This window comes from Medicago truncatula, chromosome 6, assembly GCF_003473485.1.
Source record: "Medicago truncatula cultivar Jemalong A17 chromosome 6, MtrunA17r5.0-ANR, whole genome shotgun sequence".
Classification (NCBI taxonomy): domain Eukaryota; kingdom Viridiplantae; phylum Streptophyta; class Magnoliopsida; order Fabales; family Fabaceae; genus Medicago; species Medicago truncatula.
Window position 1 is genome coordinate 13,207,704 of NC_053047.1, and position 144,179 is coordinate 13,351,882.

General features: G+C 32.9%; 7 protein-coding genes, 5 long non-coding RNA genes, 3 other non-coding genes and 1 pseudogene across 35 annotated transcripts; 11 read left to right on the forward strand and 5 right to left on the reverse strand.

Annotated features, from left to right (window-relative positions):
- Positions 1–2,304: 2,304 nt before the first annotated feature.
- Positions 2,305–3,694, reverse strand: LOC112422576 (uncharacterized). The gene is made up of 3 exons (XR_003013011.2): positions 3,419–3,694; positions 3,098–3,172; positions 2,305–2,588 (listed from the first exon to the last, which is right to left on the reverse strand). It is a non-coding gene; the product is annotated as an uncharacterized lncRNA (long non-coding RNA).
- Positions 3,695–16,066: 12,372 nt separating this feature from the next.
- Positions 16,067–23,982, reverse strand: LOC11418136 (disease resistance protein RUN1). Its single transcript, XM_039826923.1, has 3 exons — positions 23,654–23,982; positions 22,908–23,438; positions 16,067–16,637 (listed from the first exon to the last, which is right to left on the reverse strand). The coding sequence occupies exons 1-3, from the start codon at positions 23,980–23,982 to the stop codon at positions 16,634–16,636; spliced, it is 864 nt and encodes a 287-aa protein (XP_039682857.1). The 3' UTR covers positions 16,067–16,633.
- LOC11412544 (disease resistance protein RUN1) lies at positions 18,114–20,104 on the reverse strand. Its single transcript, XM_003619017.4, has 2 exons — positions 19,463–20,104; positions 18,114–19,248 (listed from the first exon to the last, which is right to left on the reverse strand). Exons 1-2 carry the CDS (start codon positions 19,930–19,932, stop codon positions 18,789–18,791), a joined length of 930 nt encoding a protein of 309 aa, XP_003619065.1. The 5' UTR covers positions 19,933–20,104; the 3' UTR covers positions 18,114–18,788.
- Positions 23,983–24,423: 441 nt separating the features above from the next.
- On the forward strand, positions 24,424–29,926 carry LOC11417857 (uncharacterized). Of its 18 annotated transcripts, XR_003013197.1 has the most exons (8): positions 24,428–24,816; positions 26,406–26,526; positions 26,797–26,873; positions 26,954–27,010; positions 27,121–27,190; positions 27,396–27,447; positions 27,965–28,334; positions 28,545–28,801. It is a non-coding gene; the product is annotated as an uncharacterized lncRNA (long non-coding RNA). The 18 variants fall into 18 exon arrangements; XR_003013196.1 differs by having other exon boundaries at positions 24,425–24,816; positions 26,406–26,873; positions 26,945–27,010; XR_003013189.1 differs by having other exon boundaries at positions 24,426–24,816; positions 26,406–26,873.
- A 14,489-nt stretch (positions 29,927–44,415) lies between these two features.
- On the reverse strand, positions 44,416–45,145 carry LOC120580818 (uncharacterized). The gene is made up of 3 exons (XR_005646578.1): positions 44,975–45,145; positions 44,783–44,852; positions 44,416–44,539 (listed from the first exon to the last, which is right to left on the reverse strand). It is a non-coding gene; the product is annotated as an uncharacterized lncRNA (long non-coding RNA).
- Positions 45,146–48,721: 3,576 nt separating this feature from the next.
- LOC11416343 (uncharacterized) lies at positions 48,722–53,331 on the forward strand. Of its 3 annotated transcripts, none has more exons than XM_039827203.1 (3): positions 48,722–49,170; positions 49,731–49,734; positions 52,843–53,331. In XM_039827203.1, exon 1 carries the CDS (start codon positions 48,806–48,808, stop codon positions 49,157–49,159), a length of 354 nt encoding a protein of 117 aa, XP_039683137.1. In that variant the 5' UTR covers positions 48,722–48,805; the 3' UTR covers positions 49,160–49,170; positions 49,731–49,734; positions 52,843–53,331. The 3 variants fall into 3 exon arrangements, with proteins under 3 accessions (XP_039683137.1, XP_039683135.1, XP_039683136.1); XM_039827201.1 differs by lacking the exon at positions 49,731–49,734 and adding an exon at positions 51,361–51,363; XM_039827202.1 differs by lacking the exon at positions 49,731–49,734 and having other exon boundaries at positions 48,722–49,169; positions 52,841–53,331.
- LOC112416142 (small nucleolar RNA snoR118) lies at positions 51,292–51,377 on the forward strand. Its single transcript, XR_003006456.1, has one exon. It is a non-coding gene; the product is annotated as a small nucleolar RNA snoR118 (small nucleolar RNA).
- Positions 53,332–54,512: 1,181 nt separating the features above from the next.
- LOC112422883 (uncharacterized) lies at positions 54,513–63,547 on the forward strand. The gene is made up of 2 exons (XR_003013307.2): positions 54,513–54,971; positions 63,040–63,547. It is a non-coding gene; the product is annotated as an uncharacterized lncRNA (long non-coding RNA).
- LOC112416143 (small nucleolar RNA snoR118) lies at positions 57,402–57,488 on the forward strand. Its single transcript, XR_003006457.1, has one exon. It is a non-coding gene; the product is annotated as a small nucleolar RNA snoR118 (small nucleolar RNA).
- Positions 61,153–61,238, forward strand: LOC112416141 (small nucleolar RNA snoR118). The gene has a single exon (XR_003006455.1). It is a non-coding gene; the product is annotated as a small nucleolar RNA snoR118 (small nucleolar RNA).
- Positions 63,548–75,844: 12,297 nt separating the features above from the next.
- Positions 75,845–76,635, reverse strand: LOC11411527 (albumin-1 B). The gene is made up of 2 exons (XM_003619028.3): positions 76,503–76,635; positions 75,845–76,383 (listed from the first exon to the last, which is right to left on the reverse strand). The coding sequence occupies exons 1-2, from the start codon at positions 76,552–76,554 to the stop codon at positions 76,031–76,033; spliced, it is 405 nt and encodes a 134-aa protein (XP_003619076.1). The 5' UTR covers positions 76,555–76,635; the 3' UTR covers positions 75,845–76,030.
- Positions 76,636–84,161: 7,526 nt separating this feature from the next.
- On the forward strand, positions 84,162–85,750 carry LOC11413029 (soyasaponin III rhamnosyltransferase). The gene has a single exon (XM_003619031.4). The coding sequence runs from the start codon at positions 84,202–84,204 to the stop codon at positions 85,630–85,632; it is 1,431 nt and encodes a 476-aa protein (XP_003619079.1). The 5' UTR covers positions 84,162–84,201; the 3' UTR covers positions 85,633–85,750.
- A 736-nt stretch (positions 85,751–86,486) lies between these two features.
- Positions 86,487–88,503, forward strand: LOC11411528 (uncharacterized). Its single transcript, XR_005642151.1, has 3 exons — positions 86,487–86,684; positions 86,845–87,032; positions 87,766–88,503. It is a non-coding gene; the product is annotated as an uncharacterized lncRNA (long non-coding RNA).
- An 821-nt stretch (positions 88,504–89,324) lies between these two features.
- Positions 89,325–91,153, forward strand: LOC11412545 (4,5-DOPA dioxygenase extradiol-like; annotated as a pseudogene).
- Positions 91,154–123,088: 31,935 nt separating this feature from the next.
- On the forward strand, positions 123,089–131,708 carry LOC11428016 (uncharacterized). Its single transcript, XM_003619038.4, has 12 exons — positions 123,089–123,379; positions 125,101–125,166; positions 125,313–125,388; positions 125,524–125,601; positions 126,725–126,822; positions 127,210–127,283; positions 128,139–128,226; positions 128,427–128,584; positions 128,778–128,820; positions 129,827–129,892; positions 130,454–130,531; positions 131,338–131,708. Exons 1-12 carry the CDS (start codon positions 123,215–123,217, stop codon positions 131,404–131,406), a joined length of 1,059 nt encoding a protein of 352 aa, XP_003619086.1. The 5' UTR covers positions 123,089–123,214; the 3' UTR covers positions 131,407–131,708.
- Positions 131,709–135,711: 4,003 nt separating this feature from the next.
- On the forward strand, positions 135,712–139,242 carry LOC11428017 (probable LRR receptor-like serine/threonine-protein kinase At3g47570). 2 transcript variants are annotated; one of them, XM_039834922.1, is made up of 4 exons: positions 135,712–136,787; positions 136,866–138,476; positions 138,570–138,941; positions 139,051–139,242. In XM_039834922.1, the coding sequence occupies exons 1-4, from the start codon at positions 135,776–135,778 to the stop codon at positions 139,068–139,070; spliced, it is 3,015 nt and encodes a 1,004-aa protein (XP_039690856.1). In that variant the 5' UTR covers positions 135,712–135,775; the 3' UTR covers positions 139,071–139,242. The 2 variants fall into 2 exon arrangements, with proteins under 2 accessions (XP_039690856.1, XP_039690855.1); XM_039834921.1 differs by having other exon boundaries at positions 135,712–138,476.
- The last annotated feature ends 4,937 nt before the right edge of the window (positions 139,243–144,179 follow it).

The window sequence follows — 144,179 nt, forward strand, 5'->3', positions numbered from 1 at the left end:
ATGCTCCTAGACTCCTTTTATGCATGTGGTACCAATCGTCATCATAAGTATTAATATACTTTAATCGTGCGGAGGACAAAGCTCCTATAAACGTGCGGAGGACAAAGCTCCTAATTTTCGTGGTGAGGACTAAGCTCAATGATATGCTATGCATGGACACATATGAACAAAACAACGTAATCGACTTATCAACATGCATCCAATAATTTGGAGCTAGACTTCATCATATACTTATGCACTTAGTTAAATAACAGAAGCAGCATAAACAGGTCACATAACAAGATGATATCATTATATCAAAGCACATAATTTGTATCATTATCACATCTCCTTATCTTGCATGAATATACAATACAATAGTTCATATTCAATTAATATTAATATAACTTAAACAACTCTACAGTCTGCATTAAACGACATCACCAGGTCTCATTACCAGCTAGGGGTTCACTCTTAATCAACAAGTGCGACACAGATCGCATAAACACATAAACAAGTTCATCCTGGTTGTACTCGTGAGGCGAGAGTACTTACTCGCCATGGCGAGTACCTCTCAACTCCCAAACTAAGCTTGTTCTGGGTTCCCTCTGATCCTAAATTCATTCCTAATCAATACTAGGTATGTTCAGGCACTCATAGGCATCCAAGGTCCAACTAAAAAGGTCGAAACACAAAATATGACATGCACTCTGCCTAAGCTCGCGAGGCGAGGAGGGGTTGCTCGCCATGGCGAGTTGAACCAAACAACTCGCGAGGCGAAAAGGAAGGGCTCGCGTGGCGAGCGATGAAGATCATCACTCGCGAGGCGAGGATCATCACTCGCCGTGGCGCGCGATGAACAGAAGCACGGGCAGACTAGGGTTTTTCTCAAAAATCCTTCACACAACATGGTTCAAAGCCTAATTTTGATTCAATAATCCATCCTAAACATGTTCTAAGGTTAAAGGACGGTTTCTACATCAATCTAAACAAGTTTTACCGTTTGATCATCAATTTTTAGGGTTTTGACCTAATTCCAAAACTTCTCTAAATCAATCCTAACTTTGTCAACTAATCATCAAAATTACAACAATCAATGCTATTGAATTATTAGTCTCACCCTTACCTTGTATGAAGAAAATCGCAGCACTCTACCTTGGTTCCTCTAGACTTGGCTTTTTCTCCCTTTTCCAAAAGTTTTCACGTACAAAGAGTTTCTAAAATATTAGGTCTTCTCCTATTTATATCTTTTTCTAATTACTTATCTTATCTCACTTCCTCCCCCAAAACTATCTAAAATATCAAAACAACCCTTAACTAAATATTTTATATTATTTTCAAATCTTTATTTTATTTAACAATAAAATAATTCTCATATCCTTATCAAATCTTCCAAAACTCATAACTTAACACGTCATCGATCAAATCATCATAAATCATCAAAACATATCAAAATCATGCATATACTATATAATTATAACATAATGGCCTAAACTCGATTAAATAATGATTAAACGAAAGTGGGCGTTACATACATCATATAAATGTTAATATATATATATAACATAACATTTAGATAAAAATATCTTTCCGCAGTCTTGTTCATGAGATAGATATGGATTTGAAAGTTTATATCAAGTAGGACTTTTGAGGTAAGGCTTCCTTTCCATGACAAGGACAAGTCAAGTAATTCGGTCCACGAGTCCAACGAGTAGCCATTTGTAATACAGAACAACCGTTGGGCTAGTCTTCCGTCCGAGCTTCTTCGCGATGTTTTTAAATGATTAGAAGAAAGTGAGAGTATATAGACTGCTTGAAAAGCATGTTGCTACATGTGCTTCTGTTTGCAAATCTGAGAGAAATGTGCAAAAAAATTGTTAGAATTAGAGTCTAGTGGGAAGATTACTTTCTTGGGTACTACTACAAAAAAGGGCTTAAATAGCGATTTTTTTTTTGCTTTAGCTAGCGCTTTCGAAGCGCTATGTAATCTGGCGCTGGTAAAGGTTATATAGCGCTTTAAAGTAAGCAAAAAGCGCTATCTAAAGATGGCCTTATATTGCGCTTTCACAAATAAACGCTATCTAAGGACGGGATTGACATAGCGCTTATGCCTATAAAAACTATCTAAGGGGGATTATATATAGCGCTTATACCTTTAAACGCTATCTAAGGTTGGGTTAAGATAGCGCTTTCTTCTACTACAATATATGCAGAAAATCTGTGGTATTTTTTTGGATTAAAATCTAAATCAGTTCTACATAATATTTTATACCATAGCAAAGAATTAATTTTTTTTTTTTGCATGTAATAATTGAGACGGGTGTATTTATCCAATAAAACTTTAATATATCATAAAATGTAGGTAATTGTTACAACATAAAAGATACAAATGTATCACTACTATCTTAAATCTCTAAGAAGTTACAAAATAATAGAATATCTCTTGAGTTACAACTAGTCAACAGAAACATCAAAATCTTCTTAGCAAGCAATCTTATCCTCTGTTTCTCTGTTGTCTCAACCTTTCTCCCCATAACAAGCCATAGAAGATGTTATACAAACAAACAGACAGATTATGATGCACTTCCATTTTTGAGATCTTCCTTCACCTAAATATAGGGAAAAAAGAAAGACATTCAATGAAAATAAGTAATTCTTTAGTACGACATTATATTTGGTCCCATATTTAATGTTTGCATAATTCACAACTTAGCGTAACTCACACATTCAAGTGTATTAGAGCAGCCTGAGTATAATTAACAAGGCAAATGTATTTTTAAGGGATTTATCAGGGCAATTTTATATCCTTTTCTTGCTTATAATTTATTAGGACTCTTGTATGATTGTCTATATATATAATATAATTAGAGCCTGTAATTTGTCAAACTCCTTAAAAAATAAACAATCATTAAACATTAATATGAATAAAACTTTCAAGTATATCTATTAAAAAATTTACTAATCTAAACACTACCTACTATATATATTGTCAATAGACACATATCCAACTTATGATACTATTACTAACTAAACAAACAACAAACACCAAAAAAACAATGAGCCAAGTAATGGGCAATTTTCAACACAAATAAATCAAAAAATTGAAGGTAAAACTTACTTTTATTTGCCTACCAAGTCCACTGGCCATGTTAATCATTTTTATGTAAGGTCATTCTTCTACCGTCTCATAAACCTGGTAATATGAAATCAACATTATTTAAAGCAAAAGCTCACCCAGAACAGCCATTAGAAGTATATATATTGAAGACTTGCCTTCTGATCATATAATTCATAACAAAAAAAATTCACAACATCACAAACTAAGTTTTCAACTAAACAAGACATTTATCATGCTGTATTACGATCAATTTGATTTAAACTTACCAATCAAGGGATGAAACATAACATAACAAAATCAATTAGTTTTAGGGTTACCTACATGTTTCATCGCCGGAGATGTGGCCACAAGAAATCGCATCGCTGCCGGAGAAGAGTGGTGAACAACGACGGAATGCACAATAGCCCAAAAGAGTAATGAACGACGAAGTTTGTGAAGGGTTGAGGTCGTGAACGGAGGAGTGGCGAGAAATCGTGAATGGAGGAGATGAATCGATGAAGGTTGTGAAAGGATATCATGTTCGATTGAGGAAGTTTCACAAAGTTTGTGGAGAAATCCTTTTTCACGATGAATGTGATTATTGGTGTGGGTTTGAATAGCTAAAAGGTTCTATAAGAAGTTGACTGAGAATTTAATATAAAAAAATGCCAATTGAAATTTATTGTTTCTTTAAATAAATTACTCACCGTTCATTTTTTTTGTTGTTTGTTCATAAAATAACTTAATAATGTAGTTGACTGGGAATTTAATAAAAAAAAAAAGCAAACTAAGTTGACGTGGCACTCTAAGTGAGGTGCCACGTGTTATTTTTTTTTATCAAAAATTGGCCTTGGGGGCCAAAACTGCTACAGTTGCAAAACTTAAGGGGCGGTTTTGTAGTTTTTTTTTTAGGGGGCCAAAATCGCAACTTCGTGAAAGTTAGGGGGTGAAAACTGCTATTAAGCCTTAAATATATTACTACTAGTGTGTGTATGGTTCTACAACGACATAAGTTGATTTTGATTGAATTGATTTTGTAAAATCACTTTTAGTAAAAGTGAGTTTAAGATAAAGTAATTATGTTTTGATACATTCATGCAAAAGTGAGTTAAACAATAAATTTAAGTAAAAAAACGTTTTAACGAAAAAGCTGTAGATTTTAGCGTTAACCAAAAATGCATTAGAAGAATATGATTCTATCAGAGCCTGGTTTCGATCCAGGGACCTATGGGTTATGGGCCCACCATGCTTCCGCTGCGCCACTCTGATCTTGTTGAAATATATTCTATATGTTATGTAACAATGATACCAAAGCAATAACATCATAATCCACCATTCCTCAGTTAACGGTGAGGTAAGACACGATACAAAAATTGATGAGTAAATTACACTCTCCTCCCCTTAAAGATGCTTGAATTACACTCCCCTCCCCTCCTATGTTAAAATATACACTCTCCTCCCCTCTTAGTTATAAATTTTTGCACCCCCTCCCCTAAGAGAAGCTTGAATTACATTCTCCTCCCCTCTTATGTTAAAATTTACACTTTACTCCTTCGATATTTTTTTTTAATTTCTAATAATGTAGCAAAAAAATAAAAGTCTAACACACTTCGAAAAAAAAATAGTATTGCGGGTCTATTTTAATATAATCTAAATTTGAATACGTATTTTTCGCTATTTTTATTCACAATTTCATTAACATGTATTTTTAAACCCTATAATAAAATATGAAACAACCCAAAATAAAATTAAACATGTGAAAAATTACTAAAAACAAAATATCATAATTATTTAAAAGTTCATTTTATACTCTAAATTATAAAATCAATAGCAAAATAATTAAAGTTAATTATTATTGACATTTAAATTATGAAAAAAATGAATTTATGTTTCTTAAATGGGAGTTCAAAATTAGTATATATCATAAAAATATTAATTTATGTTAAAATAGATTAAAGTGCAGTGCATATTTAATTATTAAGGGAGTGAGTTGTAATTCAAGCATCTTTTAAGGGAGGAGAGTATAAATTTTATTTTTCAAGGGAGGGAAGTGTATATTTTAACATAAGAGGGGAGGGGAGTGTAATTCAAGCTTCTCTTAGGAGAGGGGAGTGTAATTTACTCAAAATTGATTTGGAGAAACACGATGGAATGAGGCCTTTTGTGATTTCTCATAAGAAACGCCATGGAATGAAGTGTTTTGTCATTTTATGCAAATCAAAATTTAAAAAGAAAAATATATGGAATTGAAATATATACTTTTTTTTTAAGGGATGAATTGCAATGTATACTTGTTCGTGTAATTTTGACGATGGATATTATCGTGCTTGTCAGCATTTTCCTTTAAAAAATCTCTAAAAAAAAATTTAAGCAAAATAAATTTTGTTTAAAGTCAAAACAAACGCACCTCATGTTAATGTTGTATTCTTTATAACATCAAATCATGTGAGTAATTGTTACTTAGACTTTATAACGTTGCGTAAAAAAAAATGACTTTGCAATGCTCAAGTCCTCAACTTATCACTATATTCTTATTAGTTGCACCTGCTCAAGTTTCTTCTTTTGGCAAGACGAAGTAGAGGAATGACTTGCATAGAGTACATTCTATCATAAATAGATGCAGATAACATATCAAGGTATGGGAACACTTACATTTTGAATATAAATATAACATGAACATCTATTTTAATGATGGCTCAATTTAGTTGCTATATTTTCCATATATATATGTTAATATTGTGAACGTGCAAAGAAATTGTTTGTACTGTTACCATTGAATCCAGTGTGAATATCACTTTCTTTATTTTCCTAGAGCAGGTTGTTTTTCCATAATCATCTACTTTGTTCAATATACATTTGAAATTCGTGAGTTCGTGTTTGGTTCTACAGTGATGAAAGTTGATTTAGTTAATTTATTTTAAGTAAAAATTGAGTTTAAGGTGAAATAGTTTATGTTCAATAATCTTCTTGGAAGTGAGTTGAACAATAAGTTTAAGTGTTTCTTAATAGTGAATGTGCAATGAAATTGTTAGTACGGTTACAGTTGAATCCAGTGTGAAGAAACATTATCAATATGCTTTTTTTTTTGTAAAAAACAAAACATTTATGAGAGTCTGGTTTTTGATCCAGAGATTGTGTGTTATGAGCCCACCACGCTTACGTTGGGCCACTCTATTTTTGTTGTAAATCTATATTCTATGTAATTTTATTACATTATGAAATGTTTATTACATCTTTCTTTAATAACCTAAACTTCTTCATAAATAAATCGAGTAATTTTACTTTGTGTTGCCTTGATTTGAAATCTTTTGTCGAATTGCATAAGACCTTCGTGTCTTTAATCATGTTCATTTTGTGTGAACTAATCAAATCATGAGTTCAATTCAATGGTGACACATTCTTTAAACTTTGGTGACGTCGTTATATAGTAAAACAATATCTTTTGATTTTTAATGTTGATACCACTACAAACAAGATCAAGTTTCATTATAAAATTTCTATTTGTATTTGTTTTCTATTAGTTATTGCATCAAAACTAAATTTTTGTACTTGATAATAATTGTTGTTGATAATAATAATTGAATTGTATCTAACTCAACCCAACAAAAGCGGTTATAAACATGTGTTCGGGTCATACCTCATTAAATGTGGAACCACGTGTTCGACAATATTTTAAGTTTTAAAAATTTAAATCATTTTTCACCATTTTTCAATATTATATTTCTATTTTTACCTCTTAATCAATGTCCTATGTAAATGAGTAAGTTTTCATGGGAAAAAAATTAACTTAAGACATAGAGCATTGAACCATAAGCATCTAATTAAGGCATATAGTATTGAACCACAAGCATCTAAGATGATATGGTTTAAAATTGATTAAGATCCACTCTATTTAAGATTATCTACATTTCTTCCATTAGAAGAAAGACACAAAGAAGTTTTTAAAATTGATAGAATCTGTTATCTACTTTTTGTAATTTTTTTATGGAATCTACTTTTTGTATTTATACCTCTCTAAATTGACTCTTTCATTACTTTTTAAAAATATCCTTTTAATATATGTCGTTACTTTTTAAGTAAAATTGTGACGCATTCATTATATATGTTCTTTGATTCTTACCATATAAACTTTTGGATTTAATTCTTCCACAGTTCAAAATTCATTTTGATATTACAAGAAAAATCGAAAAATGTTATGCAATGACAATTTATGCGTTTAAAAAAATATGATAAACACGGAGATCGGAGGATATAAATTGTATTAAAATATTGGGAAAAGTGAAAATTACAAAGGAACAAAGAGTGCTTATATAGAGCACAATCAATATTTCTTGGGACAAAACTTATATCCATTTCATATGCGTTTTTTGTATGATTCTTAATTAAAAATATATTTTTTGTGATTAAAACAAACTGAGAAAATTATAAATATAAAGAAATCATGAGTACTTCATTTAAGAAGCATACAAGAAGCACCTTAAAAAATGCATCCCGAGGTTTTTTTCCTTTTCATACAATCACTATTGTGCTTCTACTTTCATCTAAGAAGCATACAAATCATGATTTTTGTTCAATAGGAAAAGCACAGCCTATGTGCACCAACAAGTTCAAGACTCATTTTATGTGGGATTGGTAGTTCATAGCATATATTTTGTGATGGTGGATACCGGATGAGATAACCCCATGTAATTAATCTCTAGTGAGACTAACTATACACAACATTTCTTTTGTACATGATAGAAATCTTTTATAAGTTGCCCACTCGATAATACTCTTCTATGACGTATAGTACTTCAGAAAATACCATCGAACATTTAACAGTAATAATCTTATTACCAACATCATAACAAGTCTCACGTTGAAGGAACAAATACAAACATCAGCATATAAATGAAAAAAAAAAAAAAAATCCTAACCCATGATACTAAATATGTCCAACCCCAGCCTAGTTTAGATGTGAGCTACATTAAGTATGAGATAAAAAAAAATTACTTAACAAACGCACCCCATATTAATGTAGTTTTCTTTTTTCAATTATTTACTTACAAACACACCCCATAGTAGTACATTAAAACTATTTTTTTTAATATGCAATTTAATATGAGAGTATTTTTTTTTTGTTTTTATTTGAGGCAAAACATGAGAGTAAATTGTTACTTAGACTTTACAATGCTGCGTCATAAAAAAAAAATTAGTTAAAAATTGGTGGTTTTATCAGAGCCTGGTTTCAATCCAGGGACCTGTGGGTTATGGGCCCACCACGCTTCCGCTGCGCCACTCTGATCTTGTTGATTAAATTATACAATTTTAACTAATGCTATGTTTTACATCTTTTCTTAATAACCTTACTCATTCATGAATCAATCTGGTAATCTTACTGTGTTTCCTATATTTGAAATCTTTTGCCTAATTGTATAAGACCTTCATGTCTTTAATCTTGTTAATGTTAATTAAACCATGAGTTCAATCCAACGGTGGCGCATTCTTTAAACTTTGGTGATGTCATTATATAGTACAACAATATCTTTGGATTATTAGATTGATCATATTAATGTCGATACTACGGCGAACATGATCAATTTTCATTCTAAAATTTCTATTTGTATTTGTTTTCTATTAATTATAACATCAAAACTAATTTTTTTTACTTGATAATAATAATTGTTGTTTAGAATTGATAATGGTTAGAGTGTTTGCAATGGCCTACCTATATGTTTCGGCCCGTTTGGTGCACATGATATGATAGAGATAGGATATGAAAATGAATTGGATAAGGATAGGATATGATAATAACATGATAGAACTTATCCTATCATGTGTTTGGTGCACTCATAATGTTGACATGATATTATACATATAAACAAAAAACTTCATGTCACGCTTTGCTGTTATAGACTATTTGGCAAACATGCTCCTTAACATGTATGAATTAATGATTCAGGATTCACAATCAAAAAGTTTATGAGTGCTTACTTTATTAATGAGTTTGTTCCCACACATCGATTAGGTAAACAAATGATTTTTGAAGCGGTGGTACAGTGGGAAACAAACAAATAAACAGGAAGATATCGATTGAAAAACAAATAAATCACGATGATTGAAAAAAAAAACATCGATTAACAAATAAAAAATTAGGGAAAATTTGAAATTGGCATTAATCATCGATTAGGGTTGCAAAAAAGTATGAGAGTGGGTGGGAGGAGTCGATAGGGTTGTTTCAGATCATATTGGAGACGGAGTGCAGTTTGCAGATAGAGGGAGTAGAAGGAAGGTCTTTTGAGAAATATTAAAAGCGCATGTTTTTTGGTTTTTAGGTTGCTAACCCAGCCTAAACTAAGGATTAAAAAAACAAAGAGTTTATAGGATAAGATAAATAAAAGGTTTGATTTCTCATATCATATTGCTGCACCAAACAAAGGATTTAAATACGATAAGATAGAGTTATCATATCATGTCTCTCTATCATGCGCACCAAATTGTGTTCAATTGTATAAATTAGTCTTCAAATTTGAATTGTGTCTAACTCAACCTAACAAAACCGGTTCTAAGTACTTGTTTGTGTCATACCTCATTAAATATGGAACTCTTAACGGTTAGCAGTTATAGGACGAACTTCATGCCGCATCTTACTTCATATCATCCTTTCCAACAACATTTGGAGATGGTTTAGTTGTGTTATGCTTGACTCATGAGAAAATAATGTGTGCTCCATTTTTATACCTTTCTTTAAATGGAAAATGAATTAGATGATTCCTAAATTTTGTATAATGATTCAATTTTTGAACTGACAATTTCATTTTATTTCTTATCATTTGCAATTTAATATGAGAGTAATATTATTTTAAGGCAAATCATATGAGTAATTGTTACTTAGACTTTATAACGTTGCGTAAAAAAAAAAAAAAAAAGACTTTGCAATGCTCAATTTCCCAACATATCACTATATGCTTATTAGTTGCACTTGCTCAAGTTTCTTCTTTTTGCAAAACGAAGTAGAGGAAAGACTTGCACATAGTACATTCTATCATAAATAGATGCAGATAACATATCAAGGTATGGAACACTTACATTTTGAATATAAATATAACATGAACATCTATTTTAATGATGGCTCAATTTAGTTGCTATATTTTTCATATATTTATGTTAATATTGTGAATGTGCAAAGAAATTGTTAGTGTTGTTACCATTGATTCCAGTATGAAGATCACTTTCCTTATTTCCCTAAAGCATGTGTCTTTCCCGTAATCATTCACTTTGTTCAGTATATATTTGAAGTCTGTGAGTTCATGTTTAGTTCTATGGTGTGATGAAGGTTGATTTTGTTAATTTATTTTAAGTAAAAAGTGATTTTAAGGTGAAATAGTTATGTTCAATAATCTTCTTGGAAGTGAGTTGAACAATAAGTTTAAGTGTTTCTTTTAGAAAAATTGAAGACAAAATTTTATTTTTATTTGTTAAAAAAAACATAATCAATATGCTATTTTATTTTGTTAAAAAAAAGCTAAATTTCATATTTGGTCATCTAAATAATTTTTTAGTTTCATTTTGGTCCTCTAATTATTAAAAATTTCGTTTTGATCCCTAAACTCTATCTCTGTTTGTCAAAGTGGTCCTTTCCGTCAGTTTTTAACCTTAAATGTCTAAGGTGGATCAACATTGTAGACTGTCCACCATAGACCTTACTTATTTTTTAAATTTGAACCATTAGATCTTTTTGACAAAATAAAGATGATTGGATTCCATTATATCTTAGTGTAAACCACCAAAACTTAATTTATTTTTTTTACTTATCTTCATCTTATTCCCTCCTCTTTTCTCCATCTTCATCATATCTTCATACACCTTCATTTGCCTTCAAACCTAGAAAATAAAAAATAAAAAACTCAAATTCATTTTTTTAAATCGGAATCTTCGTCGCTTCTTCTTCTTCTTCCTTCAAGACTCATAAATCCCCAAATTATTATCATCTCCTCCCACTCATCATCACCCCCAATTTATTACCAGAGCTACAAATTAAATCATGTATCCATCACTAAACAACCCATTGTGATTAAAAGTTATACTACACATACCAAAACCTGCATGTATGATCAATTCTATATATTTCAATCTCCAAGTCAATTTTTAGGAAATGAAACACAGCAACAATCGTTGAAGAAACAAAAAAAACACTGTCTTTTGCAATTGGTTCAAAATCAAACATTTTTTCTTCTTTTTTCAAAAAAATATAAAAAATACCCAGATGAAAAAACTGTGACTTTGAGTGAAGAAAGTGGTAAAGGTTGAAGCTTTAGGGAAATTAAAACTATTGAGTTGTTTATAGGTTGAAGCTTTAAGGTGAGTCTTTGTTTTGATGATGGGTGAGTTTGGTTTCGTTGAAGATGATGAAACAGCAAACCCTGATTTGAAGCAATTGTGATGTGTTGGTTTCAACGTATTAGAAACATGGTGCGGAATAATGCGAAGAATTCGTAAGGGGTTGTGGTGACAGAGGTGGAAGCTTTTGGGGTGGTTTTTGGGATTTATGAAGTTTCGGTGGTGATGGTTTTTATATTTTAGGTTTCTCAGATTTATGTATTGAGGTTTATGGAATTTAAGTTTTTTATTGCACATGTTTTTTTTTTTTTTTTAGTTTTAGAATTTGAAGTTATTTTGGTTCTGAGTAATATGATGAAGATCATGAAGAAGATGAAGATCATGAAGAAGAAGAAGAAGAAGAAGAAGAAGAGGGAAGATGAAGAAAAGTGAAATATTAAACATTAGAAAAATACAATGGACCTACAATCAAATCGTTTAAGTCATATAAAAAATATTAAACATTAGAAAACTAACAGAAGGGACCAATTTGACTAATAAAAATGGTGTTAAGGGATCAAAATGAAACTTTTATTATTTTAAACTAAAAAACACATTAATTTTATTAGAGCGGTTTCAATCTAAGAACATGTGGGTTATTGGTCCACCATGCTACCGTTGCACCACTCTGATTTCCGCTACACCACTTTGATTTTGTTGTAAATCTATATTTGATGTAATTTATTACATTATGCAATGTTGATTACATCTTTCATTAATAAATAAACTCTTCATAAGACTTTCATGTTCATATTGATTAGAAATCTTACTTTCTGTTACCTTGATTTAAAATCTTTTGTCGAATTGCATAAGACCTTCATGTTTTTAATCATGTTCATGTTGTGTGAACTAATCAATGGTGGCACATTCTTTAAACTTTGGTGACTTCATTATATAGTAAAACAATATCTTTAATTTTATTAGATTGATCATATTAATGTTGATACCACTACAAGATCAATTTTCATTCTAAAATTTCTATTTGTATTTGTTTTCTATTAGTTCTTCAAAACTAAATTTTTGTACCTGATAATAATTGTCGTTTAGACTTGATAATGATTAACAATTTTGCAATGGCCTACCTATATGTTTAATTGTATAAATTAGTCTTAAAATTTGAATTGTATCTAACTCAACCTAACAAAACCGATTATAAGCATGTGTTCGGGTCATACCTCATTAAATGTGGAACCATAACACGTGTTCGACAATATTTTAAGTTTTAAAAAGTTAAATTAATCATTTTTCATCAGTTTTTAATACAATATTTATATTTTTATCCTCTTAACCAATGTCTTTAAGTAAATGAGTAAGTTTTCAAGAAGAAGAAAAAAAATAACTTAAGAGATAGAGCATTGAAAGCATCTAAGATGATATGGTTTAATATTGATTAAGATCCACTCTATTTAAGATTATCTACATTTCTTGCATTTGAAGAAAGACACAAAGAAGTTTTTGAAAGTGATATGATCTGTTATCTACTTTTTGTATTTTTTTTATGGAATCTACTTTTTTTATATATACCTCTTTAAATGGACTCCTTCATTACTTTTTAAAAATATCCTTTCAATATATGTCATTACTTTGTAAGTAAAGTTATGACGCATTCATTATATATGTTCTCTGATTCTTACCATATAAATTTTTGGATTTAATTCTTCTACCGTTCAAAATTAGTTTTGATATTACAAGAAAAATGTTATGCAATGACAATTTGTACGTTTAAAAAAACAAGATAAAGTTCATAGAAGAGAGAAAAACACAGAGATTGAAGATATAAATTGTATTAAAATATTGGAAAAGGTGAAAATTACAAGGGAATAAAGAGTGATTATATAGAGCACAATCAATTTTTCTTAGGACAAAACTTATGTCCATTTTATATGTATTTTTTGTATGATTTTTTAATAAAAAAATACATCTTTTGTGACTAAAACAAACTAAAAGAAAATTGTAAATTTATGGAAATCATGAGTACTTCATTTAAAAGCATACAAGAAGCACCTAAAAAAATGCAATCCCAAGGTTCTTTCCTTTTCATAAAATCACCATTGTGCTTCTACTTTGATTTAAAAAGCATACACATCATGATTTTTGTTCAATAAGAAAAGCACAACCTACGTGCACCAACAAGTTTCAAGACTCATTTTATGTGGGACTGAAAGTTCTTAGCATATGTTTTCGTGATGGTGGATGAAATACAAACCATTACCAACATCAGCATATAAATGAAAAAATAAATAGAAAATTGCTTTTCTAACATTAAGAACTTCATATTGACATATGGAAGTTACGAATTACCCCGGAACTTCAGTGCAATTTCAGTTGTGATTTTACACGTTTTGATCGAAAAATCAAAATAAATCGAAATTTATTCAGAATTCTACAAAATTTTACAGACACCTCTATAAAAATACATATAGATGATGTGAAAAGTTTTGTAACATTCCAAATAAGTCTCGAAACTTTACAGACACTTATTCGGAATGTTACGAAACTTTGCACATCATCTATATGTACTTTTATAGAGGTGTCTATAAAGTTTCTTAGCATTTCGACTAAGTCTCGATTTATTTATTTTTTTCGACCGAACCATGCAAAATCACTGTTTTTTTCCAACTGCGAGTCCGAAAAAGTGTCCTAGAGGTTGAACTTTTTCAAAATTTTTTGCAATCATGTTTGGAACAAAAAAAGAACATCTCCCACAAAAAATTTGAATTTTTCGACAAGGGATGGATTAAATATGAATTTTTAACGCGCCTAAAACTTAAGACACGAAAACATCAACGTAAAAATTGAATTTTGAGCTGTTTTTTAGCATACATCTCTATAAAAATACATATATAGGATTTGCAAATTTTCATACTATTTTGACTAATCCTCAATTTATTTTGAATTTTTTACTGAAACGCATAAAATCGCATTATTTTTCAATCAGGCGTCCGAAAAAGTTATATAGATGTTGAATTTTTTTATTATTTTTTGCCCGCATATTAAGAACATAAAAAAACATTTCCCCCAAAAATTAGAATTTTTCGACATCGGATGGATTAAATATAATTTTTTAATGCGCCAATAACTCAAGAAACCAAAACATCAAAACGTCTACTTAGAAATTGAATTTTGATCCAGGGACCTGTGGGTTATGGGCCCACCACGCTTCCGCTGCGCCACTCTGATGTTGTTGATTGAATTATGCAATTTTGACTAATGATATGCTTTACATCTTTCCTTAATAACCTAACTCATTCATGAATCAATCTGGCAATCTTACTGTGTTTCCTGTATTTGAAATCTTTTACAGAACTGTATAAGACCTTCATGGCTTTGATCTTGTTCATGTTAATCAAACCATGAGTTCAATCCAATGGTGACGTCATTCAATAGTACAACAATATCTTTGGATTATTAGATTGATCATATTAATGTCGATATCACGACAAACAAGATCAATTTTCATTCTAAAATTTCTATTTGTATTTGTTTTCGATTAGTTATTACATCAAAACTAAATTTTTGCACTTGATAATGGTTAGCGTTTTTGCAATGGCTTACCTATATGTTTAATTGTGTTCAATTGTATAAATTAGTCTTCAAATTTGAATTGTGTCTAACTCAACCGGTTCTAAGTACTTGTTCGGGTCATACCTCATTAAATATGGAACTCTTAACCGTTAGCAGTTATAGGACGGACTTCATGCCGCATCTTACTTCATATCATCCTCTCCAACAACATTTGGAGATGGTTTTAGTTGTGTTATGCTTGACTCATGAGAAAATAATGTGTTATAGCTTATAATTATAGTTATGAATATGTATGTATTGAACTTGGTTAACACCGTCTCTACTCTCTAGTACCATGCTTGTTGAAAATGGAAAGTTTCTTCTTTCAGCAAAACGGAGTAGAAGAACGTGAAGTGCACCGACTACATTGTATCAATGGATGCAGATAACAACATATCAAGGTCCAGCAACACTTACAGTGGTAAACTAAGGAATTAATTTTTAGTTTTTTTTAGTTTCTATAAGCTTTCATTTTTTGTGATCAATCATGGTTTTGACTACTTTCTGTTTTCTAGGCACCAAATTTATAATTTACGACACACAATCTCCGTATAAAAATGATCACCTGTCTCCTCCAGGCGGAAGCCGTAGGTTTAATTCAACAAAGATTTCTCCCAAAGTCCCTCCTAGTAGCCACTAGCTACAATATTGCTCAGATCACCTACGAGTTGAATGTCCTTGGTACTATGGGTCCGCGTAGGACGAGCTACACGATACTCTCGATCGTGCCATTATCCCTGGGCAGCCAGAGCCCCTTACGGGCAACCTCATCTGAGTTTGGTAGCTCTAGCTAGGTTCTTGAACATAGATGTGACCGGCAATGAAGACAAACGAAAGGATAGACCGATAATTCGAAAGAACTGGCATGTGCTACTTGCATCTCAGGGGCTTTTGTCATTTGCTTGACTAGTTTGACACAAAATGATGTAGTCGGAAGCGTAGGCTAGTAAGCGCTAAATCTAGATTGAAAGTTTGCAAGCGATAATCTTGTGAAAATAAGGTTCTGGAATCTACCAGAAATTGAGAAAAAACTCTATAAAATTTATTGAATGAATAAAAGTTGCCTCGTAGGCTACAACGGTTAAGCTTAAATATGGAAATAACAAAACCTAATGAGCCGAAAATAACAAACTGAAACAAAAACAGAAAATTATTAAAATTGGGCTAAAATAAAAATACTATAGAAATACTATGAAAACCCTCTTACATCAGTCTCCTCCACCTCTGAAGAACTTGACCCCAAATTCTCATTCTGATAGAGTTTCCTTTGCATGTTGACTCCTCCAATGAACAAGAGACAACCCTCTTGGATCCCATTAAGTGAAATGAGAGGACATTGTTTTTTGTTTCTAAGCTCTGTATTCAACCTGGATTAGTTTGTTGAATTATAGATAGTGTTCAATCAATTGTGTTTTGGAGCTGTCTCTATATATCTGATGGAAGCATTGAAGTGACATGTTTTTTTGACTGTTGAGCCCTTTTTTCAACCATTTTTCAGTAGTAGCTATGCGAAACTTGATACCAAGACTTTAAATTGTACTAGTGAAAGTATTATCTGCATTGCTCACTGAAGAACTTACATATTTGCAGTATCTAGTTGTGATGCATCATGACTTTTTTTTCTTTGCATATTGCTTAACTGCGTCAAGGGAAGAGTTGAGTTTACTTAAGCACCACATAAAATCCCAAGCTAAATAACTCACCCATAGAATGCATCAGGTAGAGGAACTTGAAGAGAAAGAAAGAGTGGAAAATAAAATGTAAGCTTGATCATGTTCGATTTAAGTTTAGTTTGATCCCTTCATTGTGAAAGTTTTGTCGACTTTTTTATTTTGTAGAATGTTGGTTTTGTTGTTTAGTTCTATGGTGGTTTTATTGTGTGCACTACCAAAAAAAGCCTTTAAGGCTTTGTTTGCGAGTTGGAGGTGAAGGGAGGGGAAGGTTTGGAAAAAAAGGAATGAGCAAGTAGAATAAATAGAGGAAAATGGGAAGGAGGGCTTTGGGGGTTAACTTTTCTTCGTACTACAAAACCCTTCTTATTTGGGGGAACTAAAAAGTTGTATTGGAGGAGGGTTTTGGAGATTTTGGAGGGTTAATAAGAATTCTTCAAATTTAATCTATGTTGTTATAATATTTTTAAAATTAAAAATAAAATAATCATATGCATTAATTTATCATTCTCTAAAAACCTACTCTTTTAGAAAATTTGAAAAATTTCTCCATTTTTCCTCATATTTTGCACCCCTCAAAGTCTTTCATTTCCTTCCCCTTCAAACTCCCAAACAAAGCCTAAGAGATGTAACACAACATAGTTTTCTTAATTTTGTAGTACGGATGAAATGGACCAATATAAATATATGCAAAATTTTTTATTTTTTTAAAAGTTATGTTACCAAGGGCTTAGCCGTGGGTAAAATTACTCCATAAACACATATAACTTATCCAAGGCTTGGCCGTGCGTAACTTTATTGACGGTTTAGCCATGGATAATATAGGACCAATAATTTATTGTTAAAACAATGATTATCCACAAATTATCCATTGCATAATCGAGGGTAATTACAATGAGCTTTTTTGGCCGTGGGCAACGTTACCGACGAGACTTTTACCCACGGCCTTGAGGCCTTTGGTAAGTCGCGGGTAATTTTGATTACACACAACATTTTGCATTTACAGACGGCTTTCAGCCTTAAGTAATGATATAATTTCTTGTCGTGGTTGTTGGGGCAAACTGGGTAAATACTTATTGTGTTTGTTTCTCTTTATATTTATAATCTCTTCAACGATCTTTTGAATCGCTTCGTATTGTGACATGCAAGTTTAAACTTAGAACAGTTAACCAACAACACCAAATCATCACATACCAAAAGAAAAAGAGAGTTTTCTTTCTTTTGATTAATTAAAATAGTTTGTCAAACATTTTACTAATTAATTAAACTAAAATAACCGCGTTGCGCGGATGAGATTGTTTTATTTTACAAGCTAAATTAATTTTCCTCTTGGTTCCTCTAGGTTTGATTTAAAAAAAATAAAAAATTAAGCATAATAAGTTATTTGATCCCTTAATTAATTTTTAGTTTTTATGTTGATCCCATAATTAATAAAATTCATGTTTTAGTCATTTATGTTTGTCCCCATTATTCAAATAAATCTTTGGCCGTTAACTGGTCCACCATAGATCCTATTAATTATTCAAACATTGTAGATTTATTCATTAAATGATATGTATGTGGTCTATCATAAATGACATTTGTTTCATTAATTGAATGGGGGTAATGCTAGCAATACTCTTTTGAACACCCTCTCTAATATTCATTCCCTTATTGGTTTAAATCATTGTGGATCTACACTTTGAAAATTGAACCAACACAAAGTAGTGAGACATACATTGATTCCACCTAATAAAAAAGTATTGAAAAGTGAGTGTTGTTAGCATTCCTCGTTAAATGAATTTAAAATGCAGATTTTTGTTTATAATAATGATCGAATAATGTATATTATAATAGATTTTTGTAACCGATGAAACCATTATTTATATTGAATGCCATTTTTTCAATGCGCTCAAGGTAATTGGGAATGACGATCAACTCAAAATTTAAGTGAGGTAGCAAAAATAAAATGATGTGGCATGCGAAATGATAATTAGTGATATTTTATGAGTCAAAGTTTTAAAATTTGTACAAGTAAGAGCATCAATATATACAATAAAAAAAATTAGGAAGATTGCTTACTTATAACGCGGATTCGAGCTAGAGATATTCCCCACTTGTGTGAGAGTTTCTCTCCATCTTTAAACCATATTTAAGCCATGTTTGGACAGGGCGTCACCGTAGCCACCACTTTGCTTTTGTACCTCAGAAGGATCAACATCATAGAAAACAGGAAGAACGTGTTTTCCATGTTTTTTACTGCAATGAAGGATGTATTCCAATTCTCGCAAACACCAAGTTGAGGAAGCATAGTTCTTAGAGAATACAACAATGTAAACCTGAGAGGCTTCAATTGCTCTAAAGAGTCCGGGTGCTATGAATTCGCCTTTTTTAAGTTTAGTGTCATCTCTGAATGCATTAATGCCTCGTCTTTGTAGGGCAGCACAAAAATGATCGGTGAAATTGAAGCGTGTGTCTGGGCCTCTAAAGCTCACAAACACGTCATAATTAATCTCAACCAAATCTTTTGTACGACTTGGAAACTTGCAACCCAAAATATTTATATGTTCAATTATGTTTTCAAGCTCCGCATGATGTGGCCTGCATATTTATAACAATTAACCATCAACACGAAATCATCACATACCAAAACCAAAGAAAAAAAATATAACCAAATAACGAAGTTTCTTCCTTTTGATTAATTAAAATAGTTTGTCGAGGGCTTTGTAATTAATTAAATTTATGAGTCAAAGCTTTAAAATTTGCACAAGTAATTGCATCAATAAATACAATAACAATAAGGAAGATTGCTTACTTATCACGTAGATCCCAGCCAGAGATATTACCCACTAGCTGTAGAGTTTCTCTCCTTCTTTGCACCATATTTGAGTGATCTTGGAATCTCTTTCCATGATAGTTAAAGGATTCACCATAACCACCACTTTGCTTTCGCACCTCAGAAAGATCAACATCATAAAAAACAGGCAGAACGCGTTTTCCATACAATACACTGCAGTTAAGGATGTATGCTAATTCTCGCAAACACCAAGTTGAAGAAGCATAGTTTTTAGAGAATACAACAATGAAAACCTGAGAGCCTTCAATTGCTTGAATGAGGTCGGATGCTATGGAATTACCTTTTTGAAGATTAGTGTCATCTCTGAATGTAAAAATTCTTTTTCTTTGAAGGGCACCAAAAAGATGATCAGTGAAATTGAAACGTGTGTCTGTGCCTCTGAAGCTCACAAACACGGTATGATCATTCTTTTTCCTTGGAGATGTCATGATGAACTTTCCTGAAAATATGCAAAATAGAAAAGAAGGAAGAAAGGAAAAGAAAAGGAGTGGAAAGACAAGTTGTAACTAGTACAATATGAAATGTGGAATTAAATAAAGGAAGAAGGACGAGTAATGATGAACTTTCCTGTAACCTACCGCTTCAAATTCAACGGTCCTTCTTCACAATTTCTTAGCAATAGCAACTTTGTTGTTGTTGAATATTAGGGATTTAGTAAAAGCAAATTCTACGGTACATCCAACATATTTGAGTGTATCGGTACATCAATTTTTTAATTTGTTTTAGGTAAATGAGTTGTTTTTTTGAAGAAAAATATTATTTTTTATCATTTATAATTATAATGATTAAATCTTATTCATCAAAAGTGTAAACGAAATTAATTTTTTTAATTTTTATCGCTCATAATAGAGAACTTTGATTATTTTATACGATAATATGTAAAAAAAATTACTATGATTCTTATAAACAATGAATGATGCGTTTTTTTTCAGAATACATCATTCAATGAATGAATCTAAACTATTGATTTTTGCTTATAATAGGGTTTTTTCTACATTACCCTCTCTTATTTAGGGGGGTATTTATCCCTTCAATATATCAATCAACCAAAATGTAATATACAAATGTAACATTAAATGTCAAATAAATGAGTCAATTTTTTCTATAAAAAAAAAATCAATTTTTTTTTTGACACTAAAAACAATAGATTTATTGATGATCAGAAAAACCCATATCTCTTTGTATAGGTAGCTATACAACTTGGGAAAAAACGGGTTCATTCCTTGTTGGGATCTGACTCGGCCCATCTAGCTATATGGTGAGTTTTTCTATTACCAGATCTCCTAATCCAGCAAACACGCACCCTGTTCAGCTTCCCCATTTCTGCATGGCTCTCCTTCAACATTTTTCCCCAATAGCTTCTGTTGAAATTGCCTCCATTTATAGCTGTTACCGCCAATAATAATCTCTTTTATAAAAACATTATAATAATCTCTTTTATAAAAAATTAGAATTTTTTAACATGTAATGAATTAAATATAACTTTTTTAAAACGCCAAAAATTCAAGATAAAACTAACGAAAATTTGGACCTAAAAATAAAATTTTGAGCTAATTTATTGTGGCGGAACCTTTTATAATGTTTTAAATAAGTAGGTAAAAAATTATTAAAAAATTTAAAATTTTAAGCATAATTAAACAAATTTTAATTTAACAGGGACTAAAATCTCTAACGGAGAATTTTGTAGGGACTAAAAAGTGTGATTTATTTTTATAGGGACTAAAAACAAAACTGCAGATATTTATAGGGATCAAAAACTTAATTAACCCGAAAAACATTTATAACAACTAAAATGTAAGTTAATAGCATTATAATTACTTACTTGTGGTTTTGTTGAATACATTTGGTTGGATTTGGTTGGGTTTTTTTAGAGAGATTTGTGAGAGATTTGGAAGAAAAAAAAAATTGGAAGATGAGATGAATAATGGATGAGAGAGCTTTTTCCAGATTTGTAGCAGAAGATCCTCGGCAGTTAACTACTGAGGTTTTCCTCGACAGCTAACTGCAGCCGGTTATTGAATTCATCGGCAGTTAACTGCCGATGGGGCAAAAGCGTATTTTACTTGTGTGCCTCAGCCTTATGTTATGTTACCGAGGGCTTAGCCATGGGTAAAATTACTCCATAAACACATATAACTTACCCAAGGGCTTGGCAGTGCGTAACATTATTGACGGTTTAGCCATGGGTAATATAGGACCAATAATTTATTGTTAAAACAATGATTACCCACAAATTATCCATTGCATAATCGAGGGTAATTACAGTGGCTTTTTTTGGCCGTGGGTAACGTTACCGACGAGACTTTTATTTTCATTACGCGCAACTTTTTGCATTTACAGACGGCTTTCGGCCTTAAGTAATGATAGAATTTCTTGTCGTGGTTGTTGGGGCAAACCGGGTAAATACTTCTTGTGTTTGTTTCTTTTTATATTTATAATTTCTTCAACGATCTTTTGAATCGCTTCGTATTCTGACCTGCAAATTTAAATTTAGAACAGTTAACCAACAACACCAAATCATCACATACCTAAAGAAAAAGAGAGTTTTCTTTCTTTCGATTAATTAAAATAGTTTGTGAAACATTTTAGTAATTAACTAAACTAGAATAACCGCGTTGCGCGGATGAGATTGTTTTATTTTACAAGCTAAATTATATTTCCTCATTGTATTTTTGGTTTCTCTAGGCTTGATTTAAAATAAAATAAAAACTAAGCTTAATAAGTTATTTGATCCCTTAATTAATTTTTAGATTTTATGTTGGTCTCATAATTAATAAAATTCATGTTTTAGTCCTTTATGTTTGTCCCCATTATTCAAATAAATCTTTGGCCGTTAACTGGTCCACCATAGATCCTATTAATTATTCAAATATTATAGATTTATTCATTAAATGATATGTATGTGGTCTATAATAAATAACATTTTTTCATTAATTGAATGGGAGTAATGCTAGCAATATTGTCTTTTGAATACCCTTTCTAATATCCATTCTCTTATTGGTTTAAATCATTATGGATCTACACTTTGAAAATTGAACTAACATAAAGTAGTAAGACATACATTGATTCCACCCAATAAAAAAGTGTTGAAAAGTTACTGTTGTTAGCATTCTTCATTAAATGAATCTAAAATGAAGATTTTTGTTTATAATAATGACTGAATAATGTATATTATAATAGATTTTTGTAACCGATGAAACCATTATTTATATTGAATGCCATTTTTTCAATGCGCTCAAGGCTTAATAGGGAATGACGATCAACTCAAAATTTAAGTGAGGTAGCAAAAATAAAGTGATGTGGCCTGCGAAATGATAATTAGTGATATTTTATGACCCAAAGTTTTAAAATTTGTACAAGTTCATCAATATATACAATAAAAAAAATTAGGAAGATTGCTTACTTATAACGTGGATTCGAGCTAGAGATATTCCCCACTTGTGTGAGAGTTTCTCTCCATCTATGCACCATATTTAAGCCATGTTTGAATCCATGTTTGGACAGGGCTTCACCGTAGCCACCACTTTGCTTTTGTACCTCAGAAGGATCAACATCATAAAAAATAGGAAGAATGTGTTTTCCATATTTTTTACTGCAATGAAGGATGTATTCCAATTCTCGCAAACACCAAGTTGAAGAAGCATAGTTCTTAGAGAATACAACAATGTAAAGCTGAGAGGCTTCAATTGCTCTAAAGAGTCCGGGTGCTATGAATTCACCTTTTTTAAGTTTAGTGTCATCTCTGAATGCATTAATGCCTCGTCTTTGTAGGGCAGCAAAAAGATGATCGGTGAAATTGAAGCGTGTGTCTGGGCCTCTAAAGCTCACAAACACGTCATAATTAATCTCAACCAAATCTTTTGTACGACTTGAAAACTTGCAACCCAGAATATTTATATGTTCAATGATGTTTTCAAGCTCCGCATGTTGTGGCCTGCAAGTTTAAAACAATTAACCAACAACACAAAATCATCACATACCAAAACCAAAGAAAAATAATATAACCAAATAACGAAGTTTCTTCCTTTTGATTAATTAAAATAGTTTGTCGAGGGCTTTGTAATTAATTAATTAAATTTTATGAGTCAAAGCTTTAAAATTTGCACAAGACGATCAATAAATACAATACCAATACGGAAGATTGCTTACTTATGACATAGATCCCAGCCGGAGATATTACCCACTAGCTGTAGAGCTTCTCTCCATCTTTGCACCTGCGGAGCTATCTCTTCAAGTTTGGCAAGGGATTCGCCATAACCACCACTTTGCTTTCGCACCTCAGAAGGATCAACATCATAAAAAATAGGCAGAATGCATTTTCCATACAATACACTGCAGTGAAGGATGTACGCTAATTCTACCAAGCAAAAACATGAATCAGCAAAGTTCTTAGAGAATACAACAATGAAAACCTGAGAGTCTTCAATTGCGTGAAAGGTTTTGCGTATAAGGAGATCACCTGGATGATAATCATCCATGAATGTCAAAATTCCTTTTCTTTGAAGGGCACCATAAAGATGACAAGTGAAAGTGCAGAGTGTGTCTGCGTTTCTGAAGTTCACAAACACGCCATACTTCTTTCTCCTTGGAGATGTCACCAAAGCGGAAGAGCTGCCACTACAACATTTTGACTCTAAGACAACGCCTAATTTTTAAAAAGTAATAAAAGCGTTCTTATAGAGTGTCATATACAACAATTTTCATATTTTGTTGCGGTAGTGTATGAAGTTTTTCCAAATTTTATGCATTGATCCAATACCGTTCTCGTACAAGAAACTAGAACAGTTTTTTGTTAGTTCATTTCGAAAACGACAAAAAGTGTCCTGGTATTATTTTTAATTATTTTAATTAAAAATTATAAAACAAAAATTTAAAGCCCGTAAATTTTTTAGATCACGCTAAATTGGAATTTGACAAAATCAAAGTTCCCCCACACAAATTTTCCAAACAAAAATTCTTAACCTCTCATCTCTCACTCTCAACGACCTAGATATTTTTTTAAACTCTCTCAAACAAAGCTCTCTCTCTCTCTCTCTCTCTCTCTCTCTCTCTCTCAATCGAACCTCTCGCTTTCTCTCACCCAGAAACACGCTGTTTCTCATGCTCTCTCTCAATCGAACTTCTCTCTCAATCGAACCTCTCTCTCTCACCCAAAACCCTCAATTTCAAACCCTCACAATCAACACCAATCGAATCTCAGACAACCTTAACCTCAACGAAATCTCAATCAAACCACAACCCTAATATCGTCTTCTTAAACCCTACCATTGTCCCTCTGAAATCTCTTGGAAATGGCTCTCTGAAAACTTGAGGTATGATGAAACTTTACTAACCCTCTTTTCAATCTATATTTGTTCTTAATTTTTGTCTAATTTTGAATAAAAGAGTGCCCTTTTGTTTAATTTATTAGATTCCATATATGGGTTTGTTTAATATACGTGTTTGGACATTGGTATTTGGATTTTTTTATTTTTGGTTGCCCAGGCTTTTGTGTTCAATATGATATGCCGAGTATCTTTTTTAAGAGGATGATATGATGAGTATCAGTAGCTCACGTATGATGATTATTATATGTGATGAATATTAGTAGCCTCCAATATTGTTTTTTTTTTTTTTTAAAGAAAAGTAGGCTCCAGTATTGTAGTCTCCACTTATGATGCCAAATTAAAAGTGTATAACGAAATCTATAGAAAAATAAATGGACAAACAGTTAAATAAATTAGTACTAGTAGCTTACAAATGACATAGAACCTATGAAGCATGGACACAAACACGGATACCGGACACGACACAAACACTGACGCTCCAACACCGATCATACTTTAAGAAAATGACAATTTAGTGTAATCATATGTGTTAGTGTCATGTCGGTATCGAACACTGACGCGTGTCCGACACCAGAACACATCTAATACGAGAGTGTTAGTGGTTAATAGCATAGACCTTATCCAGGAATTTGTTTTAATCATGATATTTGGATACACCCAGTGCGAACGAAATACATTTTTGGATCTGTTTGTACAAGACAATATCATGATCTCTATAATAAAGTAATGAATAATAATGTTCATTGTTATTTTCAAGATGAAGATCCAAACAAAAATGCAAATATGCTTAGGGTACAAAATGACAGGTTTCCTCTTGCCTAGGTTGCTTAGTCATGGCTAACCAATCAAATTCTGGATTGTTTTAAATCTAGCTATTTAGTTATTTAGCTATATGAGCCAATTTTGCTTGCTGGTCTAGTTTAATGTGTTCTCGTCAATACAATTTCTATGCGTTAGCTATGATTTAATTTCATTTCTAATTGAACTAGGAACAAAAACGGCAAATCTTGCATGTGCTCACTCTTTTTTTCTCTTATAAATAATGTGATATTAAAAATTCAAATAATTCTATATATTATTACGTTTAGTATTACCATCACTTTTTGTATGGATTAGAGTTGTCGTTTGTGAAAAAGCCTATTTCACAAGGGCAACAATCTCTGAAAAAATTGCCAGGAGTAAAATCCTCACAAACCCCTCACAAATGATCTTTTTGAAAAGTTTGCATTTGTCAGGGGCATCCCATGTCGAAATCCCAAGCAAACATACTCCTTATTACGCACGAATTCACCGTATTCTTCTTCTTTGCTGCAACTTTGCTCTATTTCGTGGTTTTTTTTTTCCAACAATACCCATTTCTCAAGTCTTTAATTTTTCTGGTATGTTCAAAGATTCTGTATTTGTTATTCGATTCATGGATTTTTAGGTTGTGGGTGTGTTTTAAATTTAATATTTTGTCCCCAAAATTAGTGGCTTGTGTAGATTAGATTAGATGATGATTTTGGTGTCTATGGAAAGTTTTTTTTTTTTTTTATAATGATATTGCTGTTATTTTTGTGGGAAAAAAATTGTAGGTTGCTCTTTGGCTGGGATAGAATCCATACTTGATTTTACTTGGATTGTTGTTCAAAGAGTTTGGGATGTGGTTGAAGAGAAAAATAGCGAGATCAAGAGTTTAGATGAGACTTTGAATAGGTTAGTTAAGGAAAAGGATCAAATTGGTTATTGGCTTAAGAGTGCTTAGTCAAAGAGGATGGCATCCGATCCGTCTTCTAAGAGAAGTGAGCTGTTTTTAGCTACATAAAATGGGTTGAGGGACATTGGGATAGATTTCAAATTTAGTAAGATTCTTGGAGATGGAAAGCCCATAGCTTCAAACAAATCTGGAAAAAAAAAGAGGATGTAATCTAATCTTTACTAAGCTTTTATTACTCTTATTGAGTTCTTTATGTGTCAATTGTGCAGGCCGGTGCTCGAGAGGATGTTGTTAAAGCATCTCAGTTTGAGATCATTGTGCTGTAGGACACCGTGAATAAATTAAGGTACTGGACATTAGAATAAAATGAAAAATTGTATGTTTTCTTCTCTAACTTTGGTGTTTGATAACTAAAAGTATTCTCAGCATTGCTCATTGAATAACTTACGTATTTGCGGTTGGAGGGTGTAACTGAATGAATTTGTAAGTTGCAGCTGATTGCATTATTCTCTTCTCAATTTTTAAATTTTTTATCTTCCAATTGTTTTCATGTGTTCATAGAGTCCAATTCATTTATATTTAAATGTACACAGTTCTAAGACTTTGGACAATGGCTGGAGGTGTTGCTGATTGCCAATTTTGGCATAGGAATCTTGACTTGAGGTGTTTTGAGTTCATCACATTTTGTGTTTTGAGTTATGAAATACTCCATGTTCATAAGCTCTTTTAATAATGAATAAGTTTGTTTTATGGTTTTTTCAGTGTAAACTCACATAAAAGTAACAACTTTGTTGCCTTTTTGGTTGGGAATCATTTTCATTCAAAATTTGAATTTCATAATGCAGTGACCTTCATGATTTTTGTGCAGACTTTACCCGTCTTTCTTCTGCAACAACTACCAGAGTGAATACATCAACAAGGTAACTAATCTTCAAGTTCACATATCAGTTATTTTTTTATTTTTTTTAGCATCATCTGAATTTCTGCAATTGGGGTTATTATTCTTATAGCAGAGTCTTTAGTGGATTGCCTAAAGTTACCAATTTCAACAATAAAATATGTGTGATCCCATGTTGTTCTGCACTCTTATACATTGCTCACTTATATTGACTTATGTATAAAACTTGAAGAACTCGTAATAGTGAAAGATTGATATTTATGCTCACTTATACATGATTGACAATGATAAGTTCAATTATCACATTCATGAAAGTTAAATTAAAATGGTGTTAAATTGAGTTAAATTGAACACATTATGTCTTATTTCAAAATGGAGCGCAGTGCGCAACCCGTGTGTTCGCGTATGGGTGCCCTACTAGTATACTCTGTTGTTGTGTTTCTTTGTGAGGGAGTGACTTCGAAATTACTTCAATTGGTCCATGAAGACACAATTATTTGCACATGTTATTTATTAAACATATTTCTTTTATTTTGTAGATGAATGAATAATGATGATATGGATGAAGAATTTCAAGATTTGGAAATACAAGAGATGAAAGAGATGTTGATGAGTTTAATTTAGGGGTGTTAAAGTTTTTTTTTTTTTTGCTTATATATGTAATTTGATTTTCATTTTAGATCGTATATAAATAAATTAACATATATGTAGCGGTGTCGGTGTCCTATATATCTCCATTGGTTTCCTATATTGTTGTATTTGTGTCATCTCACCGATATTGCCTTAATTATTTTGTTACATTTGTGTTTTCTCACTGATTTTTTTTATTATTGGCAGGTTAATCATCAATTTTGTAGCCTTCAATGAGGCCCGGCAAGTTGATACAATCTAAAGCAAAAAATAAATAAGGTTTTCATCTCTTTCTCTTTGTTTTGATGATCTGTTTAAGATTCTTATGATATAGAAAAGTAATAATCTTATGTGCTCAAATATATGATTTTACTTTACCTCTGTATGATTTTTTGCCTCTATTTGCTATTACCATGTTTGGAATTTGTATTGTCCAATGGAATTTTTGTACACATTATTTATTGAACATTTTTTTTAATTTTATTCTAGAAGAATATTGACGAAGAATTTCAAGATTTAGAAGAACAAGATGAAGAGATGTAAATTTGGTGCTTGTTTTTTTTTGTTTTCCTGATGGATATTGGTGGTCACTTTGAAGATGTTATATTGAATGTGATCAATGATAATTGTCATTATCTCTAAGCGTATTCATTAGAAATTCAAAAAAAATTATTATGTATGTAATTTTGAAGATGTTACTTTCATTGTGATCAATGATGATTGAGCTATTTCATTTTCTGAAAAAATTTAATTTAGTATCAGATTACAATTTTATATGAATAAAGTTTTTTTTATCTATGTTATTGTTCTTCCTCAAAAAAAAAAAAAATCTAGGTTATTGTTCTTTTCACGCTTTATTATCTTTTATAAATCATTTACAAGATAATTTTTTTTTTGATAAAAAAGTGTTTCGCAACGCTTTTTGACTGTTGGGGTAGTTATAAAGAGGCCATTAGATAAAAGTCTTCCAGAACGGTTCCCCCAATAACAACGGTGAGAGGCGTCGCGACATCCCCAGAAAACCGTTTGCAAATGGTACCTAATTGCTACACTTTTGTTCTTCACAACGCAAAAATACCGTTGCTGTTTTTATCTTTGAAAACCGTTTTCTTTTGAACCCTAAAACTACGGTTATTCTCACATTGTTGCCCTTTGTGAAGAAAACCGTTTTGGAAAGATAAGACAACGCCTCAGTTTGCCACAGACAGAAAAGCGTTCTGGTAGAAAATAGCAACAGTTTTTTCGCCTTTTGCTACGCTTTTATGAGGTTGTCGTAAGATGGAAATGTTGTAGTGTGCTACTCCTGGCCATCTGAATAAGCTAAATTGTTAATTAATGTGTAGAGTTGATTATTGCTACTAGAGTGAAAATATGCAAAATAAGAAACAAGGAAGAAAGGAAAAGAAAAGGAGTGGAAAGAGAAGTTGGAACTAATAGCGTATATGAGTCCGGGTGCTATGAATTCACCTTTTTTAAGTTTTGTATCATCTCTGAATTCATTTATGTCTCTTCTTTGTAGGGCAGCAAAAAGATGATCGGTGAAATTATTGCTGCTAGAGTGAAAATATGCAAAATAGGAAACAAGGAAGAAAGGAAAAGAAAAGGAGTGGAAAGAGAAGTTGTAACTAATAGCATATATGAAATGTGGAATTAAATAAAGGAAGAAGGGCGAGTGATGATGATGAACTTTCCTGTGGTTTACCTCTTCAAATTCAACGGTCCTTCTTCACAACTTCTTAGCAATATCACGTATGTTGTTAGAATAATAGGGATTTAGTAAATAATAGTTAAAAATATATAATGAGGTGGAAATTAAATAAAAATGTGTACAATTTGGTTGACATATCATGATCCATATCAACATTGATTAAATATCGACTAACTTCAAATTAACCGAAGAAGTTATTTCAAATAATATAATACTTTGAGTATTTGATTACAAGTTTTTTAGTTTAAGAGAATCTACCTAAAAAATTCTAAATTATTTATGTATCTTCAGATTAATTAAATAAAAAAATAAACTTTGAATTTTTTGACTGAAAATAATAAATAAAACTTTTTATTATTTGTTTATAAGTCTTATAATTTTTATATGATAGAAAAACCTTATATATATATATATATATATATATATATATATATATATCAACTAAACCAAATTGAAAGAACAAAAAACTTTCTCTCTCTAAAAGTACCCTCCTTAGAACTCTCTCTAACTTTCCTATCTCCACCGTCCATCGAACCCAAATACCTTAGGTACACGATGTAAATGGTGGTGGCTGGTGGTGCGAAGATGGAACAGCCATCCACACCACCTCTGGTTCCGGTTTCTCAGTGGTGATTTCGCCGGAAGGCTAGTTTTATGGCACACTCTGTTCTTTCTGGTGGTTGCGTTGACGGCTTGAGTCTCCTAGAGTGTAGCCTTCGCGACGGGGTTCTTCCTAGATCTGTAATCCCTTTTGCAACTGTGGTGGTTTTCAAGGCGGCTTGTGGTGGTTTTAAAGGCGGTCTTCATCCCTTTGTGCTATTTTATGCGGTCCCTTTTAAGTGGTGTTTCAGATCTGTTCTATATATGGGTGTTTCCGTGTTAAGTTTTGTGGGTTGCATTTTTGCCTCACCTTGCAATCGTGGTTGATTGATATGCTGGCGAGAGGTCGTGGTTCGATGTTTTGGTATGGTTTCCACCATCGTGTCGTCTTTCATCGGGATCTCCAAAGGGCTTGGGGTTGTCTTTGTTAGTTGTCGTCGTTGCTTTTCGAGCGCCTCCATGAAGCTTTGTGGTTGTTGCTTTTGTTGTTGCCGGATTATTGTTTTGGAGAGGTGGTGACTTGGTCACGCTTTTGGTGGTGTTAGGTGGTGTGAGGAGGTAAAGGTTTTGGTGGTAACCGTGGTGGTGTGGTGTGCTACGAGCTTGGTGGGGTGGCGGTTTAGGTTGTGTGGTGGTGGTGATGCGGTGTGACGAGGACGCCTTCTCCTTATCACCGATGATCGCCTTTTTACGATATGGGTTGTGTTTTCGCTTCAAACTGGCGTCGTTGCCCGTGTTTTGGTGATGGATTTCGTCTTCCTCTGGATCTAAATTTGTGTTGCTGTCTGTTTCTTGGTGAGGGTGTTTGGCGGCATAGTGATGTAGTGGTGGTGATGCAGTGATGGTGGTGAGGCATGGTGGTGGTGGTGATGAGTGGTGGTGGTGGGGGTGATGATGTGTGGTGGTGGTGGTTGGTGTTGCTTAGGTGAGGAGAGGGGTGATTGTTGTGGGTGATTTCTATTGGAGGTCGCCTTTGTTATTCGGGTCCATACTCGTTGTCCCTAGCTCTTGTTTAAGTTGTGGGTTGTTAAGGTGTTTTGGGTGTTTTGAGGGTGTGTGTCCTTCGAGTTGAGCTTTTTTTCCTTTTTGATTGATATTTGCTCCACCTCAAATCATGTCATTTGTCTTACTTATTGTGTGCTGGATTCTGATGGGTCGGTCCTTTTGCTTCGAGATCGGGAGTTGGAGTCTAACAACATTATCGTTTGGTTGGCTATGGTGTTTCTCTAGTGAACCAGGGGTAAGGGGTGTCCTTCTGTTTTGGTTCTAAAGTCTAGTGGGCCGATCAACTTTTGATTCGAGATCAGGAGTCAGTTCTTGGGTCCAAGTTTAGTTTTTGGCTTTTTTAGTGGACTGGAGGTTGCGCGGTGGTGGAAGCAGATTGATCTTTAGAAAAGGATTTCTTCAGATGTGACTCGGTGTTGGGGTTGAGGACTGGTTTCTCTTTTATAAGGGTGTTCTTTTGAGGTGAGTAGTGGCAATGAGTGTTATGAATGTCGTTTTTTCAGTGGTCGATAAGTATAGGAGTCAGCGTTTTAAGGTGTGATGTTTATTTTGGTGGATGTTGTCCTTTTGGGTGTTGATCGCAGATGTGTCTTTGTTGGTGTTCGTTTTCGGATGTTCCGTCTATATACGGCGCCTTTAGTTTGTACCTTCTAAAACATCGGTCTCTGTTCATCTTATGCAGAGATCTTATTTTTAATAAAATTTTGCTGAATCAAAAGAAAAACTAAACCAATTTGAAGGGCCCATATACCGCTAACATTATTTTTTATTTTTTTGCAACTAGGTCTTTTTGAATATTTAAACATATTATTGATCGAGTAATGGACAATCTGCAAATGTGTCTGAGTTGGAGAAAAATGTTAGTTTGCTGACAGAGCACGTATGATATTGTTTGGAGGTTACTGAATTTGATTGGTAAGAAACAAATGGAACATCGTGTAACCACCAAAAGAATGTTAGTAACACTCTCTTTTGAATATTTACTCTAATACTCATTCTTTTATTGGATGAAATTAATGTAGGACCTACATTTTGAAAATGAAACTCACATAAAGTGGTGGGATATACATTAATTTCACTAAATAAATAAATAAATGTTAGAGAGAGTGTTCAAAAGAGAGTGTTGCTAACATATTTTTCAGTATTTTTTTTTTTTTTGGTAGATAGACGAAATGGCAAAGCCATTATAAACTCACACACATAAGTGGAGGTACCGCGGTTCGAACCCCGGTCATGACATCCGGCCTAACAATTTCGGCATTTTACTAGTTGAGCTAGGACTTCTGAATTTTTCAGTACTTTAATATAGGAAATTAAATTCACAATATACTCCTTTTGTCTTTTCGGCCGGCTTCTTACACATTTATGCATCTCATCATCATACAAGTTGATAAATTGATAATTCATTTAGTCAAAAGGGTCACAATCTCTAAATTCATCTTTGTATGTTTGTATGTAATTTTAATCAAAGAAGACTGGTCCTGTTAAAGTGTAGGTTCTTATTTTGTAGGGAGTAGTTGTTACACTACTCCTTTTGTCTTTTCGGCCGGCTTCTTACGCATTTTATGTGTCCCACTATTTTACGTAGGTTTCATTTTCAAAATGTAGGTTCTTATTTTGTAGGGAGTAGTTGTTAACATGAGGGTGTGTGGAAGACATTTTTTTCATACGCAACTTTAATATTAAGTATTAATTAAATTTTTAGTCCCTATAAATATTCACAGTTTTGTTTTTAATCCCTATAAATATTCACAGTTTTGGATTACAAATTAAACCAGCAAATACATATAGTTTCTAGAAATATATTCTGTTTTTAATTTAATTGACTTATTAGGAATTTCAAATAAAGAACAAATTTTTATGTAACTGAAGGAAAAAAGGAGAATACCCTTTTGAAGAAGGGGGAAAGGGAAAACGAGAGGGACCTTTTTTTTTCCTTCAAGAGAATGATTTAGAGAGTGTTTTGGGGAACAAAGAGAGAAAATACGACACTATCAGACATGAGAGGGGTGAGTCAAGTTGAATGCAGGCAAAGAGGAAGTTCACCATGAATGCAGGGAGAACATCGAAGAGAGAGGAAGATGTTTGGTCCTTCAACAAAACACAGTCACGTGACTCACTAATGAGTAAATTAAATCATAGTCATCTAACTAATCCAATGGTCACTGTTTCTTCCTCTCATCCTCTCATTTAAAAAGTTCTCCCATTTAAAATGTCATCTATATATATTATCAATGAAAAATCTTGATCTCATGTTGTTTTTATATTTAATAGTAGATTTTATGACCTAAATGCTTAAGTGGTTATAGAATCAAACGATCCCGATTTCAATGTAAATAAATACCCCTTTAAATATAGAATAGTGGGGGCACTAGGAGGCAAAATAGTTTCCCTTTAAAAATTAAAAACTAGTAGGGGCACTTTATCAAATCACATTCGAGTAATCAGAAATAGTTATGAAAGCATCGTAGGAGATGTTATAGAACCTCAAAGAGGTAAGAAAGAAAGAATTGTTAAAGAGTATGAACTTGGTTATATGGTTTATACATTGGAAGAAGATCCATTACATTTTTGAAAAGAAGCAATAAACGATGAAATGAATTATTTATAGTCTAACGAAACATGACACTTAGATGACTTGCCTCCTAATTGCAAACCAGTCGGTTGTATTTAGATTTTGGAAAAGGAACTAAGACTTGATGGTTCAGTTGATGAATACAAGGCACGCCTTATAGTCAAAGGACCTTGTATTCAAAGGTTTTAGACAAAGAAAAATATAGATTTCTTCGACACTCATTCACCAGCATCTAGAATCGTATCCATAAGAGGATTAGTCCTTTTCGCCATTATTCATAACTTGATAGTACTCCAAATGGATGTGAAAATTGCCTCTTTAAATGGTGAACTAGAAGAAGAAAACTATATGGAAGCGACCAATAGCTACACATTGAGCATCACCGGAGGAGTTGTTTGTTGAAACAAATGATATTGACTGAGTCCACTATGGAATGAATATGAGATGAGAACACTAGAAAAAACTAGTGAAGAAGCAAGTTAAGAAAATGCTTGCTATTTGAGAACCCCTAGTGGGTGAAACCATTGCAAGTAGTGTTAATTCATTGTGATAGTAGCGCGATTATTGAAAAATTGAGAATCATTACCACAGTGAAAAGAGATGATAATTAAGGCATGAACACACTGAATAATTAGAGAGCTCTAAAGGAACGGTTAAAGTAAATCGTACATGTACTCATAAAGACTTAGTTGATCCTTTGATGAAAGGAATAACTAGTAAGAAAGTCCTAAACACATCCAACGGGATGAGACTAATGTCTAAAGATCGTGAGTGATGGTAACCCGACCTACATGACTGGAGATCCCAAAAAGTATATTCAATGGGTAATAACAAGTCACGAGTGATAGAACATGCTATGATAAAATTAAGAAAGCTTGATTCTTGCAGTGTTAGGAGGATGAGATAATAGAAATTCTTAATCAGATGTATACTCTATGTGGAATGGAGTACATGTACATAACTATAGGAGTACACTTGTTAGACTCACCTATACGAATGTGGAACTGAGGCCGATTCCTATGGGATTTGAGCTAGAATTCCTAGAGCGTTCGTTAAAAATGGGATAGACGTACATGGCCATTAACGCATGGGCTTTTAGAATACACCTTAGTAAAAGGTTTGTGTGCGAGTTCTATGTTTGAGATAGAGTTCAATGCTACAAGAAACTCTTGTTAAATCAAAATAGTATTTGATATGCAAATGTTCAAGTTGTAAGCGACACCTTTGTTTATTAGCAATCTAATAGAAACGTTTTGACGTTATTTTTTAAACTATTTTTTAAAGTCAAGTGGGGGATTGTTGGAATATTGGTGTGAAGTTGGAAGGAAATTGAAAGGTTGGAAGATTAAACACCAAGTAATTAGACTTTGATCTAGTGTTGTGTGAATTGAAAAAATAGAGTGTGTGGGTCCCACATAAAATAGAAAACACACACACACTAGTAGTGTTTAAATAGTGGTATTTAATTTTAAATACTTGACAACGATAAAAATAAGAGCAGTGATAGACAAACCACCTTATGTGGCTACCACCATTCCATACACCCCCATGTGGCAGGGACAATTTTGTCCATTAACAAAAAATAAGGGATAAATTTGTCATACAATATCTTATCACCCTCTTCCTCTCTCTTCTCTATCCGCGGTCATTTTCCAACAAAACCATTCCATCACCAACAAAACACAACCACCACCAATCACTCACTCTCTTCTCTCACCACCACACACCACCTCTCACCGTCGCCTGCACCGCCTATCACCGTCGTTCACTCTCTCCTCTACAACTTTCCTTTTGTTTTCTTTCTTCCTGTTTGTTTCTGCACCTTTCCCCTCCGACGTTTACTTTCCTTTCACCACCATAGTCCTTCATCACCGACTACCACCACCGTTCTCCTCCGCCACCGACCACCATCAGAACCCAGAAAAAACAGAAAAGACAACCTCTTAAAATAGCAAGAAGCACGCAGATCTTAAGGAATAAAACAGAGAAAATAATTTGATAGATCTAAGATGGACAAAGAAAGGGACGACGGTCGGCGATGCTAAGCGAGCCCGACGCTGAAAGCGGCAGAGGTAGGCTGAATTGAAAGAAAGAAGAAGAAGTGATAGAGCTGGGAGGGTGGGAAGATGAAGAGACATAAACTAGTTTTTTATTTTCTATTTTTTTTTAATGTATTTAGGTTATATTTTATATTATTTTGTTTGAATAAGACAAAAAAAAATTGTCATAGTGGAGTGGTGTAAGGGATGGATGGATTAAAAGGGTGTCTATGAATATTTACCCTAAAAATAAGGCTTAATAGCAGTTTTGGCCCCCTATATTTCAAGAAGTTGCGATTTTTGCTCCTAACAAAATAAAATACAAAACCGCCCCTAAGTATTACCCCTTTTGTAGTTTTGGCCCCCAGGTCAATTTTGACCAAGTCAAAGCTGACGTGGACGCCACGTATGTAATTTTTTTTTTTTTTCAATTAAAAATAAATAAATATATTTAAAATAAAAAATATAAAATAAAAAAAATTACATATGTGTGCATTGACTTGGTCAAAATTGGCCTGGGGGGCCAAAACTGCAGAAGGGACAATACTTAGGGGGTTGTTTTGTATTTTATTTTGTTAGGTGACCAAAATCGCAACTTCTTGAAATATAGAGGGCTAAAACTGCTATTAAACCTAAAAATAATTATTATTTTTTACTCATGGATATCACTTCCCATAATTTTAGCTTATCTTGGTTGTAATAAGATTTAGAATCCAACATAATTTCCTATCTTTCATTCATTAGTTTGTTTCATCTAATTTTGTGGGTTTGTTTTCTTTTAAACTTATCCGATTATTTTGTTAGTTGGGCTGATATGTGGGTTGTTAAATTTCTAAGCTTACTTAATTCATGAGTTTCTCTAGATTAGTTACAAACTCTCCCTATAAAAGGAGAGTTCACCTAGTTAAAAAATACACACCAAAAATTCTATTGAATTGTTGAAAACTCTTTCTCTCTTCTCCTTCCAGCTAATGTTAACGAGTTATTCTTCTCCTTATCTCATTTTTTTATCCCTTCAAAATTAAGAGTGTTCTTAAAACTATAGTCTTTTTAGCTTTATAAAGATTGGGACACTTAACCAACCTATATTATATGACATATTTTAGAACGATTTTATCATTTTGAATGCCAACATGGCAACAGGAATATCAAACCTTGAAACTAAACAACACAAAGGGTTTTTGAGAATTGAAAAGTTTAAGATAGCTCTCAAGTCACAATAATACCCTCTTATCTTATTATTTAAGGCACAATTTTGATAGAGGTATAAGTCACAAGTTTTATTTCAAACTTTGGCAACTATTCTAGCAGATTAAGCTGACGTCTGTAGACAGTTTTTCTTTATCCACTTGTTGGATAAAGAATTGTTGTTGGACTTTCGGTGCTGCCATCTTTGTATCTTATAAAAGCTTTGCAGGTCTAGTTCCCAATCACAGATTAACAAAAAAATTGTTACAGGAGAGTGAATAAAAATCATAAATCGTTGCCTATGGAGAAGGAGACAAAGACAGGATGTTCAAAGAGAAATTTAGATGAAAAAGGAAGTATTCTGTGAAATTGAACGATCTCACAACAAAAAAAAAACATATACAATTTGTTTTACAAGATTATGTTTATAAAAAAATGATGGTTTTATTAGAGCCTGGTTTCGATCCAGGGACCTGTAGGTTATGGGCCCACCACGCTTCCGCCGCACCACTCTGATTTTGTTAATTAAATTATGCAATCTTGATTAATGATCTGATATACATCTTTGCTTATTAACCTAACTCATTCATAAATCAATCTTTTAATCTTACCGTGTGTTGCCTTGATTTGAAAGCTTTAGGTGTGTCACATAACACTTCACATGCATATATTTTCCTTCTTTTTTAGACCTTCCTATGTGGCACACCTTCATTAGCCAATGTTATATAACATTGGTATCCCAATGGTACACAAGTGGTGTCCTCATAATTGAAACAAATCATTTTACATTCATGTATTGAATAAATTTATAATTTTTTGATAAATACTATACACATTATATATAAATATATGAAGAATATCAATCATTTTAACTTTCATCGTAAAAATTAAAGATGTCAAAACGGGCGGATCCGGCCCGTTTAGGCCCGGTTCGCAGACTTTATCGAGCTGGGCCAAAAAGTCCGGTTGAAAAACGGGCTTGAAATATACTACCCGAACGCGACCCTACACGGGCCGCGGGCTAAACGGGCCGGGCCGTATTAAAAATTACATTTTTTTAATAAAAAAGTACTATAAAATACTCAAATAATTTTTTTTTATAAATAAATTTTTAATATGTTTAAATAATGTTTAGCAAAAAAATAAATTATAAACATTTTTGTACAAACTTCGTAAACTAAAATGGTGAAGGAAAACATTTTTAAATAAATTAGATATGTTATGGTTATAGATATTTATATATTCGATCTTTAAAATTATTAATAACGAAACGAGTAAATATAATTTTATATTTGTGTTAATTCATTGAATTTTGTTTTTATTTTTTACTTTATAATCAATTAAGTAAAGAATTATTTAAAAAATATATATAATTTATAGGATTTTTTTTGTTGGGCTAGCATTCATCCGAGCTTCTTTTCAATGTTTTTAAAATAGACTTTACTTTTTCCACTCTGCTGAATTCTCATGCACCTTGTAAAATTTTAAAAATATCTTTTGAATTTCATAATTGATACATTTACAATAAAGTTGAAGCTTAAAGCTTATTACATAAAATTATTAAAACACCGCTTAAAACTAAATCTGCAACACAAGAACATGGAGGGGGAGGAGGGATAGTTAAACTAGTGGCGTAAGCTGATGGGGAGGAAAGGGGGAGGGGAGGGGGGAGGAGAAAGAGATGTTGAGGGGGGGGAGGGGGGAGGAGAAAGAGATGTCCAGGACAAAAGAAACTTTGATGGTACCATACACCCAAACAAATAAACCTTGCACCCAAACAGACCGTGCTTCTTTGTAGCACGTTGCCTTCTTCGTTGACCGTATATACAAACCCTGAGTTTTCAAAGTAACGTCTTTTTATGAAAGGTCAGCGATGGAAACACATTGTGCATAGAAGGAAGAGGGGGAGAAGGTGTGATGGTGTGGGAAATGGTGGCATTTTGGAGGTTATTTATAGGAAATATTTGTGCATAGGTTGTAACTCCCTATAATGGTGAGTCAAAAAACGTGTTCAAAAGGGTTTTACCAGCCATTAATGCTAGTAAAAACCTTTGAAAACGTGTTGTTTGTGGTGCAGACCATTAGGGTTTCCCATTATTCCGTTAATGGGTCATCGATGGAAACACATTGTGCATAGAAGGAAGAGGGGGAGAAGGTGTGATGGTGTGGGAAATGGTGGCATTTTGGAGGTTATTTATAGGATATACTTGTGCATAGGTTGTAACTCTCTATATGGTGAGTCATAAAACGTGTTCAAAGGGGTTTTACCAGCCATTAATGCTGGTAAAAACCTTTGAAAACGTGTTGTTTGTGGTACAGACCATTAGGGTTTCCCATTATTCCGTCAATGGCGCAAGCTGATGGGGAGGAAAGGGGGAGGAAAAAGAGATGTTGGGGGGGGGGGGGGGTGAGGTACTGGGGTAAGGTTTGTTTCCAGGACAAAAGAAACTTTGATGGTACCATACACCCAAACAAATAAACCTTGCACCCAAACAGACCGTGCTTCTTTGTAGCACGTAGCCTTCTTCGTTGACCGTTTATACAAACCCTGAGTTTTCAAAGTAACGTCTTTTTATGAAAGGTCAGCGATGAAAACACATTGTGCATAGAAGGAAGAGGGGGAGAAGGTGTGATGGTGTGGGAAATGGTGGCATTTTGGAGGTTATTTATAGGGAATATTTGTGCATAGGTTGTAACTCCCAATAATGGTGAGTCAAAAAACGTGTTCAAAGGGGTTTTACCAGCCATTAATGCTGGTAAAAACCTTTGAAACGTGTTGTTTGTGGTGCAGACCATTAGGGTTTCCCATTATTCCGTTAATGGGTCATCGATGGAAACACATTGTGCATAGAAGGAAGAGGGGGAGAAGGTGTGATGGTGTGGGAAATGGTGGCATTTTGGAGGTTATTTATAGGAAATATTTGTGCATAGGTTGTAACTCCCTATAATGGTGAGTCAAAAAACGTGTTCAAAGGGGTTTTACCAGCCATTAATGCTGGTAAAAACCTTTGAAACGTGTTGTTTGTGGTGCAGACCATTAGGGTTTCCCATTATTCCGTTAATGGGTCATCGATGGAAACACATTGTGCATAGAAGGAAGAGGGGGAGAAGGTGTGATGGTGTGGGAAATGGTGGCATTTTGGAGGTTATTTATAGGAAATACTTGTGCATAGGTTGTAACTCCCGATAATGGTGAGTCAAAAAAACGTGTTCAAAGGGATTTTACCAGCCATTAATGCTGGTAAAAACCTTTGAAAACGTGTTGTTTGTGGTACAGACCATTAGGGTTTCCCATTATTCCATTAATGGGTCATCCAGACATCCACTCATATTGAGTCCAAATCCATTAAATAATTAATTAATATTCTAAATAGAAATCTAATAAGCTTTATTACTTAAATTGATCACTAATCAATTAAGGCTCCAAATTGACAAATAGCTAATATAATTATTATAGAGATATTTGCCCACGTAATGTCATTGGAATATAATTAAATATTAAAATATTCCAACAGTTAGAGCTAACATTTTCTTAATAGATTATGACATTTTCCTTTTATACAATTTTGTTATGAACATCAAATGTTGCTAATTTTGATTTCAATAAAGGTTAGGAACTTGATTTAATGGCAATCCTCTCTCATGAAGTCTTAATTTAGTCTTAGACTTTTGGGTAAGCTGAAAAGTTGCAACTTAGTACAAAGATTGTGATGGCATGGAAACTTTCTATGTGGGGATTGAATTCCAAGCCCAATCTTGGAGTGTTCTTGGTTGTTTGTATATCTTCTCCTTTTACTCATTTAAATTTACTATAAAAGTGTTATTCTTTTGTGTAATGCTAACATTTTCTCCTTAATTTGAGTGATTATAATCGATCAATAGTTTGATATTTGTTTTTTTGACTGAAACATTAATTCCTGTAATTCTTAATGTACTTGTAGCACATGTGATGCTAATCTTTGTTTTCCACTTTTTAACTCTATCGGTTATGAATAATTTAAATTCATGATAATTCTCATTGCTCCTATTTTATTAGTTATATTTATATTGTTACGATTAAAATATTTACTTCAGTAATTTTGAAATATTGGTCATTTGATTGTATACAAGTTAATGTGATTTTTTTTTACGATTGTAAGCCATATTTGATACTCATCCGTCACTATATCTAATCACTTTTTTGACTAAAAATTTGTCTCTAAATATAAACCTCTTTTCAAATTACTAGATGCGTTTATTTTTTTCATAAACATACCCCTATAACTCAAATTATTGTATCTTATATATAGTATCTCTTTTGATAACTCAAGGTTAATTCTATAATTTACGTCACTTTTAGATGTAATATAGTTAACTTTATTAAATTTTGATATTTTTACCTTTCGTATCTTTTTTTTGGAAACGCAAAAATTATTTACAACAATGCAACATTTGAAGACATATTTTGTACTTATCAAATACTGAATTATATAATATAGCAAGGGTATCCACATAATAGGTCATATATAAGATGATCATATGTTAACAAAATATCCGAAAATAAATAAATAAGATAATATATTAGAATACATACTTTGTACTTGACTTCAACAACATGTTCCAATTACTACTTGAATGAATATTTATAAAGAACTACTTTTTTGATACTATCATGATGTTCGAACCATATTGATTAACAAATCTAAATCTCAAAACATCTCCAGCCCGAAATGCATTGATCTTGTAGAACTTTGCCTAGTGCTTTCCAAATTTTGTAATATGTCGGTCTTCATTGTTCCATTTCAACACCTTAAAACCAATCTCACAACTATTTAGTCCGTAAAGTAGCTCATTATCCAACAAAGTTAAATCTTCATGTAGCTTTGGAAAAAATTCTTGTACGAATTTTGATTCCATTTCTATGTATGGCTTATAATTAATAGTCATAACAATATAAATTCAATTTAATAAGTATTATAAATTGGCATCACCAAATATTTTGAAATAAAACTGGTCACATAGAGGAAAACACGAAAATAAGTTCAATTACCTCATCACGTCCAATTATAACAGTTATGGTAAGGTTATTTTACACACACACACATAATTGATATAAGTAGTTTCGTACAAATTTGTCATTAGACAATCTACTAATTCTATGGTTAATTTTTTTTGCCTTCTTTTTGTGAGTCTCTGTCATCTTCACTATAAATTTGTTGTATATAGACTTTCATGTATATCAATAGCCATATATCTATAAATCTAGCACTAAGTTAAATTCTTTTAAAAATCAAAATACATATCCTTGAAATGTTGAATAACTCAACCATGGTGGTTTACAAAACGTTAAGTTCATAGGTTTTAAAATAATAAAAATATTAAAATACATATACTTGAAGGAAGTTTTGAATTAAAGTGACTTTTGAAATTAAATACTCATTTTGCCCTTCAAATTACTCTAAAATTGTAGTATACACTTTGGACAAACATGGAAGAAATGACTAAATTGAAATGGAGAGATTTGAAGGCATGCTAACTCGATGAAATTCCAAATTTAATCTTTTGTGGCTGTAAAAAGGTGAAGTAAAAGGTAATGGGTTTAGGGGTAGTATAAAACTTTTGGTAGTAATGTGTTTTCATATATAGAGAGTAGATTATAACTATATCAACAGGGTCCCATAGGAATGAGTGAGAAAGGCAGAATCTCAAGTGTTTTTTCAATTTCATAGAGAATTGGTTTGTTGGTATTTGAAATTCATTTAATCGGTTAGGTGATTGAGAAAGACAAACAACGGTACATATTAAGCTGACAGTGTGTTGATATGCATGACTACCATGTTTGGTGATGGGCATGGTGTTAACTTATACTCTGTACATCCAAAGGCAACATTTAATCCAATTCAAGTATAACTTCAATTCCTTGTTTGTTTACACTCCTTGATGGTTAAAAATTAAACCAAAAGATCCAAATAAGGAACACTATTTGGATTTTGGACCCATTTAATTTCAACTTAATTCACCTGATGTTATGGTTCAGGAATATAACGTTTTTTCACCATCATGAAAATATAACAATATAAAGAAAAGTGCTATCAACATTCTTTTTTTTAATGTTGATTATAATATTCATTTTCTTGATTATGTGGACGTATATATTTGTTCAACTATGTTGGTTATTTATTTTAGAGTCTTAACCACTTAATGATCAATTAAAGTAAAAAAAACTAACTAGATGACACATTTTAAAATATTGAAAATCATAATTAGACATGACTCTATATATAAAATATGATCTTCACTGTACCAACCACGACACCTATTGCACATTCTCTCTATATGAAAAATGCCAAGTGTTGTGAGGATTTACACACTAACAACACATAGAAAGTGTGTATAAAACAATCTTATTATCGACGTGAGGATTTAGTTACTAATTGATAATTTGTAGCTTCATGTTTAGTAAGTGTAACCTCAAAACATTCAGGTTCATCCAACATAAACATAGAGGTGTGATAAGTTGGTAACAATATTAGATCAAAGGGTTGAAGTTGAACATTAATTAAGAAATCACTATTTCCAATGTATGTCAATAAAATGAACTTATCTCCAACAAATCCATAAAAATCCCCAACTTAAACCCAGTTTGTAGTTATAAGTGTATGTTCAAGACTTTGATTGAATTAGGATCGTCAATTATTTCTATCCAATAAAGTTAGATCTTCATGTAGCTCTGGAAAAAATTCTTGTACGAAATTTGGTTTCATTTCTCTGTATGACTTATAATTCATAGTTCATAGCAATATAGATTCAATTTAATAAGTATTACAAATTGATATCACCAAACTTTTTGAAATATAACTAATCACATAGAGGAAAACACAAAAATAAGTTCAATTCCCTCATCACGTCCAATTATAACAGTTATGGTAAAGTTATTTACACACACATACACATAATTGATATAAGTAGTTTTGTACAAATTTGTCATTAGACAATCTACTAATCCTATGGTTAATTTTTTTTTGCCTTCTTTTTGTGAGTCTCTGTCATCTTCACTATAAATATGTTGTAAATAGACTTTCATGTACATCAATAGTCATATCTTTATAAATCTAGTACTAAGTTAAATTCTTCTAAAAATCAAAATACATTGACTTGAAATGTTGAATAACTCAACCATAGTGGTTTACAAATCGTTAAGTGCATATGTTTAAAGAAAAGAATATTAAAATTGTATTTTTATAAGTAATCAAATGACATGTAAATTTCTTCATTTATTTAGAAATATAAGCAGTGAGAAATCCTCCCATGTTCTTCACTTGTAATCTTGCCTTTGACGAAGACATTAAATTAGGAAACGACACTTGTTTCTTGAAGGTATAACTTGAATCTGACATAGGATATAAGAAGCATATTGTTTTTAACAAATTCAAGATGCAAGATCAACAAATCAAAATGCAACCAAGAACCAATGCAAAAGCACGTATCATTCATGAACTTTTACTCAATATATATCTAACATGCATTAGGACTTGCAACATAAAGTAAAATCCAACATTATCGAATCACAATACTTAAAATAATAAAGTCAACTCATTTGGATAATCATTAACACAATCTGGAAAGTCTATACCTTGCAACAACGACTTCGACTTCTAAATACCCAAATATGTTAAGTTATGTCTTCTTTGAAACATCCAAATCTGATAATGAAATTAACATGCATGAGATAACCAACATAAAAAAAAAAAAAAAAAAGCAAACAAAATATAAAGCAGCAATAATTGAATTGAAAACTATTAACAAAATTTATCCATTTTCGTACCAATCACGGTGAAAATTGATGAATAGAGTGACAAATTGTAACAAATCAAATGGAGAAGCCGATTATTCTTGAGAAGATGATGAATTAAGTGAAGTCGATGAGAAAAGAGATAGAGACCTAAGAAGAGGAAAGTGAGAAACAGATGTGCAGGAAAGTGAGGAAAGAAAGAGGAAAGATATAGAGAAGGAAGGAAATTTTGAATTAAAGTGGCTTTTGAAATGAAATACCATTTTACCTTCAAATTACTCTAAAATTGTGGTGTACACTTTGGACAAATATGGAAGAAATGACTAAATTGAAATGGAGCGATTTGAAGGCATGCTAACTCAATGAAATTCCAAGTTTAACCTTTTGCGCTATAAAAAGGTGAAGCAAAAGGTAATGGGTTTAGGGGTAGTATAATACTTTTGGTAGTAATGTGTTTTCATATATAGTGAGTAGACTGTATCAACAGGGTCCCATAGGAATGAGTGAGAAAGGCAAAATCTCAAGTGTTTTTCCATTTTCATAGAGAATTGGTTTGTTGGTATTTGAAATTCATTTAATCGGTTAGGTAATTGAGAAAGACAAACAACCGTACATATTATACGATGATAGTGTGTTGATATGCATGACTACCATGTTTGGTGAGGGTGATGGTGTTAACTTATACTATATGCATCCAAAGGTAGCATTAATTCAATTTAAGTATAACTTCAGTTCCTTGTTTGTTTACACTCCTTGATGGTTGAAAATTAAACCAAAAGATCCAAATAAGGAACACTATTTGGATTTTGGACCCATTTGGTTTCAACTTAATTCACCTGATGTTATGCTTCAGGAATATAACATTTGTTCACCATCGTGAAAATATAACAATATAAAGAAAAGTGTTATCAACATTCTTTTTTTAATGTTGATTCTTATATTTATTTTCTTGATTATGTGGACATATATATTTGTTCAACTATGTTGGTTATTTACTTTAGAGTCTTAACCATTTAGTGATAAATTAAAGTTAAAAACCTAACTAGATGACACATTTTAAAATATTGAAAATCATAATTAGACATGATTGTATATATCAAATATGATCTTCACAGTACCACCACGACACCTATTGCACATTCTCTCTATATGAAAAATGCCAAGTGTTGTGAGGATTTACACACTAACGACACAGAGAACGTATGTATAAAACAATCATACTATAGACGTGAGGTCTTTGACAAGTTACAAAGTAAGATTCCGCCGTGTTAGTTTATTACGAAAATACTTTCAGGCGTACAATGAATTTGGAGTTCAAGGTTTTGAAAAAGTAGTAAAGTACATAGAAACGTGAAATGGTGAAAATAAAATGCATGAAAGGTCAAAAACTTGAAAGTAAGTATGCATAAATTTAACAGTACAGAAATGTAAAGTGCATAAAATTAAAAGTGTGTAGAAAATGTAAATGTGCAATAAAATTAAAGTTCAAAAAAGTAAATAACTTGAACTTTGAATAAAGGAAATAAAAGTAACATAATCATGTAGCGATAATCTACAATTGTTTCATGTGTTAGATATGATCTTCGAATCCATATCATGTTTATTGAACGGTATGATAACTTTCAATGGCATGCATGTTTGCCAAGTGTCCTAGGCCGATTATCGTCCTTAACACTTCATATCTACACATGGATGGATTTTGTTACGATGCGCCTAAGTCTGAATGGTAACTGCTCATGTGGTCGACAAGCTTTCTTGTGGTGTAAGACTTCTCTTACACCTCACATGCACTTGATTGCTCCATTACATTTTTATTTGTTCATAAAACTATAATTAAATTTGTCTCGACAACATATGTCCCTAAGTTTTGACTTTTGAAATTTGAATGTCGAAATCTGTTAACACTAGAGGGACAAAATTAATGGTTGCTCTTTGTGCTTCTAAGGATCCAATTGGGTCGAGTTAATTAGGATTCAATGGTTCATGTGTGTTTTTTAACTATGTATCTATATTTATACTTCAATACTATATATAAAAGAAATATATGGTTTTGGGGTGGCTTTTTCATTTTCAATTATATCCTTAAACAAATTTTCCTATATGAATATTTTATTGTTAGCGTCATTAAAAAAATATAAGTATAACTTGTTACAATATGAAAATGCATAATATATGTACCTATAATTTTAATCAAAATTTCATAAAAGTTATCGTTTGTGATTTATACGCATTAACGAAATAAAAGAGCTAACATACACGCATGGAGTGAACGCCGGTGTAGATAAAGTTTGTTACAATCTATTTAAACTATTTGAAAACTTAACATATAAATTAGTTACATTGATATCTTTTATTTAAGACTTTGAAATCTACTTTTATATTTACTGTTGTTGAAATGTATATTTGGAAAACATAGAATGGATGGATGGAAGAAAATACAATTTTTTAGGGAGAAAATAGTTAATAAGTAAATTTGGAAAAGGTCCCTGTGAGCTTAGCTCTGATGGCAAGAACAATGCATAATATATGCAAGGTCTGGGGTTCGAACCCCAAACACAAAAAAAAAAAAAAAAAAAAGTAAATTTGGAAAAGTAAATATGGACGGGAACATCTTTAAGAACTATGGATGGAAAATATCCTCTTTAAATTTTTACCTGTAGCTAATTCTCGGACCATCGGTCAAATTTAGGTGTGTGTTCACATGGGAAAGGTTAATCCTTTCCCACTATAGGAAAGTTGGATGCAATGATTAGATTAAGTGAAGAACATATTCTTAACAAGTTCTCTCAACACTAGATTTTTCTTCACACTATCTTCCAACAATTTAAAAATTTTGAAAATTAATTTTCAGAAATTAAAAAAAATTCAAATAATTTTTTTTTAAAATTCTTTAATTCATTTATTGAATGTTAGAAATTTTATTTTTTGAAAAAAAAAATTTATTTCAATAAAAATAAAATTTTGGAAACTAAGATAAGTTTTTATTTTTTTGAAAAGAATATATTTTTTAATTTCATAATAAAATAAGATATTCTGAAAAATAAAATAAAAATCCTAAAAAAAATATTTTGAATTTAAAGTTTTTTTTATTTTTCTAAGAAAATAAAATTCTGGAAAATAAGGTTTTTGAAATAAAATTCTGAAATTTTTTTTTTCAATTTTTCAAAAAAAAAACTCTAACATTCAATAAATGAATTACAGAATTTAAAAAAAATTGTCAGAATTTTTTTTGATTTTTTTAATTTATGAAAATTAATTTTTGGAATTTTTAAATTGTTGGAAGATAGTGTGAAGAAAAATCTAGTGTTGAAAGAGCATGTTAAGAATATGTTCTTCACTTAATCTAATCATTGAATCCAACTTTCCCACCATGGGAAAGGATTAACCTTTCCCATGTGAAATGCCACTTAAAATTTAAGGGTATACATTTTATAGACCTTTGTGTTGTTTAAGAGTCTCTTAAATTTATTAGTTGTAGTATGGGGTAGCCAATCTTTTTTATTTTGTTTTAATAAATATGTATGTTTTATATTTTATAACCTCAATAATATAAATTTAGCTACCCTATTGCAAAAAAAAAAAAAAAAAAGAAATCAGCTACCCTAAATAATTTTATTTGCTAAAAATTGATAGAAACATGAAATTTAAAAGAATACCTCATAATGTGTGATGTGATGATGTATGTGCAAATACTATTGAAGATGAGTTGCATGTGTTAAGAAAAAAAAAAACTAGAAGCGTGGAGGTGCAAATAGTAACTTAGATACAATGTCAGACTTATGATAAAAAGCCCTATATATACAACTCAACAACCTCCTCCATCTCCAAACAAACCCTAACGCCGTTCCAATCTCCCCATTCCCAATGTCAGATCCATACGCACGTGTAAAACCAGGTCGCTTATCTTTCAAAGGAGGAACCCTAGCAACAACTTCCAAAACCATCGACAAAAAGAAAAAGAAGAAAAAAAACAAAAACCCTAACCCTAACCCTAATCTCGAAGATGAAACCCTAATAGACGAAGTAGAAAAGGAAAAAATCGTTGATGGAGAAGAATCTTCAGAGTATACAATCGATGCAGCGAAGAAAATGAAGTATGATCAACTTTTTCCGGTTGAAGCGAAGAAATTTGGGTATGAACCGAAAGCGAAGGTGACATCTGTTGAAGATGCGCTTGATGATCGTGTTAAGAAGAAAGCTGATCGTTACTGTAAATAGTAAAAAAAAATGTAAGATTTTTTTACCTAGTAATTTGTGTTAAAAAAGTTTAATCTTAAATTTAATAATTCAGAATTGTAACTGAATTTTTTTTTATCTGATTTAGTTAAAGCTATGATTTTGATGAGGTTTTAGGTCATATTATGTTTGTGATTGTGTTTTTTTTTTTTAAGTAATTTTCTGTTACATTTGTTATTTTTTATTTCTGATTTCTAATTTTCCTTGTTTTTAATATTAGATTTATAAATCAGAATTAGATTAAATTTAGCTCAAATTGATTGTGTTTATGTTTTTGATTTAGCTTAAATTTGTAAATCAGAGTTAGATTAAATTAAATTTCTAATTTAGCTATGAATTGAGTGTGTTTTTAATTTTGCTAGAGTTTTTGATCCTTATGAATATGATGAAATTTTTAGTTCAAACTGTGCTGGTTTATTTTCATTTTTAAATTACAGACACTATGAAATGTTTTTCTTTTTTTAAAAGTTAACATGATAAACAATCATATCTACTTCAATCACACTTAATTTATTTTAGAAAAACATATTATATAGTCTCTAATTTAAAGAAGAAAAGTAATCCCTCCCCTCTCTTCCCATCCTAAACCCTCAATCCAAACACACCCTAAGTTCTAAGTAACGAACATGGTATCTTCTTAAGCTGTTTCTCATAAACCACCTTTACAAACTTTTAGTTCTTTGTGTATGCAAATAGCTCTTTTCGTAAGCTTAAGATAAAAATCGGTTTGCATAAGTTCTCATACACATTCTCACAAAATTTATGCTAGTTATGAAGCTCAAATAAGCTAATCCAAATAGGCCCTTAAAAGTGTCTAGTCAATTAGAAACTCTGAACATATAAAATATAGGTTTTTAACATTGAAATTTCTAAATGGAGTATGTAATGTGTTATCCTGCCCAATGATGTATAAATAAACAATTGAACGGTTACAGGTTTTGTTCACAACCTGATCTACACCTCTCTCTCTCTCTCTCTCTCTCTCTTATCTATCTATCTATCTATCTTCCTCTCTCTCTCTCTCTCTATTATTTCTCTATCTATCCCCCTCTCTCTGTATGAAGGTTGTGAATGAAACCTGTGATAAAAGCCGTGGATGATTCTATATAAGCTATGAGATCTGAGGGCTATGGATACAATCTTTTTCTGTTTGTGTAATTAGAACGGTGATTCTAAAATGTCAAATTTTCAATTATGATCTTGTTTATTTTCCATTAAGGTTAATTTTTTCTTTCTGGTAAGGTTTGTCATGATATTGATCAAAATTTAGCTCAAATTATGCTTGTTTGGTATACGATTTCTTTGTTTTCTAGTTGAAATTATGATTTGTTTGTTTGGTAAATTGAGAACTAAGAATCAGAACAAAAATCATGCCAATTGTTTAAGTTGAAAATTAAGGTCTATATACTATAGCGCTTACTGTGTTAATAGAGTAAATTGTTGGTTCTCCTGCCCAATGATGTATCAATAAACTATTGAACGGTTACACAGTTTTGTTCACAACATGATCTGCAGTTCTCTCTCTCCCTCTCTCTCTCTCTCTCTCCCTCTCTCTCTCCCTCTTCCCCTCTATCCTCTTCTTTGTCTCTCCCTCTGTGATTTTGTGTGTGTGTGTGTGTTTGTTTGGAGAAATGCAAGAAGGTTGTGGATGAAACATGTGATGAAAACTGTGGATGATTCTTTATAAGCTATGAGATCTGAGGGCTTTGAGTACCATCTTTTTCTCTGTGTTGTTAGAAGGGTATTTTTTTTACTTTTTGCTTTACTGTTTTTTCTAGCAATGAACTGTTTTACCTTTTGTTTTTCTAAATTCTTAATTTCAGGTCAATAGTTTGAGAATTTTCTCTTCAATTTTCTTTGCCATGTTTAAATTTTTTATCTTAACTGTATTGATAATGATCGTACGTATAATTCTAACAAATTTGTAGACGTTTTAGTTAATAGCAGTTCCTTGCTGTGCAAATACAGATGCTGCATCAATGAATGTTTGCATGCAATATTTCATTACAACGTTTATATCAGCTGTTATTTTCATCGGCAGTTGAGTTTTGAACTATTGCCTGGTAAATTGTTTTGCCCATTTTATGTGTAGTTTTTTGTTGCTTTTGTTTTTAGTGAATGATGATATGCACTGGGCTCTGAGCAGTTTTAAACTGCACTATGGATGGAAATGCATAGCCTAGAAAGCTTTATCTGACCCATTTTCTTCAAACTTATTTTTATCCATTTTTTCTAAATTATTTTTGAACTTTTTTTTTAATATTCTTCATTATTTTTTTATTTCAAACAGCTTACTTATTGTTGCTGTTTTTAATTTTTTCTCTTCACCCATTCTGTTATGCTGAAATGTTTGGTCCTTTAAATGATTTGATGCTTTCAGATAAATTATTAATTTGTTAGGCTTTGCTTGTGTGGTTCACATCCATTTACTCTATTTAATGACTGAATAAGAAAGGAGGGAAATTGAAAATAACAATTGTGAATCTTTTCTTGCAATTGAGCGGCTCTATGGGTTTTGTTTAAAACCTGTTCTGCACCTCTCTATCTTTTTCTCTCAATCCCTGTGTGCGTGCGTGATCTACCATGTGTGTGTGTGTGTCTCTGGATTTCCGCCTTCTGTTTGGATAACAACTTATTAAGGTGCAAGATGGTTATGAATTAAACTTGTGGATAAACCCGTAGATGATTTATTAAGCTATGAGATCTGAGGGCCTTGCATTAATTTTGTTTTTGTTTTTGTTGTTTATTATAATCCCATTGCTTGTGTTTTAAATGAGTAATTAACCAAAACTTGTAGTTATTGTCTATGCTGTCTCATATAGTTATAGTTATGAGCTTTTTTGCTGTCTGTTTTTCTTTTTAAATTTAAAACAATATGTAGAAGCGAAACAGTAGTTTCTGCTCAAAGAACTTCAAATTCTGAAAACTACTTGGTTTGCTACCCAATGATGGACAAATAGACTATTGAGAAGCTACATGGTTTTGTTTATAGCCTGACGTGCACCTCTCTCTCTCTCTCTCTCTCTCTCTCTCTCTCTCTCTCTCTCTATTTGTCTCGGTTACTCACTCACTCACTCATTCCATTCATTCATGATATTTCTCAAACTAATCTATACTATATAGAAAGAAAATATTCAGCTGGTGTGCGAAGGCTGTGAATGAAGCCATTGTCATAAGCTGCATATGATTTATTCTTAGCTATGAGATCTGAGGGTTTTTGTTGCAATCCAATATCTCGCCTCTTATTCTTAACAACAGTCTAAATGTTTCTAATAGTTGTTTTTATTTTTTAGTGTACTAATTATGGCACAAGTTTAATGACTTTTTCCTTTTGTTTGTGTGTTGTGGTTATTGATTTGTCTTATAATTGCAACTTTTCTATGAGATTGACTTTGTTCCTATTGCTAACAATGATAAGATATGCTAATGCTATGTTTAGTTATAAGGAATACTGTTTTGATGCTCTGATGGAGAACTAGACGAGACTATTGAGGGGATATCTGGTTTTGTTTACAGCCATATTCTCCATTATATCTCACATTTCTACCTTGCAGATGATTTATATTTTACTATTGGCAACATATGTTTCAATTCTGGTAGCATTCTTTTGCTAATTTTGGTTGGGTTGAATTTGTCCTCATTGTTTAACACTTCTGTTATTGCAGGATTAGATGACAATATTATTAGCTTGATGAAAATGCCAATGCCAGGCTCTGTTGTCAAAACCATGAATGGTAGTTATAAAACTGATACTCGTAACTTTGTTTGATATCAAACTCTGTCAATAATACTCTTTGAACGAAGTTGTGGTACAAGAGTAACAAAAGAAGTTAGAGAAAGAAAGGTCATTTGATGATCACCATTTGTAACTAGAGAGGGCCTAGATTATTCAATTACTAAATTTAGGCTGTGGCTGTTGCATATTCAATGTAATACTATTGTGTTAGGGTTTTTCTTCATTTATATTGTTGAAGGTGGTAGGTTGTTTATGTTGTAGGATTGGAGATGAGAATGGAGATATTTTTTTTTTGTTTAGATGAGATTGGAATGGAGATTCTCTTTTAACATTAAAAACTATCTTGACATAGGAACAATTTCGAAATTGCTGTGTGATTTAATGTAACATCCGATGGGCACAAACCTATTTTAAGATACATTTAGATTCGATGGAGTTTCGAATGAGGTCATGGGAAGTTAAAAATGAGCTACACTAATTGAAAGTGAAATACATTTAGTTCATATACAAATTAAGGATTTTTCAAATGAAGTCCTGTAACAAATTACTGTTGAAGTTCTTTTATTTATTTTTTGGTAGAATTTGAATCAAATTAGCAATTTGGTCTATTACTCAGCATCGATAATGGTAGTTCAATAATTTCGACTCTTTATCTCACGTTGACTTAGTTTTTTAATGAAAGTACCTATTAAGAAATCATGATAATAGACTAATATGGACTCATCAAAAGTGCTTAAGTAGCTCCAAATAACTTTACATATATAAAAATAATATATTACTCACTTAACGGGGAGTGATTTTTGTTAAGTAAGGATCCATCTTCAATTAAAAACCTTGTGCCTTGGGTAAAACAAATTGTTAAAAACAAGTGGTTTATTTTTTCATAATTTTAACTATCACTATCTTTTAACAAATTGTAAAAAAAGCTCATACAGTGTTGTGTTGTGTTCAGAAGAGATCTGATTAAACAGTTTTGTTGTGTTGGTATTTTTTCACATGTCCATGAATGTTTTTGTCATCCATAAAAGCCTAACATAACAGTTTGTTATCTGTTCACCTTCTATTTATGTGTAATTAAATATGATCAAATACAACTTTTAACGATTTTTTATTTCGATTTAGATTGATTGTGGAAATTGACACTGGAGAAAATTTGAGACTCAATGGAGAAAATCCAAATCCACCTGTCATATACTTCTTCTATGCTCACAACTTCTTTTCCATTGCCAATTGTTGACTTAGTCAGCCATTTGTCTCCCAAACACACGACACACTTACTAACCCACCCACTAAGGCTGTGTTTGGTAACGTAAATAAACTAGTTTATAGTTTTTTGAATTAGTTTATAAGCTTGCTTGATAAAATTAGATGTGTTTGGTAACAAACTTTTTTCATGAGCTTATAATTTTTTGTAAGAAGCTATTTTAAATAGCTTTTGAGTTATTGTTTTTAACTTTTTATATTTTCTTTCATTTTTAACCTTAATATTATTTTTTGTAAAATTAACTGCCCACGTTCTTTTGTTGTTGTTGAAGGATCTGTACACGTTTTTGCTTTCTTACTTGCTCTATTAACTGCCCACGTTCTTTTGTTGTTGTTGAAGCTATTATTTTTGAAGGATCTGTTCACGTTGTTTCTTCCTAGCTTATTTTTACCAAACAGAGTCTAACACACATAACCCTCACACACCACTCGCTTCAATATTAACTGCACACTTAAAGAGAGAAAGAAGTAAATTCCCCAAACCCCAATGTCAATTATTCTTCATAGGAAGAACCCTGGCCACAACCTCCAAAACCATCGACAAAAAGCGCAAGAAGAAAACGAACAAAAACCCTAATCTCGAAGGTGAAACCCTAATTCACGAAGAAGATAACACGGAAAAACTAGTTGATGGGGCAGAATCGATGCAGCGAAGAAAATGAAGTATGATCAACTTTTTCCGGTTGAAGCTAAGAAATTTGGGTATGAACCAAAAACGAAGGTGAAATCGGTTGAAAATGTGCTTGATGATCGTGTTAAGAAGAAAGCTGATCGTTACTGTAAATAGTAAAAAATGTAAGATTTTTTTTACCTAAACTTTTAGAATTAATCTTTGTTTAAAAAGTTTAATCTTAAATTTGATAATTCAGAATTGCAACTGGAAAAAAATGTATTTGGATGAATTTGATGAAGTTTTAGGTCAAATTATGTTTTTGAGTATGTTAATTTTCTGTTTCATTTGTTAATTTTTTTTATTTCTGTTTTCTAATTTTCATTGTTTTGAACATTAAATTTATATATCAGAATTAGAATATGAGTGTGTTTTTGATTTTGCTAGTTGTAAGTTTTTGGTCTTGCATCTATATGAATATGATGTAATTTTAGTTCAAACTGTGCTGGTTTTGCTTATATGTAATAATAGTTTAGTGTTCTGTGTAAGCTATTTCTATAGCAAAAGTTGAATTTTTTTGGGCCTGTTTGGATTAACTTATTTTTGAGCTTATGAAAAATAGTTTATGCAAATAAATAAGCTTTTATGTTAATTCATTAAGTTCTCACTAACGAAAATGGTATAATTCATAAGCTTATGCAAATAAGCTTTGATGTTAATTCATTATTTTCTCACTAACGAAAATGGTATCTTCATAAGTTGTTTTTCACAAACCACCTTGACAAAGGCCCGTTTGGATTGGCTTATTCGTGGGCTTGTGAAAAAATAGCTTATGCAAATAAATAAGCTTTTATGTTAATTTATATGTTTTCACTAATGAAAATTAAATATCATAAACTACATTGACTAGCTTATGAATAATACATTAAAGCTTATTTATTTGCATAAGGTGAATAATTTCAAAATAAGCCTAATCAAACAGGCCCAAAAATATGATTTAATCATAAAAGCATATTTATTTGTATAAGCTTAAAAATAAGCCAGTCCAAACGGGCCCTTTGTGTATGTAATAAGTTTTTTTTCAGAAGATATCTTGGAGAACTTATGACACTAAGCTAAAACTCTGTTTACATAAGTTCTACAAATTCTTACAGAACTTATGCTAGTTATTAAGCTCAAATAAGCTTATCCAAATAGGTCCTTAACTGTTTAGTCTATCAGAAACTCAGAACTGATACAAATTTGGTTTTTAACTTTGAAATTTATAAATGGTATATGTGATTTGTTATCCTGCCCAATGATGTATAAATAAACAATTGAGCGGCTACACGGTTTTGTTCACAACCTGATATGCATCTCTCTATCCATCCATCTATCTATCTATCTATCTCCCTCTCTCTCTCTCTCTCTCTCTCTCTCTCTATCTATTTCTCTATCTCCCTCCCTCCCTCCCTCCCTCCCTCCCTCCCTCCCTCTCTGTATGAAGGTTGTGAATGAATCCAGTGATAAAAGCCGTGGATGATTCTATATAAGCTATGAGATCTGAGGGCTATGGATACAATCTTTTTCTGTCTGTGTCATTAGAACGGTGATTCTAAAATGTCAAATTTTTAATTATGATCTTTTTTATTTTCTAGTAAGGTTAATTTTTTCTTTCTAGTAAGGTTCATTATGGTATTGATCAAAATTTAGCTCAAATTATGCTTGGTTGGTATATGATTTCTTTGTTTTCAAGTTGAAATTATGATTTCTTTGTTTGGTATAATAGAGCTAAGAATCAGAACAAAAGTTATACCAATTTTTAAGTTGAAATTTAAGGTCTATACTAGTAGCGTGCCGCTTACTGTGTTAATAAAGTAAATTGTTGGTTCTCCTGCCCAATGATGCATCAATAAACTATTGAACGGTTACACAGTTTTGTTCACAACCTGATCTGCATTTCTCTCTCCTCTCTCTCTCTCTCTCCCCCTCTCTCCCCCTCTATTCTCCTCTTTGTTTCTCCCTCTGTTCTTGTGTGTCTGTGTGTGTGTGTGTGGAGAAATGCAAGAAGGTTGTGGATTAAACATGTGATGAAAACTGTGGATGATTCTATATAAGCTATGAGATCTGAGGGCTTTGAGTACAATTGTTTTCTGTTTGTGTCGTTAGAAGGGTGAATTTTATTCCTTTTTGTTTTACCATTTGATTTTACAATGAATTGTATTACCTTTTGTTTTTCCAAATTTTTAATTTCAAGTCAATAGTTTGAGAATTTTCTTTTCAATGTCTTTTCCATGTTTTAAAACTGTATCCATAATGTTGATATGTGTAATTCTAAATTTTTTATGTGAACTAACACTAAACCATGTTCGTCAATACCATCCAATTCGTTGACATTTAAGTTAATAGTAATTTCTTCCTTGCAAATATAGATGCTGCATCAATGAATGTTTGGAACTCCTCGCAATTTATAAGATTGGTCTATGAATTTCAGTTAGCATGCAATATTTCATTACAATGGTTATATCAGCTGTTATTTTCTCCGACAATTGAGTTTTGAACTATTGTGTGGTAAATTGTTTTACCCAGCTTAAGTTTCTTTGTGTTTTTTGTTGCTTTTATTGATTTTATATTTACTAAATGATGATAATGCACTGGACTCTGAGCAGTTTTAGACTGCACTATTGATGGAAATGCATAGCCTAGAAAGCTTTATCTGACCCATTTTCTTCAAACTTATTTTTATCCATTTTTTCTAAATTATTTTTGAACTTTTTGTTTTAATATTCTTCATTCTTTTTTTTATTTCAAACAGCTTACTTATTGTTGCTGTTTTTAATTTTTTATCTTCACCCATTTTGTTATGCTGAAATGTTTGGTCCTTTAAATGATTTGATGCTTCCAGATAAATAATTAATTTGTCAGGCTTTGCTTGTGTGGTTGACATCCATTTACTCTATATAATGACTGAATAAGAAAGGAGGGAAATTGAAAATAACAATTGTGAATCTTTTCCTGTAATTGTGCCCAATGATGAATAAATAGACTATTGAGCAGCTACATGGGTTTTGTTCATAACTTGATCTGCACCTCTCTCTCTCTCTCTCTCTCTCTCTCAATCTTTTCTATCCATCCCTGTGCGTGCGTGCGTGCTCTACCATGTGTGTGTGTGTGTCTCTGGATTTCTGTTTGGATAACAACTTATTAAGGTGCAAGATGGTTATGCATTAAACCTGTGGTTAAACCTGTAGATGATTTATTAAGCTATGAGATCTGAGGGCCTTGTATTAATTTTATTTTTGTTTGTTTTTTCTATAAATCCCATTGCTTGAGTTTTTAATCGATAAAACAATTTGTATCAGATAAATCACCCGCATTTTAATCGAATAATTAACCAAAACTTGTAGCTATTCTATGCACTTTTAAAATGTCTAGAAAAATTAGATTGTAATGTTTTATCTGTGTCTAAACTGCTCATATTGTTACAGCTATGGACTTTTTTATTGTCTATTTTCTTTTTATATTTAAAACATGTAGAACCAAAGCACTAGTTTCTTCTCAAAGAACTTCATATTCTGGAAACTACATGGTTTGCTACCCAATGATGGACAAATAGATTATTGAGAAGCTACATGCTTTTGTTTATAGCCTGACGTGCACCTCTTCTCTCTCTCTCTCTCTCTCTCTCTCTCTCCCTCCCTCCCTCCCTCCCTCCCTTCATTCATTCATTCATTCATGATGTCTCCAATATATATCTATACTTTACATAAAGAAAATATTGAGATCGTGCACAAAGGCTGTGAATGAAGCCATTGTCATAAGCTGCAGATGATTTATTCTTAGCTATGAGATCTGAGGGTTTTTGTTGCAATCCAATATCTTGCCCCTTATTCTTCACAACAGTCTAAATGTTTCTAATAGTTTTTGTCATTGTAATTTCAATTTTCAAATGTACTTATTATGGCATTTCTTAATTTCTGATTTCCTTTGCAATTTTAAGTGTTTGTCTATATTGTTCATTAAGGTTCTTTTTTAATTTATTTGAATTAGGATAAGCTGTTATATTTCCAGGTAACTTTGCTATATGCAAGTTTTTGTTCCGTATGAATATGATTAAATTTTAGGTCAAACTGTGCTGGTTTTGATAAGATTTAAGTTTGTTTTATTAGAAATTCAAAACTGAAAAAAAAAATTAGGCTTTTAACACTGAAATTTCTTAATGTAGTTAAAATAGGTTATATCATAATTATTTAAAAAATAGGGTTTTTTTTTTGTGTTATCTTGCCCAATGATGTATAGATAAATAATAATTGAACGGTTACGCGGTTTTAGTCACAACCTGAACTGCATCTCTCTCTCTCTCTCTCTCTCTCTCTCTCTCTCTCTCTCTTCCTTCCTCTCTCTTTGTCTTATCATGTGTGTGTGTTTGTGTGAACTTGGAGAAATGCAAGACGGTTGTGAATGAATCCAGTGATGAAAGCCGTATATGATTTTATAAGCTATGAGATCTGAGGGCTTTGGATACTAACTTTTTCGTTTTTTGTACTTTATATGGGTGAATGTGAAATCAGTTTAAGACTGCAATATTGATGGAAATGCGTAGCCTAGAAAGCTTTATCTTACCCATCTTATTCAAACTATATCGTACTTGTATCATTAATTAAAATTTATATATAAGCTATGAGATATAAGGGCTTTGGATACAAACTTTTTCTGTTTGTGTAGTTAGAAGGGTGATTTAAAAATCTCACCTTCTTAGTTGTGATTTTGTTTATTTTTTTAGTAAGGTTATTTTTTTATGTATTTGTCTTAGTTAAAGAAATTATGTTTTTGAGGTAATTTTGCTAGATGCAAATTTTTGACCGTTATGAAATGCCTGTTTGTTTTATGATTTCATTGTTTTCAAGTTTAAATTGAGGGCTAAGAATCAGAACTAAATTAAATTTGATTGTTTAAGTTGAAAATTAAATTCTATAATAAAATAGTGCTTCATGTGTTAATAGAGTCAATTCTTGGCTATCTTGCCCAATGATGTATCAATAAACTATTGAACGGTTACACGGTTTTGTTCACAACCTGATCTACATCTCTCTCTCTCTCTCTCTCACTCTCTCTCCCTCTTTTTTTGTCTCTCCCTGTGTGTATGTGTGTGTTGTGAATGTGTTTGTATGTGCATATATTTGGAGGAATGCAAGAAGGTTGTGGGTGAATCTCGTGTGCAAGCTATGAGATCTGAGGGCTTTGGATACAATGTTTTTCTGTTTGTGTAGTTAGTATGGTGATTCTAAAATCTCAATTTTTCAATTATGATCTTGTTTATTTTCTAGTAAGGTTAATTTTTTTTGTACTTGTCTCAATTAATGAAAATATGTTTTTGTGGTAATTTTGCTAGATGCAAGCTTTTGCTCATTATGATATTGATCAAAATTTAGCTCCAATTATGGTTGTTTGGTATATGATTTCCTTGTTTTCAAGTTTTTTTTGAAAGGTTGTTTTCAAGTTGAAATTATGATTTCTTTGTTTGGTAAATTAATCAGAACAAAAATTATGCCAATTATTTAAGTTGAAAATTAAGGTCTATCCTATAGCACTAAACTGTGTTAATAGAGTAAATCGTTGGTTCTCCTTCCCAGTGATGTATCGATAAACTATTGAACGGTTACACAGTTTTGTTCACAACCTGATCTGCATTTCTCTCTCTCTCTCTCTCTCTCTCTCCCCCCTATATTCTCCTCTATGTCTCTCCCTCTGTAATTGTGTGTGTGTGTGGAGGAATGCAAGAAGGCTGTGGATGAAACATGTGATGAAAACTGTGGATGATTCTATATAAGCTATGAGATCTGAGGGCTTTGAGTACTATCTTTTTCTGTTTGTGTTGTTAGAAGGGTGAATCTCAGAATCAGGATTTACTTAAAGTTAGTCAAAATTCTTAATTTCTAAATTTTGATCTTGTAGCCTATCTGTATTTGATCTGGCAATGAATAGTATTACATTATTGTTTTCTAAATTTCTAATTTGAAATCTATAGTTTGAGAATTCTCTTCATTTTTCTTTTCCATATGTATGAGTTCATTGTTATCTAAAACTGTATCCACAACCTGTTTTGTGTGACCTAGTTCTAAACCTTGTTTGTCAAATTCTATCCATCTTGTCGAGATTCATGCTGGTTTAAGTTAATAGCAGTCTCTTGCTTTGCAAAATATATATGTTCAGTTAATGAATGCTTGAGACACCCCACATTTACATGATTGGTCTATGAATATAAATAAGTTAATAGTAGTCTTTGCTTTGCAAATATGGATGCCGAGTCAACAAATACTTGAAACAAACACCTCACTGTTTTCACTAGAATGGTTATATCTGCTGTTGCTTATTTGTATATTTTTTGTGAATGATGATATGCACTGGGCTCTGAACAGTTTTATTTAGTACTATTGATGGAAATGTGTAGCCTAGAAAGCTTTATCTGACACATTTTCTTCACTCTCGTTTTTATCCATGTTCTTCGATTCTCTGATTCCATAGAATCATGATCCCTGATTTTCACATTTGCTCCATTGACTGTTTTATTTTGTGTTTCGATATGTGTATTGATTTTTTTTATTTATATCATAGTTATATTAAATTTTTGTATTTATTTAAATTTTCTGTTTTTGTTTTTCTCTTCTTGTCTGATGCTGAAATGTTTGGTCGTTTATATGATTCGATTTGATTAGAATCACTGAAAAGGATAATTGTCAAACCTTTTCTGCTATCCTGCCCAATGATGTATGAATTGACTAATGAGCGGCTACATGCGTTTTGTTCATAACCTGATCTGCACCTCTGTCTGTCTCCTCTCTTTCTCTCTCTTTCTCTCACTCCCTCTGTGTGCACACGCGTGTGGTGATCTACCATGTGTGTTTGTGTGTGTGTGTGCGCGTGTTTGTGTTATTGTTTGAACAAACAGCTTATAAAGGTGCAAAGATGGTTATGAATGAAACCCGTGATTAAGGCCGAAGATGAATTTGTATTAAGCTATGAGATCTGAGGGCCTTAGATTTGTTCTTTGTCTGTACTCTGTACTGTTTATTCTTTCATTCACATGAATTATGTTTTTTGTGTGAAGGGCTAATTTGCGTCAGATTACCGACATTTTGGATTTGTTCTGTGTTTGTATTGTTTGCTCTTTTATTCCCATGAAATGTGTTTTTTGTGTTAAGGATAATATGCATCAGATTACACATCGACATTTTATTGTGTGCATTATGATTACAATGTCTGGAAAGATTAGATTGCAATGATAATCTGTGTCTAAACAACCTCATATACTTACAGTTTTGTTTATCTTTGTATTTTGTGCAGTGTTATTTCATTGCATACATGAATGTGTGTTTTGCATATGTCCTATTCATTTGAATGTTTCTGCGTGGTCTTTTATGGTCTCTCACTTTTTCTTTTCATATTTAAAATAAAACAAGTAATCTAGAACAAAATCAGAGGTTTCTGATCAATAAACTTCAAATTCGGAAAGGTAAAATAAAATGTTCACTGCTCTATGTTTTGCTGCCCAATGATGGACACATAGATTATTGAGTGGCTTCATGGTATTGTTTATAGCCTGACGTGCACCATTTCTTTCTCTCTCATTCTTTCTCGGTTACTCTCTCTATCTCTTTGTCTTCATTCATCCGTTCATTCATTCATCAATCAATATATATATATAAATAAATAAATATTCTGATGGTGCACGAAGGCTGTGAATGATGCCATTGTCATAAGCTGCAGATGATTAATACTTAGCTATGAGATCTGAGGGCTTTTGTTGCATTTGAATATCTCACCTCTGATTGTACTGACAAACAGGTTAAATGTTTTAATTAGCTGTGATCATGTATTTTGAATTTCCAAGTTTGGCTCCTCGTATGTTAATTAGCTGACTACATGGGTTTTGTTCATAACCTGATTTACACCATTTCCTCTCTCCTTAACCCGACACCGTTATCCTCACGGTTGAATACTTTTGTTTTTCTGATTGTGCAGGATTTGATGACACTATTTGGCTTGATCCATAATGTGAAATGGCTTTGTTATCAGATAAAACTAAACTGATACTTTTGTCTAGTAATTTTTTTTGATCTCATACTTAATGCAGCTCACATCTAAACTAGGCTGGGGGGTTGGACATATTTATTGTCATGTGTTAGGATTTTTTTTTTCTTTTTCATTTATATGCTATGGTTTGTATTTGTTGCTTCAACATGAGACTTATTCGATCGACATCTTTGATTGTAGGAGTTGTGAATCTTCATGGCATGGCTTCCGGAGCTAGAGCTCATTAATAACCATGATAGTTGAAAGAAAATGCCACAATCTTTATGCAGATGAAAGGGTGATGTCTCTGCTCTTTCATACTCCATGGAAGGGATAAAGCCAAGAAATGTCATGTTTTGGAAGAATATGAAGGGATAAGACCGAGTTTTGTTAAGAGGAAATTAATTGTATTCTCAACCAGTATTTTAAACTTGTTTTAAATATTTCATTTTTGTAATAACATAGTCTAAGGAATTTATTTTCATGTGGGGTTCACAAAAAGAACACCGTTGTCTTCTACTTCACCATGTTAGATGTATCATGTAATTGACGATTTATCTTGGATTTAAGTCTTGTTGGTGCACGCAGGTTGTGCTTTTCCTATTGAACAAAAATTATTACACCCAATGAATGGTGATTGTACAAGCATTTAAGAAAAAAGAAAAAACTTTGTTGCATTTTTTTAGGTGCTTCTTGCATGCTTCTTAAATGAACTACTCTTGATTTCTTTAAGTTCACAATTCACAACAAATATATTTTAGTTAGAAATCATGCGAAAAGCACGCAGGGATTGTGCTCTATATAACACTCTTTGTTCCCTTGTAATTTTCACTTTTCCTAATATTTTAATACGATTTATATCTTGTTTCTTTCTTCTACGAACTCTATCATGTTTTTTTTACCGTACAAATTGCCATTGCATAAACATTTTTCTATTTTTCTTGTAATATCAAAATGAATTTTGAACGGTGGAAGAATTAAATTAAATCCAGAAATATATATGGTATGAATTAGAGAACATGTAATGAATGATTCATAACTTTACTTGCAAAGTAACGATATATATATTAAACGATTTAGATTTTCTTCATGAAGGATTTCATTTATATATATATATATATAGTAGATTCTACCACCAAATGAGTCCTAACACAATTACTTATTTTATAATTTTTTTTAAAAATTTCTCTGTGTCTTTCTTTCTCCAAACTGAAGAAATAAAGATGATTTTAAATGGAGAGGGTCTTACCGAATGGTCTATATCTAAAGTTTTATTTTTATTTTTTGAAAATTTACTCATTTACTTAAATAGATTTAAGATATTAATTACAAAGTTTTAGGAAACTTGTAATTTCTGCCAAAAAAAAATTATTTTTGTTATACTATTCACTATTTTGTCAAAGTTTCACAAAAAGGGCGTTTAAAAGTGATTTCAAACAACTACAAATAAAAAAAACTAGTATTTTATTTTTGGCTAAAATACTCTTTTGGTCCCTTAACTATATTTTTAGTATCGGATTGGTCCCTTAAATAATAAAAACTCCGTTTGAGTCTCTTAAGTCTTGCTCCATTATCTGTTTTGGCCGCCCCTACCGTTAGTTTTTAAGTTTAAATTTTTAAGATAGACTAACTTTATAGAATGTCCACCAAAGAAATTATTAGGCTTTTTAATTGTAACCGTTGGATCTATTTGTAAAAAAAAAAGACCATTAGATTTTGTGGGTCTATTAATCTAATAGTATACCATCTGCGACTAATTTCTTTTCCTTCTTCATCTTCTTCTCTCCACACCTCCATCATCTCAATCAAATATTTATTCATGTTCATAAATAAATGTTCAGAAAAAAATAATATCAAAATATCAAAATAATTTTATTATTGTTAAATGTTCAATGGTATTTTCTGAAGTACTTAATGTCACAGAAGAGTATTATTGAGTGGGCAATTTGTAAGAGATTTCTACCATGTACAAAAGGTTGTATATTGTCTCATCATGGATCAATTACATGGGGTTATCTCTTCCACAATGAGATTACCTCATGAACTACCAGTCCCACATAAAATGAGTTTTGAACTTCTTGGTCCACAACAATGATTGTAAAAATAAGAAATAAAAATTAAATTAAATTATAAGGTTAATGAATTCTACAATGAGAACGAGAGTACCTTAAGTTGGAAAAGGTGTGAGGTGGAAGCATGAAGGAGAAGATCATATATAGAAGGAAGTGGGGAGGCGATTGGAGTGGGTAAAAGTTTAATAACATGATTTGAAATGTTGATTTGCCGCCACTTGTAGTTGTTATCATCAACGTTGACATTGGCATCGGAGAATATCTCCCATTTACTCATTTTTTCTTGTTATTCGTAAATGGGATGCTGTAATGGATTTCAGAAATGGGTTTCTTCTCTTTCGTTCTTTGTGTAATGGTTACTTACTTACTTTCTTTGTCTTTTCAGCTCTAATTTTTCTTTTTCTTTTTTTATTCATTCAGTATATTTTCTGTTTTTCCTGCCAAATATTTTATTGGAATAATATATTCATATTCATCATACATACATAGTAAAATCACTAAAAAATAAATGATTTTTTTTATAGATAGAAAAATTACAAATGATCATTGAAGCCAACAAATAAATGGATGGTATCGAGTTTGATCTGAGGTCACGCGTTCGTTCTAATAATTGACATTTTTATTAGTTGAGCTATGATTTGTGGAACGATGATAGACACTAGTTCTAAACAGTTTTATTTAGACTGTACTATTTGAAGGTGAGAAAAACACAAGAAGGGGGGGTTGAATTGTGTTTTCTTTTTCTCTCTAAAAATACTTCTGATAAAACTTCAGAAGCAGTTTGTGAATGCTTCTGATGAAATGATCAGACTCAGATATGCAGCGGAAAAGATCAAAGCAGAGAAAAGAAAAGCAAGACACAAGCAGTTATCCTGGTTCCTTCCACAAAACGGAAGTAGTCCAGTCCCCCTTGCACTTCCAAGGAGATTTAACTATAATCACAAAGATTACAAATGCTCAATACTCTCTAAGTATGAGACTTCTCAAAAATGCTCAAGCACACACGCAAGAGTCTTCCAATGCTCAAGCACTAAGCAATAGTCTTCTAATGCTCAAGCACACAGGCAAGAGTCTTCTGATCAAACAAAAATACAATGAAATAAGTTTGACTTGAACACTTGATATACAATCAGTGGTGTTCACAATACAATACAATAAAGACTCTAGACTTTTGAATTTCTAAGATGTATCAAATCAGTGCAGAAATTCAGTGTGCTTTGTAGAATCAAATTGACAGAGTTTTGGCGCTTTTTAACTTGTGTATCTCTATCTACAATCTTCAAGTCTTCACTCCTTTATATAGAGGCGTGAAAGAGACGTTGAGATGATTAGCACGTCTAAAGAGTCGTTTGAAATCCTTTGATCATTCACCAGTAATCCTTTGCCTGATTTGGGTGTAGTCCTTTGAAGAATTAGCTTCAAATTCATTCCCATCTTGAAGGCGCAAATTCTGCAGGCATAGCTGTTGTCTTGTCTTGTAGCGTGGACAAAAACAGAGTAGTGGAGGTAGTGGTTGTACACTTGTACTTTGTCAACTCTGTTAACGAAGGACAAATACTCAGTGCTATCCAAATGACCGTTGATACCTCCCTTTCAATTCTTCGTTCTTCTTAGATAAGGTTGAAATGAGAAACAGCTACTTTGGATCTTCAGTTTGAATTTACGGATTAAATGTAGCTTCTGGTGATGATTACGCTTATGATGAAAACCTTGCTTCTGATGACCTTCTGCTTCTGATGACATCATCACTTCAGAGGCACTTCAGCTTCAGAAGCACTTTAAGCTTCAGACGCAGTTTTCTTCAGATGCTTCAAATTCCTTTGCTTTCCATTGTTCTTCCAAGACCTATTGAAATTACTTGACTAGCCTTTGGTCCTGTATACTTGAACAATTATTAGCAATAACCAATTGACAATTTTTAATACCTTGTTATCATCAAAACTCATTAAGGTTCATTGTGAAACACATTTTGTTCCAACACTATTGATGGAAATGTGTAGCCTAGAAAGCTTTATCTGACGCATTTTCTTCACCCGTTTTTTTAGTATGAATCGCTGAAAATGATAATTGTCAAACTTTTCCTACTCCTGCCCAATGATATATGAATAAACTATTGAGCGGCTACATGTGTTTTGTTCATAACCTGATATCTCTCTCTCTCTCTCTCTCTCTCTCTCTCTCTCTCTCCCACTCTCTCACACACACATACATTCATATATCCAAAAAAACAAAAAAAATACTCCCTCCGTTCTCAAAATGAGCGTCGTTGTAGCCAATTGCACACAAATTAATGAATGAAATGAAATAATCATTAGACATAACACTTTTACTAAACTGCCCTTACTTTATAAGAAAAAGACAAGCTTAAAGTTGCATTGAAAATTGTGTGAGAGAAAAGTTGAAGTATTTATTGAGGGTAAAGTTGGAAGAAAAAAATTAAAGTTGTATTGGAAATGTAAAGTGAAATTCATTTTGAAACAATTTTTTTTTTTGGCTAAAATGACATTCATTTTGAAACGGATGGAGTAGATCATTGAGATCGTGCACGAAGGCTGTGAATAACGCCATTGTCATAAGTTGCAGATGATTTATACTCAGCTATGAGATCTGAGGGTTTTTGTTCCACTCCAATATACAACAATCAATATTTCTAATATCTGCGAACGTAATTTCAAGTACATTCACTACGATATAAGCTTAATGACTGAGTGTTTTCCTTTGCTTTTGTGGTTATATTCTTGTCTTCAATGCAAATTGCAACTTTTCTGTGGGTTTGACTTTGTTTTTGATAGTTGATACCCATTGCTCACGATGATAAGAAGAAATGCTAATGATTGAAAACTAGGCTGCTATGGTTTTGTTTATAGCCTGTTGTGCACCATTGCCTTTTTCCTTAACCCGACACCATTATCCTCACAGTTGAATACTTTCGTTTATCTGATTGTGCAGGATTTAATGACACTATTGTCTTAATCAATAATGTGAAATGGCTTTGTTATCAAAACCCTGGAAGGTATTGATAAAACTGAACTGATGACACTATGCTACGTTGGTAATGGTTTGTATTTGTTGCTTCAACGTGAGACTTATTTGATTGACATCTTTGATAGTACGAGTTGTGAATCTTCATGCCATGGCTTCCGGAACTAGATGTCATTAATAACCATGATGGTTGAAAGAAAAAGCCACAAATTTCATGCATATGCAATAGTGATGTGTAATGTGCAAGACATCAAGAGCAACACATTAACTGTGGCTTTGTAGGTTGTCTCTGTTCTGGCACACTCCATTGATGGGATAAAACCGAGAACTGTCATGTTTTGGAAGAATATGAAGGGATAAAACCGAGTATGGCGAAGGTGAAGAACAAGTATGCCAATTTAATTGTATTCTCAACCAGTATTTTCAATTTTTTGTGTTTTAAATATTTCATTCTTTAATCAAATTGTACTAATCATGTAGGGTAAAAGACTCTCTAGTCTTTTCTCCAATCTTTGTTAAAAATCCAAATGGTAGAAAATACATGTGTTAGATGGATCATCTTTCATTTTTCTTGACCATGATAACTCAAAAAGAGTTACTTCACTGTGTTAGATGGATCATACAGAACAATCAAAAAGAGTTACTTTACCGTGTTAGATGATACTCGAAAATGGTGAAAATACCAAGCTTTGGTATTGTAGGTGGAGGGGTGGTGTTGCCTTCCGTGATAAATATCCAAGATTATTCGCAATGTTAAACCAAAAAGAGGCAATGGTGGCGGATATTTGGGTGTGGAACGGTTCGTGAGGGAGTGGATTTTCTCTTGGCGTCATCGCTTTTTTGTCTGGGAGGAACAACTTCTAGCTAATCTTTTGGATGATTTGGAGGGCCATGGGTGGAATAGTGACCAAGACGGATGGGTGTGGAAGCCGGAAGAGGAGGGTTTGTTTACAGAGAAGTCCATGTATAAGAAAGTGGAAACAATGTTTATATTGGAGAATTCTTGGGGGGCGGAGGAGAAGTGAGTGTTTCATCAATTGTGGAAAAGCATGGCGCCGTCAAAAGTGGTGGCTCTCTCGTGGAAGATGTTGTTAGACCGTGTTCCAACCCGGGTAAATCTTAGTCTAAGGAATACACTTCCTCCGGAGTTTCCTTTGATTTGTGTCTTGTGTGAAACGGAATTGGAAAGAACGAATCATCTTTTCATGCATTGTGTGATGGCGAGAGGTATTTGGTTGGAACTTCTTCATCGGGTTGGAAATATGTTTATAATCCCCCAAAATTTGTTCAACCATTGGGCGTGTTGGAACGCGGGGTCGTCGAGTAAGAAGATTATTCGGGGACTTTGTCTTATATGGCATGCTACCATTTGGATGATTTGGAAAGTTAGGAATGGCAAGATCTTTAATGCAAAGGAAACAGAGGTGATGGAGTTGGTGGACGATATTAAAGTATTGTCTTGCCGATGGTGTTTAACTCGCTTAAAAATCCCGGCGTGTCTGTTACGAATGGTATTGGAATCCACTTGCGTGTCTTGTTAGATAGCGGTGGTGGGCTGGTTTATGGGGTGTCTTGGGCTATTTTAGCTGGCTTTCATCTGTCTGTTTCCTGTTTTCTGCTTGGGCTGCTGTGCTGTTTTTTTGGGGCTGTTATGCGCTGCTGTGTTTAGCTTTAGGGGCATTAGGTTTTTGTATTGGGTTCTGGCAGTTTCCACAGCTGTTGGAGGTGTTTTGTAGTTTCTGTTTGTTGTTTGCGGTTTCCGTTCATGCGGTGCTTTACTCCTTTTTTGTGCGAGGTTTGTCCGCTTCTTGCGACTACTTTGCCTAATAAATTTGCTGATTAAAAAAAAAAAAAATATTGACAAGTTATCCTATTGCTTTGAAATGGATAATAAAATCTCATTTATACTTGTAAATATCAAAATAAGGTTATTATTGTTAAATGTTCAATGGTATTTTATGAAGTGCTATATGTCATAGAAGAGTATTATCGAGTGGACAATTTGTAAGAGATTTATGCATGTACAAAAGAAAGGTTGTGTACTCTCTCATTAGAGATAAATTACATGGGGTTAATGATCTCATCAACCATCACATAAAATGAGCCTTGAAGAAAAATCATGTTGGTTTTCACTAAAGAAAGTAGAAGCACAACTATGATTCTACATGCATTTAAGAAACAGTAATGGGGGCACTAGTTAAGAAAATATAGTAACATATTGCATTGGAAATTGTATTTTCAATCCCTTAAAAATCAATAAATTGTCTTGTTTAAATTAAAATTTTCTTTTTATGGTTTTCACTAGTGCCTCGGAGGCATTGGTTAACATGACCCTTTAAGAAAAAACATTTTTTTTAGCTGCTTCTTAAATGAACTACTCATAATTTTCAAAACATCAATTTTTTTTTTTTCTTTCAAAACTTCACAATTTTCTCAAAGTTTGTTCTAGTCACAAAATATGTATTTTTATTTAAGAATCAGGAAATGGACATAAGAAAAATTGATTGTGCTCTATACAATACAAGCTCTCTTTGTTCCCTTGTAATATTCACTTTTCCTAATATTTTAATACAATTTATATCACCAATCTCTGTATTTTCTCTCCTCTATGAACTCTATCATAAATTTTTAACCGTACAAATTGCCAACATTTTTCTATTTTTCGAGTAACATCATGCTGAATTTTGAAAAGTGGAAGAATTAAATCCAAAAAATATATATGGTAAGAATTAGAGAAAATGTAATGAATGCGTCGTAACTTTACTTGCAAAGTAACAATATAAGTATATTAAATGGATTTAGATTTTTTCCATTTTTAAATTAATGAAGAATTTCATTTAAAGAGATATATATAGTACAAAATATAGATAATAGGTCCTACACTAAATGAGTCTTATAATAATTACTTATTTTATACAGTATTTATCTTTTTAAACTTCTTTGTGTCTTTCTTTCTCTAAATTGTAGAAATGAAGATGATTTTAAATGGAGAGGATCTTAACCAATGCTCTATGTCCAAAGTTTTTTTTTTTTTGAAAACTTAATCATTTACATAAATAGTATTTAAGATATTAATTACAAAGTTTTAGGAAACTTGTAATTTCTACAAATTTGTTAAACTATTATTTACAATATTTTGTCACAGTTTCACAAAAAGCCTATTTAAAAGTGACTTCAAACAACTACAAATAGAAGTAAATAGTGATTTTTTGTTCACTACAAAAAAAAAAAGAAAAACAGTGACTTTTTTAAACATAACCTTTAATTATCTTCAACATTTCTTTTTTATAAAAATAATACACAATTCTATTGATTTTTTTACAGACAATTCTATTTATTTGAAAGAATTACAAATAATATGTTGTTTTTATGTTTTAAATAATTTTTTCTTATAAATTATCCGCACTAAAAAAAAAACTTCACTTTAGTTGAGAGTCACTAAACAAAACTAAATTTTATTTTTGGTTTCCTTAAGCAGTGCCCCAGCATATGTTAGCATGACCTAAATTTAAATAAAACGAACCAAATTTTTATGTCTTCTTTTGAGCCTTTTGTTTTTAGAATATGTGTTATTTGTCAAAATTCTAGGTACAACATAGAACATAAGGGAATGTGTTCTTTAGGATTGATCAAATCTCGCTGCTTTTGATGTCGTCGGTACATGAACTGATTTGATTTTAAAGACACTATTCACTAATAAGAAAAGTTTGGTGAACTAGAAATCATAGAAATATTTAAAAATTGTTTTTCCCAAACTGAATCGTTCCTCTTGCTTGATCGGCTAAGCGCACATCACGAATTGTTCATCATTGGTACACATCAATCTATTTGAATCGTGTTCAACTAATATTGGTTTTCATTTGCTTTATCTATTTTTTATAATTCAACTGTATGCTACTGATACAAATAATTAGAACCAGACGAAGACGACAACAATAAAAACGAGAGGAGTGAATTTTCGTACCATTACCACCGACACAATCGGTGTCTCTTCATGCATATAGTCGTTGAAAAAAAATATGAGTGAAAATGGTTGATGGTTCACTTTCATATAAAATCGCACCAAATCCATAAATCAAGAACATTGTGTTGGCAATTATATTCAAAAACTCATTTGAGTCATTTTGGATATAAAACTCACATCACCTTAAAAGTATGTGTTTTCTCTGAAATTTTGAACAATCGAAACCTTCTATTCAGATATTCATCTTTGTCAAATTAAAGTAATAAACTAATTCTTTTTCCCATTGAATAAAGTGAATACCAACAAAAACAAAAACTGTATTGTTACATACAACTGTATTATTCGTACTATCCAGACTCACTTCATTGGAAGTTTACCATCATAGATTTGTTATCTTACTTAATTCAGATCTATACGAAAATCACTTTTCAGATCAAATTCTCAAATGCTTGCAACAAATATAAAGATAAATATGAATGATAATGTAAGTCATAACCAACATAACAAAATATAATAGGGGTTAGAAAGTATTCATGAATTTATGTCCTTAGATCAATCAAGAAATTTCACATAAGAATACGAAATCAGGAAATGCTTACTTATGTCAAATGTAATTTATGCCAAATGTAACTGGGTTTGAAAGAAATGATAGGGTACTTAGTCAGGAACCACTCCCAAGCTAAGAGTAGAGGCTCTATCCACCACAGGCCCCTCATTAAGGGTACCACTAGAAAAAATAAGATCATTCCGGAACATCCAGATGGTCCAAATAACAGCATGCCAAACAATAAATAAACCTATTCTAACACGATTCCCCCTACCTAAACCTGTAAAGGAAAGGAACTGCTGGGCTAGACCCATAGGGATGACAAACTCCCAACCCAACCACCTAGAGACCTGATACCACACCGGAAGGATAGAAATTGCTCTTAATGCAGCCTCAATTGAAATTATTTTTCTTGCGCGGAGATATAAAAACCTTTTATGTCGTAGCTCAAATCATGCTAACCAACCAATTATAAAAATCTCGTTCAAAAGACAATTTAGGGAAAAAGCATACCACTATAACAGTTGTTAACCAAATCAGCAGATGCAATGTTGTGATCAATCTGAACCATCATATCAATTTTCTCTTCCAAAGTCACGTGGTTCCACTAAAAAGATTGCAATGGTTATATCCGTATAATCTGTCTCATATGGCATGATATCACATGATTACTTGTGGTCTACATATGTTCTCTATCGATTTGAATTAAGTATTTTCTCGTGATCTATTTTACTGTCTTATATAGCATGATTGCCAATTTAATGAATAATTTTTTATTTGTTTTTTTTAATCGTAATATTGATACAAAGTTTTCACTGTCGATTATCGATGACTAACTTCCATTAAAAAACTTATGGAGCATACAAGATGGATTTTCCCGTAATAATATTTTATATTTCATTAATTTATTAATAGTTTACTATTTGAATCACACACATGTTTTCATTAAAAAACGAATCATGCATCACTAAGAAAAAAGAACCAATTTATCAGAATAATAGGAGTTTGATTTTTACACAATTAGTATAATTCAATTGATGCACTCAACATATAATTATGATATTGATTGAATATGACAAGAAATTGTGATTAGGTGACAAAAAATGGAGGACAGATTTGGAAGGGCACGACAAAATATGGAAATTAGGATTGCACGACCAACTTCCATTTATATATTATAGACATTTACATAGAATAGGGATCTGATTGGATTGGCTTATTTAAGCTTATGTAAACTTATCTACTAACATAAGCTTTTGTAAAAAGTGTTTGGATACATTAATCAAAAGAACTTATACTAATTTCATAAGCTGCTTAAGCAATATTTTAATAAGCTCAAATTAAAAGCTTATCAATGGGCTTACAACGGAGCTTTTGCAAAAGTAATTCATTCGATTCTCGCTGGGTGTTATTTTTCCAATTTGACACAATTATACTCCCTTTTTAACTCACTTCTCTTCTTCTTCTTCTTTTGTTTAATTTCGATAAAAACTTTCTTTTATAACAAATTTACTCTTATCTTTTAGTTTTATACACTTATCTTTTCTGCTAAGTTATTTTTATATATTATGTAATTCTTTATTATTTTGCTAATTTATGTTAATCATCTTTATCATTTATGTTAAGTTATATATTTATTTACGGTCTTTTAATAAGAATTTAATGGTAGTGTATTGACGGTCTAAAACAACTTTGCACACACAATTAATCAAAACATTTAGAATTGTTACAAGAATTAAAATATTAATTGATGTGACAGTTCTAAATGTTCTGGTTCGCTGTGTATGCAAACATGTTTTAGATTGTCAACCCCCAACATTAAACTCTTTAATAATGGTTTTGATTCTTTATTATTTTTATTAAAATAAAAATATATTAACATTTTATATTTTCTTAAATAATGAAACATCCAAACACTTCAATTTATATAAGTACTTATTAACATAAACATCCAAACGTAAAAAACATATTGAGTATAAGCACTTATGATATAAGCTCTGATACTATAAACTCTAATGTTATAAGCATCTGTATAATGTTTATCCAAACGGGGCCTAGATGTAAGTGTAGTAACTATAGTAAGGGACGTAATTGACTTGAGTAAAATTATTTGAGTTAATTTTTAGTTTTAAGTTTTTTCTTCTTGTGAATATGATGAAATAATTTTAATTCAAACTGTATTTTGAGATCTTGGTTGGATAAACAACTTATTTGTAATTAAATATATGTTATGTATAAAATATAAGCTATGTGGCTATTTGAATTGTCTTATTTGAGTTTATCTATTGACAAAGTTTTGATAGACTGTCTCAGAGAACTTATGACAATTTTCATAAGGTTTTTTACAACTTATTTTCGTAAGTTTTTTAATATAGCTTATAAAGACCACTTACAACATATAGAAAAATAATTTAACATTATTTTATATTTTGCTTTAAAAGTTGCTTATGCAAGCTTATACATAAGCTCTTATCAAGATAAGAGTTTGTGTTATAAGCAACAAACAGGCTCTTTATCCAAACATGTCCTATATCTATAGCAAAAGATAAATAAAGTTAAAATGTGTGTGGGTATGCAATAAGCTCTTTTCATAAGTTATCTTGGAGAACATATGAAACTAACCTAAAAATCTATTAACATAAGTTCCCTTAAACATTCTCACAAAACTTATGCTAGTTATTAAGCTCAAATAAGCTAATCCAAATAGCCCATTAAAAGTGTTTAGTCTATCCAAAACTGATAAAAATTTGGTTTTTAACATTGAAATTTCTGAATGTGTTATCCTGCCTAATGAATGGGTGGATGGAATACAAAGTGGATTAGGTTACACTTAATTTAACATGGTCGTTATGGTCGTAAATTGCTTTCTCGGGACAAATAGCATTTTCCTTTAAACATATAACGATGCAACTTGCAAGCCAAATAAAGTTAACTGCTAAAAAATTCAAATTCTTCCAAGAAAACTTAAATAAAGACAAAGCATTTTCGTTTTGTAGGGTTACGATTTATAATGTGATTTTTTTTGGGTATAAACCGGGTATCCTCCGCGCGCAACTGGGGAGACTAATCCCTCAAGCATTGTGGGACCCAAATGGGCGGCGAGCTCTCCCTAAGAGTTTTAACGCTGCTGCATGCCTAAGGCTGGATTCGAACCCAGAATGAATAAATAATTTATTATGTATTAATCTTAGGATAAAAAAGCCACACCATGTTCTTTATTGTAAACTTATAATTTTAGGCTTAGAAGAAAAAAATCGTTCCTTAAACTTTGACGGTTTATTTTTAACTATATAAATTGTTTAATCGTAAATTTTTTATTTTAATTTGGGGTTATCTACGACCGCACACCCTAAACATCTCTACGTCTGCCACTGCATATAAATATGGAAAATACTAACAAGTGTCTCTGAGACATTTGTTAATGAATTATAAAAGAAAATATTACCATGGAAATCGTGTATACTATAGATAAAACTAGAAGAAATAGCCAAAGCATCCGGAAAACATCAAAGGAAAATAAAACACCAAAACCAACATATATTAAGAAATCCAACTTTATAGCTTCAAACAAAGACTGTTAATTTAAAGTACTAAGATACATGATTTCATGCGTGGTAGTTTTTATTTTTAAGCAGTGATAGGCATTTTAAGGAAGTCTCTTTTGAATTTATACTTGGCGGTAAACTTGAAGTACTCTTGTGCCTCAGAGAAAGATGCAAAACACCAGCCATTTTTGTTATCAGAATTAGGAGAACGAGCGCAAAAGCTCCCACTTCCCTTCTTGTTGCATTCATCATGAGACTGACAAAGGTAAGGATGTCGCTCTTCCATTTCCATACCATCTACATTCGGACGACAAACACCAGTTTGCTCTGTCCCAGCCGTGTGACAATAACAACCAGCATCGCATTCTGTATTAAATCTTATACAAACAGCACCGCTACAACTTTGTGCTTCTACATTCTTCGTTGGGAACATTACTGTAAATAAAAGTCGAAGCAAATAGAAGTTAGAACAACATGCCATTATTATTATTATTAGATGAAAATATTAGAGTTTGAAAGTAAGAGTTAGTAAAAAAAATAAAAATAAAACATACAGAATGTGGCAAGCAAGAAAACAGCCAAAGAAGCAAGTTTGAAATAAGCCATTGATGATTAAAGTCAAGAAAGAACAATTTTTAGTATGTTTGTTATGAGCTATTAGGTTTAATTTGTGTTGCATTATCATTTCTTGCATGCACCAATTTATAGACAAATAAAATGCTTTTGCCTCTATCCAGATCCGTAAAATGCGATGTTAGATGAATAAATATATATTGTAGGACACACGGGTTTAATAAACTATTGGTGAAGATGAATAAATAACAATCCCAGTACAACATTGCGGGCTTTCTATGTTGGAAAGGAGATATAAAATGCATTTATATACCCATTATACATGCTTTTGAGGTGGCTAAACTTGAAATAATAAACTAAAAAGTTAAAAATTAAATATTAATCTAGACACTATCAGAAGAAAAGACGGTCGGAGCAAGTGCCACAAAAGGGTCATATGACCCTTTGATCATTTCAAGGGCTCATAAATAATAAAAACACATGGTGTACATTATTATTTCTAGTTTGGAAACAGGAGGTAAACGATACTTTTAATCCTTTGGATCACTGGTTAAAAAATCCAAAAATAGAATTTTCTGTTTTGGAGCTATAAACTGTCACTTTTCATCAAATAATAATTACATTACACTGCAAGAAATTTACTTATTACTGGCGGAAATAAACCCTCAATAATGCACAAAATCTGTCAGTAATTGATATTACTGAGGAATTGTTGTCCCTCAGTAATACTGGCGTAAGTAATGTTACCAGTGGAATATTCCCTTAGTAGTGTTGGGGATGATTTGAGGAAGCAATACTGAGGGATTTTTCCTTCAGTAATTACTGGCGGAATAATCTACCAGTAAGTACTGACGAAAAAAATCCGCCAATAACGTAATATAGGAAATGTAACTAAATAGTACTGGCCGTTTTATTCCACCAGTAATGTTACGACCAATAATACTATCCACTAAATCCGCCAGTAATTTTGCTTCCAATTAATATTAAATGTTAAATCCGCCACTAATACTCTTTTTCTTTTTTTATTTTAAAAACGATTTAATTAAATAATTAAAAAGATAAATTAAATTTCCACTTTTTTTGTTAGAGCACTTCCTAATGAAATAAAATTAATTAGACAAATAAATTAAAGAAATAATTTTTTTTTGTTGGATCAACAAATCTTCATCAGCATAGGAAGGTATAAGATTTACCAACTCTAGCAAAGTAAAGAAATACAAAGTTCTAACAGCAGCAACAAGCAGCATGTTACAGCACCAAAAGACTAAAACAAAATAACAAGGGAAGCACACACAAACAGTCCTTGGGTGCTCCCTGTTTCTGCACTGCTGATACAAAAAACTGAATAACATGGGAAGCTAAAGCTAAAAGTTCTAACAACAGCAAAATAAAAACCAACCAACCAGTCTACAAAACAAGAAAAACCAATGCCTATTTCCAAAGACCACCTATTTCCCAAGACCACCACATCACAGAGAATAGTCCAAACTAATAATCATAGTATTGGGGCAAATTTGATCCCGATCGGCCACCTGATGATCCACTTCCTCCTCTACCCATGTTTTGGAGATTTTCTTGTGAAGCCTTAAAATTACTATAGTTTCTTAAAAAAAATTCACCATCTGGTATGTTGAAATCAGCGGCATTGAAAGCGGATCTCGTCGAAGAAGACGTCTGGTGATCACCTACATGAACATGAGGTCTATGATGCTCTTCATGATCACTACGCACAGATTGGGGTTGTACGCGAGGGCGTTTGTTTGACTGCGGCATTATGCGCCTAATGGGTGATGTCTGTTGTGATAATAGGAAAAGAAAATGAGAAAATGATTATTTTGGAAATAAAAGAATTCCAATGAAATATTTAATTCATATTTATATAACCAAGAAGGTAATTATCAGGACAATGCCAAAGCTCCACAAAATTTGTTGCCGAAATTTATGAAGTTATATTGATTGGGAAATTCCAGTAGTTCCATTATCAAAGCATAAAAAAATCTGAAAAACATTTGAGAGTCCAACTTGTCGGCTTCTACCAAATATATTTTTTGATCAAATTGAACTCATTATTTCAGAAAATATTAGCCTCCAATTTTAGCGTCGGCCCCCGACACCGACGCTACTAGAGTCGGATTAGAGTCTGCCTGTAGCACGCTAAATTAATTTGTAATTTTTCTTTACTTTTTTAAAATTTTAGAGTCGGCCAAGCCGAGGCTAATAAACAGTAGGACCCACTTATAACATTTTCGAATACATTTAGAATTGGCCTATCCAACTCTATCATATTTGCTGATAAAAATTTAATTTTTAATACCCCTTTTTATTAAAGTCAACAACTCTCTTCATTTATTCAAAAAAAATAAAAACCCAAAATCTTATCCTTTTTTTCTCCCACACGTACTCACTACTCATACCTAATTAACCCAAAACCCCTTACTTTTCATGGAACCCAGAACTCTTCATGAATCATTTCATCCTCCTTCTCTACTAACCCAGACACACTTCCTCGTTCATCTATTCCAAGTGAACCCTTCCTCATCGACCCCCCACCCAGAAACGCAAATTCATTTCATCTTTAGCTTTTCGGTGAAATATCGGTTCTTGAGCTTCCCGTGAATCTCCCACTTCCAGGTAACAAACAATATAATCAATTAACCTTTTAATTTCCTTTGATTTTTGTTGATTCAATGATTTTCCTTTAACATTTTCTTATTTATTTCTTGTTTGTGAATCTGAAAAATCTGGTTGAGAAGCCATTTTTATTGATCTACTATGTTTCGTTGATCTACAATTATTTTCAGTGTTTTAAAATCAAGAGAAGATAGCAGCAAGATTACTCAACAACTAATTCATCAAATAATCAAATTATTCTTATCCTTACTTAATTAAAACTTCTAACACAAGTTTGGGATTCAAATCTTATTGACACTTAAGTCAAACTCTTGAACAATAGTATCTTTACAACATCAAATTAACCACAGAGTAGCCACCAATATTTACTACAAAAAAATTTACAAGTTATCAAATAACTAAATATCAACTAAAACCTCTAATAATAGTGTTGATACTCTCAAGCTTTTTCCCCAAACCCAAAATAGAAATCATTTAGTCGAAAAATACTTTGGAAAAATCCAATTTCAGAATTAAGAGAAAGGAGAAAAACTAGAATTTAATAAAGTAACCAAAGTAACCAATATTTTATCCAAACATGTGCCAAATTCGGATTTGAGGAAAAAGAATATTAGGGTTTAAGAATTAAACTCAAAAATATGTTTTTAGGGACCAAAAGTAGTGATTGAGATTTTTATAAGGACTAAAAGTTGAAGGAAAATATTAGAGGGACTAAAACGAAAAGTTGGTATATTTTTAGGGACTAAAAACATATTTAACCCAAAAAAAATTGATCTTTCAAGTTTTTAAAGCTTAAATTCAAAAAGTTATGAAAGGAGAACAATCACCTTGAAAAATGAAGTTAATGGTGGCCTTAGGAACTTTAACACTGTTATGCACAAACTGATATTTGTTGCCAGAGAAATGAAGGAGATAGTTAAAAAGATGAATGAAACATGAAAGAAAAATAAAAACATACATGTATGGTGGCCTGAAAAACCATTACCACGGTAGGGGGAGAAAATGGTTGGCGGAAAAGATGTTCCTTTCAAAAAACTAATTAGATTAATGAAAAGCTCTCATTGATAGGATAAAGAAAATGATGTTATTTCTTTCGATCTTTGGCGATCGGATCAACGCCGAAAAGTTGGTGGACAGTGTTGGTTTGTTGAAGGAAGAAAACAGAGAAACAATTACAAAGGGAGAGAAGGGAAAAAAATAACAACGAGTTTTCCAATCTATTTAACTCTTTTTTTTTTTGGTCAAGTCCAATCTATTGAACTCTTTTTGGTGGTGTCCGGTGTTCGAACCCCGGACCTTACATATATTTATGCATTGTCGCTATCAACCGAGCTAAGCTCACGAGGACATCTATCTAACTATAATAATAATAATAATAATAATAATAATAATAATAATAATAATAATAATAATAATAATAATAATATAATCATAATAATAAAATAATAATTCTTTAAAAAACATTTAATAGTAGTAATAATAGTAAATATATATTAAAAATATATAATTAGAATACATGATTATGTATTCTTCACTATTTTATTTCTAGCCTTAAATAAATTTGTTTTTAAAAATCATATATTATTGGGGTTATTGAAAAATCATATACCCATGTATTTACTTTATATAATGTGTGCGTCTACGCGCGCACACACATTTCAGATAACACCTTTGTTATTTTTTCTTCTTCTGATTTATCCTTTTTAATATAAAATATCAACATAGTTATCAGTTTTCATCAAATAAATCAAAAACTAAAAAAAAAACTTGTCAAGAATCCATCAAACTCATAAAAAAAAAATCAAATCTTTAGCATACAAACATATAAATATCTAAGTAATACATTTAAAAAGTTCGCAGAAGTACCTAAGGGGACAATTAACAATAGTTGCCAAAGAGATAAAGAGTAACACTCCAAAAATGTCCCTATAAGTATTTTAGGGAAATTAACAATCGTTGCCAAAGTGATAACATAGCAATACTCCAAAAACGTTCCCACTCAATGTACATTGGAAATTCTTGTCATTAAAAAATGTAATATTCATAATAACGATTAAGATTCCTAACAAAAAAAATACAAATGAAGATAGGAAGACATTAAAAATGAGGAAGGTTTGAGAATAAAGAAGATCGATGGAGATGGAACAACTGGTGAGCATGGGTTTTCATGAGGAGTTAGCCACCCAGGCTTTGGCGGCCACCGGCAGAAAATCCATCTTCGAAGACACATAATGGATTCTCACTCAACCCTAACAAAGGTAACTTTACTAATAACCCTTCATCATCTTTTTCTTTCCAACCTAAACTCAATCATTTCTTCCAACAAAAATAGACCAAACGCATTAAAGAATCACCTTCACAAAAACAAAGACAAACACAAACCCATACACAACAAAACAAACCCTACACTCATCAACTGTTATACGAACGTCTGTGTCCAAGAAATTTGGATGAAGTTGTCGGAGAAGACCATCTCCTTGCAAACAATTCCATTCTTTGTTCTACAATCCAATGTAAACGTCTCCCTTCCATTATCCTATGGGGTCCACCCGACACTAGTAAGACAACTATTGCCAAAGGTATTGTTAACTCAACAAATTCCACTTTCTATAGCATTGTCTCTTTATCTGCCGTTACTAGTGGCGTTAAAGACGTTAGAGATGTTGTTGAAGACGCCAAAAAACTCAGATGCAGAACAAACCAAACCATTATTCTCTTTGTTGATGAAGTTCATAGGTTTAATAAATAGGTCCCACAAATTGTTGTGATTCAATGTCCTTACTTCTATCAAGTTCAGTTTTCGTTTCCTATGTTTCTATTAGTATTTTTGTTTTCGATCCCAACAACAATCAATCATGTTCGCTTTTGTACTTGTTTCGAGATAAAGGCTATGCATTTGTAGTCAACCAAGATGGAACAAATTTGTTTTGATGTTCTCTATTTCCGTCAAATGTGTTTGCGACGGAGTTTTGTTCCCTTTTCCTTGCGATGATGTTATCACTATGTTTTCATTCATTTAAATCACCGCACTTCATTTTTTATCCTGAAGGCACATTTGTTTCTTCTTCCTGCACTTAAACACAAGAATCAAAATCATTGAATTGATTTGTCAACTTTCAATCGGTATCAAGAATAATCACGTTTTGAAATTGAGGTTTACAAACAATGAAGCATGGACTCCGACACGGACACTTGACACGACACTGACACAAACACGTCGACACTGCTAATATAACAAATATAGGACACTAACACTGCTACATATATGTTAATTTATTTAAAGACGGTCTAAAATGAAAATGAAAATACATATATAAACATCTAACTTGAGCAATATATTTCATTAGAACAAGTTCTACAATAAGATATCATAGTATTTGACCTTTATTTATTCATCTACTATCAAAAAAGCTAAAAATGATATAATCAACTATAATGTGTATAACCCCTAATTGATCAACATTTCTCAAAACATATGTAACTCTTGTATCTATGGTGCGTGGAAGCAAGAGAGAAAAAATATTGTTTTAGATATCTGTGTGAGTTGTCTGACACAGCTCGTATGAGTGTTATATAAGTGTCAGACATCGATCTTAGGAGTGTCGAAGTAAAGAAAAAACCAATTATTTAGGACACCGGTTCGACACGTGTCGTACAGGTGTTATAGGAGTGTCGGACACCGCGACATGCCTAGTTCTAGAGGTGTCCGTGCTTCATAGTTTACGAAAGTTATTTTGGTTGAATATTTTATGGGCAGAGTTCAGAGGTGTGCTTATAGCTGTTTTCATGTCTCAAAATCGTGTTTCAAAGGTTTATCATCAAAGACATGTTTGGCTGAATTGGAATTTCGGCTTTTCATTGTTGTTATCAACAACCCACCTTATATTCCATCAAAAAAAAAAAAAAAACCCCCCTTATTTAATCATTTAACTTTTGTATGCATTAGTTACAAAGGTTACCTTTTGTGCTGATTAATTAGTTCACTGCAAAATGTTTTTATTTATTTATTATAGGAGTCATAGAAAAACGACAGAACGAGATAACCAGATATGCTCATAGCATCTTTCAAAAAATATGCTCATAGGATATTTGGTTAGTATTTTAATAGTTGTCCAATTAAACTATAGATATCCATAATGTTTAAGGTATATTATAAATAAATTAAATAACCTCATGTCTTCCCTCTCGCTACCATCTTCCCTCTAAACCCCTTCTCCCTTTTCCTAATTGGATTAAAGTCCCAATGACAATCCCCGTGAACTTAAGTTTATAGGGATAATATATTGTATATGCAACGTCTGATGTTCAAATCTCAGACACCATAAAAAAAAAATGTCCCAATGACAACACCATAGAACATCCGATTGAAAGTGCCGCTAGTTAACTACTAAAAAAGAAAAAATTAGTGAGGAAAATTTAGAGAGGGAAAACGTGAAATCTCTCTCTAATTCCGTCACTAAATTTTGCGACCAAAGAATTTGTGAGCAATTTTATTTTTTCCGTCACTAATTTCCCTCCCTAATTATTCTATTATTAGTAGTGGCGTTTAAGTAGTTAATCTACATTTTTATGGGTGATGCCTTCTTACTAGTATTTTTTTTGTATGCACCCTTATCCTTATCCTTGAATCATATCATATAATGATCCCTTGGAACAAGTTAGTATTTTAAAACACATTAAAAATCACGTTTCTTCCTATTTAATTCAAATAATTTTTTACCTTGTGCAATGCAACTCGAATAAATTAATGTTGGTTGTTCGCTGGCAAGTGTTATATGCTTTGCATATTCGAAAGAAAGAAAGAAAAAAATGAGTTAGATGCTTGCTTAGAGTAGCAATTTTTGTTTATACACACACCTACTTTTGTTTTACATGGTAGATAAGTAATGACAAATTTTTCGAAATGTATTAATAAAATAAAACTATGTTGGTTGCAAATAAAACAACACTAGTTCAATTGCTATATATACTTATATCTCAATCAGAACTGCCACTACAAACATCCCTTTCTTCATATTGTACCTTGCTAGCTAATCCAATACTTCATGCATGGGTTCCATTGGCAATGGCTACAACAACATTGATGATGACAAGCCTCTTCATGTTGTAATGGTTCCATGGCTAGCTATGGGACACATATACCCTTATTTTGAGTTGGCCAAGATTCTTGCTCAAAAGGGTCACTATGTTACCTTCATAAACAGCCCTAAAAATATTGACCACATGCCAAAAACCCCTAAAATTCTTCAACCATTCATAAAATTGGTTAAACTATCCTTACCGCAGATAGAACAACTCCCAGAAGGTGCGGAGAGTACTATGGACGTTCCACACAACATGTTTGGCTGCCTTAAGTTGGCTTATGATGGTCTCCAAGATGATGTTACTGAGATACTCAAAACATCAAACCCTGACTGGGTTTTCTATGATTTTGCTACCGAATGGTTACCGTCAATAGCCAAAAGTTTGAACATCCCTTGTGCTCATTATAATATAATACCAGCTTGGAACACATTTTTCATGGATCCACCTAAGGATCAAATCATGATCAAGCCGGATTTCAATCCTGAAGAAATGTGTGGCACACAAAACTGGGTTCCTTTCCAAACAAACACTCGTTTGAAACCTTATGAGATTATTAGAACAATATCAGATTTTAAAGATGATTCCGGAGGAATGGCTCGTTTGAATGTCAACAAAGTATATTCAAGTTGTGACCTTCATCTACTCAGAACATCAAGAGAGCTTGAAAGTGAATGGTTGGATTATATCTCTGAACAATACAAGGCTCCTGTCGTTCTTGTTGGGTTGCTTCCACCATCTATGCAGATAAGAGACGATGAGGAGGAAGAGAACCATCCTGATTGGTTGAAAATAAAAAAATGGCTGGATTCAAGAGAATCATCTTCCGTTGTTTACATTGGATTTGGGAGCGAGTTGAGGTTAACGCAAAAAGATCTAACCGAATTAGCTCATGGAATTGAGCTTTCTAGGTTACCTTTCTTTTGGGCTTTGAAAAACCTAAAAAAGGGTACACTTGAGTTACCTAAAGGATTCGAAGATCGAACCAAAGAACGTGGAATTGTTTGGAAAACATGGGCACCCCAGCTTAAGATCTTATCCCATGGAGCAATTGGGGGGTGTATGAGTCATTGTGGTTCAGGTTCAGTCATTGAGAAGCTCCATTTTGGACATGTTCTTGTTACATTGCCTTATTTGCTAGATCAATGTTTGTTTTCAAGAGAACTAGCTGAAAAGAAAGTGGCCATTGAGGTTCCAAGAAGTGAGGAGGATGGGTCCTTTACTAGGGACTTTGTAGCCCTAACATTGAGGTTAGCAATAATGGATGCCGAAGGAATTATTTACAGGAACAATGCAAAAGAGATGGGCAAGATTTTCAGTTCAAAAGAACTTCACAAAAAATACATTGAAGATTTCATTGCTGCTCTTCAAAAGTATAGGGTTCATTCTGAGAATTAATTAAGAATATTTTATATGTTTCAATTTCTATAATAAAATAGTCACTCTACTCCGTGCTTGAAACATTGTTTGTTTTAACATCTAACACATAGAATCTTTATTCTTGTTTATGTGTGGGTAAAGGGAAACTAAATAAACATGTGGTGACTCATCTCGAATTACGTTTCTTAATATGCATAAAATGACATTAACAACTTATAATCTAAGATGGAAGAGTAAAACACAATTTGATTTCGGAAGTAAATCGAATTACATTAAATTTGTTTTTACCAATCTAGAAAAAAAAATACTCATTATATTCTAAGGCTCCAAAAAATAAGGAAATGTCATTTAGTACCTCCAATCTCTTGTTGGTGAAATGTGGTACTTCTTTGGGGAACCTGATTTAGCTGCTTGTAGTGGAAATTTGTTAGTAATTTAAAAATAAGGGAGAGGAAAAGAAAAATCAACTTACCCATGTGGACCAAGGATAGGGCTTCCAATACACTGGGAAAAAAAATTAAGAACCACAAAATCCTCCATAATAAAGGACATACAACCTTTGGATAGAGTACTCCTACGTCTAACCTCAGTCATGATCTTATCAATAATCCCTTAAAATATTAATGAATATGAGATATTGATAAATACTAATATATAGTAAAATATTACCCTTCAAATAATATAAATTTATTACTAATATTATAATAGTACTAAGATACAATAGTAAGAAATTTCGGGGGTGTTACATTGGAGATGTACTTAAAAAGGTGGGCCTTGTCTAAACAAGATATGAAGGAGTCCATATATCATATATACTTCTTAGATTAGTGAAGCCCGTCAATGAAACTTAACCTAACCACATCAACAGATCCTCATGTGAGCTCTTTATAAATGTGTCTTTAGGTTAACTATTACAATACAAGCAGACGCCGCCGCTTGAGTTCATCGTCTTTGTGTCTCTATTTGTCTGTGTTATTTTTCATTTGGCTTTCTAATATCTTTCTATCACTCATCTATATATAATACAAGTTCACACATATCTACCTGTACGGTTGAAGTGGTTATGATATGTAAGGGGGGATACATCCTTTGTGATATCATTTTAGTCAAATCAATTATATGCATGTTTGTGTTCAGTCTATGTATATATTTTATCTTATTTTGTCATATATCGATTTTTTTTATCGATTGCTTCTTTTCTCTTGTATAATCTTGTGTTTTTTTTACCAGATCTACGGTGAGGCAACAAACCCAGATCGATGGGATATCCTTCGATGCTTGATCAAATTCAAATCAATGATTTTGTTTTGGACTTCTACACATTATCGATTATGATTTGTTGCTACAAACTTAGTTTTTGCAATCTCCACCACAAATCTCTGACGGGTGTGATTTCTTTGATTAAACATGGAGAAAAGGTAAACTTGGAAGAAACATAATTTTCTTTTAATTTTTAATGATTATTAAATTAATATAATAAATATATATTATATTTTATTGTGAATTATTTGATTTTATTCTAATGAGTAATATTTTATATAATTTATTTATTTGATACTATTTATTATGTTTTTCATCTTTTGCTAAGAGTATTTTAAAAATTATGATAAATTTAAAAGGAGTAATTCTTTACTTGATTTATATCCACTATCTATATGTTTTTTGGTTAATTTAGAGTCGATAGTGTGTATTTCAATTTTTTGTTTTAGGTCCGGTTTTATGTAAGTTTCACGAGTTATGTTGATCAGATCGAACATATGAATGCGTGAATCTATAAGAAATCATTTTATGTTAGGTTTGATCGTTGATTATTCTCGATTCCACCCATATATTGGTCGTTCTTATTGGGTTTTGAATAATAATTTCAACTCTCATTTGAAACTTTGTACATAAATTTCTTTTCTATTTTACTTTTCATTCCTCCAATATAAAACTATAAAGTTAAATTATAAAAAAAAATTAGAGATAGAGAAAAATAAAATATTTAAAACTTGAGACAATTATTATTTCTCATTTCTTTGCCTAATTCTTAAAGAAAATAAAAAAAAATATTATTTCTCTGCCGCTAAATTTTGTTGTGCTAATTCAACTTTCTTTATCGATAAGAGTTGATTATTGAGTCTAATTTACATTTGATTGCTACTATTGTAGGAGCTTGAAACTTTCGATAAGAAATTCATTCGCAGAGATACAAAGACGTTGTGTGGGTTTGCAGTTGTTGATGCGAAGCTTCAACTTAATCATTTGCATAATCTGTCATGAGATATTTCTCACACAAGAAGATCTCCCTATGGTTTATGATGATTATAAAAATCTTAATTGATGTCCCTTAACTTTTACAACACAATTTCTTGATTTTCATTAGGTCTTTTGACAGGAAAAGACATTGTAGCATATTACTAAATATTTAACAAAATTTTCCTGGACACTCCATGTCTGTGAAGCAGGATTTTACAAAAATTATGGTTTAGGGGCCTCGAGTTCTTCGATATTATGAGATGTTGGACGATTGCTTGGATATCTTGGATTCTTATGACTCTGAATATCATGATAGTGATGTAGATGAGTATGATTATTATGATGATGAAAGTGATTATGGCATGGCATATGGTATTTTGAAGGAGGGATTGAAGAGCTTGAGTTTAGAGCTTTATTAAGGAGGTATTGAAGATGTTTCAATGTATTGGCCTCCATCTCCAATAAATTTGTTGTTTACTTGGTCTCTATAATTTCACTTATTAAAAAATTATAAAGGTTAATTGTTCAAATTGACCTTGTAGAGAAATCTATAGAAAATACATAGGATTGATTTGCAAAGTATAATAGCATTTGTAATATACCTTGATTTATTTTTATTTTTCAATCAAAGCATGCAAAATTGTTATTTGTTCCGAGTAAGTATATATTCACGGATCAAATTTTATTCCCTTCTTTTTTAGGCATGGTTTGAACATCAAAAGAACCTTTACCATGAAATTTTAGAGTTTTTAAATGCGGGATAAATTAATTATGAATTGTTTAAGAAATTCATAATTATGGGGAACGAAAATTTATAATTAATTCGTCCCTTGTTGAAAAAATCAATATTTTTTTTTGTAATGACATATTTTAACCTTCTAAATACTTTTGCAAAAAATCATAAATAAGTTAAAACTTCTATATCACTTTTTTGCATTTCGCATATATTACAAGGTCAAAAACACAAAAAATATCAGACTAATTGGGCAAGTAAGATCAGACTAAATTGTCCCAATCAAGATTGGAATCCTGATTCTTCCGAAATAATGGACATGGGTATCCAGATATGTAGGAGGGTTCACGTATTGATCCGGACAAATTTTTTTGTCATTTTTAACATCACTATCATATAATTTAATAAATTAGAGTAAACTGAGAGGTAGAGAGAGAGGCGACGGCTGCGAAAAACTGGAGCAACCTTATTGTATTGTAGTTTGTGTATTGTCTTAAATTTCAGGACTGAACTCCAGATTAGGACCCCACCAAATAAAAAATAAGTCATTATTTGGACTCAAATTCTCTTAAATTATTGAAATATAATTTGGGCACAGTCTTACTTTTGGTTACTTTAGCTAAACCTAAGTTTATATTTAAGAACTACTAATTATAATTTTATGTGTTTCAATCTATCCACAGAGAACAGGAAATGCAGACGAAAAAAATTTACATTCGTTCCTTTTTCTTTTGTACCTATGTCATTGAACTTCTTCCGTTATTGGCAGCTCAAGTATCCAGCACCAGGGGCTCCAAAGTTAGCAAAGAGGGTGAAAGAACAAATCGAAGCGTCCGGGTTGAGTCAGGTAGACGAAGATAAAAAACGCCGGTCTTGATCATGGAGCATGGGTGCCTCAAATGTTGATGTATCCTGAGGCTGATATACCAGTGTGTCAGCTTTCTATTTCTTCTGATAGAAATGGTACTTACCATTATAACTTAGGAAAAGCATTAGCTCCTCTTAAAGACGAGAGTGTTCTAATACTCGGATCCGAAAATGCCACTCATAACAAGACAGTAATTGCTCCTCGCGAAAGTCCTCCTTTTCCCTGGGCTGTTGAATTTATGTCTTGGTTAAAAAATTCTCTCATCGAAGGAAAGTATGTGTTGTGTTACGTTTTTTATTTCATGTCACACTAATATCAATGTTGCTAAATAATGGATATAGCGTTACAATGTAATGGAATTCGAACAAACTGTGGTTGTTTAGTGATATACAATTTAGTACAAAGTGTTGTCAAATTGCAGCTACCGCAGCGTTGCAAAATTGTAGCGGATTTGTAAAATTTATTAGTTGTACATATTTTAACGCAAATGTTCGATGTATCGATGTTGTAGATATGATGAAGTAAATCATTATGAAGAGAAGGCCCCATATGCAAAGTTGGCTCATCCACACCGGCCTGAGCACATGTTTCCTTTGAACGTAGCTATGGGGGCTGCTGGAGAAAATTCAAAGGCCAAAGTTATCCATGATAGCTGGGATCTTGGTTCTCTTTCTTATGTTTCCTTTGGTTTCACAGCAGCTTGTACTTAATCAATCACATTGCTTCCTCTGATGTCTTTCATGTAATAATCAAATAAATTGTGGTGCTGTTTTATGATCTAAAAATACATGTATGTGGACTTAAAAGTTTCTTTAATGCCTTCAAATACCCTTTGAAACATTTAATTAGAAAATATCTGAGAAACTTGGTTTTTGAAAAAAATCATCATCCACCTAGTTAGTACTGAGTTGAGTCACGACCAAGACGCTCTTCATAAGATGTTTCGCGCCACTGCCCAAAATTGTGCAAGGCAAACTATCAACCATGCCACTTCTAGGATAAAAAAAAAGTCTAACTACAATTGTGCGATTAACTAATGTACTATAACTAATCTTTCAAGAATTACATATCAAAATATGGTATCAAGGCCATTATAAATTTAATACTAAAAAAATCAAACCGAACTGCAGAATTGAGCCGAACATAACCAAAAAAAAATAAAATTGAACTATTACCAACAATTCTGAAACTGAACTGAAACAGTTCGGTTCGGTTCAAAATAGTTCAGTTCGATTTGAAACAGTTCGGTTCACTTTGATAACTAAAATTCAATTTCATTTGTTTTTTCTTATTTTATATTTTTTCCAACGACACCAATAATAACAGTTCAGTTCAATTAAGTTCAAAATACAAACGGTTCGATTTAGTTTAGTTGTTTTAAATTTAACAAACAATTTAGATCGGTTCGGTTCAGTTTTCATCCCAAACCGAACAATGTCCACCCTAATTGTATGTACATCTTTTAATGCAAGTACTCAATTTATGGATTTTGTAGATATGATGAAGTAAATAACTATGAAGAGAAGGCCCCATATCCAAAAATAGCTCATCGATGGCCTCATCATTTTTTTCCATTGCATGTGGCTATGGGGGCTGCTGGTGAAAATTCAAAGGCCAAAGTTATCCATGATAGTTGGGATCTTGGTTCATTTTCTTATGCCTCTTTCTTTCCATTGCATGTTCTGATGTCTTTTGTGTAATAATCAAATTAATAAATTGTATACATGTTTTATTTATGCTCTAGAAATCGTCAATGTTTATGAGATGGACCAAAAATTTCTTGTGTGCATTCAATTACCCTTTGAAACATTAATGAGAAAACATCTGATAAATTCATGTACAATAATATTTACTATAAATAATTGGTAAATTGTACTTTAGTAATTGTAATATTCTTATAAATATCTCTCCGGTGTCAATTTGGATGGACTAATTTACCTTCTTCAAAAAATATATTCTTATAAATTTGAAAGTGAAGACCCATTTTAATCACTCGGAACATTTTAAAGACCCAATTTAGTCCATGAGAAAGTGAAGACTCAATTTATGACATTTTTTTGCAATTTTTTAGTAAAATCTGTGTGTTTCCAGACGGTTAGTAAATGTCCTTACCAAAAAAAAAAAAAAAAAAAAAAAGACGGTTAGTAAATGAAGAGACAGAAGAAATAGGGGTGTTCGCGGTGCGGTTCGACTCGGTTATGAGGCAAAAAGTGAACCGATCCAAAAAGTAAAACATGTGCGGTTCGGCTCGGTTCGGTTGGTAATAAAAAAAAAACCGAACCGATCTGATCCAAATTATCGCGGTTTAATTTGGATCGGTTTTCGGTTATCCAAATTGTAAAAAAGTGATATTAATATTCTTATTAAAAATAATTTCAAGATAAGTTTTTTTCTTGTTGAACACAAATAAGTTACGATTTATAGGATCTCTTTTTTCTTTCATATTATAAAGATACTTTTCTAGCCTCTAGTAATAGAAACAAATATTATACATGCAACAATAAAGGAACAAAGACTATATCATTTTGATCATAAAAGGCAAATAACAAGTCATCAAAAGAAAGAAAATAACACCACAACATCAAAGATCAACCTTAGTACCATCATAAACATAACTAACCAAAACCTCAATAGTAACATAAGGAGTACTTAAACGAGAATCATAAAGTTTAAAGTTACAATTCCCATAAAGCAAAATAAAATCCATAATTAACTAGTCCATCCAACCAAAATCCAAAATTAACTAGTCAATCCAGCCAAAAATTTAATCAAAAGTCCAGCATTCCCAATCTTTTCACTGCAAGGGCAAAATCAGCAGGCAATTTAATAAGTATTGTGCAGAATTTCTGGATTCTATTGCAATTTAAATCAAGTCCACTAGATCATACCATAACAAATTTGACACCATTTCAAACAGAATAACTATTCCATCCAGCAAAACATTAATCAGAGTCAATATCAGACATCTCTTCAGTTAGTTGTGGTATTGGAGCAAGATCTAAAATGTACAAAATACACAAATACATAAATCTATATTCATGAGAAAGAAAGAAAAAATAAACTATAATAAACTTCAGACCATAAGAAATTCAACAATAAGAAAGAGAAAATTACCTAGTTCCAGTTGTTCTAAGTCCTCCAAAAGGTCTTCAACATCTGATGCAATTGGAGCGGATCGACACCAATTTTGGGCACAAACTAATGCTTCAACTGTCTTCGGTGTAAGAGAGCTCATGTAACAATTTAGCACTCTACCTCCGGTGCTAAAAGCGGACTCTGAAGCAACAGTAGAAACAGGCATGGCCAACACATCTCTAGCAACTTGGGCAAGAATAGGATATTTGGTGGAATTCCTACAATCTCTAGCAGCTGAAATCCTAGAAGGAATTGAAAATCTAGGTTGCACAACACTCATGAAATAGCGAAACCCCTCCCCCTCAACAAACTTAAAAGGTAACTCTGAAGGTGAAAAACACAAGAAGGGGGGGGGGGGGGGGGGGGGTTGAATTGTGTTTTCTTTTTCTCTTAAAAATACTTCTTCTGATAAAACTTCAGAAGCAGTTTGTTTGCTTCTGATGAAATGATCAGAGTCAGATTGCAGCGGAAAAGAACAGAGCAGAGAAAAGAAAGACAAAGACATAAGCAGTTATCCTGGTTCCTTCCACAACATGGAAGTAGTCCAGTCCCCCTTGCACTTCCAAGGAGATTTCACTATAATCACAAAGATTACAACTGCTCAATACTTTCTAAGTATGAGACTTCAGAAAAATGCTCAAGCACACACGCAAGAGTCTTCCAATGCTCAAGCACTAAGCAAGAGACTTCTAATGCTCAAGCACGCAGGCAAGAGACTTCTAATCAAACAAAAATACAGAGAATTGAGTTTGAATTGAACACTTGATATACAATCAGTGGTGTTCACAATACAATACAGAAAAGACTCTAGACTTTGAATTTCTAAGATGTATCAAATCAGTGCAGAAATTCAGTGTGCTTTGTAGAATCAAATTGACAGAGTTTTGGCGCTTTTGAACTTATGTATCTCTATCTATAATCTTCAAGTCTTCACTCCTTTATATAGAGGCGTGAAAGAGACGTTGAGATAATCAGCACGTCTAAAGAGTCGTTTGAAATCCTTTGATTATCCACCAGTGATCCTTTGCCTGATTTGGGTGTAGTCCTTTGAAGAATAAGCTTCAAATTCATTCCCATCTTGAGTGTACAAATTCTGCAGGCATGGCTGTTGTTTTGTCTTGTAGCGTAGACAGAAAACAGAGTAGTGGAGGTAGTGGTTGTACACTTGTACTTTGTCAACTCTATTAATGAGAGACAAGTGCTCAGTGCTATCCATATATCCGTTGATACCTCCCTTTCAATTCTTCGTTCTTCTTTGATAAGACTGAATTGAGAATCAGCTACTTTGAATCTTTAGTTTGATTAAAGGATCAAACGTAGCTTCTGGTGAAGATATTGCTTCTGATGAAAACTTTTGCTTCTGATGACCTTCTGCTTCTGATGACGTCATCACTTCAGAAGCACTTCAGCTTCAGGAGCAGTTTTCTTCAGATGCTCAGAATTTCTTTTTCTTTCCATTGTTCTTCCAAGACCTATTGAAATAACTTGAGTAGCCTTTGGTCCTGTACACTTGAACAATAATTAGTAATAACCAATTGACAATTTTTAATACCTTGTTATCATCAACACTTAATAAGGTTCATTGTGAAACACATTTTGTTCCAACAATCTCCCCCTTTTTGATGATGACAAACAATAGTATTTAAAATGTTCAATTGTTGTTGATCTAATTAATAAGTTGACTACTGGGATAGAGGTTTGTAAGCTCCCCCTGAGTTCTATTCTTATTAATTAAATTTCAATAAAATACTCATAAAAAATCAAATCAGAAGTATTAAAAAAATTTAGAAGTGGTTATAGTAGGGCTCAGTGCCTTAAAATACTATACATTTACTCCCCCTTTTGTCATCAACAAAAAGAATAAAAACAAAAGAAAGAGTATCAGAGCAAATAAAACAAACGAATAAACATATAAACCTTAAAAAAAATATAGGATTTCAGAGCAAAACATATTGAAGGAAAAAAAACACAAGATCAGAAACAATGATAATATATATAAAGAAGGATTAAGATACAAAGACAAAGCTACTAAGAACAAAAGTAAAAAACAAGCTAGTGTTGGGTGTGCAACTAAGGTTGGGCTTGCTTATACAACTGTTCTAAGAGATACTTGATCTGATCATCCTTCTTCTGAAGTAGCTCATCCTTTTCCCTCATTCTTCTTTTATACCCAGCCTGAATTCTAGCAGCCCTTGTGATGTACTCTTCTTCTGGATAGAAAGGAGTGATGTCCAGCAGAGGCACAAAGTTCAGCTCTTTCTCCTTAGCTGCTTCATGCATATCATCCAATAGCTTCTTCAGCATAGCAGAGTGAGATGACACACATTTAGTTCTGAGCTGACTCATCAGATCAACAAAGCTCTTCTCCAGATCCATCCACTGATCATAATAGTGAATAGGAGGTACAGGAACTGTTCTGCGAAGAATCAGTGCCTGAATCTCATCACTAAGTCTGATCAGTTGTTCCTCTATATACTCAGTCTCAAGGATACTGTCAGGGATGGGTGAGGGTTGAGTTTGAGTTGAATTTGATGTGGAAGGTTGGTCAGAGGTTAAGTCTATTATTGGTGGCTCTGGTTGTTGTTCTGGTTCTGTTGTTTGGTCAGAGGCTATTTGTTCAGAAGTTGTTTGCTGGTCAGGAGCAACTTGTTCAGAAACAGTTTGCTCAGGGATGGTTTCTGTTTGTTGGTTTTCTAATACAGTCTTTCCAGGGACTGTCTTAGAGGCCTTTGTGGGTGTTGGTTGCATTTCACCACCTAAGTGTTTTTCTAAATTGTGAAGGGATGAGGATTCTTGTTGTTGGGGGGTTTCTGAAGTAGTTGCTTCTGAAACTACTTCAGAGGCTCTTTGTGGAGTTTGGTCATTTTGTGGGTTTGTTTGGTTAGGTTCAGGTTGTTGTATACTAACAGGTTCTGGAATATCTGGATATAGTGGATGAGTAGTAGGTAAATTGAATTTCTCACACAGTTTAATCCTATTTTTGAAAAATTCTATTTGAGTACTCTCATAGTCAAGTGTTCCAAATTCTGTTAGTTTGGTGGGTTTGGTTCTAAGAAGTTTGTCTATGTGTTGGCTAAGGGGTTGGTCATCTGATTCTGTGGATGATGAAGAGGGTGAAGAGGGTAAAGATGGAATCTGAGTATAGATGTCAGGTTTGGATGAATTACCTGAAGATTGAGCTTCTGGATGAACTGCTTCTGGAGCTTTTGTAGAAGGATCTGATGATGTGGCTCCTGAAGCTTGCTTGTTCTTCAAAGCTTGTGAAAGCAGAGTTGCTCCATACTTAACTGTTTCTTGCTCTAACTCAGATGCTAAAGCAGCAATGACAGGAGTAGGCACATACCCTGCAGCCTTGAGACGCTCATCCCTTTCTTTCTCAAACACTTCCTTCAACCTTTTCTTCTCTGCTATCTTGGATGCAGAGTACTCCTTAGCATACTGCTTTATTTCTTCAGTCATTTCAAAACTGGGCATGACTATAGGCTCTGAAGTTATAGTCCTGTTTGCCTTCTTGGGGCTTGAGTCTTCATCCCAGTTTTCTTCCAGTTCTTCCAACATTTCTGCCCTTCGTCCTTCAGCTGTCTTCAGATTCCTTGAAGATCTCTTCCTTTTGATGGTCTTAAGAGCAGCTTCTCTTTTCTTCTTGGGACTTAGAGGCTCTTCAGAAGCAGCTTGCTCAGAACCTGTTTGTTCAGAAGCAGGCTGTTATGCTGTTTCTTGAGCATTCCTTGTCCTTTTTGAGATAAGAGGGACATCATCCAAATCCTCCACTTCCTCAAGAATGGTGGACATAGCAGATTTTTCCTTCTTGGCTTTCTTATGCTTCTGAGCACCCTCCTCAGTAGCATCTTCAGCAAGGTATTCTTCCTTGGTGATCTGCTTCTTCTTAGATTTTCTGCCTTTGGCCACAGGCAGATCACCACCATACATTTCTTCAGGGACATCTTTCAAGCTGATCTTCTTGTTGTAGGTTTTGTAGAAGTCCAAAATGTAGGCTCTCTGCACATCCAGGGGATCCTTCTTGCAGATGGGGATGTGATGAGTGACTAGATCAGATATTGCATCAGATTCACGCATATCAGAATCTAGTTTCTTGAGAGCATTTGCTGGAATCAGTTTCATCTTCACAAGTGTTGATGCATTGATTATCTTCCCAGTTACTGCTCCCAGCTTCTGGTTATCATAGATGCCCACATCCTTCAAGGCACTTAGAAGTCCTCCTTCTTGAAAGATTACAGAGAGTAGTCTTCCATAAGGAACAAACTTTCTGTTTTCCATTTGACTCTTCTTTAGTTCCTTAATCATGTATTTGAACATGTACTTTGGAACATTCATCGTTGTTTCCTGAGTGATGGTGTGATGCAGAAAGACTTTGTGACCAAGAGAGGGTTGATCACTTCCTCCACCTTTGGGAAAGATGTTTTCATTCTGGATCTTCAGCAGCATTTTCTTCTCAATGCTCAAAGTGCTGTAAGGTTGAGCAACCTTAGACCCATAGATGGTCTCATTCACAATTTCCTTCAAAGAGCTGGTTCTTGGATTAGGAATTTCTTCTCCAAAGTATTTGCCAGAAGTATCCCTTCCCATGGCTTGAGCAATAATCTGCTCATTTATGGTTACAGGAATACCCATGACATTTGATCTAATCTCTGTGCCGGTGAAGGAGAGTAGACCCATTTCTTCTCTGGTTTTTCCCTTTAGAGTAGGATCAACCAGAATCAGTTGAGCTTCTTCTTGTCTAGCAGCTTCAATGTCAAAGACTGAAGCCCTTACCCAGAATTGTCTGACCAGAACTTCATAAGTTGGACCATTGAGAAGACTGAAGTAACCCATCATCTTCTGCTTCTTGTAGAATCTTACCAAGTCGCACCCATGGTGAGTTAGAGAAGCGAAATCCACTGGATTTTCCGCTTGAATGATTAACTCCCATTCCTCAATAGACATAGTTCTTCCTTTGATTTCATATGCTGGAGTATCTATATCCATATTTGATGAAGAACCACCAGCAGAACTTGAAGATGCCATAGATTTGAAGTAGTTTTAGGGTTCTAAGGTGTTTTGAGAGGATGAGTGAATGCGCTTACTTTCGCAGAGGGTTGAGAAGAAAATAGAAAGTGTTTGTTGTGAAGTGAGTAGTGTGTGAATTGACTTAGTGTTTTTAATAAAACGTTTGCAATTCAGAAGGGACAAACAAACACAGCATTAATGACAAATTGGGGGCGCGTGTAAGTATGTTAAAAAGCGAATAAAACATCATTGCCCCCTTTTTTTTTTTGTTATACTCCAATACAAATAGACCACGTCAGAGACTCTTCAGAAAACTACCTTTTGGGTAATGGGACAGCTGTTACATAAAGTAACTACCAACGTTCCCACTAACCATGCTATTCAGAAGCAAAGAATAACACTTCTGAAGTTTTAGTGCTGACGTCATCTTCAGAAGCACATTTTCCTCAGAACCTCAGTTAAGAGCTTCTGATGAACCAAATGCTTCTGAATAAACTTCAGAACCAAACTTCTTATTCAGAGGCAAGCAATTTTTCAATCAGACACAAAATGCATGTTCAAATTTTTATTAATAAAATCAAATCTTTCAACAGATAAAGGTTTTGTAAATATATCAGCCCATTGATGTTCAGTATCAATGAATTGTATATCTAAAATCCCTTTTTGAACATAGTCTCTGATAAAATGGTGTTTGATTTCAATATGCTTGGCTCTTGAATGTAGAATTGGATTCTTTGACAAACAAATAGCAGCAGTATTATCACAATAAATGGGAATACTGTTAGCATTAATCTGATAGTCTTCCAACTGATGTTTCATCCAAAGTAGTTGTGTGCAACAACTTGCAGCTGAAATGTATTCTGCTTCTGCTGTAGACATAGCAATAGTTGCTTGTCTTTTGCTTGCCCAGGATATCAGATTCTCTCCCAGGAATTGACAATTTCCACTGGTTGATTTTCTTTCAATCCTATCACCAGCATAATCAGCATCACAGAATCCAATCAACTTATAATCTAGGGATTTCCTATACAGGAGTCCAAGATTAGTTGTTCCTTTCAGATACCTGAAGATTCTCTTAACTGCAGTTAAATGAGATTCTCTAGGATCTGATTGAAATCTTGCACACAAGCATACACTGAATAAAATATCAGGTCTAGATGCAGTGAGGTATAACAGAGAACCAATCATACCTCTGTATAGCTTCTGGTCTACTACTGTTCTAGTATCTTCTTTGCTTAAGGTGCAGGTTGGATGCATTGGAGTGTTCATCACTTTACAATCTTCTAGCTTGAACTTCTTCAGAAGCTCCTTTGTATATTTTGTTTGATGAACATATACTCCTTCTTTACTTTGGTTGATTTGAATTCCAAGAAAGAATTTCAATTCTCCCATCATACTCATTTCAAATTCATCCTGCATTAACTTAGAAAATTCTTTGCAAAGAGATGCATTAGTAGAACCAAATATTATATCATCAACATATATTTGCACAATCAAAATATCTTTCTTAAGAGTCCTTCTGAAGAGTGTTGTGTCAACTTGTCCTCTTTCAAAATCATTTTTAATTAAGAAATTACTTAGTCTATCATACCAAGCTCTGGGAGCTTGTTTCAAGCCATATAGTGATTTCTTAAGTTTATAAACATGGTCAGGATGCTTAAGATCCTCAAACTCAGGAGGTTGTTTAACATACACTTCTTCTTCAATGGCACCATTAAGAAAGGCACTTTTGACATCCATTTGATATAATATTATGCCATGATTAATTGCGTAGGATAGAAGTAACCTGATTGCTTCCAATCTTGCAACTGGAGCAAATGTTTCAGTGTAATCAATGCCTTCTTGTTGACTGTAGCCTTGAGCAACAAGTCTGGCTTTGTTTCTGGTTACTTCTCCTTGTTCATTCAGCTTGTTTCTGAATACCCATTTTGTTCCAATAATGTTCTTCTAAAAGGGTTTGGGTACCAGATCCCACACATCATTCCTTTGAAATTGATTTAGCTCTTCTTGCATAGCTAATATCCATCCATCATCTGAGAGAGCTTCTTCAGCAGTTTTAGGCTCAATTATTGAAAGCAGTCCTATTAATGACTCTTCTTGTCTAAAATGTGATCTTGTTCTTCTAGGACTATCTTTGCTTCCAATGATTAGCTCCTCAGGATGTGAAGATTTGTGCTTGAATTTAGGTTGAATAACCTGCTGAGTGTTATCTTGAAAGTCCTCAGAAACACTTTCAATCTGTACTTTTGGGCTAGGTTCTGCTTCTGAATTAGACTCAGCTTCTGGAGTGATTTCAGCTTCTGGACTAGATTCAACTTCTGTATACTTTTCAGAATCAGAAGGTTGATCAGATTCTGATGCATCTTCAGAATCAGTTGTACCTGCATTACTTTCACTTTGCTCTGAAGTTTTACTTCCAGGCTCTCTATCATCAAATTTTACATGCATAGATTCTTCAACACATTGTGTTTCTGAATTATACACTCTGTATGCCTTTGACCTTTCAGAGTAACCTAAAAAGATTCCTCTTTGAGCCTTGGCATCAAATTTCTTCAGATAGTCTTTAGTGTTTAAGATGTAACAAGTACATCCAAACTGATGAAAGTAAGAGATATTGGGTCTTCTTCCTTTAAAGAGTTCATATGCTGTTTTCTCCAACATAGGTCTGATATAGATCCTATTTTGAATATAACATGAAGTATTGACTGCTTCTGCCCAAAAATGTTTAGCTAAGTTGTTTTCATGGATCATGGTTCTGGCCATTTCTTGTAATGTTCTGTTCTTTCTCTCTACAACCCCATTTTGTTGTGGAGTTCTAGGAGAGGAAAACTCATGGAGAATCCCATGTTTTTAACAAAAAAGTTCAAATGGCTCATTTTCAAATTCTCCACCATGATCACTTCTGACTTTCAAAATTTTCAATTCTTTTTCAGATTGTATTTGAGTGCAGAAGCTGCTAAACACTTCACATGCATAGTCTTTACTTTTAATGAATTTTACCCAAGTCCATCTGCTGTAATCATCAACAATGACTAATCCATATTTACTTCCATATAAAGATGCAGTGTTAACTGGACCAAAAAGATCAATATGGAGTAATTCCAAGGGTCTGGAGGTTGATACAATGTCTTTAGATTTGAAAGAACTTTTCACAATTTTCCCTTTCTGACATGCACCACAAAGTGCATCTGAATGATAATCAATGTTAGGCAATCCTTTGACCAGTTGTAACTTGCTAATTTTAGAAATTAATCTCCAATTAGCATGTCCCAACCTTTTATGTCTTACCCATTTTTTATCATTCATTGACAGAAGGCAAACTACCTTCTGATCAGCCAGATCAGAGAAATTTATTTTATAGACATTCTCAACTCTCTTTCCCTTGAATGTAATGGATTTGTCATCCTTGTTGACTAGTGTGCAGTTGGTCTTACTGAACGTTACATCATACCCATTGTCACAAAATTGACTAATGCTCAATAGGTTATGCTTCAGACCATCTACTAGCCACACATTATTAATTGAGATGGAGGAATTACCAATAGTACCTGTACCAATGATCTTTCCAGTTTGGTTGCCACCAAACTTCACTTCTCCTCCATCTTTCATTGTAAGGGTAAGGAACAAAGCTTTCTCTCCAGTCATGTGCCTTGAACATCCGCTGTCTAGGTACCATGACCTTTGTTTCTCTCTTGCCCTTAAGCACACCTGCATTTTTGGCCAATTCAGATTTAGGTACCCATATCTTCATGGGTCCTTTTGGGTTAGTTTTGGAGGTTTTACTTTTCCTCCCTTGTACCTTAGGGTGAATGCTGAGTGGTTTCTGATCATTCAATACTTTAGGTTTGACACCTTTTGGTATTGTTTTCTTAGAAGCAGTAGCTGCTTTGTTCTTCTGATCCTTTTGTTTTGGGATTTTAGATTCTGGTTTAATCAGATTCTGATGAACAGGTTCTGATCTTTTCAGAATTTTAATCTTTTGACTCTTAGGATCAGATTTTGTCATTACCTTGATCTTAAGGTTTTCTGGCTTTGATGTGATCTTAGCCTGTGAACCAGAAGCTTCAGGTTTTGACTGAACAGCAGTTATAGCATTTGTACCTTCAGGCACAAAGGTGGATTTCAATCCATCCTTGATACAATCACAGTAGCTCTTGAGACTGTATTCTTTGGATTTCTCCTCAGAATATCCAATCCCTTTGCCTTTGTTCTTGTATGTGCTGTAGATCATAGAAGCAACTTTGCTTCTGTCTATTCCAGCCATAATAAAATCATCCAAGGCAATCTCATGTTTATTGCCTGAACCTTTATCACATTTTTCTTGTAGCTTCTGACAAAGACTCTTGAGTCTATCTTCATATGTTGTTGATATGAGGTTAAACCCTTTGAGTTCTTCTTCAGAAGCTTTCAGTTCCAATAGAGTTGACTTTTGTTGTTTCATCAAATCAACATATTTTTCTTTTAAATCTGTCAACTCATTGGTTCTGTGTTCAAACAGTGATAAAAGTTCTTTTAGAGAATCAACAAGTTCTTGTCTAGGGATTTTGGAATATACCTCATTTTCATCTTCTGAATCTGATTCAGCTTCTGATACTGCTTCTGATGATACTGTTGCCACTAACCCCACGGCTGCCTTAGCATCATCATCAGCTTCTTCTTTATCAGAACCAGATTCACTATCCAAATCTTCCCAGGTCGCCATCAAGCTCTTTTTGATTTGCTTTCTGAATTTACTGGAGTTGAAGCTTGATTTCTTGGATTTGCCTTTAAACTTCTCCTTCTGAAGATCAGGGCAATCAGCAATGAAATGACCAGGCTTCTTACAATTGAAGCATCCCTTCTGATCTTCTTTCTTGGAGTTCTTGTAGCTACCTCTCTTGCTCAAAAATTTCTTCTGCTTCCTTGCCAGATACTCAAGCTTGTTGGACAGCATAGCCATTTTTACAGATTGATCTTCATCAGAATCTCCATCAGGTGATTCTTCTTCAGATTCACTGGCTTTGTAGGCTTTGGAAGATTTTGAGATCTTTCCTTTAGATGGTAAAGCAATGGATTTACTCTTCTTAGAGGTTTCATGCTCATTTAAACTCATTTCATGCACTTTGAGTGAGCTAACAAGATCTTCAAAACTTAAAGTATTTAGATCCTTAGCTTCCTCAATAGCAGTTACTTTGGGTCTCCATCTTGAAGGTAAGCTTCTCAAAATCTTACTAACATGATCAGAAGCAACATAGCTTTTCTTCAGTATTTGCAATCCAGAAACTAAAGTTTGAAATCTTGAGTACATTTCTTCTATACTCTCATCATCCTTCATTCTGAAAAGTTCATACTGATGAACTAGCATCAAAGCTTTAGCCTCTTTTACTTTCTTGCTGCCTTCAAAGTTTGCACATAGAGAAGCAAACATAGCCTTCGCAGTAGATTTGTCACTCATTTTCATGTATTCGGTGCGAGGTATAGAAGCCACAATGATTCCTCTTATCTTGTGGTGTTTCTTATAAAGCTTCTTCTGAGCAGGAGTATGTATTCTTCTGTCTATAGCAGCTCCTTCTTCATCCAAATCCAGATCATCAACTCCATCTTCCAGTATGTCCCATAACTCTTCATCCAATCCCATGATAAAGCTGTACATATTAGTTTTCCACCATGAAAACTCTTCTGGATCTCCATTAAACTTTGGAGCTTTTCCAGAGTCTGTTTTCTTGTCAGCAGTATCATAGTCATGCTTGACACTTGTGTATTTTGTAGTAACTGATTCCTCATCTCCAGACATGTTTTTCTAAAAGATCTTGAACTGTAACACGGTTAAGTGCTGTGATAACAGAGCAGGCTCTGATACCAATTGAAGGTGAAAAACACAAGAAGGGGGGGGGGGGGGGGGGGGTTGAATTGTGTTTTCTTTTTCTCTTAAAAAATACTTCTTCTGATAAAACTTCAGAAGCAGTTTGATTGCTTCTGATGAAATGATCAGAGTCAGATTGCAGCGGAAAAGAACAGAGCAGAGAAAAGAAAGACAAAGACACAAGCAGTTATCCTGGTTCCTTCCACAACACGGAAGTAGTCCAGTCCCCCTTGCACTTCCAAGGAGATTTCACTATAATCACAAAGATTACAACTGCTCAATACTTTCTAAGTATGAGACTTCAGAAAAATGCTCAAGCACACACGCAAGAGTCTTCCAATGCTCAAGCACTAAGCAAGAGACTTCTAATGCTCAAGCACGCAGGCAAGAGACTTCTAATCAAACAAAAATACAGAGAATTGAGTTTGAATTGAACACTTGATATACAATCAGTGGTGTTCACAATACAATACAGAAAAGACTCTAGACTTTGAATTTCTAAGATGTATCAAATCAGTGCAGAAATTCAGTGTGCTTTGTAGAATCAAATTGACAGAGTTTTGGCGCTTTTGAACTTATGTATCTCTATCTATAATCTTCAAGTCTTCACTCCTTTATATAGAGGCGTGAAAGAGACGTTGAGATAATCAGCACGTCTAAAGAGTCGTTTGAAATCCTTTGATTATCCACCAGTGATCCTTTGCCTGATTTGGGTGTAGTCCTTTGAAGAATAAGCTTCAAATTCATTCCCATCTTGAGTGTACAAATTCTGCAGGCATGGCTGTTGTTTTGTCTTGTAGCGTAGACAGAAAACAGAGTAGTGGAGGTAGTGGTTGTACACTTGTACTTTGTCAACTCTATTAATGAGAGACAAGTGCTCAGTGCTATCCATATATCCGTTGATACCTCCCTTTCAATTCTTCGTTCTTCTTTGATAAGACTGAATTGAGAATCAGCTACTTTGAATCTTTAGTTTGATTAAAGGATCAAACGTAGCTTCTGGTGAAGATATTGCTTCTGATGAAAACTTTTGCTTCTGATGACCTTCTGCTTCTGATGACGTCATCACTTCAGAAGCACTTCAGCTTCAGGAGCAGTTTTCTTCAGATGCTCAGAATTTCTTTTTCTTTCCATTGTTCTTCCAAGACCTATTGAAATAACTTGAGTAGTCTTTGGTCCTGTACACTTGAACAATAATTAGTAATAACCAATTGACAATTTTTAATACCTTGTTATCATCAAAACTTAATAAGGTTCATTGTGAAACACATTTTGTTCCAACAAACTCATCAACAATTATCATTCTAGCTAATGCTTTTCTACATGTTTCAGCATCAAAATGGACAGCAGCAAGAGTACTGCCAGTTCCATTCCCATCTTCTTTTTTCAATTGTTGAAGAGTTAGTGTTTGTTGAGAAGGATCAAGAGACTCTTTTGGAAATTTTTTACATTGACTGAGCAAATGGATTCTTAAATTGGTTGTGCCATTTTTATGTGAATCAGCAGCATAGGTAGCCGCACACCAATTACACGTAGCTCTAGGATTAGTTGGATGATCATCTTTTGTAAAATGTTTCCAGACCCAAGATCTAGTTTTACAAGCTTTTCTAGTACCTGAATCTCCAGCATCAAGACCCTTGATAGTTGCATTTGTTGAATTTTCTCCAACTTTCCTTTTCTTCTTATCATTGGAACCTTCACCAACGTTCACATCATTTTTCCCCTCCATACTCGATGACAGTGTTGCAAGTAGTTCAGGTTCAGCAGTAACATTCCCAGCTATTCTACTCTCATTAGTTTGAATATTTTCAGCCTGCAAAATATCCATATACGACTCAACAAATAATTCTATAACAAAGCAAATTTCAAACATTCATTCTCAATTCCTAATTCTTTACGATTATATAAAAATAAGAAAGTACTACACCTAACATTGAACATGAAAAAAAAGTTATTTTAAGTACTACACGTAATATTCATTCTTAATTCCTAATTCTTAATTCCTATTGATTAAGAATAATCCTATGACAAATAATTCTTAATTCTTAATTCCTAATTCTTAACACATAATTCTTAATTCTATGACAAATAATTCTTAATTCTTAATTCCTAATTCTTAATTCTTAACACATAAACATTCATTCTTAATTCCTAATTCTTAATTTCTATTGATTATGTATCGTTATTTTAAGAATGGATTGAATTATAATTTGCACAAACACAAGAACAACCTAAAGAATGGATTGAATTATAATTTGAACAAGCACAACCTACAAATAAACTCATTCTTTCTATATTAGATCTGTGACCTTTAAGTATTTTGCATTCACTCCAAAAAAATCCATCTTTCTAATTTATTTGATTCAGCGATTGAAGAGAAGCAAACGGGTGTCAGAGTAGTAGTGGGTATAAACGAAAATGTTACCTGATGACCCATAGAGAGAGAGTCGGATCCGATGAAAGGATTGTTGGTGATGCTTGCCGGAGAGGATGACGGAATTAAACACATGTTCTTGGTACTTGGTATTTGTTAGTTGACTTGCCTTGGTAACTGATGAGATGAGGGATTTGAAGAGTTTAAGTTGACAAAACCGGCCAAAGTAATTGAATGTCTAGTAACAGTATAGTAAGTGCGGTTCGGTTCGGTCCGGTCCGGTTTTTAAGTTATTAATCGAAAACCGAACCGAACCGGTCGGTTTTAATTTTTATGGTCCAAACACATCCAAAAAAATCGGTTTTTTGCGGTTTTCGGTTTTTTTGGATCGGTTGGTGGTTTTTTTTTGGATCGGTTCGGTTCTGAACACCCCTAGAAGAAACGTATCCAAGGGCCTGAATAAAAAAAGTGAACATCAGCGCGTGAATGAAAAAAGTGAAGGGATGTTCTTTGAAATACAACGGTTTATTTTAATCCAACGGTTATTATTGAATGCTCTCATCTCTCATTTTAAAACTTCTTTTACTTGATATAGTTGAGTCTTTATGGAAAGGTCATATACATACATACACACACATAAAATTAATTATTGAAAAAGGAGAAAATATATACATGAGGCATGAGGGGGTCAAACCAAAATATTCAACAAAAAAAAAAAAACCAAAAAAACGAGAGAAACAGAAAGGAAAAAAACTACACTACGAAAAACAAAAATTAGGTAGACCAAAGCGATCCATGAAAAATTTGTCCCGAATAAAAATGGACAAAACAACCTAGAAAAACGACCTCTAATCGATCAAATCTAACCATTAGTTCAATATTTTTTATTGGTAAAAACATGTCGTGAACGTGTGTTGAATGCATCATTTCTTGCCGATTAGTTAATTTCCTTCCGCTTGTATTTAGCCACTTAAGGAGTAAAATGTTGCCTCAATCTGACCTTCCTTCGCGATCCTCAGCCCAAGCCTACTCAATCAAATCAGTATCATGTTGTACTCTAGCGGATATTGTGAGCGCTTGAACAAACGTAACAGGAGGTTGTGTCAGCCAACCATCAATTGCGACGCACGGCCAAGGACAGATGGAAACCATGGCCTGCGATTGAGAATTGAAGGCATTTGTAGTGAATTGGCTTCCATCAAAATTTAATTGAAATGGAACGATGGGCAATTGGACAATTCAGCACTGAACAAGAAAGTTAATTGCGAAGAGACCTGGAATCCAGTTTGAGTGGCAAACACCCAACCAATTAAGTATATAATATGAGCAGAGATGTTGAAATGCACTACAACCTATGAAGCACCGACACTTATCGGATTAGGCGTGTTCCCGTGTCGGACATGTGCATGTCGTGTCCGACACCGACACTAGTAATTATATTGTGTGATTTTTTCAAATTATTAACTGTGTCGGCGTGTCAGTGTCGTGTCCGGTGTCCGAGTCCGTATCCCTGCTTCATAGACTACAACATTTGTCGTCATATTTGCACAAACAAGTTTATGCTTCCCTAAATCTATTGTTGTTAGTGTCTTGCATCACCAATGTCACGTAGAATGGCGGATCATGCATGCTCTTTCTTTGGTAACATGGTTTTTTAATATATATTTTATACAAAAGCATCGATAAACTATTAAGAAATCCATTACTAAAATAAATTTCCTGTTGTTGAAAATGTCATGTGATTTCGTACGTTAAGTCTCTCATGCCATATAACAACGCTCTAACGAACAAAGCATAACAATATAGGCATATACCAACCAACACAAAGTCAATAATTATTCATAAAATATAATGTATAATTTCCAAACTATTCTAATCAATAATAAACAAAATTAATTTCATTTACTAATTTTAAAGAGATGACATTAAAACTTACGATACGAAGATCAATGTTGTGTAAATATTCTATACTCCCTTTGTCCCATATTAGATGTCTTAGTTGATCCTGACACACGCACCATTGCATATTTATTTATCTTTAATTATCTATTTGAAAAAATTATGAAAATTTAAAATTTTGAAAATATTCATCGAGACGAATTCAACATTTTATATGATATTATTTATCTTTGTATATTAGTAGAAAAATATGGTCAAACTATGTCAAGTCAAAAGTACAAATTATCAAATAGGTCATCTAATATAGGGCGGAGGGAGTAAAATATAGGAATGTCATTTTTTTTTCTTCCCTAAATCAGACAATCTTATATGTGTATTGAGTCTTTTAATTGATAAATAATATAATTTGTCAAGCAAGACATCTCATGGAAGTTTTGGAAGACACGAAATTAATACAACAAGCTGGTTGTGGAAGGCTTTTCCCAAGTTCCAAAAACAAGTTGGAGAAACAAAACACTCGAAAAACGATGAAGAAATACATGTTTTGCACCTTAGGCCAAATTGATCAACCTGAGGTGCATTGGACCTCAACTCTCTTTTACACGGACTATAGAACCAAAGTGGAATTCAGAACAAAGGTTTTGATTATAACAATGTATGAAAGAATAACTAGGTACTCAAATGAGTGTTCAGATGTGCAGGACCATATAATTAAATTCTGAATCTGATGTCAACTTGTTGGTTCTGAGACACCAAACTCTAAACGCAAAAGAACGCATTTGGTACTCAAGAGAATCTCTAAGGACTTTGACTATGATCTGAAGAAAGGTCAATAAAATGTCAAAGTTCTAATTAGAAGATGCATCAAGCCTTGAAGGCTTTGATGAAAACATACTCTAATGGAAGCACATTCTGATGGAAATGTCAGTAAATGGACACTCTGAGAGACTCTGGCCAGTTTTGTCTTCGTCTAAAGAAACATCGTTTTCAAGTTATGATCGTATTGTTTGTCTTCTTATAAAAACGTACAGAAACAAACAAAGTTTTTTTAATGGCAAAGAGAATGAAATGGATCATTCCAAAAGAAGAAAATGATCCCTCTAATACTATTCAACAGAAATATCCATTTGAAGCAAAGTATAAAAACCTTATCAAAGCTTCTCATGAAGTTTAAAGTTCTAGCATCTCTTCAAACAAGTGCACCTTAATTCTCTCATATTTAAGGACCTGGGCGTTTGAACAACTTAAGAGACTTCCAAAAAATTTACAAATGCCAAAACTCTGTCAAATTATATAGCGCACAAGCACTTGGAAAAATTCAAACAAACTTTCAATCTTAAAATTTCTTAAGTGTCAGAAGTCATTTGAGATTTAAATTAGTTTACGACTCTCTAAGTACAAAAGTACAAACACAATCAAATTTATTTGTAAACTCTGATTGTAGAAGTCCACAAGTGTGAAGCAAAGAAACCTTAGACTTTGTGTTTAAATAATTGTAATCTTGTGTGATTATAGTAAAAAATCTCTTGAAAGTGCAAAGGAACTTAATTAACTTCGGATTCTGAAGTACACCGGGATAATTGCTTGTGTTGTTCTATATCTCTCTCTGGTTTTATTGCCTGCTTTACTCTTTTTAAAAATGTCGAAAAATATTTTCAAAAAAAGAAAATAGAATGCAACCTCTCCTTTTATGTTTTTCTCACCTCACGGGCCATGCGCTCCACGCACACTGTTATAGGAAAAAATAGTTGTGTTGATTTTTCCTCTACTACAAGGTTTATATTGATTTGTTGCATGGAGACAACTACCTGAAAAACACTTTCCACCCACAAGTTATAGTAGCCTATTTCTCTAGTGTTTTTCAAAGATGAAATGATAGCATAGTACTTACGGCTAAAGCACTATGATCCCTAAGGATTACCCATATATATGCAACATTAGGAGAACAAATTGAAGATCAATCGGTATTGACCTTTATCCACCCCATAGGAGAGGGCTTCCTATACAACTCAGTTATGGAATTTGAATTCTTGTGCCTCTTGGTTACCTCGAAAAAATGAAGAACCACAAAATCCTCCATTTTTGAGGACATACAACCTATGGATAGAGTGCTACTATGTCTAACCTCAGCCATGATCTTATCAATAATCCGTTAAAATATTAATGAATATGAGATATTCATAAATACTAATAGTAAAATATTACCCTTCAAATAATAGCAATTTATTATTGATATTATAATAGTTCTAAGATACAATAATAAGAAATTTGGGGGGTGTTACATTGGAGATGTACTTAAAAAGGTGGGCCTTGTCTAAACAAGGTTCAGTGAAGGAGTTCATATATCATATATACTTCTTGGACTAGTGAAGCCCATAAATGAAACATAACCTAATTACATCAACAAATTCTCATGTGAGCTCTTTATAAATGTGTTATTAGGTTAACTATTAGAAGACGAGCAGACGTCGCCGCTTGAATTCTTCCTCTTTGTGTCTCTCTATTTTTTCATGTTATCATTCATTTGGCTTTCAAATATCTTTCTATCACCCGTCTGTATATAATACAAGTTCACACGTATCTGCCTGTATGGTTGAAGTGGCTATGATATGTAAGGGGGTTACATCCTTTGTGATATCATTTTAGTCAAATCAATTATGTGTGTTTTTGTGTTCAGTCTATATATTTTATATTATTTCATCACATATCAATATTTTCTTTTGTCGTTAGGTTCTTTTTTCTTATTTAATCTTGTTTTTTTTTCTTCTACTAGATATATGTTGAGGCAACAAACCCAGATGCATGAGCTATCCTTCCATGCTTGATCAAATTCAAATCAATGATTTTGTTTTGGATTTCTACACATTATCAATTATGATTTGCTGCTAAACACTTAGTTTTTGCAATGTTCACGACAAATTTGTGATGGGTGTGATTCTTTGATTTAATATGGAGACCAGGTAAGCTTGGAAGAAATATAATTTTGTTTTAATTTTTAACTAATATTAAATTAATATAATAAATATATTATATTTTTTTTGTGAATTAATTTTTTTTTATTTTGATGAGTAAATAATTTATATAATTTATTTATTAGGTATTCTTCATTATGTTTTTCATCTTTTGTTGAGAGTATTTTAGAAATTAGGATAAGTTTAAAAGAAGTAATTCTTGAACTGATTTAGAGTCGATAATGTGTATTTCGAGAGTTTATGTTAAGATCGAATGTGTGAATTTGTAGTTATCTTGATTGCATATAGGATATGTGTGCTAATTTTTCTTAAGGTTTGACAATTATAAACCTTCATGGTTTCTTCAATCTTATTGAAAATGAATGTTCTTCTGTTACGCAATTACATTATTAGAGATTAAGATCATTCAATTAAGATCATACTCGTGTTTATATTTGACTCAACAATTTTTAAATCACATAATATTATTATGGCAAATTTTCAATAAATACTTGCATTCTCTCCCATGAATTATGATCCTGGGAAATATGTGCTTTTTACTTCACTTGTTTTATTATCTTATACATTATTAAATGTCTTAAATATTATTTGATGCGGCACACATTTAAACGTAAAGATCAACTTGTTAAAACTTTATCGAAAAAAATTTCTTTGATATTACTGTTGGAAACATTGAAGTCAATTATGATTTTGGGCCACTTAATATTGTCTAATTGGACTAATTAACTAAGCCCAAATCATGCTCAAACTGTCCAAACCAGAATGGGATTAGGTTTTGGTATTTTATGAGTATAAATAATGTTTTTTTTTTGTTTGAGACCAAACCATCTATACATTCATCCGTTTTCATATTTTGTTGTTGAAAAATCAAACTCAACGGAAGCTAAATTTTGTAGATCAATTCAGTAGTTAAGGATCCCATTTTATATTTTCATATTTGTATGTCTAATGTCAATATCATTTCAATGATTTATTATCTTTTGGTTTTGATTTTCAATATGTTGATCACAATATCTTCCCTTTAATTTATGTTGAATGCTTTTTTCAAATTAAAAATCTAATTTCAGGATCACACTTCAAGAAAATCTAGAATTTGATTTACAATAATTTTGGAAAAAGCGTCATAAAACCACAACTAATCTAAATATTAAATCAAATTAAACCTACAACAAAACATTACAAATCTAAATATTGAATATTGATATAAATCAAGTGTCTAAGTAAATGAATTTGATAAACCTAGGCAAAATTGAACTTTACAAATCTATGTAATTGAAAGAAGCATTCAACATAAGTGAAAGAAAATATATTGTAATCAACGTATTGAAAATCAAATGGAAATAATATTAAATCATAGAAATGAAATTAACATTTCTAAATTCGTACCTCAAAATATAAAAACGGGATGCTTAACTACTAAATTGATCTACATAATCTAGTTTATGTGGGGTTTGATTTCCCAACAACAAAATATAAAAACGGCTGAATGAAAAGATGGTTTGCTCTCTATCAAAAAAAACCTTATTTATACTCCTAAATTACCAAAACCTAATCCATTCTATTCTTGACAGTTGAAACATGATTTAGGCTTAGGTAATTATCCCATTTAGGTAATATTAAGTGGCCCAAAATCGTAATTGACTTTAATGCTTCAGAGATTCACATTTTTTTTTTACCATAAAGACGTTTGAAATGGGCTTTTAGTATAAAAATGAAAGTTGTATCTCTATTCATTTTCTATATACCACCAATTGTTTGATTTGTAAACCCAACTCAGTGTTGTTCAAGTGAAGGGAGATGTTGTTTATGTTTTGTGCAAGTGATAAATTTTCCCAATGCCTTCCTTCTGCTATAGATATGGTATTGAGAGATTTTGGTATTTTTAGCACGTTATGAATGAGTTAGATATAATGGACGTCTTTGATCACAAAGGGGCGACTTAGGTTCAAGAAATCAATTGATGTGGATATATAACAGTGATAGTCTTCACAATTAAGGGTTAAGAAATCATTTGGTAAGTTTTTCAAATAGAGGCAAGAGAAAGAATAGAGTAAAATATAAGAGAAAAGGGTTCTAAAGGGAGAAATAGGAGAAAGCTTGAAGAGGCAAAGAGAAGAGGTAGATTAAAGCATAGGTGGCTAGCTTATTGGATTAAGAGGTAAGAGGGAAGATTTTTTTTTTTTTTGAATGGCAAAATATATATATAAAAAAGAAAAAAACCGCAATAGTTATAACAAAATACACAAAAGGAGCCAACAAACGACTCTCCACCAAACCTCCACAAAGGAAACAACACAATACACCCCACAGGCGGGGCCAGGCCGAAACCAAAGAGAGAAAGCCCCAGAGAGGGCAAAAGCACCAAAAGAAAAACGCACCAAACGCCGATTGTCAACGAAAGCAGCAAACACCTGCAAGCACAAAGAACAACAAGAAAAAACCCCAAGGCCACACCATAAAGGAAGGGGAGATACAACCCCACCAAACCCAACAGGTAACCCAACAGGCAACCCAATAGAGGTAAGAGGGAAGATTATTTTCACAATCTAGAATTTATGAAAAATTAAGTGGTTGTAGATTATGCGTGTTCTTAAGTTTTCATGAATTTTTTTGTTGAATTAAGTTAATTTCGTGCCCTAATTATTATGATTATTTTGAGTATGTGAAAACTTGTTGTTGTTTCATGAGAATCCATATTTCATTATAATAAGTCGGTGCTTATGGGTTTTTAGGTTAATTGAACAAAATTCATGAAGTTGTTGATGAATGATGTTAAATTTATGTTGTACTTCTTCTTATGACATAGGGTATGTGAAGGTTATTTTCCCGTCATTTTTAAGTGATTATGTGGTGTTTTTGAGTTTTTGAAAAAGTGTGTGGAAAATCATGAATTTGGATATGTGAATGATGTTTTGATGTATGTTAAGTGTTTATAATATAGTGGACGACCTAGGAAAATGTTTTTGGAAGATTGGAATGTGTTGGGGTTGATTTAAGGGATTTAGAAGTGATTATTTGGCAAAAATTCTGTTATAGAAAGCTGATAAACTGATTTTATTTTTTTTGCAAAATTGTGCTGATATAATGGATTACATCAAGTCCATGGTGCCCAAAACCTGTTTTTTTAACTGCGTAGTCGATTATACCCTGTCTAAAACATTTAAAATGCATTTTTCGTCACTCCAAATGATTTCAAACTTGATAGGATGTATGATGACTTATTTCTATCAATTGAAAGAGGATTTTCATGATAAAAACAAAGTAGTGGGACATTTCAAGAGGTAGTATGTGTTTGATGATAATTGAGTAAATGAAATGCTTTATGAGAACTAAATTGAGATTGTATAATGAAATGAATGTGAGTTATGAATAATAAGTATGCATGAGTAGTTAACGAGGAGATACATGAACATTGAACTTAGCTTATGTGAATGTGAAAATTGATTGACTTTGTGAATATGGAAAATAGACAGACTTAGTGAATTGATGAATTATAGCGTGTTGACTTGTAATTAGTTTTATGATGACAATAAGGTGATGAATAATGGTTGAATTGGTCATTGATATGTGAATGAAATATTGATTAATTAAGTGTAAGTGGCGAATTGTCTAAGATACAAATTGACTAAATGTAGTGATATTGTTTCATTGATGTTATATTGACGATGATATCATATTGATGATAATAATGATGTTGGTGTGATAAACATGATGATGTGAATATTATGATGATGTTGAATTATTGATGGGAATAAATGTTGATGATGAAATAAATTTTTATGTATGAATGTATTGATTTGACGATGATTTGAATATTGGTGTGTTGTTATGCTATATGATGAAGTGATAATGTAACATGAACTATATGGAGTCGTACATTGTCGAGTCTATGCTTGAATCCATGCATCATGGTCGGTCCTATTTGATGACGGGTGGATTATAAGGTAATATACCTTCGATTATCCAATTATTTAAAGATGGGGGATTACTCGGTAACATAACTCTGACATCCAAAACATGGTACCACATACATATAGAGTCAAACTAGAACATGACATACATACGAGTCTATGTGGGAATCGTGATTTGATTATGTGAATATATGAGAAGATGTGTACATGACTATGTGTGTTCATATGAAAATTGGTGATGGTGATGAAGTGTGAATGATATATATTCGATTTTGTGACAATGTGAATACTTGTTATATCTTGTGTTGATGATTTGCGAATTATTATATCTTTTTAATTGATTGAAGGAGAATGCATATAATTATAGTATTGCTAGAAAATGAATATGTGTATTTGTGAATCATAATACTATGCATGAGTTTGTATCTTCTTTATGTTGAATGTATATCTTACCCACTAGTGATTTTTTGGTCGCCTACATCCTCGTGTTGTAGACTTGCAGGTTGAGCACCCTTAGTCGACGTGAGTATTGGAGGACGGTTGGCACCAACTCTCTTTTATGCCTTTTTAGTTTTATCTAGTAGGTTTTCATTAAGATGTCAGACATTTCATTTTATCTTTGGATTTATGTTTTGAGGAACCATTGAGCTCTCATTGATGATGTATCTGATATTTTGAGATCATGACTTTATGTTGTTTTGAGATGTTATTTCCGCTGTCACTGTTTATGATTCGATGATTTATGCATATTTATTATTAATGATGAAGTGGCATTTTTAAGTTTATATGATTAATGTTGCATTTATGCTTTAATATTGTATTTGGGGTTCAAGGGTGTTACGAAATGTCATGAACTAAAAAAAAACATACTTGAAATTTCATATAATGCTCTGACATCACATGGACTTGCGATGATTAAGTTTTATTTTTGTGAATAAAGACAAGACCAGGAACACGAAGCAAGAATCAGTGAGTGACTGGTGAAGATTTGGAGTAGAAAGTTTTTAAGTTTCCAAAAAATTAACATGCGACTTCCAATAGAATAGTTCTCACCCTTGGGGAAATTTATGTGTGCATATGTGAGATAACTATGATATTGTTGTAAGATTAGGCATAAGATTATCTCTATAAATAATAATCAATATATAAATATAAGAATCAATTAAAAATAAACAAAAGAGAAATCAATAAATTTATTGCTTTTGAGATTGTTGTTGAATTAGATCATCGACCACAACTCTATCAACATCTTTGACAATTAAATCAAACCTGCTACTGAATCAACTACCAACGTCTGCAAAAGGAACAAACCGTAAAATAGTATGAGACACTCTGTACTTAAGGAACTTCCATGAAATTATATGCTAAACCTCCAAGATTTAGTAGACCCTTCTCGATGTGGAATAAAGGAATCAGAACTGACAAAAAAAAATTCTAATCAGGAAGATGAAAACCAAGAATTATTTTTTGCTAAGAAGAGGGGAGAATTGTTTTTGTTTTAATACTGATCAAAGCAAGTGAAAAATGTAACTTTTTTTGTATGTGCTTCATAAGGCCTAAGGCAAAACATAATTGTTGAGTCAAGGAAAGAAAGCAACCTTAGTAATAGCCACATTCAAGAGATATTAAAAGAAAGACGGTTACAAAAATTTAGAATTAAAAACATGTTTACAAAATCAAGTCAAACATTATAACTAATAATATGATAATAATTTTCTATTAAAATATTTTTCTATATTTCTCAATTAAAAATATGGGACACAAAATATTTGAAACTTTTGAAATATACTCAAAATTTACAACAAATAATAGGACTGAAAAAGTATACATACACCACCTTAACTCTTGTGACTGGTTACACTAAAGAGTGCAACCGGTTACAATGCCTGAAAAGTGTTTAAAATGGACTCGTATTGTGTAATATACTATTTTGGACCATACATTGACATTGTAAACCTAATGACAATACAATGACACAAGAGAGAATTATAGAAATATCACTTTCTTCCTTCCTGAAACCTCTTCCCTAAACTAGACAATTTTATAGGTGTTTTGAATCTTTTTATTGCTAAATTATGTAATTCCGCAAGCAAGATATCTCATGGAAGTTTTTGAAGACATTGAATTAAGATCAACAAATTTGTAGAAGGCTTTGAAGTCGTTATAAAATTGGAGAAATTTTATCCAAAGTCCCAAGAACAAGTTGGAGAAGCGAAACACTCCAAGAATGATGAAAAAGACATTTTTTGCACTTAAAGCTAATGTTATGTGCTCTAAATGCTCTGGGCAAAGAGTTCAGCTCTCTTTTACACAAACCATGTGCTCTGCATGCACAGTCTCATCCGTGAAAACGCAGCTGATTTTTTCTCCAGTACAAGCTATTTCCCGAGTTGTTCCACGGAGACAACTATCTGAGAATCACTTTCCACCCACAAGTTATTCCAGCTCATTTGGATAGTAGAGGACATACAATCTTTGGATATATTGCTATTTTCTTTAACCTCATCCATGACCTTCTTATTAATCCCTTAAAATATTATTGAATATGAGTATTGATAAATACTAATAAATACTAATAGTAAAATATTACCCTTCAAATAATACAAATTTATTATTAATATTATAATAGTACTAAGATACAATATTAAAAAATTCGGGGGGGTGTTACATTGAAGATGTACATAAAAAGGTCGGCCTTGTCCGAACAAGATATAATGAAGGAGTCCATATATCATATACTTCTTGGACTAGTGAAGCCCATCAATGAAACTTAACCTAATTACATCAACAAATCCTCGTGTAAGCTATTTATAAATGTGTTATTAGGTTAACTATTACAATTACAATACAAGCAGACGTCGCCGCTTGAATTTGTCCTCTTTGTGTATCTCTATTTGTCTATGTTATCTTTCATTTGGATTTTTTATATCTTTCTATCACTCATCTATATATATATATATAATACAAGTTCGCACGTATGGTTGAAGTTGTTATGATATGTAAGGGGATATACATCCTTTGTGATATCATTTTAGTCAAATAAATTATGTGTGTTTTTGTGTTTAGTCTACATATTTTATATTATTTCGTCATATATCCACATTTTCTTTTTGTCTTTGGGTTCTTTTCTCTTATTAAATCTTGTTTTTTTTTCTTCTACTAGTTCTACGTTGAGGCAAAAAACCCAGATCCATGGGCTATCCTTCCATGCATGATCAAATTCAAATTAATGATTATGTTTTGGACTTCTACACATTATCAATTATGATTTGTTACTACACACTTAGTTTTTGCAATGTCCACTACAAATTTGTGACGGGTGTAATTTCTTTGATTAAATATGGAGAGCAGGTAAGCTTGGAAGAAATATAATTTTCTTTTATTTTTTTAATTAATATAATAAATATATTATTATTTTTATGAATTAATGGTTTTTATTTTGATGAGTAATATTTTATATAATTTATTTATTTGGTATTCTTAATTGTGTTTTTCATCTTTTGCCGAGAGTATTTTAGAAATTAAGATAAGTTTAAAAGGAGTAATTCTTGACTTGATATATATGTACTATCTATATTTTTTTTTGTTAAATTTATAATTTTGTTGATCTGATTTAGAGTCGATAGTGTGTATTTCGATTTTGTGTTTTAGATCTAATTTTAAATTGAATTTTAAGAGTTTATGTTAAGATCGAATATAGGAATGCGTGAATTTGTAGTTATCTTGATTGCATATAGGATATGTGTGCCTAATTTTTCTTAATTGTTCAATGTTATTCAAAATGAATGTTCTCCAGTTACGCAATTACATTATTAGAGATTAAGATCATTCAATTAAGATCATAATCGTGTTTATATTTGACTCAACAATTTCTCTATCATATAATACTATTATGGCAAATTTTAAACAAATACTTGCATTCCCTCCCATGAACTATGATCCTGAGAAACATGTGGTTGTTACTCCAATTGATTTTATTATCTTGTAAACTATTGAATATCTTCAATACTATTTGATGCGGCAAACATTTAAACATAAAGATCAACTTGTGAAATTTTTCTCTCTGATATTACTATTAGAATCTTCATGAAAATCATGAAATGAGGTATTTTCTGACCCTTTACTTTGGACTAAGTTCGATCTATCTTGAACTAGCTCAAATGATTTTAAAGTACAGAGGTTTTGAAGGATTATACAAATTCTATAAGTAATTTATTAACCAAATTCTTGAAGTATGATGTAATTAGTTTGACAATTATAATGCAAGTTGCTTAGATTTAAGTTTCTAATTTTCAGATATGCACCTCTAATCTCTGGTGTTCCTAAAAGTTATCATTTTTAATTTATCCTTCTAGAAAACTTATATGTTAGTTAGAGCTATGATCATATTTGTTCATTTCCTATCTCATTTTATACGTATATACTGAATTTGGGATTCATTTTAGAAAAACTAAATAATAATTGTAAGAATTCATTTTTAGTGATTTATTTTTCAATCAATGACTATAATCCCACTATTTATTTCAATCGTATAAGTTTGAAATTTAGAATATAATACATAAAGTTGTTGCATGCATGAGTGACTTGTTAGTTTGTTGATATAAATTTACCTTTATAATTTTCAGATTAAGTCCTACGCTCAGCTGAATGGCTGCTCTGCTGAATGGATCTATCAAACAAGTGTTAGATTGCGTCACTACTGATATCTTAGGTTTGATCGTTGGTTATTCTCGATTCCACCAAGATATTGGATATTCTGATAAGGTTTGGAATATTAATTTCGACTCTCAAGCGGAACAAAGGGATAGCAATGGATCGGAAACAAACAATTCTGTTGAAGAAATCAATACGGAACTCCATTGGCTGTACCTTTTGAAGCTATCAATCAAAAGACTTTTAATGCTGGTGATTCTTCTGAGCAGTTCACGGCTGATCTAAGACCATAGCTATTCAGTCTCCCATCCAACCAACCGGCAAAAGAACCAAAAACTGCTCATTGGGTGATTTGTCAGTGGTTCTCGTACTATGAATATACCCCATCAATTTTCGATCCGAAATGCAATACAAAGATTTTTCTTCATAATTTGAAGGGAGAACACTGGATTGTTAATTCTGTTACTAAAACTAAAATACATACAAGTCACTCTCTATGTGGAGGATGGACGGATTTTGTCTGTGGCAATAGCATAAAGGTTGGAGATGTCTGCATTTTAAAACTTATACAAGAGTGTGAATTTCGTGTTCGCATCATCACTAAGGTTAGAAAAGATTGGCTGGCACCTGCATATGAGGAAGCACTAAATGCAGATCTTCCTACAATCCCATTGAACACAACCCAACACATGGGTGGGATTAAGAAAGTGATACATGTAGCTTTCACACACTTGGCACTCAGTGTTGGTGATATTACTAGTGGGAATGGAGATTCTTTTTATGTTTGCAAAAATGTTGGTGATGATAGAAGACTACTATACACTGGTTCATGTGCAGAAATTTTAAATATGAAAAATTCACAAGAGCTCAAAAAGGAGTTTCTTTGGGCTGAAGTGTCTCTTGTAGAATTGAAATTGGTGCCAATGCACAAATCTTTAATCAATGTTGAAATTCTTCAATTATTTTTCAACATGGTGGTTGTTAATCTTATGATGCATGCTGTAAACTCTATGACATGGGATCCAGGAGGGTGGTCTCTTGTTCATTGAAGAAGTCAACATGCATGGGAAGTTCTTATCGGAATGAGAGCTCGGGGTCGAGTTCTTCTTAGGTGGAGGAGACTGATGTAGGAGGGTTTCCTTAGTAATTTTATTATTTCCGTCGAATTTTAGTAATTTTCTGTTTTTATTTGAATTGGTTATTTTCGGCCCATTAGGGATTTGTTATTTCCCTATGTAAGCTTAACAGTTGTAGCCTAAGAGACGACTTTTTTTTTTTGGTCAAGTAGTCTAGTGGCTAGAATTCGCATAGTTAAATGTGGAGAAGTGGGGTGTCCGGGGTTCGAACCCCGGCCCATGAATATAATATTTTATTCATTCAATAATATTTTAGAGAGTTTTTCTCAATTTCTGGTGGATTCCGAAACCCTATTTTCACAAGTTTGTCGCTTTAAAACTTGTCTCTTCTCAATCTAGGTTCAGTGTTTGCTAGTCTACGCTTCCGATTGTGTCATGGACGAGTATCATTATTATTATTATTATTATGAAAGTGATGATGGCATATGATATTTTGAAGGACGGATTGAAGAGATTGAGTTTAGGGTTTATGGAGGAGGCATTAAAGATGTTGCAATGTATTGGCCTCCATCTCCATGAACTTTGCTGTTTACTTGGCCTCCATAATTCACACATTTCACTTATTAAATATTTTAGGGTTAATTGTTCAAATTGACCATGTAGAGAAATCTATAGAAAATACATCGGACATCTCCAAAGTTTAATAGCATTTCAAATATGCCTCGATTTATTTTTATTTTTCAACCGAAACTTGTGAAATTGTTATTTGTTCCGAGTAATATACTCACATATCAAATTTTGTTCGCTTATTTTTTTTAGACATGGTTCGAATATCATAAATACCTTCACCATGATATTTTAGTGTTTTTAAACTTGAGACGAATTAATTATGAATTATTTAAGAAATTCAGAATTATGGCAAAATTTATAATTAATTCGTCCCTTCTCGAAACATTTTTTTTGTAAAGACATAATTTAACCTTCTAAATATTCCTGCAAAAAATCGTGAATAAATTAATATCATTTTTTTGAACTTCATGTATATTACTAGGTCAAAAATAGGAAGAATATTAAATTATAGGGTTAAAATATGTTCATTTTATTTTACAGGATCATTTTTCAAATTTCAAGCATGTTACAGGGTAAATTTGAATAATAATAATAAAAATAACTAGACTCTAACCCGTCCGATACACATGTTTTTTGTTAATTCATATGCATATGAAATTTAGTAACATATTTAACTATGATCACTACTATCTGTGAACAATTTTACATGCATAGAAAGAAACAAGAAAAGAAAAAGAGAAAAAAGACCAATTCACAAAATTTAAAGAGTAGGAAAAGAATCTAAAAATCATGGCGATTCTGCAGATCACTTCAAATTATGTATTTCAATATAAGTCATTCAACTTATGCAACCAAAGTTCTAACAACAATTGATATACCGAAATAACTATTTAATTTCAATTCGTCAAAATAATATTTGAACAAATATTTAAGAACCAAAAACGATAAGCGTAAGTGAAGGGAAAGAAAATGACAGTTTATGAGAAGTGGAAAAGGTGGGATAATAAATGGGGGGGGGGGGGGGGGTGCAACCAGAGTTCTAACAACAATTAACACACCAAAATAACTATTTGAGAACAAAAAATGATGTGCGTGATAGGAGTATGGTGCTGATGGTAAATGGAGCATACCCGGACTCCGTGAAGGGAGAAAAAATAACAATTTATGGGAAGTGAAAAAGGTGGGATAAGAAGTGGGAGGCGATTTTAGAATTTGAAAGCGAAATTAATTCAATTGAAACTTGTGTGGTTTAATGGCAAAAACTAAGAAGGATAACCATCTGTAACCTAGTTCAACTCTCACCAAGGAATTTTTATCATAAAGCTTTTTTAAGCTAATAAAAAAGGGCGGGACTAGGGTTGCTTGCAACACTATTTAACATTTAGATATGTCATTGGTCCTTACACTTTGACCATATTTTAGCATTAGTCCTTTCATTTTTTTTTGTTTGACATTGGTCCTTGCACTTTCTAAAAAAATGGCATTTGATCCTTATATTAAGTCCATGTTAAAAAAATGCCCCATCTGCGACTGCTACAAACGATCCCAAATTTACAACCCATGAGAATACAAGAAAACAACCCAAAACTTCCACATCGTTTTCAATTATGATATTTTACTCTTTGATGCATCCTCTTTCTTCTTCAACTCCTCTTTCAATCTGATATTTTTCCATAAAGTTGTAGAACCCAGAAATTGAGAGGCCGTAAATAGCTGTCAATAGATTCAGACATATATGCGTGAACGGAAGGACAAGGGCGAGTAGAGAAGCGGCGAAGATTGTATATATCGATGGTTATTAAAAAGAGAAAAGATGCGGTGAAAATTAAGAAGAGAAGCACGATTTTGAAGAGTATAGAAGTAACAATTTTTATATTCAGCAACGTTAATTGAGAAGAAAAGAGAATGAACAGAATTGTACAATATATGAGAAGATAGAGTTCAATTCAGAAAAAATTGGGGGTTGATTTCAATTTTATAGATTTTATTAAATTAAATTAGAGTAAATATATAGTAATTTGAAAATAGTTATTTGAAATCTAAAGTAATATTATTTTTGCTTATTAAAAAAAAGTAATATTATTTTAAGTTTAATGTGACATGGTATCCATGTGTATACTAATTAAGTGCCATATCATGTAAAATTTTGCCACATCAACATCAATTGAAACGTTGGATTCTATTTAAGAAATTGGAAAAATCAAGGGACCAAGTTTGTAATTAAGACTATTTTCAAATCATAGATTCTCTTCAACCCTTTCTTAACGACTATTCACACAGAAACATTATCACAAACACCTTCGAGGCACTCCAGAACGAGCAATGTTGGAGCCAAATTGTCTGAAGAAAGCAGTGATTCCTTCAACTCTGATCAAGAATCCATCTCCTGGAACCATTCAATCCACTCGCCTTGCTCTTCATGTTACCCAATTACGACATTATTGTTATCTCTACATTGCCTCTGGTTCCAACATCTATAAGCTTCAGGTTTATTCTTACGTAACTTCCTTTTGTTAATTTTCAATTTTTTAACCCATTTTTTTGTTATTGATTATGTTATAGATAGTAGCATGTTGTTTTTTTGGTGTTACTCTGTAATCCAATTTGATTAGGTGAAACTTGTTAACCACTTGAGCCCAGTCACTTTGATTAGTAGCATGTTGTTTAATCTGACTGTTAAAAGTCTCACATCAGTTAAGAGATGACCTGACAATGTGTTTATATAAGTAGGGGGCAATCATCACCTTACGAGCTGATTTTGTGGGGTTGTGTTAGGTCTAACCACGATTTCTAATATGACATCAGAGCCTCCTCCATGATCTGTTGGGCCACTTGTTATTAGTTTTCTGTTATCTAGCCACCCTCCATTTATGTCCGCACTCCAGATGTCCAGTCCTGGGCGTAAGAGTGTTTGTTAAAGAATCTCACATCGGATAAGAGATGGTCTGACAATGTTTTCATAATTTATTTTATAATTTTGTGTAAAATCAATTGTCATTATTACAAAGTTGTAACCAAGTGATTGAGGAAGAATTGTTTGGGAGAACCAGAATTCAAATTTCAGCCGAAACAATACTTCGCCTAAGAAATGGAGGGTTAAGATTAAAACAATGCAATACAAAGTTGTGAACTTTGGAATGAATCGATATCGAAATTGGAAAAACATCTTTTAGTGTCTTTTTAGTTGGTTATTTTGCTCTTTGGATGTGTTTTTTGTTAGTAAATTTCATCTATAAAATTACAAACAAAAGAGTGAATTGGGATATCTTTTGCACTTTTGATACATTCAGAGATTATAACGATAGAGCCTCACATATTTACGTGAATGATAATACATTCAGAGACTATGATTATAGTGCCTCATGCATTTACAAACAAAAGAGAGACTTGGGATGTGTGAGACTTGGGATGTATTTGCAACTGAATAAGTTTAATTGTTTGTTGATAGGATTTTTAAATAAAATTTATTGAAAGATAGTGTTCAGAGAAGTTACATTGAAAAGATAACCTAATGAATGAACAAACTGTAATCATTATCTTCCCCTGCCCCCGTAATTTCAGCTTTGCCACTAACTCATTTCCTTCCAATATTACTCTGACCCCATCCCTGGAAACAGCCTCTGCGTACAATACACAAAAAATGGTGGGACCCCTTCCCAGACCCTGCGTATGTGGGAGCTTTAGTGCACCGGGTTGCCCTTTTAATACTCTGACCCCCCTCCCGCTTAGGACTGAACATTCAGAGTGTGGGCAAGTGCTTGTGGAATAATAATATATTTAGTATAGACTGGGCATGGGACACAAGTCCTTGGTTTGGAACCTCTTAAGTTTAGAGTGTAACTCAACTTACAAAACCGACATATAAACTGAGGACTGTCCACATTATATAAACACTACCTAGGCATATCTCTGTCGATGTGGGATTCTCAACACTTTCCTCATGTTTTTTTTTTTTTTGAACAATCACTTTCCTCATGCTTAGGACTGTACATTTGAAGCGTAGACTAATACGGGAGGAATAACAGGGATTCCACAGTTACTCATTCTTAGATCTATAATAGAAATTATAGAATCAACTGTCCTATCATTTGTTGTGTGATTATCTCTTTTGATTTAGAAAACAAAAACATCACTTTGCTGGTTTATTTTGATTTGTTCTACAGATAATGATTTCCGTTTACTAACTATAATTTATATTTACTCTCTAGATTGCACTTCAAGGAACTTCAGTTTCCAAAGGAAAAGATAGTCTCTTAATACCTTTGTCCACTGAGGTATATAGTATTTATTTTTATTTTTTTTGAAGAATGAGGTATATAGTCTTGTAAAGACAATAAACATGTTTGATTCTCTGCTTATTATGCTAAATGATACATCAGAGTTTTAGTAAGTTTGGTTTTTTTATCATGGTTACTTGTAGGTTATTGACCCTTCGCGAGTCAAACGCTGTCCCCATCGCTCAGAAATTCAGAGTATTGTTCTTGCTGATGCAGAGAGTATGTAATTTTGCGTCATGAATTTTCTTTTAATTTTTTGTTTAGCCACTTTAAATTAAAATGTTTGATGTTTCTGCTGTAATGATGTTTATGAATAGATCAATTTTAATATTTTTCGCTTGTGATGCTTTCTAGGCCTTGGCTACTACCTGTTGGGAAGTGTGGATTCATACGGTCATCTTATTGTATCAAAGCTTGATGCGTCTGGTAGAGGTAATATTTTTTGTTTTTACCTGATTTAACCCTCATTTTACTCTCTTCATCTTCATCCCTTTGGCAAACTATTGCTTGAGCTCGTATGTTTTGGCAACTAACACTTTGAGAAATCTCCTAATACTTGTCAAAGGATTCTTCCCTACACTTTTATCACAACAAAAACAAAAATGTCCTATTTTAAAATATAATTGTGTCAAAAAATAAACTGCAGTTTTGATATTCATTTTCTTAGTGAGTTCTTTGAGAAATTGTGCCTTCCAATTAGAAAAAACATGTTCAGAATTGTCTACCAGAATGTAACCTGATTCACACGTGGTCGTTGGATAAGGCAAAGTGGCAGCAGCTAATCATTTATCTGAAATTCTACATTGGTCAACTCATCTGGCTGTTTTGTCCGTTCTTGTTTTGAAGGAAAGAAGAGTTTCATTGAAATATATTAAGATTCATAGAAAAAGACGAGAGGATCGGAGGTCCTCCTTAGAAAAACAAAAATACAACCAAAAGAGAAGAAAAGCGAACAATGAAGCAAAGCTATCCAGTTCCTTGCCATAAAGAGACTGTAAACTTAGCCTAAGTAGAAATCAAATGACTTGCCTTATTACGTAGAAGCTTAAGATAAAAATTATGATAATTAAACTCTAACCTTGTGCACCAAAATTTAGCACATGCAGCTTCGTCATAAAAAACTATTCCAAGGACCTAGAGCACACTGAACTCTTGAAAATGCCAAACAATGAATTCCATAAACATAATGATACAGAAAATTGCATAGTTGCATCTGTGCTTTCACCTAACAAGTCAAACATAAAGATGTTGGAAATCGAACCAAAATTAGGAATCATCTATATCTCCAAAAATTTAACATGAGAAAGCCATTATATATTTAGCATCCCAGTTCTTTTGGTCTAAGCCGTGCAGACTCACAAAAGCGATATTTTTGTATATCAATTTTCCAACACCTTAACCCAGTGTTGTATTTCATATCATATCTGTAGCACCTGAACAAATCTAATTTGTCGCATTAATCTGAACTCTAGCTTTTTTCTGCTGAGATTTTAAATACAGCATGAAATGATATCACTGACTAACTTCAGTTCAATGTATTTCCACAAATTTGCAGGCATTGACATGCTTACGTATTCAGCATTGCCGCCTGATAATGGTATTGGGGAAGGAAGTTGGGCAGGACTCAGCTTTAGCCCATATCAAATTTCTATGGTGAGCTCTTTCAGTACCATTAATGTTGGTTCCCTCTACACATGTAATTTTCATGTTAAAACATGTAAAAAATTTCTGGAAAAGCTATATTTTCTGTCATTTAAATCTTACGTTGATAATTCACTGTTGAAACTTCAATACAAGCATAGTGAATCTTAATTTTTAGATTTTGGTCTTATAAGAAAATCAATAAAAAAAACAGTAGAAGCTGTGTCACAGACCAGAACTTCAGTTCGTCATGCTTTCTCAATAAATCTAGTATCACCGTCTTTTCAATTTAAAGAAGACAAACGGAGAAACTACTTGTCTCCATCTTAGATCTTATTGATTTCTCACTATTTCATGTATGGGTTTTGCCTAATTGTGTTGAGTGGTTCCTTTACCCAGGCAGCTGTTGCTCGTGGCTTTTGCAAAACTATTGATATTTTTGACCAGGACATGCATGTTCGCAGATTACGACCGTAAGTGATTTTATTTATCTATTTGCGTTAAATTATAGGCAATTGAAAATTTGCATCTATCTTTGTTTATCTCTCTGTCATTCATTCTTATTCTGATTTTTATCGTGTGATTGTTGTGATTTTTTATGACAAGCACCTTTGAATCATCATCCTTGATACTTGTACACAAAATAATTACATAAACAAATTTAAGTATAAGTTTATTTTACATTTACAATAATGATAATTGAGAAGACTTTAAACTGAATACTTGATTGTATAATGTTTGTTGATTTAGCATGAGACAATGTAGTTTGTACAAATATATGCATAGAGAATCTAATGAATAGACCCTAAGACCTGGTGATCACGAGTTCAAATCCTAGAAACAACCTTTTTGACGTTTGGGGTAAGGCTGCATACGCTTACCCTCCAAAAGTCACACTTAGTACGAGACTCATGCACTGAACTTCCATTTACTGACTTTTATATAATGGAAGTTTGAATTCTTATTCCTGTTTATTCATTTTGACTTTCCAGGAACATAAATTATTTGATACTCTTTAAATTTTGTGAACCTATGCACCAAAAGCAGAAGTAATAATGTCTGATAAGTTCCTTATCTGTTTACATTTTTATGCAAGCATTCTTCTTGGTTAATTTAAAGGGGGAGCCTTGGCACAACGGTAAAGTTGTTGTCACGTGAGTGAAAGGTCACAGGTTCAAGTCTTGAAAACAGCCTCTTGTGTTAAAAACAGGGCAAGGCTGCATACAATACACCTAAACGATGGGACCCCTTTCCGGACCCTCTGTGTGTGGGAGCTTTAGTGCATCGGGCTGCCCTTTATTCTTCTTAGTTAATTTGTCATCTTGCAGGCTCTGGGACCCTACTTCAGTAAGCTTTGTGCAAAATGTTGTAAATGGAGATCGAAGTTCTCTGTTAGCTATTACTGAAGGAAGCCAGGTAATTTTTTAGATTTATAGTGATAAATTATAAAAGCATAGAGACACCATTTGGTATTGTGTCTACTTTTTAGAAATCTTGTTCGACACAACATATGTCTGTCCTACATGTGTGCCGTGTCACATATTGTTTCAACGCTTGTACTTCATAGGTTATAATGGATTCTGCTTTGTGCTTCCTCATCTGTTTTTCAATTGCAGCTTACTATGTGGGACTTGAGAGTGAAAGAAAATGGTGGTTGTGTACATCGGATTAGTGGTACCCCTGGTGATACTTTATATTCTGTTTGCAGTTCTTCCACTGGTAATATTGCCGTTGGTGGGGTTGATCGTACTGTGACTATTTATGATCCTCGCAGGTTAGCTTCCATCATCATTTCATGAATAACACTTCAAAAGTAATGGCTGCAATCATGACTTGTCATTATTTTTTGTGAATCTGTATACATATTTAACCTATATGCCTATGACTAGTTTGTATATATTTTCTTAATTGTTTTTCAATTTACTTTTACATTTTCCTAACTATGCTTTATAAATCACTTCATATAGATGGTCGTCATTGTCTAGATGGGTGCATTGTTCAAAATTTGAGGTCAGTTTTTACCTTTTAAAACTGCACTCATCCTTGATCTTCCTACTCAACTTTGATTACTGCTTTTGATGATTTTTCTTAAAGAATGTATATTGCAGTTTTAATTTTATCTTCATTCTCATTTGGTTACTTTAATTTTACTTGATGTTCAAATATATAAACAGAGTGTAGTAAATGATCCCTAGAGTTGAGGTATTGAAATTCGACATGTATTTAATCAAGGAAACTGATGGAAACCATAAAATCATTAGTGAAATATGTGTATTATTCAATGAAAAAGATAGGAATGACACCATTAGGGAGAGAGTGGGGGTAGCACCTATAGTAGAAAAGTTGGTAGAAAATAGGCTTACATGGTTTGGGCATGTACCCATAGATGCCGTCGTAAGAAGAGTAGATCAGATGGAGGAGAGTAAGGTCAAAAGAGGTAGATGAAGACCTAGGAAAACTATAAGAGAAACCATTAGAAAGGATTTAGACGTCAATGAGTTAGATCCAAATATGGTTTATGATAGAACACTATGGCGTAATTTGATCCATGTAGCCGACCCCACTTAGTGGGATAAGGCTTGGTTGTTGTTGTTGTATTGAATGAAAAAGATGAGCTCAGCCTCAGAGGCTCTACAATGGTGGAATAGTAGAAAAGAAAGAGATAAACCAGAGTGGGAACACTCCTACCAGAGCTAGGCTCCTAGACTAGAGAGACTGCTAACGAACTCTCAACAATTTATCTGAAGGACTTACTCACTACATTTCCCTCCCTTTTATAACGGAATATTCCCTAAAATCAATGAAAGTGCTAACCTACTCTTATTCCCTATTCATCTCCGATCATATATAATGTGCCTTGGTGTTGAATCTGAAACTATAAAACTTACTTACGGATTATAATCCTCAGTATGCTTCAGTTGATTTCCTCTGTTTAAATAGAAAAGCATTATTTTTGCATGTTTACTATTGCTTCTATTTATGAATGTAATTGACTGTGCTTTCATGAGTACTGCAGATAACAGGGCTAGCATTCTCAACAGTTGATCCTGACTATATCTATATTCAAGGGGTTGATTATGAGGTAATTCTATTATGAAAAATTTTGCTGACCAATTTATAACTTTTATGTTCAATAATATAGCGCGGCATAAGAAAATATAGGATGAGTGTGAAATCTACAAAGGAATTTATCTTTTATGACCAAGTGGTCTAGAGTTAAGAACATATTTGAACACAAGATATGTCGGCTTATGTATTATCCGTGTTTCACGATCAAAGGGACTTTTGCACTAGGTAGCATGTTAGTATTATAATACGTTAACCATTTTTGTTTTCATCTAACCGATTAAGCTTTTTTCTTATAGTTGTTTCATAAAGTTTTCTTCAAATCGCCACTGATAAATGTTTTAATGGGTCTGTGAAATTGTACAATCTGCATGTTCAAAATTTAAAAATACAATTTTTTAAATGACAAGTATGCATGCATTACATATCATAAAAATCTAATACACATTTGAGGAGATTAAGATGAGTGATAAATGCTAGTTTTATTCCTTAGCAAAAATCCTTTTTAGATTATATTTCTGGTTTATATTCATGTATATACTTATAATCTTTCTACAATTTTGTGTAACGAATTCAGGTCTTTTGCGGACAATGGAAAGAACGCAACAAGTTATTTTCATTTAGAGGAGACTCAAACTGGCTTGGCTTTAGTAAGGTACTGTATTTCAAAGCTCATATGTAGATTTCATATGTGTATACATTTGGGTTTGTTATTCTATGAAAAGGCTTCTCATGCGTATAATACACCAATAATGGTGGGACCCCTTCCCGGACCCCGCATATGCGGGAGCTTTAGTGCACCGGGTTGCCCTTTTTTTATTAATGAAAAGGCTTCGTCTCATTCTTCTCATGCTTTTGATTATCATCATTATATTTGTTTAATTTGCATATTTCAGGCCTGTTTGTACCCTGTTCATAACTTGTTAATATTGAACTGAATCTTGCTTTTGTATCTATTTTCCCTGCTTTCTTCTGCTCCGTCTGTCCCAAAATATATGTTACCTCAGCGCATGGCACACGAATTAAAAAATGCAGTTAATTTCGTATGAGAATGAGAAATTATAACTTAGTTTACAAAGTTACCCTTCATTAATGCTATGGGAAAGATAAGTCCAATTATGTAACTTCACAGCATCTTCAGCATTTAGGAAAGTCTGTAGTAGGCATGATTTGTAAATCTTTGCTCCCCAAATACTAGATAGTGGTTTTCTTAATCGTACATTCTTTAGTTAAACTATTGATATTTTGAATTCTTTGAGGATCGTGGTTCTTTCATTAGTGTTAAATAATGTCAAACTTAGGCACAACACTGCCACTCACATTTGTTGTTTTACCAGGCACATAAATAACCTTGGCAGAATTCTATTTTCTATTTTTGGAGCTTTTTCTATACTTATTTTTAACATTTGTTGGCTCAAACTTGTGTACTTCTGTTTAATATTACTGTATTCTACTTTGCAGTGCTCCAACAAAGATGTTTTAGGTGGATGGTGTGATTCGGGCAGCATATTTGTAGTTGATGTTGCTTAAGTGATATTGACAGACATATTGGTCTGTCCGGTAATGATTCCAACTATGTATATTTTTCGTTGGTTCAGTATATTTAACCATGGTAGAGTCCATGTTTGATAGGAAAAAGAAAATCAATGTGTTTATTGTGCCAAATGTTATAATGCATTTCTAGTTCCTATTCTGACATTACTGAATGCATTCATTTTGTGCTTTTTCAATGTTGTAATGTTTTAGTGAGAAAGGTTTAATGTCCATTTCAAGTTCCTATTTTGACATTTCAATTATTTAAGTATCAAGTGTATTTTATGGTTTTCAAACAAGACCGGACCATTATTGCTATATAAATTAAACATGTTTATGTTATCATTTAAGAGATCCGTGCAGAAGGCCACGGCCTCATCTTGACATTGTTGTACCTCGTTTTGAGGTGAATGATCGATAGTACCGCACCCCAAAGATGCCAAGGTTGGTCTCCCAAGAATGCAGCTGGGATACAAACTTATGACTAGAAAGTGGACACTCGTTGTTCTTTGGGAGTTCTCTTCATCGAACTTACTGTTAGTTCAATAGCCCCTAGGGGTGGGTTATTCAACCATCAACCCAAGTTTCATGAACTGTTGTTCATACATAATGACAAATGAGCTCCCTTTGTCAACCAAGGTTCAGGAGACTTCAGGGCCGACCATTGCAGCTATGATAACAAGAGGATAGATCTGTCACCGCCTACCATTTTGTCATTGTCGACCCTAGGGTAGGACTCTCATGTCTCAGTCTCCGCCCTGACTCCCTATTTAAATCAACTACGAGCATATCAACGATCTTCCTCTTCGCCGCCTCTTTCAGAGGAGTTTTGGGAAGAGGAAGTCCTCTTGTTATGGATCCTACTGAGAGACATTCCTCTTGTGGAATCACATGTTTTGTAGAAGAGGAGCGACAACAACAATTTGTTTGTGATCTAGCGAAAGAGTGATGGTGGTGCTTTCTCCAGGAGTAGGAGAAAGAATTTTGTTCCTGTTATCTTTAAGCGCAGGGGAGAGAATAAGAGCCATATAATCCCGCAAGATTTTTGCCGCAAAATGGGGATTTGTGTAGGTATTCTCGAAGCAGACAAAATCAGTTCCAGTCATCGGAAAGTGATTTGCATGGCAACATAACTCAAACATGATTCAATTACGATATATGTGTTGTGGTGGACCAATACAGTGGACGAGACACATAGACGGGTTTTCGATGATAGTTACAATGATGGACTACTGCAGGTGCCGATTCTTTTACTTTTACCAAAGTTCCGCTCATCCCATGCGAGAAACTAGCCGGAACAGCCAACTACAACATATGGGCTGGTGCCGTCAGACTCTGGTTTCACGGTCAAGGTCTTGAAGATCACTTGACCAAACAAGCCAAAGATATTGCCACTATATATTGCACAAAATGGAAGCAGGTCGATGCATCCCTATGCAACGTTCTATGGTTTTCAATAACACCCCATCTCCAAGCACAGTACCAAGCTTTCACCACTTGCTATGAAGCGTGGGAAAAGGTTAAGAAAGTCTTCTCCAATGATGTTCACCGTCTCTACAGCGTTGTTAATAGCCTCAATTCTTTAAAATTGGAGAATATGGATGTTCAAGCTTATCTTAGTAAGCTTGATTCTTTAAAGGCTAATTTTCAAACTTTAATGCCTTTTATTAGTGATGCAACAAATCATGCCGAACAACGCAGCAAGTTTTTCATGGTCATGGTTCTTGTTGGACTGCCACCAGAACTTGATTCTGTGCGCAACCAAATTTTATCCGGTTCTACTGTTCCTGATTATGAGACAGTTAGCGAACAATTGTTGCGGTTGGCCACACCTCATGCTTTTGGTCATGTCTCCACTCCATCTCCTAATGATTCATCTGCTCTTGCCTCCCACTACAATGGTCGTGGTGGACGGAACGCAGGACGCAGTGGACACGGTAGTCGTAGTAGTGTTCGTTGTAACTATTGCAACCGCTACAGCCATATTAAAGCTGATTGTCATACAAAAGCAAGAGAACAACAACAACAACCTAGAGTTGCTGCCGTAGCTCAACCTACTACCGTTAGAGATGTTACTATTCCGGCTGCTGATTACAATGAGTTCCTTTAGTTCAAAGCAGCCCATCAACCATCATCTTCTACAATTATTGCTCAGTCTGGTAATCCTAATCTTGTAGCCTTTATCTCCACACCGTCCTCCCTTGGTCCTTGGGTAATTCACTCTGGTGCCTCTAATCATATGATCGGTAATAAATCTCTTTTATCTCATTTGTCTTACTTTGATTCTTTGCCTCTTGTCATTGTGGCGAATGGTTCCAAAATCAAAGTTCAAGGCCTTAATCAGGCCCACCCACTTCCAAACTTGTCCTTAGATTCTATTATCTATACTCCCGGCTGTCCTTCCAAGCTTACTCTCACCACCGGTGGCATGTCCTTTTGTTTCCTCTCAAAGGCTTACACATCAGCGCTTGGGTCATCCTAGCCTTAATAAAATGCGTCTTTTAGTTCCTAGTTTTTCCAAGCTTTCGTCATTTGAGTGTCAATCGTGTCAGTTAGGTAAACATACTCGTCACACCTACAGCGAACGAGTAAATAAAAGTGTTGCATCACCTTTTGCTTTAGTTCATTCAGATGTTTGGGGTCCTAGTCGTGTTGAGTCAACTTTAGGTTACTCTTACTTTGTAACGTTTATTGATGATTTTTCACGATGTACTTGGGTATTCTTAATGAAAAATTGTTCAGAAGTTTTCCATATATTCAAAGAATTTTATGCAGAAGTTAAAAATCAATTTGACACTTCCATTAAAGTTTTACGCACCGATAATGCTCGTGAATATTTGTCATCACAATTTCAAACCTTTTTAACTTCAAAGGGGATTATTCATCAATCATCGTGTGCTCACACACCGCAACAAAACGGTGTCGCTGAACGTAAAAATCGTCATTTAGTTTAAGCCGCAAGAACCCTTTTACTTCACCACAATGTTCCTTTCCATTTTTGGGGGTGATACCCTTGTCACAGCTTGTCACCTAATTAACCGAATGCCCTCATCTATCCTTCAAGATCAAATTCCGTACTCTATCTTGAACTCACATCATGAACTATCCCCAATCCCTCTTCGTGTCTTTGGTTGCACATGCTCTGCTCATGACCTCGCTCCAGGCAAAGACAAACTTTCAGCCAAATCTCTCAAATGTATATTTTTAGGCTATCACGTATACAAAAAGGTTATCGTTGTTTTTGTCCTCAACTTAAAGTTTCTTCACAGTCAATGCCAACCTGTTGACATGCAACATCACTAGCATCTTAAAAGTACCGATAAATTTTTCTTTATGTCTAAAAGTCCACATGGACCAAATATCATTAGCATCAGATAGTCATAGTACTAAGTCCCACGTCTCATTTTTAATTAGAGCATTATATTCATCATTCATGGCCATTTTTCAACTTTGATCTTTAAGTGCTGACACAAGGTTCATAGGTAGAGAGGATTTTATAATAAGGTTTGAAAAGTTTGGAAAATAATGTGGACTAGCATGATATGAATTCATGTTACTTACATTGGAGTTCTCCTCTAGTTCATTATCATATTACTTATGTTAGAGTTTTATTTGCATGAATTCATGTTGAGGCTCAAAGACAATTTAACTTGATGACAAAGAGATAGGGGTTGGCAAAAAGAACCACGAACCGAATAAAAAATAACCGAACCATTATAATTGTTCATGAACCGAACCGTTAATTTATTAACAGTTCTTGAACCGAACCGAACTCTTTGTTGGATCTTTCCAAAAAAACCACTTGAACTCTTTGTTGGATCTTTCCAAAAAAACAACTTATTTAAAATAGCTTATTTTAAAAAACAACTTATTCAAAACAGCTTATTTTATGAAAACATCTTATTTTAAAAAAACAGCTTATTCAAAACAGCTTATTTGAAAAACAGCTTATTCAAAACAGCTAATTTTATGCAAAACATCTTATTCAAAACAACTTATTTTAAAAAAAAAAACAGCTTATTCAAAACAGCTTATTTGAAAAATAGCTTATTCAAAACAACTAATTTTATGCAAAATAGCTTATTTTATGCAAAACACCTTATTTAAAAAAACAGCTTATTTTAAAAAAAAACTTATTTAATGTGATCCTTCTTTGTCTCCCATGTGCCGTCCTTCTTTTTTTTTTTTTTTGGTAGATAAAAAATTGTGCCGTCCTTCTTTGTCTGTTCGTTCAATTGACTTGACTTTGAAAGATATTTTCTTTAATTTGCTCTTGCCACACCAGTATTTAAATGCATTTTCCCACATAATAATTATAGAACACAAACAAAATTAAATAGCATAAACCACTTTCTTCTAAACCAAAATGAAGTCTTTTTCTTTGTTGTCACCTACACTTTTATACCTTCATCCCCTTTTTATGCTTACCTTAAATTTAATGTGGTTTGGTCCAAACAAAATTAGGGCATTGGCTGCAATAGGAAACCAAACTGATCATTTGGCATTGCTCAAATTCAAAGAATCAATTTCCAGTGACCCATACAATGCTCTTGAATCTTGGAATTCTTCCATCCATTTCTGCAAGTGGCATGGAATCACATGCAGCCCCATGCATGAACGAGTTACAGAGTTGAGCCTAAAAAGATATCAGTTACATGGATCTTTATCTCCCCATGTTTGCAATCTCACTTTTCTGGAAACTCTCGACATTGGAGACAACAACTTCTTTGGAGAAATTCCTCAGGATTTGGGTCAGTTGCTACATTTGCAACACCTTATTCTCACCAATAATTCTTTTGTAGGTGAGATTCCTACAAACCTGACATATTGCTCCAATCTCAAGTTATTGTATTTGAATGGGAACCATCTCATTGGTAAAATACCAACTGAATTCGGCTCTTTGAAAAAGCTTCAATCAATGTTTGTTCGGAATAACAATTTAACCGGAGGAATCCCTTCATTCATTGGAAATCTTTCAAGCTTAACACGTCTGTCAGTTTCTGAAAACAATTTTGAGGGAGATATTCCACAAGAAATATGTTTCCTCAAACACTTGACATATTTAGGTTTGAGTGTCAACAATTTGTCCGGTAAGATTCCTTCTTGTCTTTATAATATCTCATCACTTATTACACTTTCGGCAACACAAAATAACTTGCATGGCTCTTTTCCACCCAACATGTTCCACACCCTCCCCAATCTTAAATTTTTACATTTTGGAGGAAATCAATTCTCTGGTCCAATTCCTATTTCGATTGCTAATGCTTCTACCCTACAAATATTAGACTTATCAGAAAACATGAATTTGGTTGGACAAGTTCCAAGTCTAGGGAATTTACAAAATCTTTCCATTCTAAGTTTGGGATTCAACAATTTAGGTAACATTTCAACTATGGATTTAGATTTTTTAAAATATTTGACAAATTGCAGTAAACTAAATGTGCTTTCGATAGCTGGAAATAATTTTGGTGGTCAACTGCCAAATTCCATAGGCAATTTTTCCACTGAACTTCAACAACTATTTATGGGGGGTAATCAGATATCAGGAAAAATTCCTGCAGAATTAGGATATCTAGTTGGCTTAATTCTCTTGACCATGGAGTCTAACTACTTTGAAGGAATTATTCCAACTACTTTTGGGAAGTTCCAAAAGATGCAGCTATTACGTTTGAGGAAAAACAAGTTGTCAGGAGATATTCCACCCTTCATAGGCAATCTCAGTCAGTTGTTTAAATTACAATTAAATCATAATATGTTTCAAGGAAGTATTCCTCCAAGCATTGGAAACTGTCTACATTTACAATATCTAGATCTTTCTCATAATAAGCTTAGAGGAACCATACCTGCAGAGGTTTTAAATCTTTTTTCTTTATCAATGTTATTGAACTTGTCACATAACTCTTTGAGCGGTACTTTACCAAGAGAAGTGGGTATGTTAAAAAATATTAAAGGATTAGATGTCTCTGGGAATCATCTATCTGGTGATATTCCGATAGAAATTGGTGAATGTACAAGCATAGAATATATTCTTTTGCAAAGGAACTCCTTCAACGGAACAATACCGTCCTCTTTGGCTTCTCTTAAAGGTCTTCAATATTTAGACTTTTCAAGAAATCAATTGTCTGGATCAATTCCTGATGGTATGCAAAATATCTCATTTTTGGAATATTTTAATGTTTCTTTTAACATGTTGGAAGGAGAGGTACCGACAAATGGTGTATTTGGAAATGCAACGCAAATAGAAGTGATTGGAAACAAAAAGCTCTGTGGAGGTATTTCCCACCTGCATCTACCACCGTGCCCTATCAAGGGTAGGAAACATGTAAAACAACACAAGTTCAGGTTGATAGCAGTGATAGTTAGTGTGGTTTCTTTTATTCTCATACTTTCATTTATCATAACTATCTACATGATGAGTAAAATAAATCAAAAGAGATCTTTTGATTCACCAGCAATTGATCAACTAGCTAAGGTTTCGTACCAAGAATTACACGTAGGAACCGATGGATTCTCAGATAGAAACTTGATCGGATCAGGAAGTTTTGGTTCCGTATACAGAGGAAATATAGTTTCAGAAGATAATGTTGTTGCAGTAAAGGTCTTGAATCTGCAAAAAAAGGGTGCTCACAAGAGTTTCATTTTAGAATGTAATGCACTCAAAAACATTCGACACCGAAATTTGGTTAAGGTTTTAACATGTTGTTCTAGCACAAATTACAAAGGTCAAGAATTTAAAGCTCTAGTTTTTGAATACATGAAAAATGGAAGCTTAGAACAATGGTTACATCCCGAGACTTTGAATGCAAATCCTCCAACAACATTGAACCTTGGTCATAGATTAAACATCATCATCGATGTTGCTTCTGCATTACATTATCTTCATCGAGAATGTGAGCAATTAGTCTTTCATTGTGATATAAAGCCAAGCAATGTCCTTCTTGATGATGACATGGTTGCTCATGTGAGTGATTTTGGCATAGCAAGACTTGTCTCAACAATTTCTGGTACCTCTCATAAGAATACTAGCACAATTGGAATAAAAGGAACAGTTGGTTATGCTCCTCCGGGTATGTTTTAAATTCTTGAATCTTCCATTGTTTTTTTGAATCTTCATATGTTTCGGCGTAGTTATATATAATACCTTTTGTTACATATTTTAGAGTATGGGATGGGTTCAGAAGTATCCACTTGTGGTGACATGTATAGCTTTGGAATCCTTATGCTGGAAATGCTTACTGGTAGAAGACCCACTGATGAACTTTTTGAAGATGGTCAAAATCTGCATAACTTTGTTACAATTTCATTTCCTGATAATCTTATAAAGATTTTGGATCCACATCTTTTACCAAGAGCTGAAGAATTAGGAGCAATAGAAGATGGAAATCATGAGATTCATATTCCAACTATAGAAGAGTGCTTAGTTTCACTTCTTAGGATTGCACTTTTATGTTCTTTGGAATCACCAAAAGAAAGAATGAATATTGTGGATGTCACTAGAGAGCTTACCACAATCCAGAAGGTCTTTCTAGCTGGTGAGATGAACTGATATTCTTATATGTTTATAGCTTATGGAATTAGAATTTTATTTTTATCATCTTGTTGTGCATTTCAATTAAATGACCTTCTTGATTTTAATTTCAGGTCTTGAACAAAATTTCTAAGTCGTTTGTGCAAAGAGAAAATGGTTAAGAAAATGAATGGTCCGCTGGAATCACATGCGGCAATGCTTAGTTTACTAGTTTGTTATTCTCTAAATGCTTTGTGTTCAACGTATATTTGTTTGCAACATAATAGTTGTTATAAATAAAGAATGTTTTCTGTATTGCTTTCTAATTAAATGAAGTGAGAATTGATAATTCTCCCATATTTATCTTCATTCTCATATGAATTGTCATTGTAGTTAATTCAATGGGTGTCGATTTAATCAAATCTTTATTATAATATGTGTTCATAAACTTTGTTTGCCCAAATAAAAGAACAAACATTTCATTGTGAAATGATTTTACTTCTTAGTGTATTACTACATATGAATGATCAGTTACTTCCTAGGCAGTTAGAATCAAACTTAATTTTAAACTCAAAATCAATCATGTTAATCATAAGAAATAATAAATCAATATGCGTAAGCATATCTGAATTCATGATCAGATATCATTGACGTGATATGTCATTCTAGATCCATACACATTCTCAGTGAGAGAACTCTTTGTTATTCTCTTCATCTCCTTGTGATGATGGGATGTCAACAAGAACGACAACCACTAGATGTGTGACCTAGGGACCATGTTCTCCTTTATTTATAGAATCCAATTATGGTTAATTATTGGTATTTCTATTTTATCCCCTCATAAAAATAGAATGAAAATTGTTTTTCCCACTTCAAAAATTGCTCAAACACACCTGAAAATTAAATATGTAATCCAACGATAGATAATTGCGGTTCGGTCTTTGCAACAGTTGTTAGTTGCCATTCACTTAAAGCAACGATGGTTAACTACCGTATTTTCCTTGCAATGGTACTTAACAACCGTTGCGCTGGAAACTTACCAAAACCAGCACAACCTACTCCTACCTCACTGTTCATCATCACTTTTTTGTCTCTTCCATCAAACCACTAAAGTGCAAAAAAAAAAAAAAAAAACGACAATATTTGTCTCAAATCATTGAAGGAGTGTTACAAGGCTTCTACACGCATTTGACAATAAGAAACAGTCAATGCATCTTTTAACACGTTTACACTTGTAAATTTTACTGCTATATTTTGAAGTTTTTGTGATATACTCGCAACAGTAGGTAACTACCGTTTGAAGATTAACAACTAATTACCGCTAGTGGAGCAGTAATTAATTGTCGTTGCAACATAGTAGCCACTGCCTTTTTTTCGCAAGCCACGACCTTTTTTAGCATTTTTTTTTTATTTTTTTCATTTGAATTAATTATTAATTAAATGTTTTTAAAAATGTTATGTGATGTTGTTTATTTATAGTTATGGTTGAAAATGCAGATGATGATTCGGTTGAGAAAAAACATAGTTTTGTCGATTATTCTGGCGAGTTCCAACTGCCTAAGGTTGAAGCTTCGGTTGATGTCCCTAGTTGAATTTAATGAAGTTTTCATGAGTCAATTCTTTTCAACCGAAGATACATGGAAATATAGAGATGACATGCTTAGAAGTTCCCTTGATCGAACGTTACCCAGAACTCAATGACCCTCAGGGATGGCTTATTGAACTATCGACCCAAGTTTCATGAACAATTCTTCATACATAATGTCACAAAAGGTCGCTTTGTCAACCATGATTCGGGAGACATTATGGCCAGCCATTGCAGATATGATCACCATAGGATAGGTCAGGCACTGCCTACCATTTTGTGGTTGTCGAATCCTAGGATAGGTCTCTCATGTCGCAGGCTCCTCCATGGCTCCTTAGTTAGATCAACTACGAGCATTTCAATGATCTTCCTCTCTGCCACCTCTTACGGATGTGTTTTGTGAAGTGGAAGCCCTCTTGTAATTGACCCTATTGAGAGACACTTCCCGTTCAACGTATGGTGGGTGTGGAATCACATATTTTGTATAGCAAGAGCGACAACTGTGAAATGTTTGTGAGATGGGGAACGAGCAATGGCGGCGCTTTCTCCGGGAGTAGGAGAAAGGATTATGTTCTTGTTATCTTCCATCAAAGGAGAGAGAGTATGAGCCCGCATAATCTTGAAAGATTTGTATCGCATAGCAGGGATATGTGGCGACATTCTCAAAGCGAGCGGAATGAGTTTTAGTCATCGAAAAGTGATTTGTGTGGGAACAAAGCTCAAGGATGATTTAGTTACGGTACTCGTGTTGCGGTGAACTGGTGCAGTGGAGGATACGCTCTGATGAGGTTTCCAATGACAGTTACGGTGGTGGACGACGATACCTTCAAAACAGACCCACGCTTTGACACTTCAAAAGGATTTATGGGTTAATAAATTATAGGCCGACGACATGGGTTTCTACCAAGTTCAAAACATATTAGGCCAACGACATAGGTTTCTACCCGGTGTTGCGCCTTGTTATATATTTTATTGAGTCTCATGATCAGTTTCTAATTTCAAACATAGTAACATAATTTTTTTTTTTTTACTAAAGAGTAAAAAAAATGTTCTTAAATCTATTCCTTTATTTTTAACAAATCAAAACACCCTAAATTTACAAGGCGTTGTAACTCTTTAAATTAACTGTTTTAAAAATCGTAAACTATGTATTGTATTAATAAAGGAAAAATATATTTAAAGATCAAGATGTACAATAAAGACACATCTAGAAGTTGCAATAAAAAAAAAAATGTTTTTGCCTCCATTTGGGAATAATATATGGCTAAATTGTATTTTTGGTTCTTTAATTATTTAGATAGTATCGCTTTGGTCCCTTAATTAAAATTCAATTTATTTTGGTCCCTTAACTTATCTCCATTACACATTTTGGTCATTTCCGTTAGTTTTAATTCAAAAACGTTAGGTTTTCTTCATCATCTTCTCCTCCCTTTGCTTGGATTCTTGTTGTTGAAGGTTGATGAAGATGAAAAAAAGGAGAAGAAAATGAAGAAAATCTAACATTTTTGAATTAAAACTAACGGAAAGGACTAAAATGTATTACGGAGAGAAGTTAAGGAATCAAAATAATTCGAATTTTAATTAAAGGACCAAAGGGATACTACCTAAATAATCTCCGACCACCACAGAAAAAAAAAATCCTTTTATGGCCACATCTATTTTTAATTTCATTCTTGCAACTTCCATTCTTGAAACATATGCAAAATGTTTAACTAGGAAGTGCACAAAAGATTTTTAAAAAACATGAAAAAAATTTAAATGATATATTTGTTTATGAATTAACAAAAAACTTTAAGATAATAAAATTTAAGAGCATGAATTTTCTTCATTAAGAGAAAAAATAAAACTTACATTAAACAACATGAAAAGAAAATATTCCAATGGCTTCTTACTTTTATGTTAAACAAACACTAACTTTAATTAATTGTTATTATAATATAATATATAAATGATAAATTTCCTAAAGAGTAATGCAATAAAAAATTATAATTCTTCCATTTCATTTACAAAGTTATCCATTGCATGGAAAAAATCTGCTAGCAATTGAGATCCTATCCAACTCAGGCAATTAGCCTCTGCGGTCCACATAAAAAATGTTGGCATTATCTTCCAGTTTTCTACCCCAAAAGAAACGATTGTCATGTTGAAATGGTTGTATTTGTTTTTATCATAAAAATATCATCAATAACGTATGAAGCAGGACATGATTAATGACCGATAGTGATACTTTTATTAAAATTATATTTTTATTTAAAACTAATTTGCCCTTATTATTTGAATTGATAGCAGCAAATATCCTCAATTTTGACCTAAAATCAAATTTTGCACTCAATTAATTCTTTTTTTTGTTGGTGGCACGAGTTTGAACTCCGAACCTTGCATATATTATGCATTGTTCATATCAACTGAGGTAAGCTCACGTGTTCCTCTATTAATTTCTTTGTCCCTTCCAAATTGTTTTTCTTCATTTTTGGTTAAATATAAATAAGCAATTTTCACATCTTTTCAGTTTTTATGTTTGTTTTTGTGATTTCATCATCTTGTTTGCTCAATTCTATTCGTTTTGATTTTCCGCTTTTGTGCGATGTGATGTTTGATTTTCCATCTTACTACAGTATTTATTTGATTTGATTTAGATTGAAAGATCAACTTTAAACAAGTGTATGTTTAATGAACGACTTTTGCACCAAAAATTATGGAAAAGTATATAACTCAAAAATTGGCTCCAAGAGGCCGTGTGCGTCTGTTCCTTCAATTGACTTGACTTGAACTTTGAAATATATTTTCTGATTGGAAAAGTTTATAAATGCATGGTCCCTCTCTATTCCCACATCATAACTATCGAACACAAACAAAACGAAATAGCATAAACCACTTTTTCTTCTAAACCAAAATGAAGCCTTTTTCTTTGTTGTCACCTCCACTTTTATACCTTCATCTCCTTTTTCTGCTTACCTTCAATTTAATGTGGTTTTGTCCAATCAAAATTACGGCAGTGGCTGCAATAGGAAACCAAACTGATCATTTGGCATTGCTCAAATTCAAAGAATCAATAACTAGTGACCCATACAATGCTCTTGAATCTTGGAATTCTTCCATCCATTTCTGCAAGTGGCATGGAATCACATGCAGCCCCATGCATGAACGAGTTACAGAGTTGAGCCTAGAAAGATATCAGTTACATGGATCTTTATCTCCCCATGTTTCCAATCTCACTTTTCTGAAAAGTGTCGACATTACAGACAACAACTTCTTTGGAGAAATTCCTCAGGATTTGGGTCAGTTGCTACATTTGCAACAACTTATTCTCAGCAATAATTCTTTTGTAGGTGAGATTCCTACAAACCTGACATATTGCTCCAATCTCAAGTTATTGTATTTGAATGGGAACCATCTCATTGGTAAAATACCAACTGAAATCGGCTCTTTGAAAAAGCTTCAAACAATGAGTGTTTGGAGAAACAAGTTAACCGGTGGAATCCCTTCATTCATAGGAAATATTTCAAGCTTAACACGTCTATCAGTTTCTGGTAACAATTTTGAGGGAGATATTCCACAAGAAATATGTTTCCTCAAACACTTGACATTTTTAGCTTTGGGTGAGAAACAATTTGTCCGGTAAGATACCTTCTTGTCTTTATAATATCTCATCACTTATTACCCTTGCGGTGGAAGAAA

Coding starts and splice junctions, on each gene's coding strand:
- LOC11412544 (XM_003619017.4), bottom strand. CDS start 19,932: ATGACATCTCCAAGGAAAAAGAATGATCATACCGTGTTTGTGAGCTTC. Junction 19,249..19,462: donor GGCTGGGATCTACGTGATAA/GTAAGCAATCTT, acceptor ATAAATATGCAG/GCCACATCATGCGGAGCTTG.
- LOC11418136 (XM_039826923.1), bottom strand. CDS start 23,982: ATGGATGATTATCATCCAGGTGATCTCCTTATACGCAAAACCTTTCAC. Junction 23,439..23,653: donor GGCTGGGATCTATGTCATAA/GTAAGCAATCTT, acceptor TTAAACTTGCAG/GCCACAACATGCGGAGCTTG.
- LOC11416343 (XM_039827203.1), top strand. CDS start 48,806: ATGTCAGATCCATACGCACGTGTAAAACCAGGTCGCTTATCTTTCAAA.
- LOC11411527 (XM_003619028.3), bottom strand. CDS start 76,554: ATGGCTTATTTCAAACTTGCTTCTTTGGCTGTTTTCTTGCTTGCCACA. Junction 76,384..76,502: donor TTTCTTGCTTGCCACATTCT/GTATGTTTTATT, acceptor TTTTATTTACAG/TAATGTTCCCAACGAAGAAT.
- LOC11413029 (XM_003619031.4), top strand. CDS start 84,202: ATGGGTTCCATTGGCAATGGCTACAACAACATTGATGATGACAAGCCT.
- LOC11428016 (XM_003619038.4), top strand. CDS start 123,215: ATGTTGGAGCCAAATTGTCTGAAGAAAGCAGTGATTCCTTCAACTCTG. Junction 125,602..126,724: donor GCTTGATGCGTCTGGTAGAG/GTAATATTTTTT, acceptor ACAAATTTGCAG/GCATTGACATGCTTACGTAT. Junction 128,821..129,826: donor TGCATTGTTCAAAATTTGAG/GTCAGTTTTTAC, acceptor TGAGTACTGCAG/ATAACAGGGCTAGCATTCTC.
- LOC11428017 (XM_039834921.1), top strand. CDS start 135,776: ATGAAGTCTTTTTCTTTGTTGTCACCTACACTTTTATACCTTCATCCC. Junction 138,477..138,569: donor AGTTGGTTATGCTCCTCCGG/GTATGTTTTAAA, acceptor TACATATTTTAG/AGTATGGGATGGGTTCAGAA. Junction 138,942..139,050: donor CCAGAAGGTCTTTCTAGCTG/GTGAGATGAACT, acceptor TTTTAATTTCAG/GTCTTGAACAAAATTTCTAA.